Source organism: Oryza sativa, chromosome 11, assembly GCF_034140825.1.
Source record: "Oryza sativa Japonica Group chromosome 11, ASM3414082v1".
Taxonomy (NCBI): Eukaryota; Viridiplantae; Streptophyta; class Magnoliopsida; order Poales; family Poaceae; genus Oryza; species Oryza sativa.
The window spans coordinates 2,524,455-2,640,506 of record NC_089045.1 but is presented as its reverse complement, the minus strand read 5'-3'; the positions used below and the strand labels follow the sequence as shown (position 1 = coordinate 2,640,506).

General features: G+C 42.2%; 16 protein-coding genes, 1 non-coding gene and 1 pseudogene across 19 annotated transcripts; 5 read left to right on the top strand and 13 right to left on the bottom strand.

Moving 5' to 3' along the window:
* Positions 1-24,231: 24,231 nt before the first annotated feature.
* On the top strand, positions 24,232-25,602 carry LOC4349817 (probable F-box protein At2g36090). Its single transcript, XM_015762355.3, has one exon. The coding sequence runs from the start codon at positions 24,420-24,422 to the stop codon at positions 25,374-25,376; it is 957 nt and encodes a 318-aa protein (XP_015617841.1). The 5' UTR covers positions 24,232-24,419; the 3' UTR covers positions 25,377-25,602.
* Positions 25,603-26,087: 485 nt separating this feature from the next.
* On the bottom strand, positions 26,088-29,373 carry LOC4349816 (mRNA-decapping enzyme-like protein). The gene is made up of 8 exons (XM_015762354.3): positions 29,096-29,373; positions 28,946-28,986; positions 28,801-28,850; positions 28,397-28,541; positions 27,333-27,389; positions 27,126-27,249; positions 26,494-26,949; positions 26,088-26,411 (listed from the first exon to the last, which is right to left on the bottom strand). Exons 1-8 carry the CDS (start codon positions 29,309-29,311, stop codon positions 26,358-26,360), a joined length of 1,143 nt encoding a protein of 380 aa, XP_015617840.1. The 5' UTR covers positions 29,312-29,373; the 3' UTR covers positions 26,088-26,357.
* A 1,787-nt stretch (positions 29,374-31,160) lies between these two features.
* Positions 31,161-33,951, bottom strand: LOC4349815 (uncharacterized). 2 transcript variants are annotated; one of them, XM_015760299.3, is made up of 6 exons: positions 33,691-33,951; positions 33,408-33,620; positions 33,237-33,314; positions 33,062-33,127; positions 32,835-32,900; positions 31,161-32,199 (listed from the first exon to the last, which is right to left on the bottom strand). In XM_015760299.3, exons 1-6 carry the CDS (start codon positions 33,841-33,843, stop codon positions 31,591-31,593), a joined length of 1,185 nt encoding a protein of 394 aa, XP_015615785.1. In that variant the 5' UTR covers positions 33,844-33,951; the 3' UTR covers positions 31,161-31,590. The 2 variants fall into 2 exon arrangements, with proteins under 2 accessions (XP_015615785.1, XP_066161215.1); XM_066305118.1 differs by lacking the exon at positions 33,062-33,127.
* Positions 33,952-39,583: 5,632 nt separating this feature from the next.
* LOC107275652 (putative CBL-interacting protein kinase 27) lies at positions 39,584-40,992 on the top strand (annotated as a pseudogene).
* Positions 40,993-41,819: 827 nt separating this feature from the next.
* Positions 41,820-42,765, bottom strand: LOC107279287 (uncharacterized). The gene has a single exon (XM_015760376.3). It carries the CDS (start codon positions 42,763-42,765, stop codon positions 41,947-41,949), a length of 819 nt encoding a protein of 272 aa, XP_015615862.1. The 3' UTR covers positions 41,820-41,946.
* LOC4349814 (NAC domain-containing protein 90) lies at positions 41,820-44,125 on the bottom strand. The gene is made up of 2 exons (XM_015760375.3): positions 43,586-44,125; positions 41,820-43,501 (listed from the first exon to the last, which is right to left on the bottom strand). The coding sequence occupies exons 1-2, from the start codon at positions 44,090-44,092 to the stop codon at positions 43,124-43,126; spliced, it is 885 nt and encodes a 294-aa protein (XP_015615861.1). The 5' UTR covers positions 44,093-44,125; the 3' UTR covers positions 41,820-43,123.
* A 10,013-nt stretch (positions 44,126-54,138) lies between these two features.
* Positions 54,139-55,015, bottom strand: LOC4349813 (protein S40-7). Its single transcript, XM_015760538.3, has one exon. It carries the CDS (start codon positions 54,907-54,909, stop codon positions 54,394-54,396), a length of 516 nt encoding a protein of 171 aa, XP_015616024.1. The 5' UTR covers positions 54,910-55,015; the 3' UTR covers positions 54,139-54,393.
* A 1,386-nt stretch (positions 55,016-56,401) lies between these two features.
* LOC112936904 (uncharacterized) lies at positions 56,402-57,946 on the top strand. Its single transcript, XM_026021377.2, has one exon. It carries the CDS (start codon positions 56,514-56,516, stop codon positions 57,873-57,875), a length of 1,362 nt encoding a protein of 453 aa, XP_025877162.1. The 5' UTR covers positions 56,402-56,513; the 3' UTR covers positions 57,876-57,946.
* Positions 57,947-58,845: 899 nt separating this feature from the next.
* Positions 58,846-60,258, top strand: LOC112936903 (uncharacterized). Its single transcript, XM_066305744.1, has one exon. The coding sequence runs from the start codon at positions 58,882-58,884 to the stop codon at positions 60,256-60,258; it is 1,377 nt and encodes a 458-aa protein (XP_066161841.1). The 5' UTR covers positions 58,846-58,881.
* Positions 60,259-61,800: 1,542 nt separating this feature from the next.
* TRNAE-UUC (transfer RNA glutamic acid (anticodon UUC)) lies at positions 61,801-61,872 on the bottom strand. The gene has a single exon. It is a non-coding gene; the product is annotated as a tRNA-Glu (tRNA).
* Positions 61,873-62,097: 225 nt separating this feature from the next.
* Positions 62,098-65,079, bottom strand: LOC4349811 (ribonuclease H2 subunit A). The gene is made up of 8 exons (XM_015760195.3): positions 64,794-65,079; positions 64,385-64,456; positions 63,478-63,601; positions 63,323-63,410; positions 63,077-63,214; positions 62,842-62,929; positions 62,633-62,753; positions 62,098-62,527 (listed from the first exon to the last, which is right to left on the bottom strand). Exons 1-8 carry the CDS (start codon positions 64,876-64,878, stop codon positions 62,347-62,349), a joined length of 897 nt encoding a protein of 298 aa, XP_015615681.1. The 5' UTR covers positions 64,879-65,079; the 3' UTR covers positions 62,098-62,346.
* A 1,580-nt stretch (positions 65,080-66,659) lies between these two features.
* LOC4349810 (small ribosomal subunit protein eS25) lies at positions 66,660-72,606 on the bottom strand. The gene is made up of 4 exons (XM_015762044.3): positions 72,523-72,606; positions 72,353-72,427; positions 72,111-72,245; positions 66,660-66,995 (listed from the first exon to the last, which is right to left on the bottom strand). Exons 1-4 carry the CDS (start codon positions 72,523-72,525, stop codon positions 66,882-66,884), a joined length of 327 nt encoding a protein of 108 aa, XP_015617530.1. The 5' UTR covers positions 72,526-72,606; the 3' UTR covers positions 66,660-66,881.
* Positions 72,607-72,851: 245 nt separating this feature from the next.
* LOC4349809 (signal recognition particle subunit SRP54, chloroplastic) lies at positions 72,852-77,319 on the bottom strand. The gene is made up of 15 exons (XM_015762043.3): positions 77,125-77,319; positions 76,933-77,035; positions 76,764-76,831; positions 76,594-76,695; positions 76,240-76,392; positions 76,080-76,157; positions 75,759-75,884; positions 75,353-75,455; positions 75,038-75,138; positions 74,453-74,590; positions 74,216-74,359; positions 73,997-74,072; positions 73,639-73,724; positions 73,395-73,520; positions 72,852-73,254 (listed from the first exon to the last, which is right to left on the bottom strand). The coding sequence occupies exons 1-15, from the start codon at positions 77,302-77,304 to the stop codon at positions 73,165-73,167; spliced, it is 1,674 nt and encodes a 557-aa protein (XP_015617529.1). The 5' UTR covers positions 77,305-77,319; the 3' UTR covers positions 72,852-73,164.
* Positions 77,320-77,650: 331 nt separating this feature from the next.
* Positions 77,651-82,352, bottom strand: LOC9267495 (signal recognition particle subunit SRP54, chloroplastic). Its single transcript, XM_015760060.3, has 15 exons — positions 82,174-82,352; positions 81,946-82,054; positions 81,229-81,296; positions 81,030-81,131; positions 80,551-80,703; positions 80,385-80,462; positions 80,050-80,175; positions 79,744-79,846; positions 79,403-79,503; positions 78,930-79,067; positions 78,696-78,839; positions 78,504-78,579; positions 78,298-78,383; positions 78,047-78,175; positions 77,651-77,941 (listed from the first exon to the last, which is right to left on the bottom strand). Exons 1-15 carry the CDS (start codon positions 82,330-82,332, stop codon positions 77,861-77,863), a joined length of 1,653 nt encoding a protein of 550 aa, XP_015615546.1. The 5' UTR covers positions 82,333-82,352; the 3' UTR covers positions 77,651-77,860.
* A 4,064-nt stretch (positions 82,353-86,416) lies between these two features.
* On the bottom strand, positions 86,417-87,985 carry LOC4349807 (protein FAF-like, chloroplastic). 2 transcript variants are annotated; one of them, XM_015760530.3, is made up of 2 exons: positions 87,881-87,985; positions 86,417-87,630 (listed from the first exon to the last, which is right to left on the bottom strand). In XM_015760530.3, the coding sequence occupies exon 2, from the start codon at positions 87,564-87,566 to the stop codon at positions 86,691-86,693; it is 876 nt and encodes a 291-aa protein (XP_015616016.1). In that variant the 5' UTR covers positions 87,567-87,630; positions 87,881-87,985; the 3' UTR covers positions 86,417-86,690. The 2 variants fall into 2 exon arrangements, with proteins under 2 accessions (XP_015616016.1, XP_015616017.1); XM_015760531.3 differs by having other exon boundaries at positions 86,417-87,638; positions 87,881-87,969.
* A 1,717-nt stretch (positions 87,986-89,702) lies between these two features.
* On the bottom strand, positions 89,703-94,453 carry LOC4349806 (rho GTPase-activating protein 5). The gene is made up of 5 exons (XM_015759736.3): positions 93,567-94,453; positions 91,516-91,636; positions 91,272-91,391; positions 90,571-90,801; positions 89,703-90,493 (listed from the first exon to the last, which is right to left on the bottom strand). Exons 1-5 carry the CDS (start codon positions 93,953-93,955, stop codon positions 89,915-89,917), a joined length of 1,440 nt encoding a protein of 479 aa, XP_015615222.1. The 5' UTR covers positions 93,956-94,453; the 3' UTR covers positions 89,703-89,914.
* An 8,741-nt stretch (positions 94,454-103,194) lies between these two features.
* On the top strand, positions 103,195-104,228 carry LOC4349805 (uncharacterized protein At1g76070). Its single transcript, XM_015760167.3, has one exon. The coding sequence runs from the start codon at positions 103,249-103,251 to the stop codon at positions 103,972-103,974; it is 726 nt and encodes a 241-aa protein (XP_015615653.1). The 5' UTR covers positions 103,195-103,248; the 3' UTR covers positions 103,975-104,228.
* A 479-nt stretch (positions 104,229-104,707) lies between these two features.
* On the bottom strand, positions 104,708-106,837 carry LOC4349804 (alpha carbonic anhydrase 7). Its single transcript, XM_015761203.3, has 3 exons — positions 106,623-106,837; positions 106,284-106,546; positions 104,708-105,494 (listed from the first exon to the last, which is right to left on the bottom strand). The coding sequence occupies exons 1-3, from the start codon at positions 106,681-106,683 to the stop codon at positions 104,955-104,957; spliced, it is 864 nt and encodes a 287-aa protein (XP_015616689.1). The 5' UTR covers positions 106,684-106,837; the 3' UTR covers positions 104,708-104,954.
* Between the last annotated feature and the right edge of the window lie 9,215 nt (positions 106,838-116,052).

The window sequence follows — 116,052 nt, the reverse complement described above, 5'->3', positions numbered from 1 at the left end:
TAAACTTTAGGTGTATAAACTTTAGATTTATAGAAATACTATATATAAAAAATATTTGAATTCAAATTCAAATTTGAATCGGATATATAAACTTTTGACTTATAAACTTTGTGTCTCTAAACTTTAGATGTGTAAACTTGAGGTGTACAAACTTTATGTGCATAAATTTACTAAAATAGAGAAGTAATGCGGTGCTAAAAAAGGAAACCACGTGAAGGAGGGGTGGCGATCGCCCGTTAGCCTTGTCAAAGTAGCATCTTGAAGACTGTGTTAAATTTCAAAAATGCTTATATTTTGGGACGAAAAGAGTAATTATGAAAACAATTAAAACAAAAACAACAAAAATTCTAGGAGGAAGCAACATTTGTGAAGTCGTGGGTGCATAACTTCATCTACCATGATTCAAATCCTGATGCCACAAATATTATACACTCGCAAGTAGGCTTCAAGAGAAATTCAGTGAGATTAGTGATGTGTGTTGATGGTTTCCATTTCTTTAGATGTGTATTAGAGTGCGTATTCGTGGGTGTGTAAGTGTGATGTTGTGTGTGCAGTGGCGTCTGCGTGTAATGGGAAAAAAAAGAATGCTTTGCTATGATTAACTTCAGGGTCTTCGATCTATCTTTTCTTTACAGGATCAATCATTGCTTGATTTTCGTCAGGTGTCTTTTGTTCTTCCATGAGCCATCAGATCCAAATTAATCAAAAAAACTCATCATCTCTCTCAAGACATTTTCTTAAGCAACGAGGCTTCTCTCTTCAAATTTCAATTTCTTTCCCCCCGAACGCTCTGCCACCACCATCTCTAGCGGCTTACCCTGTTGATCAAAGTCTCCTTTTGTTGCCCGGGTGAATAGCTAATTCAGTCCCTCAAATTTAACCGAAGGCTCAATTTAGTTCTTCATGTTTCATTTTGTCCATATAGGTCCTCTAAATATTTGTTTTGGCTTAAAATTATCCTTGAGCTCACTTAATATGCTATATGGCTATTTCTAGTCAACAATTTTGTTAGAAAATGTCTCTTTTGTTCTTAATTTGTATGCAACTATACACTAGAAAAGAAAAACCAAGATGAATAAACAATATTTTTACTTCCCATTATTTCAACATGTACACATGAAACTTGAGCCTAATAGCTATCGTATACACTTGCAAGTACATAATTTATTTTCGTTTTACATAAATTGCTATCCATTATCTATAAAAAAAATTCATTGCACGCAACTTTTTCTCTTATATACGTGAATGAGGGGGGGTATAATTGTCATTTATCTAGAGAGTTATCGGTTATGTGAGTTTAAGGATAAGTTGAAATTAAAATAAAAACTTGAAGGATTAACATGGACAGATTGAAACATCAAGAACTAAACTGAGTCTCATATAAAACTTGGAGGACCACTTTAGCTATTCACCCTTTGTTGCCTCCAAACTCCATCCATTGTTTGTGTATCTCATATATATGTTGTTATAGTGACACTGCATCTACCTCTTGCAGTGCCGCTCTACATCTCACCACCATTTTTCTCCTTTCCCGTTGTTACCATCCTAGAGGTTTTATGCAAGAGAGAAGCGAAATTGAGAAAATATCAGTTAACTGATGGTGTATGGCTAAACTTTAGATCTACGCCTCATCCAATTATCGGTGGTGGAGCCAGCAGAAACACGGTTGAATTTAGGTGGTGAAGATTATTTCTCGATTGAATTTAGGTGGCGAAGATTATCTCTATGATCGATAGTATTTTTCGAGTATTTTCACTAATCGATAGTGGAGATGGGTCTGCCATTGCCAATTGTCACAGTGACATCCAATTTCTCGCGTGCGTTTAGGCTCTTGCAGCAGGGTCATGCCCATGTCGACCCGGCGGCGGCCGGCCGGCCGGCGATGTGTCACGTCGACCTCGATCGATCGATCGAATTGAAGCTTGCTGCTGACTGATCCGTCTCGAGCGGTGTGCCGTACGTGGCCACCAAATTGACCCATATCCATCACAACCTGATCTGACACGATGCATGTACTCAGGCTACAGTAGGATCTCAGGCTTCTCGAGGCCAGTCAGGCAGGCTGTTGCATCTTCCCTTCCCATTTCATCGCAATGCACTCCCTGTTCCACTCCACTGTTGACTACTGCTACTCTCCCTCCTTTCTATAAAAAAACAAATTACTCCCTCCGTCCCATAATATAAGGGATTTTAGTTAGATATAACAAATTCTAGTGCAATGAATCTGGGCAGACCGTCTATCCAAATTCATTGTATTAGGATTGATCAAATCCATCCAAAATCCCTTATATTATGGGACGAATGGAGTAGTATTGGATTATCGGAGTATGATACACCTGAGTACTTTGAATCTGGACATACATCTGTCCAGATTGATTGTCCTAGAATATATCATATATAGTCATATATCATATATAGTCATAGATTTTCTTTTTTTAGTCGGAGGGAGTAAGTAAACTTCTCCATGTTTTAAAATATAAGCACTTTTAAAATTATGTGTGAAGATTAGAAAAAAAATAGTTGAACTAGTTATATAGAATTGATCGAGATAAGAAAGTATTCTCTTCGCTCTACATTGATCATCGTATAACTAAAAATCAGAAATTCTAAATTAATCATCCTATAACCATAGCTCCTTCATTTGACGTGCAATATTATTGCATCAATGCATTGCCATTAAGTCTACATGCATGTACATACACATTTATGCATGCGGGAGATAAAGTTTGTTTTTTTATTCTTTCCTATCACATACTCGCATTAAACAAAAGTGTTGCTTGATCATGGTGAGAAAATTTATATGATGATCAATATAGAATGGGAGTAGTAGAGAAATTAAATAAATGATGATTGTGATTGACAGAAAGGAAAGTGTACCGGTGAAAAATTGTTATATTTTAAAGTAAATTTTGAATGCTGTAAAATGAAAGGAGAGTATAAGTAGTACTACAATTCTACTTCACAATTTGTATTTTGTTTTTGACAGGAGAGTTTTATTATTATTTTTGACAATGCGGCCCATATGATGATCGATTTATATATGAGGGCAGCTGTCAACGTGTGTGTTCCAGGGATGGAACCACCATTATCCACGGTCGGACGTACGTACGCTCCATCACGTTGCTAGCTGTCTGGGCTCCACGATCGATGCCCCTGACGCGATTATATATATATATATATATATATATATATATATATATATATATATATATATATATATATATATATATATATATATATATATATATATATATATATATATATATATATATATATATATATATATATATATGTGTGTGTGTGTGTGTGTGTGTGTGTGTGTGTGTCTGCTACTACTTCCTCCGTTTCACAATATAAGTTATTTTAGCATTTTCCGTATTCATATTGATGCTAATAAATCTAAATAGATATATATGTCTAGATTCATTAGCATCCATATGAATATGGGTAATGTTAGAATGACTTACACTGTGAAACGGAGGGAGTACCTTTTTAAAGACAAGTGTTTTGTCAGGGCTTCAGCTTCAGATATTTATCAACTAAAACTAAAGCTAAACCAAACAATAATAAATTCTCAGTGTTTGTATAAGAATGAAGTGCGTGGATCTATTATGCAAAATAGAGTAATCCACAATTCTTAACTCCATATCATAGAGCTAGATTTTTCTTAACTCCACGATTCTAACTCCATATCAAATTTGGGGAAATGTTTGGAAAGCTTATGGAGACTACAACTTCTCGTAAAATTGGAAACTCATCCAAACATCCATATCTCGAGAAGTTATAGTTGTTCAGAAAATGAACTAGGGCTGGCTGTGTTTAGTTCATACTAAATTGAAACGATGTGATGGAAAAGTTGGAAGTTTATGTGTAGAAAAGTTTCGATGTCATGGAAGTTTTGATGTGATGGAAAAGTTGGAAGTTTGAAGAATTATTTTGAAACTAAACACGGCGTAGCTAGAAATTAAAAGGTGAAAAATTCAACTTCACTATATTTTTAAAAGTTTGCTGTCAACCAGGGCCGAGTTTAGTTCCAAACTTTTTCTTTAAACTTCCAACTTTTCCATCACATAAAAATTATTCTACACACAAACTTTCAATATTTTCGTGACATTGCTTTAATTTCAACTAAACTTTTAATTTTAGTATGAATCTTGTAGAATCTTGTACGTGTCGAGTACGACGGCACCAATAGCAGAGATCTCGGACGTGTGCAGTCTGCTCCAGTACTGCCCAACACTGTTAGACAGTTGATTCAACAACACTGTTTTGACCTTGTACTGTTCTGATCAGATGACTCGTGATGCGTTACTGTACCAAGTACTGTACTCCATCCGTACACAACTACTGTGTGTAAGTGACGGTAGTAAAAAAAGCAGTAGTACTAGCAAAAAGAAAACATAGTACAACTCAGATGATGTTTGTTGTACCAATACTAGTAGGAGTACTTTTTTTTTCATATTTATTAACATAAATAAAAAAAATTGACTGGTTTCTCTTTACAATGATGTTTGCTGTACTTTTCCTTGTTGGGATATTAGGGCACGTCACATCAAATATACAGACATATATTTGAAGTATTAAATGTAGACTAATAACAAAACAAATTATAGATTCCGCCTATAAACTGTTAAACGAATTTATTAAGCCTAATTAATCCGTCATTAGCAAATGATTACTGTAGCACCACATTGTCAAATCATGTAATAACAAATTAGGCTTAAAAGATTTGTCTCGCAATTTACTTTTTTTTTCTATATTTAACATACCATGTATGTGTCCAAACATTCGATGTAATTGGGTGAAAAGTTTTTGCATGAGAACTAAACATGGCCTCATTTCTAGTGTCTGCTCCATTTGTCCAAGATAAGCCAATTACTCACATCCCAAGAGAGTTTCAGTAATGAAATAGAAAGACTAAAGTACCCTTCACTAATGGTAGATAATGGTATTAAAGGTTTAAAACTCCTTGATTTACGAACCAAGGTTAGTTTAGAAGATAAGAATTGATTTATTTTGGAACAATATTCATGTACTCTCAGTTCTCAAATCAAGGTGTATCCTTTTTACTCCTTGAATATCTCTTCCCTACCTACATACAATTACTACATTCTTATTAATAAATGGTATTTTGATTTTGTTTTTCTCTATGCTAATTTGGGACATATATAGATAGTACAGGAGTGGTATATTAAAATGTTTTTGAGTTTATTTCAAGTCAAATCTCTTTAATTTTCGTTTAACTTTATAGAAAAATTTAGCAACATATACAACATCATTGGTCCCATCAAATCCAACATTTTCATTATTTTCTTTAAAAAAACATTGCTATATTTATTCTTTTATAAACTCAATTAAATTTAGAAAGTATATTTAGAATAAACTGAAAACGTTTTTTTAACGAATCGGCAAACTGCCAATTTCATTGAATAGAGAAGGAGTAAACTTTAGAAATATGTGAGGGAAACAAGGCTGAGGACCTTCTGTCCACACGAGCTAAAAGTTTAAAAAGCGAGCCAGCTACTAAGGTACCACACACTGGCCAACGACCACATTTTAGTCTCCTCTTTAATTTTAGTCAAGAGACTTCCCGATGATAACTTCTTATGTTGAAAAATTCTACGATTTCTTTCGTTTTAGATTTTCTTGGGAGACCAGGAGTGTTAGCGTACGTTGAAGCTAGCACTCAAAACGTTTTTTAAAATATAGAATAGGTGGAGTAGTAGTGTAGTACTCCTATACTTCAGTGTTTAATGAAAGTCAGTATACCTACCGCAAAGAATCTGTGTAGGACAGGAGTAAAATATGGTGCTACGGAGTACATATGAATTGTTTGACCTAGCTATTTATACTACTAGTTTGTTGCATCCACATGTTTAATTAAGATAGTCCTGTTGATGCCTGCTCTACAATACGGAGTACCTGACAATATAGGAAAGCGTATCATGCATCTTAATACTATATCTTAATTATGTACTGCCAAATTTCTCGTGATGAAATATATATATTGGTGGTGCTATATAAGTTAGCTAGCTATGTTGAGTTATTTATCTGGCATGTGTATTATGGCATGTACAAAGGTAGACTATATTTATACAAGAGAAAATCCATGAAATGCCATTGACAAGCACACTAATCCAAGAAATGCCATCGACGAACGCAACTTCCAGGAAATGCCATCGTACGAGCCATTTTGTCCCAGAAATGCCATCACCGTCACTTTTACTCTGTTAGATACCGTTAATTTTGTCAAAATGACCAGATTGCCCTTCTCAACCTAGGACAAATCCCCTTCACCGCCGGCCACTCCTCTTCCTCCCCTCCACTTCAACCACTCCTCTTCCACCTCTTCTCCCATCGTCGGCGGCTATCAGGAGGATCGACACCGTTGCCGCACCCCCGCGCACGTCCTCACTCGGAGCACCCCGGTCGTCCTCGCCCTCGAGCTTCCGCCGCCGCCACCGCTGCCGTCCCCGAGCTCCCGCCCCCGGCGACTTCTCCCCTTCCACCACCGTGAGGGGGCCCTCTCTCCTCTCTCTCTCTCCCCGACGACGACCTTGAATGACGAAGTGAGACTGTGGAAGTTGAGGCGGACTCGGTGGCTGTGCGCAAGTGGATCTGGACGTCGTTGAGGATCGACGCCGGTGACGTGCGCAAGTGGATCTGGGCGTCACGGCCACCGGCGGGAGGTCGCCAGAGCTCCTCCGCACCTCCCCTGGCCGCCGCCGAGCCGTCCTCGCCCTACCCTGGCCGCGCCGCACGTCGCCACTCACGCTGTTGCAGCCGGCTAGAGGAAGAAGACGATGGGGAAAGGAGAGCAAGCAGCCGGGCCCACCTGTCATTAGCCTATCAAAATTTTTCCATAGAAAAATAAATCAGCAGAAATGTAAATCAAAGCCTTGGCCCACTTGTCAGCCACTGTAGACTGAGGATATGTGTCGGATTAAAAAAATACATTATGAACAGTGCTGTTTCATTTGGTGAATTTTTGAGATTTTTCTCATGTATAGTTTTTCCTATGAAAATTCCAAAATCTTAATTTGCATATACATTATACATCAAGGGCAAAATAGTCTTTACACATCATCTAACGGAGTACAAATGACAGAGTAGTGACGGCGATGGCATTTCTGGGACAAAATGACTCGTACAATGACATTTCCTGGAAGTTGCATTCGTCGATGGCATTTCTTGGATTAGGATGCTTGTCAATGGCATTTCATGGATTTTCTCTTTATACAATAGTTGAGGAAAAAAAACTCTTACTCTCCCTTCGTCCCAAGATATAACAACTTTTAGCTATCAGAATTTATCTCAAAATATAATAACTCTCCACCAACATTCTCTTCCTGACCAATCACAACCCTCCACCATTCACTTTTTCTACCTACCTCCACTAATCATCCAATCACAATCCTCCACCACTCATTTCTACCTAATTTCTTATAACCATGTCCAACTCTAAAATTTCTTATATTCTGGAACGGATGGAGTAACAATTAATGCACCAAAATAATTTTTTTTACAACCCATCTTTCCTTTTGTCCAATCCATGCAACAAAATTTTCATCAACAAAATTGATGACGTGGAAGAGAGAGAGGGGAAGAAATGGAAATATAGTTGTTACGCATAATGATAACAAAGAGTGACCATTCTTACACACTGTTGTACATGTCTTTTTAAACTTTAGGGGTATGGATGCCATACCCCTTATTTTGCGCTCAAGATGCATGCATGCATTGATCTCTGTATGCTGGATTTTTCTCTTATTGTGGTCCATTAATTATTGCATGATCTCTGTAGCTTTGTTTAATCTAACTGCAAAGCCTAAAAAAAATGTATGCTAGTTATTCGCATCGAATGATATCTTCAAAAGCTCCCATGCATGTATAATTTCAACAGTGATATCTCTACAGTAGTACTATATATCATAGACCTACGTGTTAAAACCGTTCTTAGGCTGAATTCGGGAGGTGAAGCTAGAAATTCCACCTTCCCGCACGAAAACAGTGTTACCCATTAATACGTGATTAGTTAAGTATTAACTAAAAAACTTAAAAAATATATCAAAATAATTTTATAAAGCGACTTTCATATACAAAACTTTTGCAAAAACACACCGTAGCAGTTTGAAAAACGTACGCACGGAAAAAAAAGAGGTGAGTTGAGAAAGAAGGGGGAAGACATAGCCTTATTTAGTTAGTCTTCTTAATCTTTTATGCAACAATAATCTTCGATGAATCTTGACTATATATCATAACAATGACATATAAAAAGGTTAAAAATATAAAATATGCACTATAATATATTAATAAGGGATTTTTTTTAAAAAAAAGATATTTTTCATATATGTATATATGCATTGGGTTAGAACTTTTTTCCCGGACCGCTCCTAGATCCGCCTATGCATCATAGACACACAGAGCAAGACAGCTGTCTGACAACCTCATTTTTTTTCCTTATGGTTATGCTTATCAGGCAAAATTAGAATTTTTAATTTTAAATTTGGAGTTGATTTTATGGTTTTTTCATCGAAATTTATTTTCCAGACTTTGATTTTAGCTCATTAAGAATATGTATATAAAAGTTTTATTCACATTATTTTTTTTTACAAATATGTCATTTGGTTTATTCTCCGAATAAGCCAATTGATGGGACCGTGATAACCGTCTCTAATATAGCACTAGCACAAAGCCACACTCTTTCCAAAGTGAAAACGGCATACACGAGCACACAGCTTTGCTGCTCAGTATAACAATAATTAAAGTTACTACTGGCGAAGTTATAACGTATATAGTATATCCACAAATTAAAGGCCTCTTTTAGAAGCTGACGATATGATCACTTTGAATAGATGAATGACAAAGATTGGCTCAATAATATGCATGCATGCCATTATCCTTTTTTGATTCTCCAAACGTGTGTGATTTGCATTGATCACATCACTATGTAGATATAGAGTTAATATAGTACCTACGTACTCATATGAACTTGCAGCATGGGGAAAGCTTCTATCAATTGGAGGCATATATTAATGTTCACAAGGACATCGGTATATATTCGTCGTTGTTGCTACATCACATATAGGATATCGACAAATTATATATTCAGGAACATATATTCTTCAATGCATGCATGCTACCTGTTTGAATAATTTGCAGCATATAGTAGTGTTCGATTTAATTAATTATACATCCATGCATGGCAATTAAGTGATGCAGTGTATAGTTCCAACCTCTGCCTTAATCAAGGGCACATGAACGAACCTCGGTCTTGATTCTAGTATTAATTAAACTGAAGATCATGACAAACACACTTTACTAGCTATCCTTTTTTTGCAAATCACAATCGTTTGATGCTACAATTTTTAAGTACCAACATTAATTAATTAGTAAGAATTGATTAAAGTCTTTTCACAACAAAACTTTGATGCTGATCATGCATCTACCTAGCTAGCAAAAAGCATTGGCTAGCAGCTGGGAACCTCAGAAAGCTATGGTAGCTTGAGGTATCCTGCAGCCATGCACGCCAACAGTAGAGATCATCTTTAATTTGCTTTAAGGCGTCTTCGTCGTCTCTTATAACCTGAAAGAAACTGAAGGAGATCAGCATATCTATCATGCAGCAGCAGGCACCAACTTTGTTAATTGTTGCTATCTGCTAATACTGCTACTACCACCAATCAGTAATAGTAGTGGTAGCTGCCTCTTCCCAAATGATTATGCCCCAAAAAAGCTGGCTCGAATTGAGTCGATCAATCAGTACCAATCTGGAACAACAAAATCTTACTACTCGGGTTCTTGCATGCCTCTGATCTGATCCTTAGCTAGGCTTCATGCACATGCATATATATGAATTCAGACATGCAGTCAACATTAATATTGCTGGACTCAACTCAAATCTAGCTCCAATTAAAGGGATATAGTTCATTAATAACATCATTATGTCCAAGCTATCTCCAGCAGCTTTATTTCCAGTCTAATCCACACACATCACTTTCAGTTTCAGGACGATCGAAAAACAGCTAAATTGAATCCACAGATTAAATTTCAGATCAGAGCACATTCACTACTCTCCTGGCGATTGGTGACAGGGCAATCACTTCGATAATGATGTGCGCACTGGACGCTAATTATAATCTTAGAATTAATTCTAGATACGGATCCAAGATATAGACTACACGAGCAAAACTGACGATCACTCGTACGTTCTAGCTATCCATTAATTGGCACTAAAGAAACAGTGGGCGGATCACCACAGAATTGCATGCATGATCATATCATATCGCTAGCTGATCGATTTGGTTAACCGAAATGACGACCATATATACAAGTATATATAAAAGACAGCGTGTTGTCAAGTCGTTAATCTCATCGCCTGTAGCTAGCTAAGCTACAGTTGCAATGGCAACATGCATAACTCGATCGATAATGGACGCCAGAGAGAAGGAAAGGCTAGCTAGCAGTTCTGAGCTGCAAATTAAGCCTAGCTAGCTACTATACGAAGGGAGAAGTGACGGCGCCTGATGTAGAGCATGAAAGTAATTGAAGTACAAGGCGATCGAGCAAAAGAGGTGGCCCAAAAGAGTTAGGTTTCTGTAGAGGCATATATGTTCAGCTAGCCAGCAGCTGATGCTGATTCATATATGATGCAGTACTACTCTACTTGAGCAGATCGATGGTGGTTCAATATTGGTGCATGGGAGTCTAGGTGTGTGCAGCTTGTGATAGCTTAATTAGCTATAGATGACTCATCCATTATCTAGAAAAAAAGCTATAGATGACTCATAGGCTTGGGCGCCAGTGGTGGAGCAGGGGCATCATCCAGCCAAGATGACTAATAGTGTTTTTTCGGTATCAAAATTTTTATAGACGTCGGTTGTTAGTAATAGAGGCGGCAGCAGTGTAGCCTGTATGTAGCTGCCTGATCTGCCCGGGAGCTGGCTCCACCGCTGGGCCTGGTGAAAAAAAATGATCCATAGTAATATAAGAAGAAATTGAGCCTGATCGACAGTATTGGCTGCCATAGTACAGCTTAGTCAGCCAGCCTTGATCTACACTAAACAACTGATTTAATACAACTGCAACAAGACCGTGCAGTTTGTTGGCTGTTGTAGCCAGCACAAAGGATCAAGGTCATTACATGCATCTCCTTTCCACTACACATAAATCTTGGTTCTAATGCATATTTTGTTTCTCAATACCTTCTCTCTTTTTTTATTTTTAGTTGCGCTTGTTAGTGTAGTGGTAGAGGTGTATCGTTTCAACCTTGTGTCCCATGTTGAACTAACTGCATATTCACACTATCTTCTTAAAATTATTCGACACAAAGTTTACTTTGGTTATCTTTAAGATTTTTTTCAATACTACATTTTTTTCATCTTATGTAATAACCAGTTTCAAATATTAAAAATAGGGGCAATTGCAAATTTACCACTATTTTGAATCGTTATAGCAAGACTGCCACTAGAAAAATACAAAAATGCCACTAGAACTATCATTCAAGTGGCATCCTTGCAAAATTGAAAAAAAAGGTGGCAAACTTACAAATGCCCCTAAAAAAAGGACTACAGTACATGTTCATGATAACTTATGAAAATCGTAAAATAATTAAGTGTCAGATACATATAACCGACTGAATTAAGACAGATATAGGGTTACCACAAATGCTATATGGTTGCTCGGTTCTCGGTTTGGGCACGGGTGCTCCGCTACGACGTGATCTCCACAACCTCACCACGAGACGGTCCCCATAAAAAATTCCTTGTCAGTCATAGCAAGGAGCTCCAAGGGTACCCCCCACACAGTGGAAATGTGACTTATTAGTGATTTATCCTACGTGGAGTTTTTTTTAAGAAGGAAACTCAGTTGGTGTAGCTTGTACTACTACTGCCCTTATAGCCTCCTAGGGCTATGATCTTGTACTTTTTTTTTTCTGTTATATCAACATAAAATTAAAACCCTGCATTGTCTCGTGCGGTTGGTTAAAAAAAAAGTTTAACACAAATGTGATACTCCCTCCGTTTCAAAATGTTTGACACCGTTGACTTTTTAGCACATGTTTAACCGTTTGTCTTATTCAAAAACTTTTGTGAAATATGTAAAATTATGTGCCTACATAAAAATATATTTAACAATGAATCAAATGATAGAAAAAGAATTAATAACTACTTAAATTTTTTTAATAAGACGAACGGTTAAACATGTGCTAAAAAGTTAACGACGTCGAACATTTCGAAACGGAGGTAGTATATAGGGCGGCCGGCAGGGATGGGCCGGGCGCCGTGACTTGCGCGCCGATGTCCGGTACCTACCGGTCGCCGGCCTGTACTCTAACAGCAAAAGCCCCTAGCTATAGCTACTTCCATGAGTACTGTAGCAGTGTAGTGCAACAAAGGAAGCAATCAATCGTAATCGTACGTTAGTACATCGAGATGCACACAACGACAATATCCATGATCGATCGGTTGTTGGAACTAAAGAGTAGTACAAAATCCTCCTTCAAAAAGGACGACGGCTACTACTAACGTGTAGTACTACATTACAATCCAATATATGCTGAATCGATGCAAGATGTCGGCTGGCTAGCTTAAGATTGGTTGTTTCAGCAATTTGTTGGCCCTGAAAGGAAGCTTGTCCCAGGCTCCATGGACACACACTGCAAACAGACGACAGCAGGAAGCTAAGCTAGTACCCCAAGAGATTCCATTGGCCACCATTACCATCCAACGAGCAAGGAGCTTGTCAAGGAGGACGACATGTACATTGCTAGCCATGCACCCATATCTATCTCTCATCCAGTTGCCTCAACTTGACACAAACAGCACAAAGTGAGCTAGCTAAGCTACCTCCTACAGTTCTTTGCTACTCCAGTTAATTAGCTAGCTGGCCAGCTCGATCGATCTCTGCTTTTGCTTGCGACAGTGGCAACTGGCAAGATTATTAGCATGTACTCGTAGGTAATAGTCAATTTGGCAGAGTGTGTGAGTACTCCCCCCGTTCCAAAATAAATACAGTTTTACACTATTTATGTCTTACGTTTGACCGTTCGTCTTATTTGTAATTTTTTTACGATTAATATTTTTATTTTTATTAGATGATAAAATATGAATAGCACTTCATGTGTGACTAATTTATTTTAATTTTCTCATAAATTTTTCAAATAAGACGGACGGTCAAACGTCAGACACGGATTCTCATAGCTACACTTGTTTTAGAGCAGGTACAATAGCATGCTATAAGCCGGCTATAACCATATATCGAGAAGAAAAGAGAAGAGAGAGAAGAAAGCGGGCTATAGATTTGTAGCCGGCTGCAACACGGACTTCAAGATGTTATGTGTGTATGAGAAGTGGGACTGGGTATTAATAGTGTAGTATATTTTTATAGTTAACTATTGTATAAATTAGCTATTAGATTGGCTATAAATGTTTTGGAGCCAGTAGTTGGCTATACTATTGACCTTGCTCTTAGGAGGGAGGTGGAGTAGTATCAAACAGCAAACTTTTTTTTCATTATGGTGTAGTGATATCTGCATTATTAATTCAGTGGCTGGAACAGTCAGCCGACAAACTATGATCAGAGTCACTGAGGCTAGCACCTACTGTAGCTAGCTGCATCCATGCGATATGATCAAGGCAGGCAGGTCCAATCAGGAATCATATTGGTGAGCAGATCGATCAGCACTACGTACTAGTAGTAGCTAGCTAGTCCCTTTGTTTCACAAATATAATGGATTTTGAACTTCTTTATTTGTTCATCAATATAAAAAAACTTTAGGTACTACTACTATTTTCTCAATCCATTTAATAACCAATATATTTGGCTCTTACTGATAACTGTACCATTAGAGTAAGTACAATAGCAGGCTACAAGCCAGCTATAAACACATGTGGAAGAGATAAGAAAGAAGAGAGAAAGAAAGTAGGCTATATATTTGTAGCCGGCTACAGCATGTACGGATTCCAATACGTTATATGTGTATGAGAGGTGGGACCATATACTGATGGTGTAATATATGTTTATGAGTAACTGTTGTATAAATGAGCTATTAGATTGGCCATATATAATTTGGAACCAGTAGTTGGCTATACTAGACGTCATCCATTTTCAGTTAAGCAAAATTTAATTAGGAGTTGTCAAAGTAATTCCACCTTAACTTTAAACACGGAAGAAATATTACTTCCATCTTAAAAATATAGTAACATGGTACAAGATGAACACATAATACTATCACGAAATTAAATGTTTAATTTGATGCTAATAATAAAATTACATGTGTATAATTTTATAGAACTAAATTATGATATTTTGGGACAGAGGGATCCAGGTAGGTATAGGCCGACCGTGCACGCGCGCCCATTGGAGCATGCAGAGCTCTTTCAGAATGGTATCTGGTCCATTGGGCCGGCCAGAGTCTCGGCCAATGGATCACTTGCTATCGTAGCTGTAACTGTAAGCTTTGCTTGATGCTATACACAAGCAACTTGTGCATTGCTACGACATCAATCAATCGACCTATGTGTCGACGAGCTAGCTAGCGGCAGAGAGAATAATATTTTGCATGGCCAAAGTGATTAACCGATCGCTTCGAAAAAAAACAAAAAGGAAAAAAAAAGAGTGATTATGATTAGTGGCACGTGTGACGTGATGTGATCATTGACGAGACAGAGTGCATACAGCTTGTTATAATAAACTGTAAAGCTTTATATTAGCGGATCACTGTATTATAAACCAACGCGTTTATTAACGAATCCCCGAATCTATTCCATATCCTTCTCATAGCAGTAAAGATATGAGTAGATACAAAACACTCACGTTCTTCTCCTTTATAGTAAAGTAGACAATTGACGCAAACGATATAGGGTGAAAGCTCTCTCTTTATCTATATATCCTACAGTTGTGACCATTAACATGTATTGAGTCACATTATTTAGAAAGAAGAGTCATTGGATCATTCTCAAGCTTAATCACAACCATTTATTTGGTACTTCTTCCGTTTCATAATGTAAGACTTTATAGCATTGCCCACATTCATATAAATGTTAATGAATCTAAGCATACATATGTGTCTAGATTTATTAACTTCTAAATGAATATGAGCAATGCTAGAACGTCTTACAGTCTGAAACGGAGGGAGTAGCTATATTTCTCATTAATTGGTACATAAGTCGCCATTTAGTGATTTAGTTAGTGCATAATGTTATTGCCATAAGGAAGTTGCATATCACCTATTTTTGACACCACTGAATAAAACTTTTATAGTCGATATCATCTTATATATAACCTTTCTTATATCTATATGTATTGAAATTTTGCAATTGTATTGTACACACCAATATCCCACTACACCACGTGGAGTGTCATCATCTAGTTAGATATACTAGAAAAAATGCTCGTGTGTTGCAACGGGTGAAGACTATTTTAATCTTATTATTGTTGTATGGTTTAGTTAGGGTAAAATTTACTCTGAAAATTCGATTGAATTTTTTTTAGAAAATCATGAGCTGTAATTAGAAGTTCGACTTTCGTCTTAAGTTAGCATACGAGTTTTTTAAAAGATATTTGTTATGTGACTCATTTTGTATTTTAAAAAACGAACAAACATAAAATTGGACTCAAACACGAATATATTTTTCCAAAAGCCAACGAAATTAAAACCTGACTCAAACAGAAATGACGTACCAAAGTACTATGAAAATATTTTCAATTTTTATAATAGTAGAGATAGATTCTTACCCTGCTTCTGTAATGCTGTATATATATGTCTTTGATGAAGATAAACCTTCTCTCTACTCTACTCTGATTCGATCCACGAGAAACCTATCTTCAGATTTGTTACACAACACCGCTAATACATAATTATTCAATGGCCATTATTAGCTATGAGGTTTAGATGGCCCAAGATGTGCCTGATCAATGATACCCAACACTTGTGGGCCTCACGTGCGCCATATTTCTCGTCCCGGCCCAACAAAAGCGGGGCCTCAAGAAGGAATAAGTTCACTTTTGGTCTCTCTATTTGTCGCCCAGTCTGGTTTTCATCCCTAAACCACAAAACCGGGTACGACCCGTCCCCCAACTTACGAAAACCGGGCAAAGAAGGTCCCTCAGCGGTTTTAATAGTGGTTTTGGCTGACGTGGCGCCTATGTGGCTAATTTGACTAGGTCTTCATCTGACGTGGCATTGACGTCACACTTACATGGCAATTCGAACCAGAAAAATAATAAAAAATGATAGGACCCACGTGAGCCCCACATGCCATCTTCACACCTCCCTTCTTTCCTCTTCCCTCTCCCCTCTCATCTTCTTCTTCCCTCTCCCTCTCTTCATCTCCTCTTCCGCAAGCGAGTGAAGCGAAGGAGCGACGACGCCGTGTGCCGCGACTGGCGCTGCTTGGCCACCTCCCTCGACTTCCTCCTCACCCACCACCGCCACCAGCTGTCGCACCCGCTCGTCTTCGGTTGCACAAGGTGGAGGAGCAACGCCGCCGATGCCACCGTGGATTCCGTCGACCTCGGCCACCACCTTGATGAGCTAGTGCGTGACGGGGATCTCGCCGACGGGGGATGGACCACCGGAGGAGCGGTACCGCGGGCGGTCATCGTCGCCGGAGTTGGCGCGGTAGAGCTTCTTGACGAGCTCTTCTTCTTCTTCCTCTCCTTCTCGCCGGAGCTGGAGACAACGGCATACCTCTCCATCTTGCACGCGAATAGCCCCATGAAGGCGTGCTCCACCAGCCTGTCCCAGTACTCCGTCTTCTCCCCCATCGGCGTCGGCGACGTCGCCGCGCACCGAAAGCCGCCGGACGCGAGCACAGCGCCACCACTAGTGCCAACAGCAATGCCGCCGCCATCGTCGTCCTAGCACATCTCAGCCTCATGCCCTCAGCTACGACGACGCACGTCCAAATGCGGCGCCTCCTTCTCCCCCAACTCGCCACCGCCGCCGCCTTGATCTGGTGTTCCTACTCCACTAATTCCTTTACCATCACAAACAACCGAATGAAGTCAATTGAACGAAGAGAAAAGCCGGTCATAGTACTAATCAATCCCTCAAAACAAGCGATTTAGAGTGGAACTACGAACTAAAACAAAGCATGAGCGATCAGAAGCTGCTCCGCATCCTACAAGCTAATACAACCATTCATCAATCACCCAGACCGAAATCAGAGAAAGGGGAAGAGGTGGGACCTGGACGGGGAGGGCGTCCATGTCAGCGCGGAGCGCGACGACGGGGGGAAGGCCGGAGCCGATGTCGGCGACGACGCCGGTGCTGGTGACCGCGCGGGCGGTGAGGCCGAGCCGCTCCAGCTCGTGGCGGACAAGGGCGCTGGTGCAGTGCCTCCGGAGGTGGAGCGTCTTTCCCTCCCACCCGCCGCTCCTCTCCCTCCCACCCGCCGGCCGGGCGTGCGCCGCCGCTCCTCTCTCGTTGGCCGGCCCGACAAGCTTGCGTCGGTCGCCCTCTCCACCGGCGCGGCGCCGCCGGCCACAGGATGCCTTCTATATAAGCAAAACAAGAAAAAGAATGAAAAAGAAAAGAAAACGATAGATAGAGAGAAGAGAGTAGGGAGGATGACATGTGGGGCCACATGGGTCCCACTTTTTTTAACTGGCATGGGTCCCACGGATTTTATTATTATTTTATTGAATTGCCATGTAAGCGCCACGTCAGTGCCACGTGGGACGAAGACCTAGCCAATGGAGTGCCACGTAGGCGCCACGTCAGCCAAAACCGGGGACAATACTACCGAGAGACTTTGTTTGCACGGTTTTGTAAGTTGGGGGACGGGCTGTACCCGGTTTTGCGGTTCAGGGACGAAAATTAGACTGGGCGACAAATAGAGGGACCAAAAGTGAACTTATGCCATGATCCCTTTCCGGACCAGTTACGGGCCTCACTTTTATCCCCATTCGGCCCATATTAATTATGGTTCACGTTCGATGCATGGGCCGCACGCTAGTCTTAAGTTGGGCCGTTCCGGCCCAACCTAAAAGAGCCACAGCCCTCCGCACGTTGCGGGCCGCATGCTCGCCGTAATCTCCTTGCGCCCTACATGACCATTCCGGCCCATCATATATGGGCCGCACTTTAGGTTAGACCCCCGTGAGGCCGTGACGGCCCACACGCTTGTCGCAAAAAAAAAAAAAAAACACGAGCGGCGGTGGCCGCCGGCGGCGGATCGCGCTTGTCCGGCGAGCGGCGGCTAGCATTGACTGCACCCAGCATTCAGTGGCCATGCCTGCCATTACCAACGACGACAAGCAAGCAGATTGACCTGACATCTCATCCTCCTTTTCCATTTTCATAATCAATTATATGCATCCAAGATTGATTGATTATTCATCACTGCAGATGCAATGATCTGTCTGCCTGGATCCTAAACAATTGGTACGTACCTAGTTCGAGGTATCCGTCCATGGTATCCAGCAGATTATGCATTGATGAACATCTGGTTGTTAAATTCTCTCGCTGCATATTGCCATGGATGCATATGATTATTAGTATCTAAATCACAAGTGGAGTTGGTGACATTGGACATTGGGAGTTGGTTGAATGAACGGTTTTGTTTTTGGACTTTCAGGATTGCCGGTTGTTCATTGACCATAACCTGACAACTCAGATGAGATGATAGATTGCATATGGCATGAAATCCAACAGCCTAGCTAAGCTGCAGGTGAGCAGGTCATAGTTTCAACTCCTTAATTTTCATGTGTTTGTTTCTGTCTGTTGATTACTTGTGTGAGCTTGCTACTGAACTAATACATCTTGTGATTTGTTGAAAAGCATAATCAGTGTTTATGTACTACTACTGCATGTTACCGCTGCAAAAACAACAACAAAGTATATAATTAAATTTGTCTAGCACTGGTTGTTACAAGTCAAAGAGTTGTCAAGTCGAAACGAATCATGCCACTTTTCAATTGATTATATGTGGATGCCATCATGCTCATGCACAAGAGGAACTGCTAACCTGAACAACCAACCGCTTTGTAGAATAATATAATAATATTGCTGTTAGTTACAAAGGCTACTGAGAAGCTGAGTCATCTGAAAGCAGTGGAATCCCTTTGTTAATGACAGTATGATGCTCAGTCACTCTGCTAGCTTCTCTCAATTCAAGCATAAACAAGTGTATGTCATAAACTCACTGTCACAGTGAAAAAGGTTGTGACATGAAGGATATGGCAACTACTAACAAATAGGAGTACTGTACATATGACCACAGCCTCTTTCGTATACAGTCAAAATTTAATTTTTTTTGTTTAGTTTCAAAAAAAAATAATTTTTTCTTACAACTTAATTTTAGATTTGACTAGAAAATTAGCGCGCTATGTAACATGTGTAAATTTTCCAGAGTGTGTTTAGAATATGAAAAATTTACAGGATTTTTTATGAGTTATCTCGATTTTCATCAAATATTCTATTTTGCATATCATCCTATTAGCCTAATCTCCTGCAGTATTTAAGTTTCGATTAACGATGCTCATGCTGCGTTTAAGTTTCGATTGATGATGGACTATAGATGAAACTGGTGTATAACAATTATTTCAGAGCTTAAATAAATGGATTAAATATTATAAAGTTGATGTATTGATTTAAAACAAATCAAATAATAAACCATAAGCTTGTGAAGCATGCCCTTGATAATCCATAATAGTAAGAGGAAAAAGAACACACCTAAGTCTTTTGCTTCATAATTATCTTGTCGATAAAAATCTATTCTCATACAGATTTTAAAAGAAGAAATTATAGTACAAAAATCCGAAGAGGACTAAATCCGTATATACTCCCTCTGTTTTTAATAGATGGTGTCACTGACTTTTGAACATATGTTTGATCATTTGTTTATTCAAAAAATTCATGTAAATGTATAAGATATAAATCTTGCTTAAAATACTTTGAGTGATAAAACAACTTAAAAAATAAATTATAATTACATAAATTTTTTAATAAGACAAATAGTTAAACGTTTGATAAAAAATCAACGGCATTATCTATTAAAAGCCGAAGGTAGTATGTTTCATTGGAAGTTACCAGGATATATCTGTTCTGACTCATAGTAAAAATATTTCAGTCACTACCGTATATTTATGTTGTCTTCCTCGATGCCGCTTTTCTCTTCGTCGCGTCACTTGTATTTGTAAGAGCCGGCCCTCTGCACCTTTTTTTTACTGGATTTATATTTTTTTCCCAAAACAATTATGATTTATCTTCAATGAAACAGTTTAATGCCTCTTGGAGCCTAGATGTTGCAAACAGCTAGATAGTTGGAAGCATCTAGAATCTGTAATTTTTCTACTGGACACTTTTTCCCTCTAAGATTTATCTTAAAGTTCAAGTGGCACATGTGTACCAATAAGCTGGAGAAAGGTAGAACTATACAGATGGACACGTGGAAGGATTTCTAAGGTGTCTAGCTAAATTTTGAGGCTGCCACGTGGCCCAATGGTAAGCTAGAATCTTGGCCTTGAAATCGGTATTAAAGATTTGGGGTATTTTCATTGCGGCCTATTTTATGACATTGGCTTTTAAACCCTAATAACACAAATATAATATTTTTCATGTAAATTATTTTTACGAGCTTTATTCATTTTTTTCACTACTTATCAGGTATCTCAAACCATCAAAGTATATCAAGCAAAAAACAAACTCTGTCCTAATCTTATAATCACAGTGAAAGGGTTGTGTGACATGGAGAAGGATGTGGCAACAACTACTAACAAATTATGAAAGCTCAGAGTCACTTCAGAATTAAGTGTGGTATACATTTCGCACTGTTGGATTAATTTGAGATCTGACCAAGTGACCACACTTAATTCTGAAGCTAATCATGCTTTTCAGATGGTTCGCATGCAAAGAGTGGAGTGGAAAAAAAGGGAAAAATGTATAGCGACATACAGTGATACAGGTCTCTACCGTCTTAATTAAACCTCGAAAAAAAGGACCATCAAGATTAGGAGAGCCACACAAAAAGCACAGATGAAAACGAAATTAACCAACCAATCGGATTAATTGCTCCTGCGCTGCGTGTACATGCATTGCACCACATCCAAGAAAGTTGGACGGAATACTGTATTTACAACAGGGTTTACAAAACCGACGCGAAACCAGACTTCCTGCGTGACGCACGAGAACATAAATCGCTCAATTTTCTCCACAAATTCAAAAAAATAAATTTCAAAACTGAATTTCAAATTCTGACAAATTTTGACCGGACTTTGGCTGTATTCTTCCCCCATTTTCCCAGCCCATCTCTCTCGTTTTCTACGCGCACGCTTTTCAAACTGCTAAACGGTGTGATTTATGCAAAAACTTTATATATAAAAGTTGTTTTAAAAAATCATATTAATCCATTTTTCAAAAAAAAGTTAATACTTAATTAATCACGCAATAATACGAGTTTCGTTTTGCGTGTCGAGACCCGAACACAGCCTTTGTCGTGAGATAGCGGTCTTCACGAAAACCGAGAAAAATATTAACCCCGGTTTTTGGCTTAGAAACGGATTGATATTTTACATAGCGGACAGAGAGTCCCATAAAAAGCTTGATTTAAAACTGTCGCAAGTTTTTTTTTTATAAAACTTTCAAATGCAACTATAGTTTAACTAGAGTGTAAGTATATTGTAACTCATATGTTACTGGAATAAAACTATCGCAAAAATTGTATGGCGCGGTGGTACTGGTAGCATAGATCCTCAATGAACTCAAGGGCGTGAGGTTAAATCTTAACAACTGCACTTGCCAATTTATTTTTTCTCATACTTGCTAGCACGAATCTTAGAGCAAATCTAATAGTCTAAAAATCGAAAGTTTTTCCTTAAAAAACTGTCGACAGTAATCTAGCAATTTCGTTCTAGTGATCAATATGACAATACCAGTGATCTGAATTCCGGAGTTTCATGCCGAATTGGTCTGAATTCTGAAACATGCACGCATGAATGCTCACTGAATAGTGAAATCTGAATGCAAGAGATTTCCTGGAGATGGATAGATGAGCGAGAGAAAGAGGACGAGATGAGAGAATGACTCGCCAACGTCCTTGGTATTATGGTACTACAAGTAGACGTCCGGGTAGGAGGAGCAAATCATCTTCGATCGTGTGCAGAATTCAGAAAAAGGAAAATATGGAGGTAGGTTCATGGCACGATCGTGTGGTTCGACGTCGTCATGAAACTCAATTGCGATTGCATGTGCAGACAAGGGAAAAAAAAGGTTTGGTTTTTTTATGCAGAAAAAGAGAGGAATCGCGACGGCTTAACCTACAAGTTGGTGGCCAATGGATTGCAGGGTTTGGTTGACTTGACTGTTTCTCACACCCGTGCAAGAGCTGCTGAATTTTGGACGAGATTTCGCAGATCAAATTTGACCTTGTCGAAAACGAAGAAAAGATGATGCTAGTACTGCACGTACCGTGTGTACTTTAGCCCTATTGCAGTGAGTTGAGCGTTGATTCTTCATATAAGATTTTAATTTGGCCGTGCTGCGTAAAATTTAATTGTGAGATTTGTATATTTCCAAGCTAGAAATGAACCATGAAGGCAACCCCATATTGTACAGTTTCTTGCTCAATTTTACAAGAAGAAAATAATGCAGCTTTGTATCTGAACTCAATTTTGCGAGAAGAGAACTGTAGCTAGTAATTAGGGTAGCAAATTGACTGTTATGTCACTTAATCACAGCGACCTCTTTCAAAAAAAAACTTAATCACAGCGATAATCCGTCAAACGTCATGTATTAATGACTGGAAAGGAGTGTACCAGAAACTATATGCAATCTGAAACCATAAGAAGTAGCAGTACTAGCACTAGTTAATTAGAAGACTAAACTACAGCAAAACAGATGATCTACTAGAGGAACGGATCAGATGATGATATATACATTCGGTACATGAATGCATTCACTTCTTCTTCCGATGCATGCACTTCTTTCTTACTTTGAAACTTAAACACATGTACTCAATTATTAGCAGAGATTATCAGCTACTAACACTGTGCCATTTTACTTTTGAGATTTGAGATGACATCCAGATTTAACATTACAACTCCATACACCGTACGAGCCCAGAAAATGTCGGAATTCAGATGCACGCAACCATTCAGCCGTGTGACTGTTGCTGTTCTTGTGATCGACATGTTTAACAACATCCAAAATCCGTTGGTTTTGAGAACCAATTATTCATAAGCGACATGCTGTAATTGTCCATCCGACGTCGTAATAACGTCTGTGGATACTCCGGCTAGCTTCACAAGATGTTGAACTAGATGATCTGAGTTAAAAGTCTCGTCCCTTATAATAAATTAGTATTAAGTTCTTCTTTAGTATTCGCGTCGTTTTTCATCCGATGCCTAGCTATCACATGCACTGTAGAAAACGCGATTAGGACGCTCTCCTCCTGTGATTTTGTTTCTACTGTCTGTGCCATTAATACGGTCTCAACCAAAGGCAAAGAGATGGCAACCTCTGTTCCTGTGTATAACAAGCCGCCATCTCTATAGTATTCAAACCTTTTTGTTTCTTTCCTTTCTAGAAGATTTCTAAAGGAAAAACATTCTTTCAGACTTACTATATTATCGTCGCGAACTATTTACTCTAGGATTGAAAAATACAATTTCCCAAAATGTTTTCTCCTACTACATTACATATATTCTAAGCTATTTTTTAGGTAGTTTTGATGCTGGCTCGGTTCATATTGTAAGTCATTTCATATTTATCCTATATAAAAAAAGTTCTTAAAATTTGATCAGTAGCATTTCTAACCCAAAATAGATACACTAAAAATAATAAATGGTGGAACTAATCTGATATAAGTAGATGGCATGTTTTTTAAGAAAAACTTAATTAAATCTTAAGAGGTTTGATTTAAGACAATAATCATATGGAACGAAGAGAGTACATAATAGTATTTGATTTGTCGTTGCAATTAAGTTCGCTACAATAATTTAATAAAAAAATCTGTTTTGAACTGGATTACCTAACAGAGGAGATGCATAATGCATTTGCCCTGCTCTATCCATATACTATCAGCTAAAGCACAAGGACACCCCTTTGTTGACACGTCGGTCAAAGCAGCTAGTTAAGCCCAACACGCCACAGCCCACCTGTCAGTGACTTGGATACGCTATCATCTCATCTAGTATTAATTTTCATCTATTTAATTTTGTGCACAACTTTGCTTTTCAGCAACGCAAGCTATAGTTTCAAAAGCGCATTGCATATGCTCCCAAATTGAGCTGCAGCAGGAGGAAAAGCCTCTCGCTTTCAGACCGTGATCACTTACCATCCTCACAAATATATATACAAACCAAACTAAAGCTTCAAATCCACACCAAACACAAACACAAAACCTCACAAATTTCGCCAAGTCGCGGCACACGTCACGGACACGTACACAGAAGGAAAGAAAAGGGTTGCAGCGATGGATGAGCTCCGTGCTCCGGCGTGCGGCGGCGGCGTCGGGACGGTGATCGAGGACCTTCCGACGGACGTCCTCGCGCTCGTGCTCCGGCGGCTCGACGGCGCGTCGCTGGCGGCGGTGGGGTGCGCGTGCTCCAGCTTCCGCGAGCTCGCCGTCGACCAGGAGACGTGGCGCGGCCTCTGCCTCGCCCTGTGGCCGTCGGTTCGCGACGTGCTCGGCTGCGGCGGCGGCGGCGGCGGAGACGGGTACCGTGCGTTCTTCGCCGACGCGTTCCCGTTCCCGGAGGCAGCGGCGGCGGTGGCGTCGGCGGCGCCGGCGCCGGTGCCCGGGTCCCTCCCATCACGCCTCGTCTCCGCCGTTGACCTGCACCACGGCGGCGTCTGCATCATGTCGCGCGTCGTGGAGACGGACACCTCGTCGGCGTGGTTCCTGGGCTCGCCGTTCCGCGTCGACGCGCTCGTCCAGGAGGGCTTCTCGGCGCCGTCGCCGATCACGCCGAGCTCGCTGACGCTGAGCTGGATACTCATCGACCCCGCGTCCGGCCGCGCCATGAACGCCTCGAGCCGACGCCCGGTGGCCGTCGACCGGAAGTGGCTCACCGGGGAGACGGTGGCGCGGTTCACCGTGATGCTCGGCGGCGGCGTCGCCCTCGACGCGGCCGTCACCTGCGACGACAGGTACGGGCACGTCAGGGAGGTGAGCCTGTGCGTCGAGGACGGCGAGGGCGGCGGCGTGAGCGGCCAGGACGGGCTGGGCGCGGTGGCCGCGGCCATGGCGGGCGCGCGGCGGGGCAAGGGCGCGGAGGCGGCGGCGAGGCAGCGGTACGAGGAGTTCGTGAAGGGGAAGAGGGCGAGGAAGGAGTGGAAGGCGAGGCGTGAGGGCATCGTCGACCTCTGCTGCTCCGGCGTCGGCGCGGCGGCGTTCGTCGGCTTCCTCGTCATGCTCACCTTCCGGTGATCATGCGGCGGCGTCCGGCGAGCGGCGGGGCAGGCATAACGGCATAAGCAGCGTACGTAGCTGGGTACCGTACAATTTCGTTGAGAATGGCAAGAAATGTAAATATGATAAAAGTGGTACTAGTGTCGTAGGAACTGTTATCACAAAATTGGCTAAATTGATAGTAACAAATTTTTCCTGTTTGCTATTAATGCCTGGAGAGATATTTGAGACATCTGGAATGCTACTTACGTGGGCAATCTCTTTACTCATATTTAGCTCTTCCTATTTTCTACACTTCATACAGTAATCCTCCTGAATAACATAAATGCAGCAAAGTTCATGTTTTCATTACATAAAGGAATACTCCCACTATTTTTCTTGTTTGACGCTTCAGAACCCAGATTCAAATATTTTAAACTTCAACTAAATCATGTTTAAAAATCATCCTTGTTGGACATATCAAAACAACCCCTCTTTAAGTATCCATCTTCGTATTTAAGAATGAACAACGAAATAATGACTGAAATGGGTAATTCGCTGCAAGCTTTGCATTTGCATAGCATTGGTTTGGAATCGTTCATATTGCACCATTGGTGGAAATTAGGTGGGGCTGAATCCCGCTGCTCTAAATCCAAAAAGACAATCACTAATGTGTGCTGGCATGAAGAACATATGATGATCAATAGCAGAGCAAACACCTCTATGAAAACCCCGACACCGCGGTGGTCATTGCTCAGTAAATCACACGAAAAATTATGATATTTAACACCCTTACACAAGTCCTGTTTTACTTCCGTTTTTTGTTACATAAATATACTATGACATTGACAGTACGTGAAATAAGGAATATTATAAATACTGCCAACCACTGCTATAAGGACTCTACATCACCACAATGAAGACAGCTATACAGAAGTCCAAGCACTAAAGCATACAAAACTCACAAAGAACACAAGCACTCTTGTGGCGGCCACAACTCCATACAGCTTAATAATTAGTCTACATATGTGCATTCTGCAACTCCCGATAGACTAAATCGATGAACTGGTCATTCTGTTAGGCATATGGCAATAGTTAGAACCATATATAACGAATAAATATCATACCTTGTACATCAGTTCAATGTGAACCATACCTGAACAAGTCTCAGGAGGGCTTCCTTAACTTTATCCCGTGAAATAATAGGCCCCTCATTGTATGAAGGGGTAAGAGATGGAGGTGGAGTTGGCGGTGGAAAAGGTTGGAGTAGGGGGGTTCCATATGTTGCTCGTTGAGCAGATGCAGAAGTTGGGTGAAGAGGTGGTGCTGTTGGCATCATGGATGAAGCTGGAGGCACCATTGATGTAGAAGAGGATGACGGAGGCGTAAAAAATGCTGGTGTTACAAGATTTGCTGAACGGGCAGTGTGGACATTAGTATCATGGAGGGGCAGTGGCGGAGCTGATGAGCCGACTAAAGGAGGGGGTATTTGATGTGTCGGAGTAGCAGATGGAATGATCAAGGGCACATGGGGAGTTGCAACACTCTCAGAGGATGGATGCGCCCTTCCAGCCATTGGAGCATTTGAGACACTGCCAATGCTAGCAGCACTCTGTACATTGTTTAGAAGGACATTTCATTAGCATTTGGCACTAAAAATTGATTCAGAATCCCAGTAAACAAGTTTAAGAATCTATCTACATCGAATATACGATTGACGAAACAATGTGAACATTAGGGAAAAAAATATTTTTAGGAAGAAGCAAGAGAAGTTTGAAGAGAACGTACACTGAAGTAATTAACCAGGGATTCATCAGGAGCATCAGAAACTATAGTGGTGGTCGCTGGCGAAGGTTCAAGGGGACCATCTATGGCTGCAGATGTAGGCACAGCCTCCAATTCCTCGAACTCACTGTTGCCAACTAGACGAACTTAGCTTAAGCAAATCTTTGTACATATTTTACTAGTTTCCATTCAGAAGTGCAGATGAAAAACCTTTTCGTGGAAGGCACTTTTGGTTTTGGAGGCACTTTGGCATATGCGTTCAGTATTCTGCCGAGGAAAGGGAGTGGAACACGACTTGAGAAGTGATTTTCATAAAATTTTCACAAATAATTGAACCAGGACATTCCAACATGTAATAGTGAAAAGAACAAAAGAAGACACAGAAATACCTGGACCTTCACACAACAAAGATCATATTACAGCAATCTAAGGCACTACATACTAGTGCTTGCAAACACAATTTGTAGGACATGATATATTGTAAAAAAATAATAATAAGAGTATCAATTCATTCTGTAAAATACAGAATACTGTTCCTTTCTAGATACAGAATACATAATTCCCTACAGCATGAAATTTCAGAGCATGGTGGTCCTACTGTTCGAATAGGTGAGAAGAAATCATCGGACCATTACTTCTGAGTATCAAACGACCATGAGCATGTTCTAGCTTCTATGTGATGGAGGATCTCACTTGTAGACTGCAAGCTGCAACTCTAAGGGAGATTTTTTTTTTTTACTTTTTACAGCGCATAAGTTTGTGTTGAGTTGCTTCATATTGCCAGCCAAAAAGGAGGAAAAAAATGGCTGTCTGAATATCATGCAGCAGTGTCTCCCAAAATGTCGGATCAGACCCCACTATTGCAACTGGTACTCTAATTTATAATTTGGTGAATGTATACAGCAACAGAATGGAACCCAATAGCCTTCACACTTTTAATCGCAGGAAAATTAGTAGATTGCCTTGAAGAGAACATCGAGTGTGTTCATCATAATTCAGTTAGAAAGTAATAAAAGATATCCATCACATAAGTATTGTTCCTTCTACCAAGTCGACAGAATGTGATCCAGCCTGCTATCAATCTCGTTTGTTGACGTTATCCACTCCTACATGTTTATAATCTACACACTAACTACTTAACTAGATTTTTCTTTTTTGCGGGCATACACACCAAGTAGATTAACAATCTCACTACCTTGTACTATGTGATTCCAGTATACATCATAGCCACAACAGAATATGCCATGAGAACAGGACCATGGGGAGAGCATTACCTTCCAAAAAGACTTGCAACAGCTTCGCAGTCATGTTGATTGTAGAACCAGATACCATTTACTTCTTGGGCAGCATTGCGGTACAACAAATACGGAGGTTGAAGTTCATATTCAAAATCACTCAATAGATCCTCCACCAGATTATCTTGCAAGTAAAACAAGAAGGTAACATCGATCATTTCAGGAGAAACCCAGCAAATGAATCGAGTAACTCCATACGCAGAGCTAAAGTACAACTTCAGATTCAGAAGAGCATTTGTTAATCATAGGATCTAGTGACAAACTTGGGAGTTTTTCAGCTAGACTGAAAGCACGCGATCGACCCTACATATCAATCGGTTCAATGCCTAAACATATCCATTCGATGATGAATTAGTTGAGGGTTAGATCACAGATTCACATACCCGTGTTACGCCTGTTCATAACGATGAACTGGAACCTCGGCTGAGTATTCCTACAACGAGACAAAACCACCCCCGAAACAATCAGATCCCTAAATCGCAGGCTCAGACGGTATCAAAACCCCAACCAAAACCCTAAAACACTCACCTCTTCACAACGAACAGCGACCCCTCCACATCTTTCCGACTCTGAAACAAAAAAGGAAAAAAAACACAGCGCATGAGTGAGCTCACAGGATCACCAAGCAAGCAACCAACCGGATCGGATCCGCGAGGAGTGGAGGGGGGGATCGCTCACCCACTGGTTGAGGTCGATGTTGAAGTCGTAGAGGGTGACGTGGGCGGCGGTGATGAGGATGTCCTCGACGGCGGGGTCGAGGCGCTGCAGCACGGTGAGGTTGAGCAGCCGCGTGCCCTCGGCGTCCATCGTCAGGTTCGGGGTCACCTTCCCCCCGTTCGCCGACGTCGTCGCTGTCGTCGTCGGCTGCGGCTGCGGCGGCGGCGGCGGTGGCATCCCGCGTAGGCTTGGGCAGGCGCTGGATCTGAGGGAAGCGCAGCAATCGAGTTGGGAATGGCGAAGAGGAGGATGTTTCTGGAACTATCACACCAACAGGAAGGACACTGTGCACCTCGGAGTTGGAGACGGCTACAGTGATGGAGGCCCATTAGAAGTTGGGCCTTGATGTCCAACGGATGGGCTGATATACACGGGGGTTTAGGCCCAAGAATTGGGCTGTACTGATGATGGGCTTGGCATAATTTTTCGGGAATTGGTACGGTCTCCGAACCCCTGCGACTGGATTTTTCTTTTCTTTTTGGTTTTGTTTTCACTTACGACATATTTTTTGGCTTCTGTCTTTCACTTTTTCGCCCGTAAGATCTTGCATCAAAATTTATTTTTTTTATTAAATTTGTAGTTACACTTAGTTACGGTGCAGTTACACTTAATTACATAGCACATAAATTCAGTTACAATGGACCAAAATTAAATTGAACAGTTTTTTCCTAGATTTACAATTTGTTTACATGCTTTATTTTTTTTAGTTATCTCATTTAAAAAGGGCAAATTATGCAAGATTGGAAGTCTATCGCAAGATCACTAGGTAATCCTTTTTTTTTCTTTCAAACATGGTGCTGAAATTTCTTTTTTTTTGTCAAACTACGTCGATTTATAGATCGATAGCATCATTTTGGTACCCGTTTTTTTCCCTCCCAATAGGCGAAAATGGTGAACACCAAACTGAAAATGATACAAGAAACTGTTTTATTCGTACTGAGCCATACAGTGATATGGATCGAAATACGATAATTCATATCGAAAAGATCAAGCGTATATATGTAACTGCACTCGCCTGAGTGTATTCAGTCTTTCATATATTTTTTATCTTTTTTTTTTGGCATTCAGTCTTTTGTTCCATTCTGTCCAAGATGTGCGCAGGATACATTTGAAGTCCATTGCAATGGTTCATCCCTAAATATCTGTTCCTTACAAAGCTGATACTATAGGTGATAACCGGCCGATGCCACCGACATTTGCATCTCAGGAGGAAATAGAACTATAATTACACCATACAAGAGCGAGGTGTCGTGGAAAATATATAGAGCATATACTCATTCTATTTCAATATGGCGCCGTTATATGAAGTTGATTTCATATAACGTTTTATCTCTTGTTAAAATATATATATATATATATATATATATATATATATATATATATATATATATATATATATATATATATATATATATATATATATATATATATATATATATATATATATATATATATATATATATATATATATATATATATATATATATATATATATATATATATATATATATATATATATATATATATATATATATATATATATATATATATATATATATATATATATATATATATATATATATATATATATATATATATATATATATATATTGTTTATTTTATTCTATTCTATTATTAAATAAATATATAAACTTAACTTGTACTTTTACATATTTAAATAAATATTTTGAAAAATCAAAGGTATTATACAGCTACATGTAGATGCATGGACACATCAATCTTAGTAAATTTAGTAAGAAAAGGTTAGTACATATAGTCTTTTCCCATTTTAAAATACATAAAAAGGATTATTAATTATATGTACACTGTTCCACGTCCACAGAAGAAGTGCTCTAAAAGAGAACAAAATTCATGCATCTGCACCTCTTCATAGGCAATTAGGCGTCGGTTGATCATAGTTTGATGGTGCATTCATGATCATAATAATAACATAGTACATTTTTACTGGATCAGTAGCTAAAGGGTGCAAAAGAAATTCGATCTACTGCTGCTGGCTACGTACATATAATAAAGAATCGTTTCATTTCACACGATCGACTCCGGTGCAATGCTTGCTACTACATGATCATCGAACCAACCAGTACTGCCTGCTGCTACTAATTCTCTCAGTTACAGATTGTGATTGTTGCACCAAAGAATCAAGAAAAACAGAAAGAAAATTAAAAGAAGGATGATTTGCTCCTGTGCCTGATTAAGGACTTTTGACCAGAATGCAAAACCTAAGCTATCTCTAATTAAAAGGATCGATACTCGAGTAAGCTTAGCTAGTAGCAACGTGATCGAACAAATGCAAGGAAACTATATATCAGTTTTTTGTTTCTGTTGTTTGCCTCCAAGAAACCAATCGAAAGTCATCATCTTCTTCCTCACCGTTGTCACCAATGCTGTCTGTCTGTCTGTTTGTTCCGTTGTTGTGGTTATGAGATGTTCAGGGTTCACCAGTGCTCGCCTCCGCCGCCGGGACGGGAGCCGCCGCCGCCGCCGTGCATCTGCTTCAGCTTGGTCAGCTCCTTCCTCCGCTTCCTCGCCTCCGCCGCCGCCGTCGCCTTCTCCCTGTCGCTTATGGAGGCGTGCTGTCCAGCTCCGGCCGCGCTGCCGCCGGCGCCAGGCGCGCTCCTCTTGTCGACGTCGATGGCGAGTGTCAGCGAGCACGGGTCGTCGTCGGTGTCCTCCTCGGCCGTCCCGCCGCCAGGGCTGCTCGTCGGCTGTTCTTGGTACGACTGCGGGTACGTCGACGTCGGCGGCGAGGACACGCGCGGATCGGCGACGACGGGGTAGTACCACGCGCAGGGCGGGAGGCAGAGCGGCGGCGGCGGCTCGTACCCCGTCGGCCCGCACGGCGGCCACGAGCCCCACACGTACGGCACCGGCGCCACGCCCGCCGGCGCCGCGGTGTACAGGAAGCTCGGCTGCGGCGCCGTCGACGGCGGGGTGGCCGTCGTCGGCGGCGCCACGGCCGCCGCCGTCTCCGCTTGCTGCTGCGCCGGCGGCGCCGTGTCCATCGGCTCCGCCACGGCCGCCTTCTTGATCGTCCTGATCGCCACCTGCACATCACAAACCCCATCAAATTCCAAACTCCATCACGTTAATTAACCACAAATAACACTGTGCCAATCCATTTCGTGTGGAGAAAAATGTTACAAATCCATAATTAAATCATCCAAAATTCTAGACTCGGACACGAGTCTTCAGGTGTCAGCAGCTCGCTCTGCTTCGTTGCAAGAGCTGAACTGAACCGTACAGAAATTCTCCATCCCCTGACGCGACGAACTGCCTAGATGACCCAACTACGCGGATGAATCCCATGCAACCAGCAAACATCTTTTTTTTTGTGTTGCACCAAGAAAAGCTAATGCAACGACAAAAAGGGCAAAATTAGGCAGAGATAATTATAAAACCTGGGCAGATTATTATTAATATCCAAACACATCGCTGTCAAGGAATAATATACAGAAGAGGAGGCCATAATTAGTAACGTAGGTGTACGGCAGCGATTACTAAAGGGCGCAGTCATGTGGCCTGCTTCGAGGGGGCCCAACTGGAGAAGCTTTGGAACATCTACTAGGTTCTGCTTCGACTTTTGCCTAACACAGTAGCATCTAGTACTAATATACTCTAATACTAATCGAAAAGGAGGAAGAATTATTCAGATTAGCGAAAGCGAGAGGTGCAACTGTGCCTGTTCTTTCAGCTGCTTGTTTGTCTCCTTCAGTGAGAGATACTCCTGCATCACCACGTCCTTCTCCTGCGCACAAGCAACGCATAATTGAGCAGTGTCAGTTAAGATAAGACGTAATTAACCTTGCTAGCTGTAACTAGTAACTGATCGCTAATTCAGGGGGGGCTATGGCTATTGACTATTGAGGATCAGATCATATCACGGCTTCTCTGCATCAGTCTAGTTACCTTTTTCATGGTCTCGTTCTGCGACGACAAATCTGCAACTTTTCTTGCCAATTCATCTCGGATCGCCTAAGCACATCCCCAGATTAAGTATGTATATTGAAAGGTCATGATAAATAATACTAACGATTTAATTTCTCCGGCTAAAAGATGATGAACAGGTGAGGGATTTGTTCACCTGGCGGCGGAGGATGGTTTGCCGGGCGGATTCCCGGTTGGCGAGCACTCGCCGGAGACGCTTCGCCTCCTTCTCGGCCTAGTAGTAATTAGCAGAAATGTAATTAATTAAGGTAGGCAAAGGTTGGGGAGGAGAAAGAGAGCACGGAATTTTAATGGCGGTCGGTTTCACCTCGGTGAGCATGTGGCGTGGCCTGGGGCCGTAGCCCGGCGCCGCCGTGGCCGCGGCGGCGGGCTGCATCGCGGGGTGGCCGGCGCTTGAGCTGCTGGAGCATGGCGGCGACGACTGGATTCCGACCTTCCCCAGCTCGAGGCTCAGCCTCGTGCTCGCCATCTCCGCCTCGTCCTCCTGCTCGCCCTTCGCCACCGCCGCCGCCGCCGCCTCCTGCCGACATAACACAAACCAAAATCAAGCCCAAGGCGTTCGATTAGCCAAGGTCGTCGCGCGGATTTACCTGAGTGGCGTGCGGCGGCGGCGACGCCTCGGGTTGTCCGGGCGCGGCGCCGGCCATGTCCGCGAGCGCCATGGCGGCGTCGAGCTCGACGTCGACGCCGACGCCACGGCGGCGGCATTGCCTCTGCCCGTCGCTGCTGCTGTGATCAGACATGGCATAGACGGATGGAAATCTCCGATTCGAATCCTCACATTTGCCGCCCGCGGCGAGGCATGCAGAGGGAAGCTTAGCTTGGCTTCGCTTCCGCTTCCGGTCGGCGACGGTGGCGGTGGGGGGTGGGGGGGGGGTGCCAAGCGAGTACGGCGGGGCCCCGCGCAATTAAATATCTCACCACTAGAGGCGGCGCGGGGAGGGAGGGGCCAGGTGGTACTGTAGGCCGGAGTCCGGATCGTCGGATCGAGCCCCATCGGACCCGTCTCCGCGCGCCACGTCGCGGGCGGGGAGGAGCTCGCCGGTGGTGATGGCTAAGCTCACCACGCAGCAGCCGCGGGCTGGACACGTGGAGACGCCGCGTGCCGTGCCCAGCATGCAGCGTGCGGGGCTCGTGAACCGAGGTGGGGGGCTTGGGCCCTCCGTGTCAGAGGGAGATAGCGGTGGGGGAGAGGGTGACGTGGCCTTTGCGGCTGGTACACGTGGACCAGGAGAGGCCGTGGGAGCCCACAAGTCAGCAGCAGCGGGAGGAGGGTGCCGCGTGTGAACCGGACAGGGGAAAGCCGGAGGGGGAGGAAGCGCCTGGAAGACCACGCATTCGCAAACCAACCAATTCCGTTACACCACAATCAATTTCTCCTCTCTCTTGGGGCCGTTTGTTTTCTTAGTTTAGCATGATTGATTTTTTTCTAAAAAAAATTAGCGGTCGTTTGATAAAAAAAAAGTAGCCCACGTAAATGCGTGGGCGTGTGTGCTGTGTCTGTATGTGTGTTTGAGAATGAACGAAATATTAGTAGGATATCCCGGCCAAGGAAACGAAATGCGTGTTAGGCAGGAGGGGAACGTTTCTGTCAAAACTAGAATTCGGCAACACGTAAAAGGGTTTATGCAAAGTATCTAAAATGAATGGGTGATGAGGTAAGATTTTATACATGTTCAAGCCTTTTTGATGAAAAATAATAATGTACTCATGTTTAGAGATTATATTCGTTGGTTGTTGTATTTATCTGATGATCTAAATTGTGGTTATGACCTTAAGGGATGGGACGCTCTATTCCCCTTATATAGACAGAGGAGACATATGTTTACAAGATAGAGATTTAACCTAATACGGTTTAAATCTCCTATAACTACTTTATAATCTTACCGAAGTAGGGCTACAGGCCATTTCCTTGATATACAAGTAAACGTAATATCTGAATCCTAATCCCTTACATATCTTATATATAATATTTCCCCGACAACCAGTCGGTTAGTCTAGTCGTGAGCGTATATGGTACCTATAATATCCACAATTTCCTTATGGAAGACAGTGGAGCGGATTGGCAACCTTAGGCTCTGTTCTATTCTTCAACTAACTTGTTTTCCATTCGCACGCTTTTCAAACCACCAAATAGTGTGTGTTTTTTAAAAGTTTTTATATAGAAGTTGTTTTTAAAAAAGCAAATAAATCCATTTTTCGATTTTATAATAGTTATAATACTTAATAAAGTGCTAATGAGATTTCTCGTTTTGCGTGCAACAATAATTTCTCTCCAAATCTAGAGATCGAACGGTCCTTAGGCTTTGTTTAGTTCCCAATTTTTTTTTCCAAAAAGGTCAAATCAAATCTTTGAACATATGCATGAAGCAGTAAATATATATAAAGTAAAAGAAATAATTGTACAGTTTGCATGGAAATCGTGAGACGAATCTTTTGAACCTAATTAGTCCATGATTAGCCATAAAGTGCTACAGTAACCCATATATGCTAATGATGGATTAATTAGGCTTAATAAATTCGTCTCGCGGTTTCCAGGCGAGTTATGAAATTAGTTTTTTCATTCGTGTCCGAAAATCCCTTCCGATATCCGGTCAAACGTATGATGTGACACCCAAAAATTTTCTTTTCGCGAACTAAAAAAGACATTAGTTCTACACAATAGATCTCATGGATCTAAATAGTGGGTCCACAAGTTTGAATGAAAATGAAAGGTTTAGATGTTTTCATTTTTCTCTGAAAGTTTTTTATTTACGAGAATCTCACGTGATATTTTAAAAGCGTTTGTAGGAGTTCTGATAACGTTTTTAGAAAATTTAATTTATTTTTATTATATAATAGATAGATATCCTTATCGAGAGAACATACAATATATTATATTTTTGGTTCAAATTGATGAGCTGCAGATCGATACGCACGTACTGTGTGCAGCTACCACTCCCAAACAATTTTGAGTATATTTGTCCATGTCGCATATATAATAATTTACAGGTGCAGTGTATGTGAGGAGGGCGACAAGTTTTTAGTTTTTAGGCCATGGAGACGCCGCAGATTCCTGAAACGAATCAGGAAGAAGCGTGCGTTGACGGCTGATTAACACCTTTGTTCTCCTGCTAGGTTTCTTGGGGCTCAAAATGCTGCTTGCTTATAGAGTATTGGAGTACTAACTATTTTTTAACCATTTTTCGTTGATGGCGGAACGAGCTGTAGTTAGGCCCTGTTTCTTCGAGGGTCTTTAAAAAAAAGTCCCTCCACTTTTAAGTACTTCTAAATCAGTAGAGTCTCAAACAGAAGGGACTAAAAAGGAACTAAAGTGCTTTAGCCCATAAGTCCCTAAGGGAGGAGCTTATTGGTACTAAAGTAGCTTTTTTCCACTTGCTGCCCTCATGCATGGACATGGTGTATTTCTCTTTGCATGGTTTTAGAGACAACATGGTTATTGTGCAGCGCATTTAATGAACTTTAGTCCCTATAACAAAACAACCATGGACTAAAGTGATTAGTCTTAGGACTGAAATAAGTCCCTAGGACTTATGGATCCAAACACCACCTTAGTTACTCCCTCTGTTTCGAAATGTTTGACACCGTTAACTTTTTAGTACATGTTTGACCGTTCGTCTTATTCAAAAACTTTTGTGAAATATGTAAAATTATATGTCTACATAAAGATATATTTAACAATGAATCAAATAATACGAAAAGATGTAATAATTATTTAAATTTTTTAAATAAGACGAACGGTCAAACATATTTAAAAAAGTCAACGGCGTCAAACATTTCGAAACGGATGGAGAACTAGTTATGATATGTGACCGGCCGTACAGTGGGGGGAGAGATGGGGCGTCCGGTTGACTGCGTTGACCGTGGCATCGAGAGGGCGCCACGTGGCGCGACACCGGAGGAGGGTGTTGGTCGGTGGGCGGGCGCATGCATGGTGGCCACGAATAATTGACGTCAGTAGTGACAGCACACGCATGCACTTTAGTTTGCTGGGGTCGGGCTAAATTAAAACTGGTCGATCGATCCAGCTTATATAATTGCGTTGGAGTATATATACTGATTGCCTTAATTTGTACTCCCTCCGTTCCAAAATGTTTGATACTGTTAACTTTTTAAATACATATTTGACTATTCGTCTTATTTAAAAAATTTAACTAATTATTTATTCTTTTCATATCATTTGTATTATTGTTAAATATACTTTCATGTACACATATAGTTTTACATATTTCACAAATTCTTTTTAATAAGACGAGCGATTAAACATGTGCTAAAAAGTCAACGGAGAGAGTACAAAATACTCGTAGAGACGTCGTAGCACTAGTAGTATAATCGCTGCTCCATTCTAACTCTGCAATAAGCTCTAATCCAGCAAGTGATCGACCACTGGGTAGCTAGCTAGAGCCTAGAAGACCCATGCACGGACTGACGGACGCACGCACGCAGGTTGGGACCTCCTGTTGTTGTTGGCGAGCGAGTGAAGTGAAGAAAGAGAGGGGCAAGAGTGTGAAGTTGTGGGCAGGTAGGCAGGCAAGCAGGCAGAAACGGACTAAAAACCAAAAAACCGGAGAGGTGTGCGGCACGGCAGCGCGCGCAAGCGCAAGTAGGCGGATGAGACAGCGCCCACATGGTGGACGTAGCATGTCGCGTCACCCCCGCCCCCGCTGCATTCCGACCATGCATGCGTACATCCATCGTCGTCGGACGGGAGTACACATGTACTACACCACCCGGCCTTTACCTCACTATTCACTGGTGTACTGTACTCCTACTAGTGTATGTTGGGGGTTGGGCTTTTCGGGAGCCGTGCACGGCAAACAGGGTGGTGCGGTGCGCGAGGCGCCCACGTCGACCGTTTTTCCCCTGCAGACGGCGGCATGCGGCACGGCGGTGCAGGTGCATGCACACCGGGACTAGACGTGTACTACATACGTGCTCGCGCGCGGAGCCTCTCATCACGCGCGCCCACCACCGCTCATCACCGCGCGCGCTCGAGATGCAGATCGATGCAGCAGCTTAGCTAGCGTGCGTCGGAGTACGTAGTGACTCGTGCGTGATGACACGCGCGTGGCCGGTGTCGCTCCATCCCATTGCTCCTCGACGTCGCCGCGCTTTGCTAGCTTGGCGGTCGTCGATCACGTACCGAGGTGTGTTTACAACAACGGCGCGGATCGGATGACGATGACGCTGACTGACCCATGCAGTCCGGCCACAGCCGGTCTAGTTTTTTTTGGCGTCGTTCGCGCGCGGCGCCGGATGCACGGAGACGCGGGCCCATCTCGACCACAAATAGTCTTACATTACTGATTTATTTAGAGGGAGTTGAACTAACTTAAGAACGAGTACAATAGAAGGTTACAAGTGAGCTGTAAGCACATGTGAAGGAGAGAAGAGAAGAGAGAGAAGAAAAACGGGCTACAGATTTGTAGCCAGTTATAGCACGAACTTTAATACGTTGTGTGTGTATGAAAGGTGAGACCATACATTAATGGTATAGAGATAACTATTGTATAAATAAGCTATTAGATTAGCTATAAATGATTTGAAGCCAGTAGTTACCTATACTATTAAACTTGCTCTAAAAGTGAAGAGAGTCTCATGCCTCTTGAGATAGGTTTTGAGGTGTAGCAAAGTTTTCTTCCGGTTGAAATAACGTCTCCCGTTTTAGGCCAGCACGGACGGCGGCGAGGGAGAGAGATCCTATCGATCCGACCGTTGGTTGCAGTCGTTCGATCCGTCGATCTGTGGGTGTGCACGTACGCCATCCATGCATGCACGCGCGTTCAATTCCACTGGCGGCCGCTTAGCTAGCTGCTGGCTTGGCAGCTAGCAGATCAGTGCGTTGCTACTGGACGCTACGTGGAGTATATGCCGCTGGCAAAGTTTCAAGGAGCTAGCTGTCGCGTTGCCACTGTTTTCTGTGTCTCTCGCTCGCTGCCACACCGTACGTGCTTATCTACTGCCACCGTGGGTTATCCTGCCCCTGCCACAAGATCAACTTGCATTGCCCACGAATATTCAATTTGGTAACTTTATCATATCCCCGAATTGTTAGATCAACGAGGGCATTATAGGAAAGTGTACTATATATAGATGTATTTTAAAATGGATTTATTCCCATAGTAATTGTGGACGTCCATTTGACTTATCTAGCTAGATAAACTCTGCTCGGATTTGTCTCCGTAGGTTTTGTTTTTTTTTTCCCCTGGACAGATGGTGTACTTTACAATCTGTATGCCAGGCCAAATTAAAGCAACTCAGAGATCTAACTAAAGCTGGGAAATCTGCATTCTATTTCATCATACAAAACAGAGGCTTTCCACAATACAGCCCATCGATGCAGTTGAGTAAACCAGGCCATTTCTCTTGGGCCGCACTGATGACCATCCCAGTACAGGCCCGTTTTTATAAGGAATAAGTTCAGTTTAGGTCCCTTTGTTTGTCGCCCAGTCCGATTTTCATCCCTTAACCGTAAAACCGGGTATGACCCGTCCTCCAACTTACGAAAACCGGGTAAACGTGGTCTCTCGGCGGTTCCAAAGGCGGTTTTGGCTGACGTGGTGCCTACGTAGCTTGTTTGACTAGGTTTTCGTCCCACGTGGCATTGGCGTGGTGCTTACGTGGCAATTATATCTTGGAAAAATAATAAAAAGCGTGGCCCCACATGGCAGCTGCACACAAAAAAAAATTTAAATAGTGGGGCCCACATGGCCCCTATGTCAGCCTCACTCATCTCTTCTTCCCTTTCCCCTCTCTCTCTCCTTCCCAGGCAGACGGCGCGGGTGGGCGGTGGAGTAGGCGAGCTCCAGCGGCGGCGACGGGCGTGGTCGGCGCCGCCCCCCGACCGGAGTGCTGCCGGTCCGCGTGAAGGCAGGTCTGGGGAGGTCCGGTAGCCGGCTCTACGGCGGAAGCTCATCAAGATGCTGCTCGATCCCAACCCGGGCACCCGCATCATCGTCCCCGGCCTCCTCGAGAGAGTGTGGTTCCGGAAGACGGCGCCCGTCCCGCGCCCCATCATCGCCGACCCTGCGCCGGCGCCGGTGCACACGCGTGACAATGCCGGCGATGACAAGGACGAACCGCCCGAGGTGCTGAACGCCTTCCACCTGATCTCCCTGTCCGAGGGCTTCGACCTGTCGTCGCTGTTCGAGCATGACCCCGCCGCGTCGCCGGGACGGGCCACGGCGCGCGGGCGGCACGCGGTTCACGACGCGGGAGGCGGCAAGCGGCTTGGTCGCGCGGCTGGAGGCGTTCGCGACGGGCGGCGCCACGCCACGTGTGTGACGAGGAGCGGCGCGCGCGGAGTGCGGCTCGCCGTGGCGGCCGATGTCTTTAGCGTGGTGCCGTCATTGCTCGTGGTGGACGTCAAGAAGGATGGCGGCGATGCCATGGAGTACTGGTCGTTCTGCAGCGAGGAACTCCAGCCGGCGCTCAAGGACATCGTCTGGTCGCCGGCAGTGACCTGACGACACGGCGTGCGGGACGTCGATGCCGCCATTATTGCGCGTCATCGAATCATATCCGTTGCTATCCATCGGGGTGCATTATTGTTTGGTGCCGAGGTGATGTCTGGCTCGTTCGTTTGTCCATAGCAACTCAAAGTCGATGGCTGCTGCAGCCTGCTAGTGTTGCTGGCTGGAGTAGCTTGCTGCCGCGGGTGTAGTCGATGGCTGCTGACCTGCTGTAGCTTGCTGCCTCCTCTCGCGCGCTGTCGCCCGCCGCTAGCCATGCGATGTTCGTCGCCGTGCCGCGCTGTCCGCCGCTGCCCGCCTTGCTGGATGCCGGCCGGCGAGAGGAGGGAGCAGAGAGATGGGGAGAGCCGGAGATAGGGGAAGAAGAGGATTGGATTTGGTCATTTGAGAATGACATGTGGGGCCCACGTGGGTCCCACCATATTTATTTTTTTAGCTGACATGTGGGACCCACCATTTTTATATTATGTTTTCTATGGCTGACATGTGGACCCACGATTTTATTATTTTTCCAAGATATAATTGCCACGTCAGCGCCAAATCAATGCCCCGTAAGACAGAGAACTAGTCAAACAATCCACGTAGGCGCCACGTCAGCCAAAACCACCTTCAAAACCGCCGAGGGACCTCGTTTGCCCGGTTTTCGGAAGTTGGGGGACGGGTCATACCCGGTTTTGCGGTTAAGGGACGAAAATCGGACTGGGCGACAAATAGAGGGACCCAAAGTGAACTTATTCCTTTTTATAAGCCTACGTATTTGGTGGCCCATCATCGGAGTTCCTCTTTTTCCTATGAAAAATCGGTTTTGTTAAATCTTTGTCGACAATTTTCTTTTGTGGGAGATCACTTGTTTTTTCCACCCTCTAATTTGTGCCGATATTCGTGCTAACAACACTCAAAAATCTATTTTAATTTGAACCTGGACGTTGCTTAGCGGCAAGTGGTTTGTAAATATGTAATTTTATCTATTTTAATCTGAACACATTACGTTGCTTATTGCATGTTTGGCGGTTAGAAAAATCTGAGTGATTAATATGTCAACTGCTATATAGCCCATGAAAAACTGAAAACATCATACTAAAAGTTAAAGTTTGCCTCCGTGAAGATCATCATTGTTTCAATAAGAACATGACAACTCAGATATCCCAATATACAAACTCTTTAGTTACAGTTTAGGACAGCTAGCCGAATAGATTATCGATCATTCATGTGCGTTCTAGCTGACATTACGAGTTTACGACTATAAATTAAACATAATCCAAGTTCAATTCAATTCAATTGATCACAAACAGACCCACAAAGAATAACATGCTTCATCAAATCCCATCCTAACTACAGTCCGATTCATCTGAAGTTGAAATGCACAAGCAGAAGCTATCGGGCCATCAAGAAGGTGGGCATGGGAAGCATGCTTGGCTCCGGCGAGGTCAGGAACGCCGGCCCAGAGAACAGCGGCTGCTGCGGCTTTGCCACCGTCGTCAACTTCCGATCACTCGCCGAGCCGAGAGCGGCGGCGGCGGCGTCCTGCGAGCGATGCTTCTTGCTGATGTCCCAGCGCTCGGCCGAGGCGGACCCGCGGCTCACCGGCCGCTTGTTGCTGTTCGACGGCGGCGCCGTGTTCTTGACCTTGTTCATGTCCCAGCGCGCGTTCGTCGACGACGACGACGCCGGCGTGAGGCGGCCGCTGCTGATGATCTGGTTCTTGGCCTTGTTCGTGTCCCAGCGCTCGCAGGAGTCGGCTCGGCCGGGCTTCCCGCCGCTGCTTGACGACGACGACGCTGGGCTGCCGGGTTCTTTGCGCTCGCAGGCGGCGGCGCGGCTGGCGCTCCCGGTGCTGGAGCTTGACGACGACGACGAGCTGGTGGGTTTCTTGTGCGTGTCCCACCTGTCGGCGGCGTCGGCGCGGCCGGGCTTGGGCGCGTTGGAGGCCACCGACGTGGCGAAGTTGGCGGGGAGGATGACGAGGCACGGCGTCGGGAGCAGCGGCAGCATCTTGCTCCTCGGCGGGGTCGGGAGCAGCACAGGGAGAGCCGCCATGGCCGACATCGACTTGAAGTGAAGTGATCGATCAACCGGAGATGACGACGACGACGACGAGAGCGCGAGGAGGATCGAACCGCGGGGAATGAGATGATGATGATGATGATGATGAGCTGGTGCGGCCTCTCGACTCCTGCTTATGTAGCCGCCCATGAATCCGATCCCATTTCACCTCTCCATTGATTTCCAAGCAAAATCGGCTCCATCTCCGAATCGGTCTCGATCGATCTTCCGTCTGGGATTAATTCGGAGTCGGACTAAGAACGGATTTGTGGTAGTATATACTTTCTGCTACAACTTCTCATTTTGATTTTCTACTTACTATTACTACAGATGTTAATTACTCTAATTAATTCACCTGATTTGCAAACTAATCGATTCATCTTCTAATCCTCCCATCTTTGCTACTCAGTGCAAAACACACAGCAATAATTTTTGAACTTCTTGCAAAAAAACAAAAAACTAACTGATCACTAAACTCGATTAATTTTATATTACGCGTAATCAAGCACTAGACTTGTGGCCATGATCCGACGATGCTAGGATCAAAACCAACGACGGTGTTGAAGCCGAGATCATCAGCAGTGGCGCTACTGATGAGCGAGTTCCAGTCGATGGCGTCGTCTTCAGACCCATCGGCGCCGCCGGCGAGTTCTCGCGACCCCGACGACGAGCTGCAGTCGCGGGAGCTGTCTCCTTGTGCACCGGCGAACACGACGCCGCCGCCGCCGCCGCAGAGGTTCGTGTTCACCGCCGCCGCCGCCGTCAAAGATGGCATCACCTGTTGCTGGGTGGGCGCCGCCGCTTGATTATCGAGCGGCCGGCGGTCGAACGATCTCAGCGTGCCCGTGCTGATGTACACCCGGCACACTCCCAGCTCGTTCCTCAGCTGCTCGAACAAACATCAAACACTTCACGCACATAATTAACTAACTAATTAACACATCATACATTAATCAGTTCATGTGTGTACCCTGGGAGGCGCCATTGGGTGGAGCATGGCGGCGGCGGCGGCGTCGGCGTCGTCGGCGACGGCCTTGTACTCGTTCATCTTCCAGCGGGTCTTGGTGCCGGTGGGGGCGCGGCCCTGGTAGAACACCATGGTGCGCTTGACGCCGATGACCCTGTTTGTGGCGGAGGAGATGACGCAGGACGGGGATCCCGTGGCCTTCCAGTACCCCGACGGCGTGGTGCGCGCCGGCCGGCCGCCGTGGAGCTCCCGCTCGGCGCGCGGGCAGAAGAAGAACCACTGCTCCGTGTCGCGCGCGCTCGCCTCCCCGGCCAGGGCGGCGAGCTGGGACGGGTGGTAGCCGTAGACGTCGACGACGGGGATGACGCGCTCGACGTCGGGCCTCGTGCCGGCGAGGCGGTGGCGGAGGTAGAAGCCGAGAAGCTCCTCCTCCGTCGGGTAGAAGCGGAACCCCGGCGTCGCAAATGGGTCGCTGATGGCGCCGCCGACGCCGCTCCTCGTGGTGGCCATCGTGGTCGGCGATTGTTGGAGTGAGGTAGCTATAGCTGGTTGATCATGGAGGGAGATATATATAGAAGATTGAAGGCTTGAAGAAAGAAAACTTTGAATGATTTGGTACAAGAAGACGAAGAAGAAGAAGCAAAGCTAGCTTGTATCCATGGTTGACGAGGACCAGAGAATGAGAGGACGACGAGAGTGAGATGCTGCATTTATTACGGAGCGATATGTGGCCTAGCTAGCTAGTAATCATTCCGTTTTACTTCATTGTAGTTCTTTTGATTTTTTAGTTAAAATTATTTCGGTTTGATTAAGTTTGTATAAAAAATTAGCAACGTCTACTATACGAAATTAGTTTCCTTAAATTTAGCATTGAATGTATTTTAATACAATATTTGTTTTGTATTAATAATGTTATTATATTTTCCTACAAAATTCATAAAATTAAAAAAGTTTAAGTGAGAAAAACAAACGAGTTATAATAATATTGAACAAAAGGAGTATGTGCTAGGCTATGATAATTTGTGCTATCACTGACGATAAGCCATAGAGGAATAAACTTTAGAATTTTAAGTTATGGTAATAGATAAATAAATTTGAAATTTAAATTAAAATGAAGCTGATGATTGTGGCGAGCAAGGAATTAAAGAGAGTCATTAATTAATGTGACATTGTCGTAAGTATGCATGTCCAGAACTTGAGAAATGCTTAGGGGTCTTTCGACTAGTTCCACAAGATGATGGGCTAGCCGGTCTAGGTTTGAAATCTCACTCGATTTTTTTTTAGAACTTTTTCTAGCGGTGTGTATCGCAAACAAATTTTACTAGCGTATACTTGTGCTATCTTACGTTCGTACGGTAATGATTAAGAAAATACTCTTAAATAATGTACACTCAACGTAGGTCACGTGATTAATTATATGTGTTGGAAGATCATCATCGCTTAAGTGTATGTTACTTAGTTATTTTGGTATAGCTTCTTAATTTGTGGTTCCTCCAAGCTTGCATCATATCGTCCCATAATTTGGCTTGGATAGCGTATAAGATGAGCTGATCCAGGTACTGAGTTACGTATAAGTACCATTTCTCGTTTACAACTCATAAAAGTACTATGTAAAATTATAAGACAGCTTATTTATCGGATATTACTATAGATTATTTATTCTACGTTTTCAGAAATATGTTTTCTTACTAATCTTTCTTCTTTTGCTGCATTGCTCAAATCATTTAATTAAACTATTTATAACTTACTACCTCCGTTTTAGGTTATAAAACGTTTTGAATTTAAGTCAAAGTTAAACTACTTTAGGTTTGACCAAGTTTGTAAAAAAAAAGTAGTAACATTTTAAACCCAAGGAAAAATTATTATAAAAATATATTCAATTATTGATTTGATAAAACTAATTTAGTATTATAAATATTACTATATTTATCTCTATAAACTTAGTCAAATTTGAAACAGTTTAATTTTAAACAAAGTCAAAACATCTTATAACCTAAAACGGAGGGGTATTCTTTTTGAAATATTTAATTTATCGTAAAATTAGCCAGATAATTTGTTTTACACGCTCCAGAGAAACGAACCCAACTATATATGTTCTGATTGGCCTAGCTCATATCCTTTATATTTTACACCATCCATAAACAACTCAACTTAGAAAGGAGATCCTAGCACAATGAATCTGGACAACCCTACTTACTAAAAGAGATCACATCCTTGTTTACGCTAAGAGTGTGTTTAGTTCTAAAGTTTTTTTTCCAAACTTCCAACTTTCCATCACATTAAACCTTTCATACACACAACTTTTCAGTCACATCGTCTCCAATTTCAACCAAATTCTAAACTTTGGGCTAATCTAAACACAGCCTAAGTTTTCTTGGACAGAGCGAGTACTCGACACAGGTCCCGTTGGATTTTCTTACAAGGATGAAGATAAAAGGCGGTCACGTAAAACTAGAAAATCATTAATGCGTTATTAATTAAGTTTTAATTATTACAAACTTGAAAAATAGATCTATCTAATGTTTTAAAGCAACTTCTATATAGAAAGTTTTCGTATAAAAATACAAAGTTTAGTAGTTTGAAAAACGTGCTAACGGAAAACAAAGAAAAATATGTCTCATGAACATGCCCGTCGTTTGGCTTACTCGAGGACGACATATTTGCAAACGAAAAATAATTTGTGAATAAAACTTTTATATATATGTTTTTAACGATCGAAAACCTTAAAATCAACTCTAAATATAAGATTAAAAATTTAATTTTTGATGGATGAGTATAAGCATAAGTGAAATGATAAATGATGATGTTAAATTAGAACAGGGCTTGAGCAGCGTACTTGACGAGAAGAGATGAAAATGAAGAGACGGAGGGCGTTGACTGGTCGGCCGAGTTAGTCAAGATGAGGTCAAGGAAGTCCAGGTCGGTCCATGGCAAACGCGGATGAAACAAGTCTTCTGAACTGATAAAAGCTAAGCAACGCATTATTATAAGTACATTATTAAACGCGCTAGACGGAGTATTAAAGTTGTTTTTTTATTCGCTAGAGGGAGTACGTACTCGGGTTAATTAATTATTTAATCAATTCGCCAGTTGCAGCGTGTAAAAGTGACACATCTCCCCCTGTACATGAAAGGAGCAGTGAACGGTGCCGAAAGAACAAGCACAGTGAACTTCTTTCGCTTGAGAAAAAGGTAAAATGAAATGATAGGTTGTACGCGTGTGACATTAATTAATTAACAGTTTTTTTTTTGCTATTTATCAATTGCCTCATTTTTTTTTCTTACCTAACAAGCGACAACTCTAATAATAATTTAGTGTAAAATTTAGTTTTGTTTATTTTTCATTAACTAGATTTATCTACATTCATGTTTATGCTTATCTAGTTTATAGTTTGTTGGTTCATATTAAACAAAATCTACAGTTAAAAGCACAATTTTCTAAAAGAGAACAGATTATAATATTGTCAAATGCTGATTTTTTTTGCGGGAAAAGAGAATTTCATAATCAAACTAAAATAGGAAGGAGTACATTTGTCATGAATTAGCTGTGAGGCACTAATTATGATATTTCGATCAAAATAGTCTCCTTAGGTTGGCTAACTCATAGCTGATCATATTTTCATCACGCTGTATATTTACGAATTTGATATTTGCTCTGGCCCAACAAAAAGTATCTCGAGGTACTGGTACCTCACGATACTAAATCGTTTCCGATCGTTGGATCTAGCTGGGCATGATAGATATTATTAAATCCAACGATCGGAAACAACTTGATACCGTGAGGTACCGGTACATCGAGATAATTTTTGTTGGACCGGAGCAAATCTCTACGAATTTTATGTTTCTCTCTCCAGTAACAAGATGCTGCATATATGCGTCTCCCGTATCAAGAATGCCAATCTAGAGCAATCGACAGCGCTTGACGTAATAGTTCTCATCTCCACCACTACTAGTAGTAGAATCCAATAACGCAGAGCCATAACTAGGTTGTCTTGACCAGGGTTTACAAAACCACGCGGTTATCGTGGTTGTCACGTACTGTAACCTTCTCAGTTTCTAAAAGCCCTTGTAACTCATAAAAGTAGGAGATGGATTTTCATTGCTAGAGGAAACATCGATCTTATTGTTTTTTACATGTCATTTAAATATTTATTTTTTTTAAAAAAAACTTGATAAGATAGATTGATATGAATCACTCTACAAATATGTTAAAATTCAATTCTCTAAACTATAAAAAACTATTTTTTTTAAATAAATATTTAGGTGAGATGCAAGAAACAATGAGAGAACCCTAATAAATTAACACACTTTCCCACTACATGTAGCGTACTATGGTCCTGGGACCTGTGCTCCCGGCAAGGCAAAGGCATTTGTATGGAAATTCCGTAGCAACTGAATCGGATCCCCCTACTCAGAGACAATCAGACAAAGCCAGCAGCTAGGCAGATTGGATGTGTCGATCGGTTGACAGATTCCTGAACAATTTGTTAGAGATATGAACAAATTCGCCAGGAACGATCGATTCAGAGTAGAATTACTAGGCAGTTCCGGTGCATGGCCATAGCTAGAGAGAAAAGGAGATGAAATTTTCACACTGATTCAGACTTCACATCGATCCGTGCACACACGCACCCATGCAGAGCCAAAGCCAATATAAACTCTTCACGACAAAATTATAATGGTCATCAGGATATCATCGAATTGAAGAAACAATATTCAAACGCATCCAAATGTAAGCTAGGGGGATCAAGATGACGACGACTGCAAGCATGAGCATGACCAGGTCAAGTAGCTAGTGCTCCTAGCCAGCTAATCCAGTACGGTTCTAACTTTCAGGAATTATATACTAATTAATTGACACTCTCAACTCTGAACTAAATTGACACTATTCTGATGAGTCGTCACTCAGTCCAAATCAAGACCTGTCCTTTCTTCTCTAAATTGGTCTCTGAAGAAACGCGTCTCTATATGTTCTTATGTTCAGTATTACTGCTAGCTTGCATGCATGCATGGTTGGTTGCGACGAAGACGACACAGCGACGAGTCCTCAATCTTCTTGGATCTGAACGCGTTATTCGAGCAGAAAGTAGACAGACAGGTAGAACACGTCTGACACCGAGCATGCATGGAGCCATGGAGATTATTGGCAGATTGCGATTCAATTGAGCTTTCAAGATGTCACAAATATTCAGTTCTTGAGTTCAGTTATTAGTCAGCTACTTTACTCAAGTGGTGTTTGGATCAGGGACTTAACTTTAGTATCTTTATTTAGATACTAATTTAGAGTATTAAATATAGACTACTTACAAAACTGATTACATAAATGAAAGCTAATTCGCGAGACAAAATTTTTAAGCCTAATAATTCATAATTAGAGAATGTTTACTGTAGCATCACATAGGCTAATCATGGATTAATTAGGCTTAATAGATTCGTCTCGCGAATTAGTCTAAAATTATAGATGTGTTTTATTAATAGTCTACGTTTAATATTTATAATTAATGTCCAAACATCTCATGTGATAGGGACTTAAAAGTTTTAGTCCCATCTAAACACTTTTAATAGTCCCATCTAAGCAGGGTCTCAGCTTCTTCCTCGTCCTGTAACTGTCCATTGCTTGGAAGTCCGTCTGTTGGTGGTAGACCGATTCAGAAACCTGCAAAGACATCGCTGTATATCTAGGCTGTATTCAGAAATTCTGCTTCTTGTTTCTTTCATACTCTGTTTCCTGCAAAGTATTCCTTTTTCCTTTGATTGTCTGAGAGTTTGGCAGTCAAAACATCCACACGTATGCATGCGCAAGCTGTTCTAGTAATACTGGTAATTAGAGAGATGTGCAGGACTAGAATAGATAGACTAGCTTTCGCCATTTCTCGCTTTCGAGTTCAGATATGCAAGTTCAAAGTACAGTTCACCGAGTAAGGCTGTGTTTAGTTCAGCGCGAAGTTTGGATTTTGGTTGAAATTGGAGATGATGTCACTGAAAAGTTGTGTGTGTATGACAGGTTGATGTGATGGAAAAGGACTGAAGTTTAGATCCAAACTTTGGCTGTGTTTAGTTCACGCCGAAATTTGAAGTTTGGTTAAAAATTGGAACGATGTGATTTAAAGTTTGTGTGTGCACGACAGGTTGATGTGATGGGAAAAGTTGAAAGTTTGAAAAAAAACTTTGGAACTAAACACACCCTTTGAATCTAAACACAGGATAAGTAAGATAGACTAGCTTCCGCCATTTCTCGCTTTCGAGTTCAGATATGCAAGTTCAAAGTACAGTTCACCGAGTAAGTAATTTGACCATGAGTTAAAGAGAGAGAGAGAGAGAGAGAGAGAGAGAGAGAGTAATTTGACCATGATTTTCCTTTGTTGAATGAATATAAGCACCATCAATTGTTATTGAGCTTATCAATTGCAACCAAAATTTAAAATTTTAAAACTTGATTTTAGAGTTTATTTTAATATTTTTTATTGTAGTTTATTTTTTACCATTGGTTTTTAAGTCGCTCTGAACACATATAAATATTTTATCATAAACTATTTTTTTGATCGCTGACAAGCATTATGAGTTATAAGTAGCTGGAGGTGAAACTATCGCCCTAGCAATCTGCGTTGTGAATTCACTAGAATCTATTGGAGATCTCAGCCAAAATAATTCACTTGGGATCACATTTTATTACCAATGTTCAACTAGACCACTCTTTAACCAATATTTTCACTTTAGATTTGGTAATCGAACATTTGTTTCACTTTGGACCACCCGACTCTTCTCAAGCATATGTTCGACTTCTACTCGTCAATGAACTCTCACATCTACATATAAGACCACGTCTTTAGCATATGATAAAACTACAAATATACTGATGATGCATCAAAAACTACATATTTAAGGTGAAGTACCGTAAACATACAAATTTAGTAACATTCTTATTACAGAACTACAAGTTTATTATCAATTTAATCATAAAACTTGTATGTTTATAACTCAAACATAAAATTAGTGCTAAGAATTTAAACCCTAAAATATATAATTTTGTGATAATTTTATTATTGAATTTGTAGTTTTGCAATTAGCCTTAAATTTTTAGTTTTGTGATAAATTTACTATGTAGTTTAGTGATACACCACCTTATATATGTAGTTTTACGATAATTTAGTTAAAGTATCTATAATTGAGGGTGGTCCAAAATATTATAAAGGTAAAAATACATGGTTTAAAGTGAAAATATTAGTTAAATGGTGGTTCAAAGTGAAATATCAGTAAAAAGTGGTTTAAAGTGAAAAAAAATAAATTTAAAAGGAACTCCTGGAAATTAATTATGCGTTCCATCTCTTAATCTATGAAGCAATCACTAGTGGTACAGCTGTTCCTCTGTGGCAACACTCGCATTTTTCAAACCACAATGGAAGAAAGGGCAACACAACAGCGTAGCTCCACTACCAACAAAATCCAACTGTACACTGAGATTAGCTAGACCACCAGCTATCAAAGTGACTGATCTTGTTTCTGGTCTAACACGTACGTGGCTACGTGTACTATTATTTACCCAGCCAACCACAGAGAGTACATGGTCTTGTGTTCATACCAACATCAGTACTAGAACACTAGAACAAGTCAGGCTTGATACTGATACAAGTTTACCATGCATCCATGACTGAATTCTCCAAATGCTGACATGCATGTGTATCTCTTCTTGCTCAACCTCAATGGCTGACTTCAAAGTTCAACAGTCCACAAAACGATCTCCAGACGTTCAGAAGGCATATATAAACAGTGGGAATAACTGGGAACATATAAGCATCTGCCTTCTGTCCCAATTACACAGGTAGGTACTACTAGGTAGGATCTTGCTTAATTATTCTTTAAAAACTTTCCTGTAACAATGGAGTTTGATGAATCAGAATCCAGAATTATGCTACTAGAAGGCCTGGTAACTGTCAAGAATCCTGTAACAAATGGGCTCAGTTCCAATCAAATGGGCTGTCTCTGGTTTGTCCTGCAGCCAAATTCATCGACAGGCAGACACGACACAAAAACCTCTTGTGAACCATCTTTACAGTTACAGCCTTAAAATCCCTTAAAAGCAATACCACCATATAAGCTGGGATCTTTCTAGCATAGATCATCAAGCTACCATAGCAATGGACCATAACAAAACCCTTGCAACTAGAAGTTCCCCAAAGAAAAGAGTCCTTTCCCACATAGACCACATGGCCACACAAAGTAGATCTGCATGTTTACTCAGATAGTCTGAATAAAACCTTGGTAAGAGAGGATTGATAAAACAATAAATCAAAGCCAGGAAAACACACAAAAATGTGTACATAACTCCTTTACCATAACCACAAACACCCAAGTTTTGGTTACGAAGCAACATAACTACTCCCTCTATTACGTAAAAAACCAACTTCTAGGTTTAAATCTGGATATACCCAGAAGTTGGTTTTTTATGGGACGGAGAGTGTATATGCTTAGTTATTACAGATAGCCCAACATGACAACCAAGGGATAGCAAGAAGTTCTAGACCTATGAGGTGAACTGAGCAGTGAGCATACCATATGTTTCCTTATAGGAATTGTGTTGCTGAGGGGCAATGGTCCCCCCAAGAGTGCTGTCACAACTATTTAGCGCCGAAGGTAAGCATCATAAGCCGTTTATTCTGTATCAAAATATGGTTCAGCTAATTTAAAGAAAGATAGTATGAGCTGGACATCACATGTGCCCATTAAATAATTTGTGGTCATCATCAGTAGTACGTACTACATGATGGAAGATACCTTGCATATTCAGATTCCAACAGGGGAAAAAATCGACAAAACGAATTTATGATGGAATCAAATAAAGGGAGATTGTTCCGCTAAAAGAATGCTATTGTTGGATGCAGACAATGAGAGCGAAAAGTAATAGGTCATCGTCGATTCTATAAGCAACCAGAGCAGATAACCTAATCTTGGAGTCAAATAATGCACCTAAATAGTGAGAGGCCTTCTGAAAAACTCCCTGAGTTTTTGATATGTCAGAAGTGACATGCGATTGAGTATAACTGAACAAAGAACAGTAATGCATAGTCAATTTCGAAGAAATTTGCAGCTTTATGGACATTTGCGAATATAGGAATATATAATACCCTAATCTTTAGAACAACAGAGCATTATTGATTTTAGTGGCTGATGAGTACATAAAATGGGGAACTTCATAAAAGATGGCAATGGTATTGTAACTTATCTCAATAGAAATGGCTAGTCAGAAGTGAACATTCAATTAGCTGTTGATGCTACTTCTTCTTTGCCACCAGTGATAAATTCTTAACCCACTTTTTTTTTATTAAAAAATGTTCATCATTTAATGGCATCAGATGTTTGAAGTGACAAAATAAAACAACTTTATTCCCAGGAACATGAGAGCAACTATATATTACTAGCTGTATCTTGATGGAGATAATCCAAGGACCTTGTGCACTGGAGCTATTCATTACTACTAGTAATACTTTGGTAGCGTTGTGGCGGTCCTTGTGCCTAGACAAGTGTGTAAAGGCAATGGGATTCTTGTAAATAATCAAGGATGGGTGCATCTTGGGGGTGGGGGAATATCTCTTTTATATCTGATCCTGGAGAAGCCACAAGAGCAGATGATTCCACATTTCCACAATAGTACTAGGATGCAATGTAGTGGTTCAAGATTTAAGTATTCTTGGTGAAGGACCACCAAAATACTGGTGCAAAGGAGTTCCAGGGAATCTGAAACTATGAGTTTAAGATTGAATGTGTTCTTCTCGAGATGAACTTTGGACATAAACAATACTCCACTTCCTATATTAATTGCACCCAATTGATTTGATCTACATGCTACTTGCCCCCAAAATCCACATGAACATAACCATTGCACAAATAGAACATTGATGATCAACCTCAATTATTAGGTTTCCATGTGACCTTGTTCCAAATGGATTTACATTGATCCCCTCCTAAAACTAGAATCCGAGACAAAATTTGATACTAACATCTCTCCTTATAGTTGGCATTTTTACCACCTTTGATAAGCACCTAATAAAAATGAAACAAAATCGCACAGACTGGGTTGCACTACTGAGCTGAGATTTCCACCCCATTAGCTAGAAATGAATATATACTACGGCAACTTTGATCTAAATTTTACAAATACGTAGTATGTGATTTAACAGCCAAAGACTATACACAAGTAACAAGCCTATGGTATCAACTAAACCACAACAACCCAAATTCATCAATTCCTAATCAGTCACAAACTCACAATCTCCGTGCCAGAACACCACCAACAAAGAACCTAATAATTTCAGATTTTTTGTCCCCCACCATCTTGTGGATCAATCACTACGACAAGCTTGCACCTTCGTGGTGATTACTAATTAGTGATTAGACCGAAGTTGCACATAAGCACTAAAGAGAACATGGTCCACAAGAAGCAACATTTTGTATACCGCCGCAACCACTAATGCTTTGCTTCTATGCCGAAATTTAATGGTTCGCAATTTCTTTCGACAAAAAATATTCACTTTTCCCCAAGATTGGCAGCATACATACAGATTGAACAGATGTAAGGACCAAAATTTTCATATAAGATTGTGATGGAATGAATGTCATATGAAGTATAATATGCCTCGCTCACTCATCTCACCTCACCTCATCTCGTTCAAATCCCTTGTTCATCAAGAGAAGAAATCAAAATAGCCGGAAACATAAAAAGGCGACTCGAAGGGAATGGAAAATTGAACACGAAAAGAAAAAAAGAGTCTTCAAAATTTCATCGCGAAGAGCAGACTGAGACGACTCGCCTTCGCCTCAGTCGAGGAAGCCGGTGCGGCGGAGGACGGCGTTGCGGACGCGGTGGAGGTCGCGCCCCTTGAGCGTCCTCCCGGAGCCCTCCAGCACCGAGCTGTGCGCCGCGGCGCGCCGCGCCACGATCTCGTGGGGCGGGACCATGGCCGCCTCCCCGTCCTCGCCGCCCGCCTGCGCCGCCCACATCACCCCCCTACGCGCCGCCGCCGCCTCCGACGGTATCCTCACCGGCGCCGACTTCGCCATCGCCGCCGCGGACGACGACGGGACCAGGGTCAACGCGGCGGTCTCCGGGATAGGCCGCGCCGCGGATCGGACGGCCACGCTCCCGCTCCCGCTCCCGCCGCGCTTCCTCCTCCGCTTCCCGTCCTCCTCAGGGAGCGCCGCGAGGAGGCCCGGGGCGCGGGATGCAGGCCAGAGCACGTCGAGCTCGAGGAGGTCGCCGTCGGCGGTAGCCGCCGCTGCAACGGCATTGGCAGAGGTCGGTTTCGGGGGCCGGAAGTGCAGGAGGCGCTCCATGGTGGGTTGTCCGGAGGATGATCACCAGCACGGTGAGTCTCCGGCGAGGTGGCGGCGCTCCGGCATCGGCGGAAGGGGAGGTTGGGGTGGACGTGGCCGCGATGCCGGCGAGCGGAGGCCGCCGCGGTAGAGCGGTTATAGGAAGAGGATGTTTGCCTCTTTTGTGGTTAAGCCCTTACAGTTTTACATATTTGCAAAAAACTATGGATCCCAATCGAATTTGATATACACATGTTGATAAATTATTAGAATTATTAAATGTAAATATAATTGCATCAAAACTATTAGTATGTAACTTGTATATAGATTTTTGAATAGCTAGATTTGCTTCAAGATTTATGCAAACGGGAAAGGAGAAAATCATATTGTGCGTACGGATCAGGGTATTTCGTCCCGAGACATACACTTTATAAAAATAGTGTGTTACCATGGGATTGTTGAAAGTAGCTACATACAAATTATATTCCCTCTGTTTTGTATTATAAGACGTTTGACTTTTTTCTAAATCAAAGTTCTTTAACACTGACCAAGTTTATAGAAAAAATAGCAATATTCATAATACTAAATTAGTTTTATAACATTAAATATATTTTGATAATATGTTTGTTTTGTATTGAAATTGTTAGTATATTTTTCTTTCTATAAACTTAGTCATTCTTAGAGAAGTTTTAGAAAACCAAACGGTTTATAATATAAAATATAGGGAGTAATTAATTGCTTACTATACCATAATACTATATTCCCGTCAAATTTTCATCGAATTTTGGCCCGAGGCTTCTTTTTGGCCCATCAGAATTTTGGTACTCAACCAATGCTGGCGGTCCTGCTAAGCCCATTGAAACTAGATCACTGACAGCCTATGTTGGCCCATCAGAATTTGTGGCCCATACTAATCCGTCCATTGGTGGCGATGAAATTTGGACTTGAATCAGAATGACTACAGGCCATTAGTGCCATTTTTAATCATACCATTATTTTCATAAAATTCCATACCATTATCTCTATTATTATAAAAATTAAATATGTTTTTATTGGTATTTTGGTATGTCATCCGTGTATGAGTCGGTTTTTAAATTCGTTTGCTTTTGGAAATACATATCCGTATTTGAGTCGGTTTTTAAAATTGTTCACTTTTGGTAATATAGAAGGAATCATATAAGAAATCTGTTTAAAAAAACTCACATTCTAATTTGAGATGATCGAACTTCTAACTGCCGCTCATAATTTTCTAAAAATATATATATCCAAGCGAACTCCCACAGTGAATTTCATCTTATCTAAACTATATAACAATAATAAGATTAAAATAGATTTCACCCGTTGCAACGCACGGGCATTTTTTCTAGTTTTAATAAAATTGACAAAGATATGATTGTATTTAGTTTGTTACCAAATTTTGGTAACACATGTAAAATTTTTGCACAACATATTTGTTTCATCCTATCAAAATTTGGCAATTTTGTTAACTTGCTAAAAATTTAACATTGTCAAATTTTGGTAAGGTTGATTTTGGCAATAATCAGAACAGACGCTACAACTCCGTGAGGCACGCCTTCGTTTTAGCCTCCCGAATCGAAAGCTTTCGCGATCAATCTCACATCGCCATGGGCGTCGCTGCAAGCAACTGCGGCTTGCAGCGCCGCCGCCGCCGCTGCCCCTCGTCGGACGACCGTCTCGAAGGCGAGCTCGGGCGCAACCTTGTCGGAGAAGTTGTTGCGGTGCCTCCCGCCGGCGCCGGCGACGACGACGACGGACGGGGATCGCCATGGTCGGACCTGCCGCCGGAGCTCGCCGGGTTGGTGTTCTGCCGGCTGCTGTCCCACGGCGACCGCCGCCGCTTCCGGGCCGTCTGCAGCGACTGGCGCCTCGCCGCGCGGGAGCAGGTAGCGGTAACGACGGGCCCGAGCTCGTCGTCGCTGCAGCTGCCGCCGTCTCTGCCGTGGCTCGCCCTCGACCGCCGCACCTACCAGAGCCTCCCCGACGGCGAGGTGCACCGGTTCGCCGACGGGCCCGGGATCATGGTGTGCCGCGGCTCGTTCGACGGCTGGCTCCTCTACCACCGGAACGGCTACCGCGACATCAGGAGCAGCTTCCTCTGGAACCCCTTCTCCGGCGCCGTGCTAGACCTGCCGTCTCGCTGCGACGACGCCGCCGGCGGCGAGCCCATGTGCTTCGTCAACGCCATCAAGCGCAAGATCGTCGTCTGCTCGCCGGACCTCGTCGCCGCCGCCGTCGAGTACACCTCGCTGATCTTTCACCTGCCGAACAAGCACTCGTCGTGGGCGAGGACCAACCCGAATATTTGCTGCCATGACATCGCCTTCCACCACGGGAAGCTCTACTCCATCAACAACAACGACGCGCTCTTTGTCCATGAATTCTTCACCACCACCGCCGCCGATCGCGGCGGCGGTTCGGCGAGGGTCACGGCATCATCGGATTGGGCGGCAGTGACCGACGCGCGGCCTCCGAGGGAGCACCTCGGCAACCACGGGTACCACCTGAGGTTCACCTCCTACCTCGTCGCGTCGCTCGCCGGCAAGCTGCTGCTGGTCCGGTGGAGCCTCCCCGACGAGCTGTTCTCCGGCGAGGGGGGGCGCCTCGCCTTCTCCCTGCTGAGCAACCTTATCACGGTCAGGGTGTTCGAGGCGGACATGGAGGCGCGGCGGTGGACGGAGGTGACGGACATAGGCGACGACCAGGCTCTCTTCGTCAGCGCGACCTGCTCCAGGGCACTCCGATTGCCGGACAACAATGGCGGCGGCCGCCATGGATTTCTCCGAGGCAACCGCGTGTTCATCGTGGGATCCGATTTGGGCCGACGCTGCGGCGGCGGCGGCGGTGGCATTGGCTGCTGCTGCTGCTCATGCGGTGTGTATGACATGAGCAATGGCAGGTTCAGCACGGTGTCACTGAAGAGATGGCGAGCTGGACATGAGCAGAGGTCGAGGGACACGAGTGAATGAAACGATGAGATCTGAGTGGTTCTTCCCATCTGAGTTATGATGAGGCTGCAATGGCTGTAGTGCGATCGTTAGGTTTTTTTTTTTTTATAATGGAAGAGCAAAATTAAGGAGACATTTTCGGTGTCACATCCTAAAAATTTAAGGTTTAACATGTTATCTAAGGTTATCAATAGTGAAAATATGAAATTATGCATCTCTATTATAATATATATAATTGGAGCACGGGTTCCTCCAGCGAGGAAGAGTAGCACCCCCTTTGGAGATTCGGTCAAGGAACGGGCACGTGGAAACAGGGTAAAGATCACGAGATTAACTAGTATTCCCTCCATTTCATATTATAAGCCGTTTCACTTTTTTCTAAGAAGTTCAATCAAATTTATAGAAAAATATAGTAGTATTTTTAACTTAAAAATAAATATATTATCAAAATATATTTAATGTTAGATTTAATGAAACTAATTTAATATTTTTAGATGTTGCTAATATAAATTATTTTATAAACTTAGTTAAAGAAAATCAAACTGACTTATAATATGGAAGGGAGACTGAAACTAAAACTGATTAAGTTAAAACGAAAGCACAAGAACGGGAGGAAGGAAACCCTACTCCCAACAGAACCCCTAGCCGCGGGCCGGGGAATTCGACCTCTATTGTGGAACCTGACCCCATATATCTCAGGCATGGTTAGTTCCTAATTTTTTTCTTTAAATTTTTAACTTTTTTTACACACATAAACTTCCAACTTTTCCGTCGCACTGTTGCAATTTCAATCAAACTTCGAACTAAACACATCAGTTCCAATCTCCAACTCCAACCGATTACAGATGGAATCAATTCCAATCTCCAAATACGATTCGATCAAGCAGTCGCACACCGCGCCTCTCTGCATACGTACGTGTATGTCTCGAGACGATCGAGCTAATTAAAATCCGATACACGGACGGACAAAAGAGAAGAATCCATCGTCGTCCGCACGTCCGGCCGTACGTCGACGACGCAGAGCGCCATGGACGACGCGAAACTCGACCAGGAAGTCGTTGTGCTTGTACCTCCAGCCAGCGGCGTGGACGAACGCGCCTCGTCGCCATGGCCGGACCTCCTACCGGAGCTGGCGGGCATGGTCTTCTGCCGTCTCCTGTCCTACAGAGACCGCCTCCGCTTCCAAGCCGTGTGCCGTTCGTGGCGCCTCGCCGCGCCGCGGCAGCACCCGCTGCCGCCGCCGCTGCCCTGGCTCAGCTTGGACCGCGCCACCTACCAGAGCCTCCCCGACGGCGAGGTGCACCGCCTCGTCCCCGACCCCGACGACGACGAACTTCCCGGCACCGTCTGCCGCGGCTCCTTCGATGGCTGGCTCCTCTACCACCGGCCGCCGGAGCAGCCGCCGCCGCAGCCGCAGCGCCAACCCGAGTGCTTTCTGAGGAACCCTCTCTCCATGGCCAAGATTGCTCTGCCCAACCACGCTCCCGTCGGGCTCTGCCCCGGCGGCTGCTACGACGCCATGTGCTTCCCCAAGCCCGAGGAATTCATGCGCAAGATCATCGTGCGCTCGCCGGACCACGTCGCCGCCATGACTGACTATTTCATCCTCCTCCACCTTCCGCCCAAGCCGCCGCAGTTGCCGTACTGGTCATTCACGGCCGCCACCATCTCCATCGACGACGGCGGCCTCTTTACCTCGCACCACTGCTGGCGCGACATGGCCTTGTACCACGGCAAGCTCTACTCCATCAGCACCGGCGAGGAGCTCTTCGTCCACGAGTTCAGCAGCAGCGAGGCCGTCTCGTCGCCGTCATCGTCGACGACGACGGCAACGCAGCATAGACCTCGCTACTGCCGCGGCGAGGTCGTGATCGACACAGCTCCTCCTCTCGACGACGAAGAACACGGTTACTATTGGGTGCGCAACCTCCACCTCGTCGAGTCGTGCACCGGCGACAAGCCGCTGCTGATGGTCCGGTGGCGGTGGCGCCTCCCCGCCGTCTACGATTACCGCCATTGGTGCGCCGACGAGCTGAGCAAGGAGATCAAGCTGGACGTGTTCGAGGCGGACATGGAGAATCGCCGGTGGTCGGAGGTGGAGGAGATAGGTGACCAGGCAATCTTCCTCGGCAACACCAACTCCAAGGCAGTCCCGACATTGCCGGATCATGGGAGCTCCATATTCTTCTTGGGATCCATTGTTACTGACTACTGCTTGGATGGGATCATCGATGGCATCGGCGACTGCGCCTACGGTGTGTATAACATGAAGAACGGCACTTTCAGGTTCGATAATCCGGTGTCCATAAAGAGGGATAGGGTGCCTTTAGGGTTAGATGATGATGGATACCCACCTAAACGATGGAGACCTCGATGGATAGCTGATTGGTTCTTCCCGTCTTAAGGACTAAAATGAGAAGCATCGTGCGGCACCGCCATAGAAATAATGGCTATCGTATTTGCAAGTGTATGCGATAGCCATTACACTCAAGTTTTTTGTGCATATATTAAAATAATGGGAAGTACATCTGCAATGTTGTTTATTTATCTTGGTTTTCTCTTTTTCTAGTATATGGTTGCATACAAATTAATGGAAAAAAGACATTTTCTAACATAAATGTTGACTAGAAATAGCCATATGGCATATTAAGTAGGCCTAAGAATGATTTTAAGCCAAAACAAATACTTAAAGAACTTGTATGAACAAAATGAAACTTGAAGGATCAAATTGAGCCTTCGGTGAAATTTGAGAGACTAAATTAGCTATTTACCCATGTAATTTCATTAAAAGAGATGATGAATATGGAAAGTGTTTTCATTTCTCATGACGATTTGTTGCATGTCATATAAATAGTTGTTAGATTTTTTTTTAAAAAATAATAAAATAAGTTAATATGAAATATATCACTTCAAAAACATACAAATTTAATGAGTAAATTATATCAGCAGTACACGAACTTGTCAGGTAGGTGCAATCTAGTACATGAACTTGTAAAACGTTTGTTTTAGTGCACGAACTTGTTTGGTGCGTGCGAATAAGGTCAAAATCGTACGGCAAGGTTAATCTTGTTGATTTTGATTCTATGTAAACACGTGTCTAAGAAGGATAAGCCTATAATAAGACATAATGATTGCATAAAAAATATAAAACTGAGCAATGATGTAAGGGATAGAAACAAAGAAAGATAAAGTGGAAACTAAGTTTACAAATATAACATTTCTACTATGTGCACGCACGTCATCTACTAGTTTATAATTTATAATGTCCAACATAGAAAAACTAGTCTTGTCGTGCCATTTTAGCCTTACTTTGCATTTATTAAACAAGTGCATGCACCAAAACGAGCATTTTACATGTTCATATACTAAATTGCACCCACTTGACATGATCCTGTACCGCTATTACAATTTACTCAAATTTAAATTTAACTTTTACAAGTTGTAACAATAATTAATAAAAATTTAAAATATAACCACGAATGTACATTAACTAAGTTTAATTTATTCCTTTTTGTTATAAATTATAAAAGTCGAATTTGACCTTACATATTTTTTGGATGATATATCTCATATTGATTTATCTTGTCTTTTTTTTTATTTTTTTATAACTACTCAGATAAATATACACGAAACGAGAGGGATATCTACTCAAGAGATAAAAATCTATATCCCGATGAATATGTGTGCTTGGGAAAGTCTTTGTCTCTATAAAAGACATTCTCTCCTTTTTTTTTTCCATGTCGTACAAAAAGTAGTGTGAATAATGTGCACTATTTGCATGTCCTATATCACAAAAGAAAAGGTATTGTTATTTCATAATTCGATTCTTACGTCAAATCATAAGTGCTTTATAATTCGCAATTTAGTTCTTGTTTCAAAATCGCAAGAGATTTGCAACTCCATGCGTATACAACGTCTGCAACATGCAAAAGGAGAAAACAAAAATTTCCGTTGCCGGGAATCGAACCCGGGTCTCCTGGGTGAAAGCCAGATATCCTAACCGCTGGACGACAACGGATGTGTTGATGTATGTTATCCAATTATTTATTAGTATATTTATCTAGGCCTTTGTGTGTTTTCTTTTTCCTCTATAATTTCATGGAGTATTCTGGCAATACAATCCAATACAAATATATTTATGTACATCTCCTGAATGAGAACTACGCCGAACTAAAAACGAAGAGGGTTTTCATTAGTGTCAGGTTTGCTTTGGCAACTTTCCATTGCTAAGAAATACATCAAGTGCATAGAATCAATCTAACATAATTCTATTAACTTTGGAGCAGTTCAAATAAATGTCTGAAAAACACTTCAAATGCTCGATTCAGAATTTTACTGAACCCACAAGTTCATAGCTGAAATACAATATCACCATAAGAGCCTTCATTATACTGAACTCACAAGTGTCACAGCTGAAATACAAGCCATAACCCCATAAGAGCCTTCTACTCTGACTTAAAGTTAGTAGTACAGACAACGAAGCTGATACGCATCACTGAAACTTCCTGACAAGTTCAAGTTTGCGAGCCTGGAAGAACTTGCAACGGCCTTTCCCACTTGAGTCGATCTCCTCAGACTTCCTTTTGAATCCAGTAAAGCCTAAGCTTGATAGCTTGACCTGTCTCTTAACACTACCGTTGCTACCTGCATCTTCTTCAAGTTCATTGGACTCCCTACATATGATTGCATATGGCACAAATTTTAATTGTCGCGAGAATCACAGTTTGCGGCGTCTTATGAAACGCACAGTACCATAAGGCTTCAAAATTAAAACTCACCAGGTAACTTCAATTGCGTCATTGAAGAAGGGCGTGCAAGTTCCCCAGCTAAAACGAACCAAAGACGGGAATCCAAATATCGGATGTTTGTGATCTTCTAACCATTGTTTAGTGGAAGGATCTGCACCATTAATTGAAGGTCTTTAACAAAACAGTCTTTATGACTATATACATTGATAATAGATCACTTACAATGATGAATACATTACCTCCTGGATAACCAGACCCAGTGTTCATGTGCATATTCTGAGCCGTTTCATCAAATACCCAGTTTCTCAAGGCTCTGTCTCTGGTAACCTGCACTAACATATCAAGAGGTCACAACTTTATAATTGGTTTACACTCAGACAAGTTAATGTTTGCTGCATAAATTGTCTACATACATGCATGTCTAGTTTACACATTAAAGTATAATTGGTGGAAAAAAATCATATATGGAATTACCTTCGAAACTATACTTGCTCCACTAACAACTGGGAAAAGGCTATCAGCCTTCTTGGCAACCACAAATTTGATGCCTGGGAACTTTTCAGTCAATTTGATCCTGTACTTCTCCGCATCTCCAACCGTATCAATGTAGACCTTTGCAAGGAGGTAGACAATTGTTGAAACAATTTGTGAGTATTTTTTGGGTTTACAAAGGTTAACTGCATACAAGATAAACTTTTATCCAATAATATAAGCTCATACCTCTGCTAGTAGAACTCCCATGTCAAGAGCTCTTTTGACCAGACCCATTGCAGAGTTATGAGATATTTCATTCAGGTTAACTTTCGATCTGAAAACAAAGAAACTATTAGTCACAGAACAAAGATTTGCAGTTTAGGTACAAAAGTCAGATACACCTTTTTAACATTTTAGCAGATAGCTCCTTTGGGCATATGACATCCACTTCCCACCCAATTGAACTATTGTCTTTTAGACTTTCAAACAGCTCCTCCCTTTGTTCTTCCTTCAAGGTCTTCGAATCTGCCCAGGAGAAGAACAACAAACTAAGTAAGTTCACTGGTGGTAAAATTCTCTACGTGGTATGGCTGACTGCCAACTTATGAGTTACTATTCATGTTTTACTCTTCATATTATCCAGTACTCAAGGGAAGTCACATTTTTTTTACCAACTATAGGATTTGAATATTAAATGCAAACATGATGGAATTACCAAAACATGTTCGAGATTTGACTGACTATTGTTTAGCATTCATGCATTATGACAAAATAAAAACGAGATTGTACCACATATAAGCGACGCTTGTAGTGTTTTGAATTAATAGGGTGGAAGTATGTGGAAATGAAAGCAGTTAAATCTTACAAGAATGAGATGAAGGGGAAGGAGAAAATTTTATGAGATAGAGAACCAAGAAGAACATAACAACTATTATCAGCAGAAAAGGTGAGATGTTTGTATCCTATAGTAGTATATTCAAAAGTCCAGTTCTGCACAGACTTTGTAAGAATTAGTATCAGGCTCTTAAAAGAAAAGATTATTTCCTTCCTTCTGGCCAAGTCAACCAAAGTTCTTATTCCATAAGTAGGTCATAACACATGATGAGGCACAATGCTGGTTAGCCTTGTATAGTTGTATGTGTTCCAACTTCCAAATCACCACTTTGTATGTTGATGAAACTAAAATTATGTATCTCGGAATCTTATCCTACTTCATGAGTTAATAGTAATGTGCAGCGCCACCAGCAACAAGGCGAAGTGAAGTACTACTAAATATATACTAAGAGACAGGAAAACCGACATGAATACCTGCAAATTTAAGGGTTGCAAGAGTGTCTTGGTAGGAACGAGCGCAGTACATGCAGCCATACACCATTGGACCTGAGGCAGCAACATCACGGAGAGGTCACGATTTCAGTCAAATTGCAACATTTCTGCTCCAGACGAGCAGATCCGAGTTCAGTTCAACACAAGTTGGGGGAAATGTCAGAAACGGAACGTGCCGACACGAGCTAAGATTTCAAGAAAGATTCAGTATTTGCTTGAAACTCTACTTACTGCAGATTTGCGTAACAATAGCTTTAAGAAACAATACAAAGCGGAGCAACACATCAACAAGGAAAATAGGGTAAAATTTCATCGAGAGATACAGTACAAGAACCTATGCCCAACCGAAAGCTAAAATTAACAGAAAAATCTTAGGAGAAAGGGTGGTCACCGAGAACGGGGCCGCGCCCAGCCTCGTCGATTCCCATGAGGCAGGGCTCCTTGGTGGCCCACTCCGGCGCCACCGCTGCCACCATCTCGGCCGTCTGCGCGGGCGAGCGAGGGGCCGGCAGCTTGGCTTCGCGGGCTATCTAGGGGCCGGAAGCTTGTGGCGCCGGGGAAAGGATGGAACACGGCGGCCGGCGGCGCGGGAGAGGAGTAGACGGCGGCGGGCGGCGGCGCGGAGGAGAGCGGCGGGCGGGGCGGGGCGAGAGAGAACGGAAGCTCATTTCGGCCTCTATTTGTATGGGCCTTGTCTTGCCCAATTATGTACTGTATGGGCTAAATTTCAGCCCATTTGAGATTTTATAGTGTGTTTGTTTAGGGCCTGATACACATTGATGGGATGGAATTTCATAGCGGTTGATCACCTGTAGTTGAAGAGGGAAGAGTGATCTTGCGGCAGGCCTAATCATGTGTATGGATGCAAATCACTATGAGTTCATAACTTTATACTACTTCCTCAATTTCACATTATATGTATTGAGTTTATAACTTTATACTACTTCATCTATTTCACATTATATGTATGTGCTTCATATGTGTCTAAATTTGTATGAATGTTAGTGAATTTAAATCTTATAATGTAGAAGGGGGGGGGGAGTACATCCTAAGAACAAACAATTAATTTCTCTGTAAAAAGACAAACAATTGATAGCAAAACTGCATTCCCACATTAATAGCAATACTAGGGCTGGGCAAAAAGCTTGAAGCTCGTGGCTCGGATCGGCTTGTTGCAGGCTCGGCTCGGATCGACTCGAGCTCGGAGTCTTAACGAGCCGAGCCAAGCTAGCTGTTTTGCTCGTTAAGCAAACGAGCCGAGCCCGAGCCAGCTCGCGAGTTACTCAATAGGCTCCTTAAACTCGCATAGCTCAAAAATCAGACAGGTAGCCCAACCCAATAAGGAAGCCCAACTGCCCAGCCCAACAACTCAAGTGCCCAGTAAAAACCATAGCTTTGACCGTCGTCAGTTAGCCGAGGCGCCTCTCTTGTGCATGCACCGTCGCAGCCTCGCAGGCTCCCGCCGTCGCCTTCTCTTGCACCGCCGCAGCGCTGCCTCGCCCTTCTCCTTGCGCCGCCAGCCCACCATAGGCCGCAACACTGCCCTGCCCACCGGCCCCTCCTCCCGCAGGCTGCAGCCGCAAGGGCCGCAAGGCCACGCCGACGAGGCGACGACTCCGGTCGCTCCTCCCGCAGCTGTAGCGCCACGCCGACGATGCCAACCACACCACTCCTCCCGCCGCAGCCACCGAGCCACGCCGCTCCTCCCACTGCAGCCGCCGGGCCACGCCGCTTCTCCCGCAGCCACCGCAGGGCCTTCATGGATAGGGAGCACCGGTTGGTAAGCATTAAGTTAATGAGCTAAACAAGCTCAACGAGCCAGCTCGCCGAGTCGAGCCGAGTCAGCGTTCGAGCTCGTTAGTCTTAACGATCCGAGCCGAGCTGGCTCGTTAAGGTAATGAGCCAAACCGAGCCGAGCCGATATCCTCCCCTAAGCAATACCAATGAAGCATACAATACACATACCATCATACACTTATATGGGCTGTTTGCATTGAGGAATGAGATGGCCAATTGACTCACTTGATCCTAGTTTGTTCGGTTGGAGGGATGGGATGTGGTTAGTCCATCTCCTCATATTCCCCACAAAAGTACAAACCACTGAAGAGATGGTGAATGGAGTCATTCCACCAAATCCACCCTAGATGGGTTTATTCCTCGAACCAAACAGGCCATGGGTTAATCACATATCAGGCATAGCAATCAGAGCCACAAGATAACGATCATGTGCATTCCATTCAATAGAAGAGCCACAAGATAAAACAATCACTGCATTCCATTTAATAAAATAGCCAGCTTGTTGAACATTGAATTTCAGTGAAGATAAGCAATTTCATGTTGCAATTGTCATGGGAATCAGAACTCCCAATTTTTTTTCTTCAGGATCTCAAGATCAACAAAGATCGTACAATACGATTTTTTTGGTTGCGAGTCTAGACTGATTATGTCCCAAGCTTTTTTTTTAGTGAAAGCTTATGCCTCAAGCGTTGGTGGCTCTGGTGTAGATTAGCTGGCTCGAATGTACAGACACCACCCTGATGGCGCCTCTTGACTCAAGATCCTTGATGGCCTGTCGAGCGAGCGACCCATTGATCTGGCAAAACATTCAATTTCAATTAATACTGTCAATGACACATCTGAATAGCAGTTTATTCTACTGATAAACAAACTACGTCAAATTGAAGAAGTAGCATGACAACTTTTAAACTTAATTGTCTAATCAAACAATTTTAACAACAGCTTTATTCTCATTTTGCAGTCATGAAAGAGCAAAAAGATGATCCGAGGAAGAAAGCCGTGGAACGTAAAGTACAGAGCAGTGTACATCAATTTCAGGTAGAAGTAATCCACAAGAAAAGAAAGATGCAACAGGTGTAAAAGATTGCTGTGAAGTAAATAAAAAATAATGTAAGAATGTAGATCACATAAAAAAAACAATATGCCACTTTCGCTTCAAACAACACGCTATATGCGCTGGCATCCTATTATATTACGAAATTTAAGAGTGAAAAAGAATCAAATGTCCTATACTATCTTGTAGTTTCTAATACAAAGAAGAGGGTTTAAGTGTTTTTCCTGCTATCTGATTAGACATTTTTATCACTTAGATCAGTTCCACTGTCAAATTTACAAAAAAAATACCAATTGATTCTGCAAATAAACTCACTTACCTATGATCATGTGAATTCTGATATAGCACAGGTCATGATATCTTGCAGGACAAATATGCCAACCTCTAAACAATATAGTGTTGGTATACTAGTTGCCAGTTGTACTACAATAATACTATTAACCTACACATCTGAACAACGAAACTGCCAAGATCCACCATACATTCCTAACAAAGTCTACCACTGAGCTCCTAAAATGGATAATTGGATCCATGCCATCATAAATTTGCCCATTTCAAAAAATGCTATTACAATGTCTAATTGGAATGATGCCATTATAATTCTGTTGAAATCGGAGATATGCCACTACATACCCCTTGGATGCACTGAGATTTTATTTTGGACTAAATTGCCCCTTATCTTCTACCTCTATCCTCTCCACTCTTCCTCCCATCCCTCTCGATCCCCAAGCGTCGTTCCCAAGCCCCGCTACCGCCTGTCGTCGGATCCAAACTCAACACCTTGCATCCATCCCAACAAAACCAAAACCCAAAGCGATAGACTTCATCAATTGATGATAAACCCAACAAAATATTATTTGTCTCAAGAAATTTCTGTCCTCTTTAAAAAAGAATCAACTTTTGAGGGATGAATATAGACAAATATTTGTCCACATTCATCCCCAAAGTTGTTTGTTTGGATAGTGTATTACCTAGATGATATATGAATGTCACATTAAGTTATAGTCAATACTAAAATATATACACCATGTTAGGGTCTTAATGACGATAATCTGGTATGCATAAGCATCAAACCTAATATACAGGTATCAAGTCTGGCACGTACCAACTCTGATTCCTGTAGGTACCGAGATGTCATTGTCAAAAGTGGGTTACACTGGAATGCCATCCCGCAAATGGGTTTCGATAAAATACCACTCTCAAATATAGGCAACACGCTAGAATGTTTTTTCTTCCCTTTTGGTCAGTTTTTGCATTTTTTTTACATAGCAAATGGACATAAATGCCCTTGGGCTCTCCTATTGAGGAACAGAAGAGACGAGAAGGGGATAGATCCACCTTGGGTCAGCTCACCACCTGCACATCTGCCGCGTTAGCACCACAGCACACCGCTACCGCTGCTAGCCTGACGAGGAAAGCGGTGCATGAGCTCATGGTGGCCTTTGCTGTGTGGACCTCGATGGGATCGGCGATGAGCGAGATGAAGACGAAGTGACTAGGGTGCATCCACCTCAAATCTCGTCATTATCTTCGTCTTGGTGAGGACATCATTGGCTCGGATATAGCTATGCTTATGTTACACATCAAGCTAAAGGTGCATATGTTCTGTATTAGATTTACACATTATATGTTTGAACAAACGTTACTGCACCATGCGTTTTGTATATTCTCATTTCCAAAAAATTACCTGTGTGGGTGAAGTAAAGAAGAGCGGGCTCACGAAGTACTTGATGATCAAAGAAGTTGATTGAAGACCAAACCGAGATCTTCCCCCAAGTCTACCTCTACATCACCACGTCACTTCTGATCCTTAGAAGGCAAGAGATAAAGTTCTGCACGTTTTGGATTTAGATTCGGGACATATGACATCAACTTCAAACGAACCTAGCCACTGATCTAGAAGGAATCTTGGGGCTCGAGTACTTATTGGAAAGCTTATAGAGCCTACTTTTAGATGGTTTTTGGTCCCACGTCAAAATTCCTACTAAGCTATCGGGAATCTGCAAAACAAGCCACGTGCCTCATCCAGCCCGAGTTTGATTTGGGCCTTGAAACTTGTAATTGTGTCGTGGGCTAAACCCAAGGAGGTGGCGCCCTAGGGCTAATCTTAGGACGTCCTTAATCATATTTGTTGAGTAGTCGCCATAGTTTAGAGTCAAGTTTCGGTTAGATTATTTCTACCATTGCAATTTCACCACTAGTTCGGTTTGTAGAACCCCAACTTCGAGTGCTAAATCATTCATCTGCAATTGAGCTACAATCTACCTTTTTCTTGCTTGTATTCTTCGATTCGCATGCAAGGATTAGCCTTCTCAGTGAAGGCCAATCAGATTTCGGCACGGTTGGTAACTAGAAAAGACATGGTGCTGAAATTGCAAGTTTAGATCGTGTTGATCGAAAGTCAAATCATGTGTGACAAGTTTTCGCCAAATCAAGAGTTATCTTTACCTGATGGAAGATCGAGCATCCTGTTGCCATCAATTGCAGATGAGTGATTAATCAAGAACTCGAAGATGGTATTCTACAAACCGAACTATGAAATAATCTAAGCAAAACCTGCACCACCCCCTTGGGCTTAGCCCACGACACAATTACAAGGTCCAAGACCCAAATCAGACTTGGACTGGATAAGGTATGTGGTTTGTTTTACAGATTCCCGACAGTTCGGAAGGAATTTCGACATGGGACCAGAACCATATCAAAGTAAACTCCATAAGCTTTCCAACAAGTACTCATGGGCCTCAGGAATCTTTTTGGATAAACGACTAGGTTTATTTGAAGTTGATACTGACAGGAAGCCCAAATCCAAATCCAAAACATGCAGAACTTCATCTCTTGCTTTCTATGGACCAAAAGTGATGTTGTGATGTAGTAGTAGACTTGGGTAAGATCTTAGTTTGGTCCCCAATCAACTTCGATTATCCAAGCACTTAGTGAGCCCACTCTCCTTTACCTACGCAAATATTTTTACAAACGGGAAGACACAAAACTCATGGTGCAATAATGTTTGTTCAAATATAAACTCCCTCCATCCCTAAATATAAGGGATTTTGGTGGGATATGACACATACAACAAATCTGGACATAAGCCTGTCCAGATTCGTTGTAACACGTAAATCTTACATAGAAAACATAGAAAACATGCACCTTTGGTTGATGAATAAATAATGTAGCCATGATCATATCCAAGTTAGTGATGTCCTCATTACGTCTCCTCCCTCACGTACCAAATATTGGATTCCTCCTTAGACGGCACAATGAGTGGTTGTGGAAGGATTAGACACCGATGGTCGTGAGCGGCGCTGAGAGAACCGATGGTGGCCAAGCGGATTGGCTAGGGATGAGGCTTCATGACCAAGACATGGCTTGCGATGGAGATGGAGAGGGAGGCCGGAGAGTTGTGGGAGTGAGCGACACGAGCAAAGAGGAGCCTATAGCAGTCGCCATTGGCGAAGCCATAGCAAGTGAGCAACGTCACGAGGACAATTCTAGGCTTCATGGCGGCGGGGCCATCATAGAAGCCACACCCACATTGATGAGACACGATGCTCACAGTCATCGTCGTCATTGTGTTCTTTCTCCTCGTCACCTCTAGCATCAAACTCCTTCTCATGTGGCCTCCTAGTCACCTCCAACCTCAAGCAAATCCTTTGCACGGCTTGGATTTGCACACTGTTTCGTCAATCGTTAGCCATGTGTTGGGATGGAAGCACGGAGAGGAACAACAAGGAAGAAGGGTGCCGGCGGTTCGTTGATGATGGCTAAAAAGTGAACAAGTCAGAGAGAGAGAGAGAGAGAGAGAGAGAGAGAGGAGATAGGAAAAGAATCCAGAGGGGTATTTGGGTCAGGTCGTCAAGAAAAACAAGGCACACCTCATTCAATTAAGAAGAAATAGCATTCTAGTGTATTGCCCCCGTTTGATAGTGGTATTTTAGCGAAACCAATTTGTGGAATGAAATTCCAACGATACCCACTTTTGACAATCACAAAATGCCAATTTTCTCGTAGGTACCAAACTTTATAGTTGAGTACCGGAACTGATACCTACAAGTATATGAATATCATATAGTAGTTGCTATACCTGTGATTGTTGGAACTCTAATGTAATAGAAAACTAATCGAAACAAAGATAGCAATTATTTTTTACTATCTTATCCTTTATGTCATGACATTAATTTCACTTTTTTCATGATTCAAACAGTTGCTGCTACTACTACTGGATACTCCCTCCGTCCCAAAATAAACAAATCTAGTACAGGATATGTCAAACACATAATGTACTAGATTTTTTCATTTTGGGATGAAGGAAATACACACTAGTAGTCCTCGTGTAGGGTGAGTGAGAGTGACTTAGTAGTAGTACTACTGCATGGGACTAGTACTATTAGTCATACTACTGCATGCCATGCTGTTCTGGCACAAGATGGGGCATGTGACTCCACCGCATGCGATAAAGGTGCACGATGTGACATTGGGGCTCATGTAGACGACAGGGCTATGAGGAAAGGGTGTGTGAAAAGGTGATATATGAGAGACAGAGATTGTCTCATTACACTATCCCATTCTAAGGGTGAAGGATGAGATATTGTCCTAATTGTATTTCTGATTTTAATGGCATCGTTCCAACTAGACGAATTGTAATGACATTTTTTTTTTCAAAACAGGCAAATTCTTAATAGCATAAATCCAATTAACCCCTTCTAAAAGGAAAAAAAAGAAGGAATATAATCATCGCATTGTGAGCCTGTGAAGCAATTCAGAGACAACATGGTTTACGAACTTCCAATGACTCGATTCCAAATTGTTACAGATACTGCTACAGAATCATGGAGAGGAAGACAAAGGGGGGATACATACCCTGAGCCTCTCGGAGAGGACGGAGGGGGTGATCTGCTTGTACTTGGGCACCTCGGAGAGAAGCTTGTCGTAGGTGGCCTTGTCGAACAGCACCGAGTTGTTCACCTTCTCCTTCTGCTTCCCCTTGCTCCACTTCTGCAATTACGCACCACATCCCCAACACACAGATCCAAAAAGGACAAAACAAGTGAGCGTTTGAGACGAATCGAAACAAGCAGTAATTCACAGGGGATCTGGATGACCTTCTTCTTCTGCTTGCCTCCGCCGGACTTGGCCGGCTTCGAGGACGGCGGCGGGGCCTTGTCCTTCTTCGGCGCCTGCACATCACATCACAGAGAAAAAAACAAGCACCCATTACTAACCAATATGGCGAAATCTTCATAGGTGAGGTGGAGGAAATGTTGATTCTCACCATGGGAGGAGGCCGGGCTGGTTTAGGGTTCCGGCGAAGTGGCGGTGGCGGCGGCGGCAAACAGGTGGTGAGGCGTTTGGGTCTGGAACCCTGGATGGAACGAGGCTTTATATAGGAAGGGGAGAGTCATTTGCAGCCGTCGGATCGTGAGATCTCGCGGCTCGCGTTGCATGTAGATGGCCACTAAAGGCGGAAATCTTGAGGGCGTATCAGTTCATTGAAGGCGCTCTTTGACGACAAAGCCATGTATTTTCTGAAGGGAAACAAAGCCTGTATTTTCTGAAAGGAAAATAGAAAAAAAACACTGAATTGCTCCCATCTCGCTGGTATTTATATAGAAAAATTATTATTATAAATTGAAATGGAGAGCAGTTTGTATGTTCCACTTTGCCACCATTTGCGAGTTTCAGCTAGAGATCACAAAAAATGGGCAAGGAACACAACTTATGAGCTAAATTGATGGCCAAAAATACAACATATACCGATATACTAGTACGTCTTTTCAAAAAAAGAAAAAAATTACAACAGAAACTACATGGTGATCACAGCAAACCAGTAGCTCCCCAAAAGCATCCAAATTCTCGCTTCCTATACATGTAACTGGCATCAAAACACTTTGGTTCAGAAAGAGCCAATGAACATTCATCGTCGACGGAAACCGCGCATTGCATCCAGGTCTCGCCGCCTCAGATTGCCATACTTTCTCCTTCGCTTTCCAGTACCAGCGGCAGCCTGAGTAAAATACAGTATCGCAAACACATATTTCATCAACAGAAGAACAAATGAACATGCCCCAAGGCCCAAGTAATTGTTCTGAGAAAAAAAAAAGCAGCAGAACTTGTTGGAATCTGTGATAGAGGAGGTGCCTTTACCTGCTCTTCTGCCTTGATGGAATCCATGAGGCCTTCCATATCAGGGGTGTCTTGCCCTTGCATAGCACCCATCATTTTCTGCATTTGAGCACGCATTCGGAAGAGCTGCGCAACCAATTGGCTCACCTAGTAGTGCAGGGGGCAGTCAATTGACGTCCATGGGGTTCAGTTTGGTTTGTAGTAGCGCAGACAGATATGGAAATGCTGATGAGATTAAAAAAAGAGAAAAGGTTAAGAATTGAACCTGTCGTTCGTTTTTTCCGGATTCCTTGGCCACTCTTATCCTCCTCTCGCGTGATTCAGCAAGTAGCTCTGGTCTTTCCCTTTCCTCTGCACAAAGGCACGATTAACATTATCAAGACAATATTCATGTAACAAAGATCCATCACTATTATGTTCTACGCCATTAGCATCAAGGTGTTATTTCAGTGGCAGGCCTGGATCGCTTGATACAGTCCAAGCTGAAACACTAATTAGATGATGGATTCAGATTTTCAAAAATATCAGTTACATTTGGAACACTACACTAATATTGCAAGAGAATGGGAGGAACAAGCAACAGGATATCTTCAAGATGCCTGTCATTGGTAGACTATACATACCAGGGGTCATTACGTTGATCATGGACTCCATAAATTTAAGGTTTTTCTCCGCTTCACGAATTTGAGCAGGGGTAACCTATTCAAAACACGGAAAAGCTATGGTCTTAATAACATCAAGTATGAAGCTGAAACATAAGCGCCAGTGTACCATAGTGTGAAGATTAGTTCCAAAGTAAAGTGATAAAGGAGCCAATGAGTTCAACAAGTTCATGTTTGCACCTTGTTCATGCCTGGAATCATGCCAATTATACGACTAAATGAACCCATTTGTGCGATAGCTTGTGTTTGCTTCAAGAAGTCATTGAAGTTAAATTTTGCACTCAGGATCTTCTTCTGTAATTCCTCAGCATCTTCTTGACGCATCTACTTGTACCAGTAGATTACACACTATGAGTATCAAATTGTTCTTTAATTAAAGTAAAAAAAGAAAGGAATATTTCACAGAAGCCTGCCTACCACTTCCTGTGCCTTTTCAACAAATGAAAGTACATCTCCCATTCCCAAGATTCGTTGTGCCATACGATCAGGATAGAAAGGCTCAAGATCTTCCATGCGTTCTCCTCGCCCTACAAACTTGATGGGCTTTCCAGATACCTACAGATTCATCATTTCTTCATATTTATTATATGCTACCAGCCAAGGGAACACAAAGTAAAATTGCTGAGAAATGTAGGTGTGACAAAAGTACCAGAATAACATGTAAAGATACAATTGGAAGAGTCACAGATACAAAGTCAAATAACATATAACCCTATTATGGACATTTTTTATTAGACAACAAATTTGTCAGGACCAGTTGAACTCACACAACCAAACTTTTTTTTCAGTAAGCGAGGAATCTAGGAAGTGGAATCCAACAAAATGAACCGGAAACAGTAATTGTTGCGCCTTCTTAGCAGAATTAATACATTGTTCAGGACAGAATTGGTTTTTATTATTTCACAAAGAACTCTGAACTTGTTCGAGAAAATAAAGAACTCTGAACTAATAATTAGATGGAAAAACAAAATGATGGACATTTGTTTTTCACATTCAACAGACCTCTTTGATACTTAGTGCTGCTCCACCTCTGGAATCACCATCCAGTTTTGTCAGTATAGCACCAGTAATACCAATCTCAACATTGAAGGTGCTAACCAATGCTGGCCATATCAGAAAAGAAATGCGGGTAAGTCGTAGGGCAACTATAGCAGATGATAACGAGTTCAATATTTGATTATCATGAGGAGCAAGCAATAAAATGAACATGATATTGATACTTGGAACAAAAACTTGTACGTGAGGCAAAAATAATATGGGAACAGTATTTACTAGATCCCTATACCCCTGGAAGAACAATGAGTGGTAGCTACGTACATGCAGCTTCTTGTCCAGTCATGGCATCCACCACAAGTAGAACTTCTGTAGGATTTACTGCCCTTTTTACCTCTTTCAACTCACTCATCATGGCTTTATCTACCTAACCATAGAAGGACTAATCAGATGATCTTTTACAAGTGGAAGTACTATGTTAAGTTTGAAACAAAGATAAAACAAAAATTTGCAACTACATAGAAGTGTAAAGTGTAAACTATTGCAATTTAATCACATACATGAACATAAGGCATAACTAATATTTTAAAGTTCAAGATGATCAAGATCTGACATTATAGATATTTTTATGTGAGATGTCAACTGGTAAAAACTAGCAAAAACAGATCCATGTTCTTTTAGAATCATAGCTGAAACAAGAGGAAAAAATTAAAGAAAAAATAAGAATGACCTGCAGCCTTCCAGCAGTATCCACTATGATTACGTCAGTTTTCTTGCTTTTTGCCTCCTTTATGCCATTCTTGGCAATTTGTGAAGGTTTAGCTTCAGTTCCTTCAGAGTAAACTGGAACCCCAACCTATGAAAGTTGAAATGTATTTCATTAAAAAGCGCATCACAGCAATACACTTAAAAGAAGCTGTCATTTTAACTTCAAACAGGTAAAATATGCAGAGTGCGGCAAATTTGAATTTTTGTGTTTGAGTTAAAATTAGTAGCTAGAAAAGGTTTCCAAGACAATACTACCCTGGAAAGAGTGTTGTCTTCAGAATACCTGTTTCCCCAGAATAGTGAGTTGATCAATGGCAGCAGGCCTGTAGACATCCGCAGCAATCAGCATGCAACTCTTCCCCTGTAACCTGAGACTGGTCTATAAGCATTCAATAGTCTAGGAATCTTAGAGTATGCTTAAAGTAGAGGACTAAGGAAGGCACCATTTTCTTTAGATAATAGGCAAGCTTTGCACAAACAGTAGTTTTCCCAACACCTTGTAGACCCGCCAATAGGATAACTGTTGGGGCAGTTTTTGCAAACACCAAATCTGATACCTCCCCACCCATCAACTGTACAAGTTCATCATTCACAACCTGCATCGTTTTTTTTACGTTAGTCCAACCGGTGCTAGAATTACACAGTAATATATCTGACTCTTGTTTCTCTGAAGTGAAAACAATGCATGCTGAACTTATACCACAACATGCACTAATATCTAGTAGATTAACACAGACTTAAATGAAGAAAATTAAGCCTAAAACTATCCAGAGCCATAATGTCATTGTTTAGTATACCTTCACCAGCTGTTGCTCAGGCTTGACACCTCGAATCACATCAGTGCCTACAGCTTTTTCAGTAACGGACTCAATAAAACTTCTCACTACCGGCAAACTCACCTGCAAAGTAGGTAGTGAATTAGATCGAGAAAATGTAACAAAACCATGTAAAGAATGACACCACATACATCTGCCTCCAAAAGTGCTCTTCTGATATCCCGCATTGGTTCAGCGATGTTGTCCTTCGTCAGTTGATCTTGAACCAATAAAGACATCTCCTTGATTCATTCATCTCATTGACAACAAATTTACAACTTACATGAAGAAAAATTGCGTCAAAAACAAAAAGAAACTCACCTGTTCCCCGCAGCTTGTTCCACGCGGACTCCAGCCCGGTCGTGAGCTGCCCAAACATCTCTGCCCGCACAACCAGCCCGCTTCCCCTCTTCCTCCTCCATCCCTGAACGCATCCAAGACAAATCAGCAAAAGCGAAATTTCTCCGGGGCGGAAGAATTGAAGAAACCAAGAAACTAGCAGTTGGGAGGGACCGGGAAGCCGGGTGAGGGGAGGGCGCGGAAGGAGGGGCCGGGGACCGCGCGGAGGTGAAGGGCGGGGACGGAGGAGTGGCGCAGGTGGTGGGAGGCGACGATCGCCTTCGCCGGCGAGCGGCGGGCGGCGGCGGTGGGCGGCGAGGAGAGCGCTAGTGTAGTACTACTGGTGGCCTCCATTTTTGGTGGCGTTCTGCGGAGGGGAGGGAACCAACGGGGAGGATAAGAGAGAGAGGCGATTGTTGAATATGGGCCCTATTGGGCTTTCGGGCTTGCCGATGTTGGGCCCACATATGGGCCTATTTACACTTCAATGTTTTCCCCTTCAACTTTTTTTTTTAATTTAGGACTTTGCTTTTGTTTTTCTGGGTATGGTAATCCCAACACAGTCAGTACATTTTCGATTTTCCGCATGAATCAGAAAATTCTTGAGTTCGAATGGGCATGGATGGTGAAGTTTTGAAATGAACCTGATCCTTCTACAACATATACATTCATGATTAATGTAATGTAAAAAGTCCGAGCATTCGAGTGAACCGATTGCATTGCTGAGTAGGACTGGCTAAGTAACATTACAATTTGGTAGGAAATTACTGTTTCCTATGAACTTCCTGCAGATCTCCTACGTACAAACTAAAAAAGGTAGCAAGACAACATTTTTTTTTCATCTCTTTTTTCTCAGATCCGGGTCTCTGAAGCAAAAGAGCAGTAACTCTGAACTACAACGCTCACCAGCTCAAGAACTAGGGACTGCATCCAGCTCCCTCTGCCTCGTCTTGCTGTGCCTCCTCTTCCGCCGTGCAGTGCCAGGAGGTGCCTGAATGATCATGATGCACAACAAATACAGGCAACCGTAAGTAACCGAGCCAAACTGTAGTGAACCAAATCACCCACACCACCCGAAGCATTGTTAGATTATCACCTTCTCATCGGCGTTAAGAGATTCCATGAGATTCCCCATGCCTGGAAGTGCTTCTTGTCCGGTCATCACACCCATCAGCTTCTGCATCTGAGCACGCATTTGGAAAAGCTGGGCAACCAACTGGCTCACCTGATAGTGAAAAACGGCAATGTGTGTGTGCGTGTGCACGCGTCAGCTCCATGGTAACTGGAATGAGCAAAAAATATTGTGATTGTTTTTTAACAAAGAGAAGACAGAAATTACAACTGAACCTCTTGTTCACTCTTTCCGGACTCTTCAGCCACTCTTATCCTCCTGTCACGTGATTCAGCCAGTAATTCTGGCTTTTCCCTTTCCTCTGCTCATGCCAGAATACATGCAATTAGGTGTCTAGGTCTATTACCCATGGAAACAACGTAGTAAGCTTCATTTGGTTGTATAGCAATTAGCAACAGTCCTAGAATCACGAGTAACATACCGGCAGTCATTGCATTGATCATAGACTCCACAAATGCAAGTCTTTTCTCGGCTTCTCGAATTTGTGCAGGAGTAACCTATTTAGAATCAGAACTGATATCAAGTTCTGCCATTTTTCATTTGAAATGTAAACATAATGAAGTGGGATATTGTCAGACTTGAAAGAATAAATGAATTCCTCAGATTCATGTACCTTGTTCATGCCTGGAATCATTCCAACTACACGGCTCATGGAACCCATTTTTGCAACATTCTGTGATTGCTTTAGGAAGTCATTGAAGTCGAATTTTGCACTCATGATCTTCTTCTGTAATTCTACAGCATCTTCTTGACGCATCTATGTGCAACATCATATAAACACCATAGCATCATCACCTTACTGATTAGGACAAGAAATTGAGGGGGGATTTTACAGGAAGCTACTTACGACTTCTTGTGCTTTTTCAACAAATGAAAGTACATCGCCCATTCCCAAAACACGTTGTGCCATACGGTCAGGATAAAAAAGCTCAAGGTCCTCCATTCGTTCTCCACGCCCTACAAACTTGATGGGCTTTCCAGACACCTGCATGGTCCGTTAAGCATTAATATTCGTTGAAGGGCAAAGCAGCAAGCATGCAAACACAGCTTACTACGAACGATTTAATGTTGACCGTATATACATTCAAGTAGGTAGCCAGATGATAAACACTAGATTTTTTTTATATAAATACAGCATAAAAGTGAGAAGACTAGTGCGGAGATTTGCAGTAAATTGTCAATTGATGAAAGAAGCATGTGGACAATAGGAATTTGCAGTTTTGACCAACATAGATGCAGAGTAACTTCAAAGCAAAAATATAAAAGTGGCAGAAGCATTTGTAGATATGATGGTAGGAAAGTTTTCTGGCAAATAAGGACCTCTTTAACACTTAGTGCTGCTCCACCCCTCGAATCACCATCCAGTTTAGTCAATATAGCACCAGTGATACCAATCTCAATATTGAAGGTGGTGACCAATGCTGCATCTCAGAGAAGTATTGTAAGTGGCTGTTGCAACTCTATCAAACAATAATACTTCTTAAGCTCGTATAAATATAGCAGATAGAACATGTCGCGCTGTAAGAATTTGTCATATAGTAGAATTTGAGAACCGTTGAAAAAATTCTGGTTGTTCGTTGCATTTCTGCTATACGAACAAATAGTGTTGGCCTTTAGTAGCAAAAAGAGGGACTTAAATAGCAAGTGGAACAGTTGCATACCTGCAGCTTCCTGTCCAGTCATAGCATCAACAACAAGCAGAACTTCCGTAGGATTAACTGCCTTCTTCACTTCTTTCAATTCAACCATCATTGATTTGTCAATCTGAATGGCATAGCAATGAGATAAAGATGCTAGTTAAATCATAGGAAGTTCTGTTAATGTGAACTGAAACAATTGTATTGCTATTTTGTGTAAATATATAGTAGCTTAGAACTAGGTAGATCAAAATTCTGTACAAGGTAGTGACATGTCAAGCTATCAACTGAAAAACGAGCAGGCAATGCACAGAACTACAGAAGACTGACCTGCAGTCTTCCAGCAGTATCCATTACAATGGCATCAATATTCTTTCTTTTGGCCTCTTCCACGGCATTCTTGGTTATTTGTGCAGGTTTGGCTTCTGTTCCTTCTGAGTAAACTGGTACACCGACCTGATAAAGCCCAAAACGTTCCCACCTCAGGAGTCAGGACAAACTATAGTAGTGCCCATTCAAAAGAAAATTGTGGCATGATGGGTTTGACTCTTCTTTAAGTATCAGAACGATCTGGGGGACTGTGGTACATGTTATACAGCTGCTATGCACAATTCTTATATGTCAAACAGGCAGCTCATTGTAGTAGTTAAGGGTTCATCAAGTACCTGTTCACCAAGTATAGTGAGTTGATCAATGGCTGCAGGCCTGTAAACATCTGCAGCGACCAGCATACAACTCTTTCCCTGTCACCTAACTCTGGCATAAGTATCTATAGGTTGTTCAGAATATATATCCTACTAGATGCTTGAACTAGAAAGCTGAGGAATGTACCAATTTCTTCAGGTAAAATGCAAGCTTTGCGCAAACAGTAGTCTTCCCAACACCTTGCAGGCCTGCCAGTAAGATTACTGTGGGGCCACTTTTTGCAAATACCAGATCTGATACTTCTCCACCCATCAGTTTTACAAGTTCATCATGCACAATCTGCACCACCGAGTAGGTTATTTGTCCTGTGCTAAAAGCACATAAATTAGTCTAAGAAGATAGTCACCATGTTCATCTAGCACAAACTACAATTAATAACTGAACATTCTAGGGAGAAATTTGTACGCATGTTATGGTTTTGCTTGTGCCAATGCTTTTCATTATTCTTCCTGAGATAAAACGATCTTGAATACGAATACTTTGTTTTAGATAACATCAAGATCAAATATTGATAAAACCTTCATTTTTTATAAAAGTTTCACCCCAAACAAAAACGGTCTGTTAGAATCCACCCCCTCTGTCAGATTCTGAACAGCATGACATACCTTCACCAATTGCTGTTCCGGTCGGACTCCTCTTATAAGATCAGAACCCAGAGCCTTTTCACTTATAGACGAAACAAATCTTCTCACTACAGGCAAACTAACCTGCAGAAAGCAGGAGCTGCATTAGGACTATTAATTCAGGTGCAAAATGAAACCATACTGAAAATGCAAACCTGTAGTTAACACATTGCACACTTACATCAGCTTCCAGAAGTGCTCTTCTTATATCCCGCATTGGCTCAACGATATTCTCCTTTGTTAGTACATCTAAAGTAAGAAGAGATCGCATTAATTCTTGTGAGTGAGTACTGAATAATACTAGTGTGCATATGAACAATTAAGTACTGAATAATTAAGTACTCCATCCGTTTCACAATGCAAGACTTGTCTATATTCATTAGCATCTATATGAACGTGGACAATGCTAGAAAGTCTTACATTGTGAAATGGAGAAAGTAATAAATGTATGAGTTAATTGCACTTTGGTCCACCTTTTGTTACCAAAGTTTCACTTTGGACTATCCTCTAACCTATATTTTCACTTTGGATTAGGTAAGATTACCTTTGGTGCACTTTGGACCACCCCAAGTCATTTTCTGTAGCTGCATCTACTCTATAATGTTGTAAAGAATTGTCCGTGTAAGTTGGAAAAGATTACCGGTTTACGGGTTGCTGATGTGTTTAAAGTTGGAAATGTTATTTATATATTCCTAAAAAGTTTATGGAGTGGTCCAAAGTGAAAGAAAGGTAAAGTAACCTAGCCCAAAGTGAAAAAATGTGTTAAAGGTTAGTCCAAAATGAATCTTTGGTAACAAAATGTGGCCCTAAACGCAATTTACTCTAAATGTATTAACACGAAATTTTCTTGAAGAGAGCATCATCATACGAGAGAATCAAAAGGAGCAGGGTCACTCACCGACGCCACGCAGCTTGTTCCAGGCGGACTCCAGGCCGGTGGTGAGCTGCCCGAACATCTCCGCCCGCACCACCAGCCCGCTCCCCCTCCTCCGTCTCCTCCTCGCCCCCTGCAAAACCCCCCATGATAAATAATCACACAACATGGTATTAGGGAAACAATGCGACCTTCCTCGGAAGACGAGGCGCGCGACACGAGCTCTCCCCCAAAGGAAATGGAGCAACGCACCGGGGAGGGGGCGCGCAGGGAGGCGCTCTGGGCCGCGCGGAGGTGGACAGCGTGCGCGGAGAAGCGGCGGCGGGGGTGGAGGGAGGCGAAGGTTCCCTTCGCCGGCGAGCGGCTGGCGGCGGCGGGGCGGGAGGAGAGCGTGAGCGCCGTGGCCTCCATTGCCGATGAGCGAGCGGAGCGAAGAGAAGAGAAGACGCGAACGCGAGGAGGAAGATAAGAGAATCAACTGTAGGTGGGCCCACCCGGAAAAGAGGAGAACTAAGCTTTTGGGCTTACTGGGGCTGTGTGCTTTCCTGAGAAAAGAAAGGCTTTTCAGGCCCAAAACTATCTGGGCTTGTTTAGGCATATTTATCAGACAGAATTTGTAATTTCTAATCTTAAATTTGAAGTTGATTTTGAGGTTTTTCAGCAAAGTTTATATTTCATTATTTTCTTTTATATCGTTAAGAACACGTATATAAAAGTTTTATTCACATTTTTTTTAAATATGTCGTTTCGCTTATTCCCCGAATAATGCGAAACGATGAGGCCGTTCTATTCCTTCACTTTTAGGTCATGTTCAGTTAATATTTAAGAGGTTGGGATTGTCACACATACTGTGGTATGAAATTATTTCCCTTCCATTCCCTCCAAACATAACAAGGCCTTTAGGGGGGAAACATAACACATGGAAAAAATCCACCCCACCTAATGTTTTCACTTTTCAATCCTTTCAGTAGCTTGCTGAACAACCATGGAAAGTTTCATGTGTTTTTCTTAATTCTTAAGTTTGCACATATATTTCCATAATATTCCTAAGGTTTTTTTTATTTCTATATTAATTTTGAAAACCCTACAAACCGAACGAGCCCTACTTTAAGTTTTTTTCCCTATTGTTTTCTGGTTTTCTTTCCATGCCTTCTCGCTAATAAGACAATTAAAAGGTACACTTAAATTGTTCTTAAAAGTCAAACTTTAAATTTAAGATTGTTTTGGTTATAATCCAAAGAAGGGAATAATTTCATCACCCTCTTTTCAAACGAACAATCTCATCTCTTTCTTTAGATACAGCCATGGCTACAATTAAAATATATTAGGAAACAATCGGCAAATAAACGATAAAAACGATAGATCAATCATAGAAGACACGAGATTTAACGTGGAAAACCCTCCTAAAGCAGGAGAGAAAAAACCACGAGCATTAGCTAGCACTGGTGGAGAAACCATCTTTGGTCGGTCGGCCAAAATACACAATAGTCCCGGTTGCAATAAAAACCGGGACTAAAGATATCTTTAGTCCCGGTTCAAAAGGATAGAGTTTTTTTTTATCTTTAGTCCCGGTTGGTGTTACCAACCGGGACTAAAGATAACACTAACCGGGACTAAAGATCTCTATTATCTTTACCAACCGGGACTAAAGATCTATCTTTAGTCCCGGTTGGTAACACTAACCGGGACTAAAGATCTCTATTATCTTTAGTCCCGATTGGTGTTACCAACCGGGACTAAAGATAGATCTTTAGTCCCGGTTGGTAACACCAACCGGAATAAAAGATCGGCATGCGCAACATGGGTGGCGAAGAGTACGAGACCAGATCGAGGAGGAGGAGGAGCAGTTAATATATTCTATCTCCTCCCTGGCCTTATCTCTTCCTCCTCCATATCTCTTCCTCTTCTTCCTCCTCTCCTTTTAACTTCTCTCCTCCTTTTCCTCTTTCTCCTCTACCAGCGCCGGCGGGCGGAGGGCCTGGCGGCCAGCGGGCGGAGGGCCTGGCGGCCGGCGGCGCGGAGGCCCGGGCGGCCTCGCGGGCGGGAAGGGGGGGTGGCCCGGGCGGCCTCGCGGGCAGCGCGGTGGCCGGGCGGCGCAGCGGCCCAGGCGGCCTCGCGGGCAGCGCGGTGGCCGAGCGGTGCTGCGGCCCGGGTGGCGCGGTGGTTGGGGGCGGCGCGGCGTTGGGCGGTGCGGTGGCGGGCGGTGCGGCGAAGGGCCAGGCGGCCTCGCGGCGGGCGGCGCTCCGGCGGCCGGCGGCTGGCGGCCGGCGCGGCAGTGGCAACGGGCTTTTTTTTTCTTCTTCTTTTTAGAATTTGTGATTCGGATCTGTGTATTTGATTTGTGTGTGATGTGAATGTGATGTATCTATGATGAATTTTGTAAAATTTGTGATGTATCTGTGATGTATCGATTTGGGGAGTTGAGGATTTGGGGATAATTTATTTGGGATTTTGGGAAGGGGATGGGGTGAAATCAATATAATGAAGAAAAGAAAATAATAATGGAGCAACCGGATCTAGCTAGTCTAGCTCTATCTTTAGTCCCGGTTGGTGTTACCAACCGGGACTAAAAAGGCTCTATCTTTAGTCCCGGTTGGTAACACCAACGGGACTAAAAATGGATTTTTACTCCCGGTTTTTTCACCCGGGACTAAAGATAGTGATCTTTAGTCCTGGATTGGTAGTCCCGGTTTGAAAACCGGGACTATAGGGGGTTACGAACCGGGAGTAAAGCCCCTTTCTCCACCAGTGTAGCAAAATTTCTTTATTATATCGGGTGAGGTTACAACGCCGAACGGTAGCTTACAAGAAGTATATATAAAAGTGAAACCCTAAAAGGATAACGATCCAAGCCTCCGCTTCACTCCGTCCGAAGTTGGCCTTTATACGTGTGTAAATGAATTTGGATCACAACTCAATAAAATAGACTAGGTTGGCATTTGAAAACTTGTAAATAATCTGACTTTCATGTAGCATTGATCATTGCTTTAATCCATTTGAAGATCACACCAGTAGGGTGTCTTTTTTATGATATATTCTTGCCCCTCGATTTCTTTTAGCCTTTGTCTTTTTGAAGAAAGAAACTTGACCAATGACCATCGACTCAAAAGTCTTGGAATCTAATCCTACATTGGTGTGAGTAGAGTGGACCACAAATAGGAATAAGTTAAAAGAGCCAATCAATGAGCATGTATAAGAGAGATCATGTGAGACCATGCATGAGTTTGTATTGTTTATTTAGGAGTAGCCGCAAAATCTATAAATGATAGAAAAAATAAACAATATGTGCGTCATATTGTTTATTCATAATGTTCATAAGTAACTGTAAAATCATTGATTCGTTAATAAATGAAAATAATATTTGTGAGTTTATGTTATTTATTTAGGAGTAGCCGTAAATTAAAATCATTCATTCATCAGAAATGAAAGAAACAATTCCAACATGGATAATGTTTATATGCTCTTGTGAGATGTATTGTACGACAATTTTAATTTTCTACCGTGTTTCGAAATCTTGGGATTTTTTTCTGAAAAACGTAGAACATTCACCCATATAGATATTTCGACATGCAAGTATTCCACCGACAAGTGGACATGCCTCTTTTCGGAGGAATGGCAACAGCCCACCAACGTACCAAGATTCGGAATTCTTGGATGTTGGCATTATACTCACTTTGATACCCCCCTCTAATTAAAAACGATACATATTCTTTCTTACTTTTTCAAATAGAAATGGACGCACTTTTGGACCAGTAAATTACTTTTTATTATTCCAGTGTGCTGCAATTGATTTATAAAACAATATACAAAAAATAATGATTTTTCTATACAGCCGACAATAGTTTAGAAGGAAATATGTCGATATTTTTTACTATTGGATGTGTATTGAGATTCGTGCATATGGGAAATGGGCTAACAATTCAAAGCACCATCGGGATGGTGCAATGTGGAGGCTGCTTTCACACATATCTCCCCCAGCCCGCTAAGCTATAACACTCTTATATGACTTATATTGATTATACTACAATTATATTTGATGTTTTCTGGAAAAATTTCTTCATAGATGTATAAGATAGTCCAAAAATAATTATTAAAAAAGGGTAATATCTATACTATCTTGAAAAAATGCTAGTGGTAATGGTTATGCCACCCCGATCTATTTGACAAGTGGGAGCCACCATCTATCTTGGGACTTGTGTACTCATCATTGTTAATCAACAAAGTACTAGAGTAAGGAGCTCTATTTGCTTCATGCTTACAACACAATCATACCATCGTTAATCAGAGATTGAGTGTAATGATTTAGTTTTAATCAGCTCATCTAATATAATTAGAGCTCGCTGCAACGCACCAGTATTTTACTAGTGATATAAAAAAACACATTTCCACAACAATAGTCGCACCATTTTTTACATAGAAGACTCTACTTTTTTTTTAGACACAATACACATCATACGGATCCACCACCCAGCAACCATGGACAGACGCACAATCGAATTGAAATGTTCCTTATGAATTGGAAAGAAAATTTCATAGCAAACACTTGATAAAACAAAATTTATCTAGCCTCTTAAACTTTTTCTAGATCTTTCACTGCTTTGATATTCAGGTCAGATCGTACATTCTTATTGTACAGAGCGACATGTTCCTATGACCTGACAAAGTATTGTATGTATATGAAATCATATATATGCATCACAAGTATGTTTAATTAGTGCTTCTTGACCAAATTAGTTAGCACAAGAATAATAGATTATAATAGGAGTTAATTAAGCGAACGTGTCGCCGCCTACGCATGCTGCTGCTTCTTGTCCATGCATCTCCTCGTCGTCGATGACGCCGACGGCGGCGGCGGCGGCGGCGGCGGCGTTGGAGAACTGCAGCCTGAGGCGGCCGCCCTCGCGAGTCGCCCGCAGGAGATCCTTCCCGGGGATGACCACCTCCATCAGCACGAACCTCCCCTCCGCGCGCACCGACCGGAAGCACACACTCGGCTTCCCGCCGCGCCCGATCGACCGTATCGGCGGCGGGAACGACGGCGGCGGCGGCGGCGGCCGATTCTCCTTCCCTCCGGCGCCGAAGGCGTCGTCGCCCGCCACGGCGGCGGCGACGTCGCTGGCGTCGTCGTCCACGTCCATCCCGCTGTCGACGACGGCGCCGCTGCCGTCGCCGTCCTTGACCATGTCGTCGGCGTCCACGGTGCTCTCCGACCCGAGCCCCTCGGTGCAGAGCAGCAGCGACGTCGAGCTCTTGAGGCAGAAGCTCGCGCTCCGCTTCACGGTGGCGCCGCCGCTCGCCGGCCTGGGCGGCTTGAGGAGGGCGTCGAGCGAGGAGTCATCCTTGCTCTTGTCGTTGTCGTTGTCGGCGGTGGCGGCGTCGGTGATGTCGAGCCATGACACCGTGCGGCGTGGCGGGGGCGGAGGCGGCGGCGACGGCGAGGGGCGGGCGGCGGCGCGAGCGAGGGAGTCGACGACGGGCGGCTTCTCCTGGAAGTGGAGCTCGCCGAAGATCTCGGTGAAGGACGCCGGGTCGACGAGCTTCTTGCGGTGGGTGTGGTTCCACGCCGACAGCGCCTCCAGCAGCGTCGGGTTCTCCGGCAACGGCTTCTCGAACAGCCGCTTCAGCGCGCCGCCGTCCGCCGCCATGCGTAGTCGCCGCCGGCCAACAAGGTGTTCTTGAGGAGTACGCGTACTAGTAGTAAACTTTACACTGCAAAACTAAGCAAGAAAAGTGAGCATTTGTGTTATATTTATACTACCAGCAGAGACCACCGTAAAAATTATCACCAAAAAAATCATGTCACTTAATTAGGCCATGTTTGAACTTTGAAGTAGGAAATTTCACACGAAATAGTTTAACTTTAGTATAAATTTTAAGAAATTTCCCCGTGTTTGTATTATCGAGGAAAAAAAACAAAGAGAATTGAAGTGATTGAAAAATGAGTGTGTGATGTACTTACCTCCAAATTACTGCGTCACTCAGGGTGAAAGGATGTGCAAGACAGTTTAGCTCTGGTAATTTTCTGTGCTATCCTTCAGAGTGAACAAGTTTGTGTATATATAGTGAGAGAAATCATCGAAAAGAATAAATGTATAGTGATAGAAAAGGAGGGAGGCCAACCCAGAAAAGATGCAGCGGTTTCTGTGGTTGTGGGATGGAATATTTCTTTCTCCCAAGTGGAGTTGATACTGTATGCAATTTGAGTTCCTACCTTCAAGTTCCCCCTAGGTATAAGCTGGCTGATTGCTTTGTGTAACAAAAACTCTTTTCCTGTTAATATATTGACGTGCAATTCTTTTGCGCGTTCGAAAAAAAAAATGTATGCAATTTGATGAGGCCTGTAATTTTGCATTATCAGTTCTGCATTCCTTTCAACACTGCTCTGTCAGTGTCGCATGAATACCGAGTGTTCAGAAACTACCAATATGGATTCGAGTCTCTAACTAATATTCTTTTAACTGTAGATGATGCACTCGCCGATAATGAGATGTTATGTGGTAATTTCATCAATCTTAACGTATGTTGGTCTGGTTTATTGGAGGTGCTCATAAAAATAAGGTTATGTGTGTTCATATGGTACGTGCGCTTATGTATTTGAAGATTACGTTTGTTTTGTGTTTAGAATAAAAAACTCTTAGTACTGTCATACATGACATGCTCACATTTTAGGACTGGGAATTTTTCAGGTACCTGAGATAGTAGCCTTGATTTGTGCCTGAAATATTTCGTCAGTGTTTTGGTGATTTTTGATGTGTCTTTTGGTGTAGCCTGGACAGGCTACAGGTTAGGATAGAAATACAGATAAGATTTGGTCAGTGTTCCATTCTGTCCGCCCGAACAAATTCCGATTTCACCTGTTGCAAGAACTGGTCGGCAGGATGGTTTTCGTTCTCTGATCATCTGTGTACTTGTCAACGAGAACTAAGAAGTACAGTATTTACCGACAGGGAATAAAGATGTGAGTGTCACAACACCAAAGGGAGATTTCTACCATTTATAGCTGAGCAATCAGAGAAAGCAAGGTGAAAAAAATCTGTATTTCCTGACTACACCTAATTGTCTGAATTTTGTTTCTGAAACACACCTAGCTGCCTGGATGAAATGACAACTTGTTCTTCGCCACTTTTGTGGAAACCGAAAAATCTTGCAAAGGATTCAGGAAACGAAAAGGAATGAAGGAGAGGAGGTAGAATTCTTTCGTATCGATTGATTGGCAAAGCTCTTGCACTTTACTCTGTTTTATACAAAAAGGAATAAAATCTTTTTTGTGCAAAACTGAAAAAAAAATCTTGGAACAGATTCAGCAAATGAAAAAGAATGAAGGGGAGAAGATAGAATAAAGCTTTCTGATGCAATGAAAGGACATGCATACGATGTATGAGAGCTCAGTTCAGACACTTCAGTGTTGGAAAACTGTATTTTACCCTTAAACTTGTTCACTTTTTTCTTCCTTTGCAAAATATATACTCATGGGATGGATTGAACAAATGGAAAGGAGAAATAAAGTGCAAGAACAAGCGGTTTTCAATGAATAAAAGTATAGACAATTAATCCGAAAGTTCTTTTCACTTCAAAAGGAACAGGAGCAGCTCTGAAAGTAACACATGATGTGAATTCAGCGGAGCTGATACATTTCATCAGAATAATTTGACCCGTAGTAATATAGGACAGGATTGGCCAATCCGAAACAATTCATTGCAAGAGCAATGCGAATAAGCACAGCATATAACATTCCTGAACTTCCATACACCTGGCAATAAAGAAATGTACTATGTACGAAGGAATCAAAATTTCTTTGTTGCATTCACAGACAACCTCATGTACTCACAGACAAGACAAAATAAGTTAGCCGTATCAAAATAACATGATCATGATCCAACAAGAAACAATAAGCATAACAAAATTGAAAAATGTGCAAGAACACCGAACTCGGTCTTAAGGAAACATTGGGTAATCGATTACATGACAATAAGGGGGGCAATAACAATTGATTTCACCTCCATGCTTCAATTCGTTCAATCTTGGAGTTTATCCGGCTTACAATGCTCGTGCCTTTTGATTTCTCAGCTGAGGAAGTGGCACTCGTTCCAGACTGCCCTTTGCCCTTTCTTGTCCTCCTACTATTCAGGCTTCGGCTTCCCTTTCGTTGAAGCGAGTTCGCAGCTTCAGCACAGACAGGATCAGCAGTAGCAGGCGGATCAGTCAGAGAAGGTCGGGAGCAACTACTGGAGCCCTCTATGATCGTCTGAACTTCACTTGTCTGTGCAATGGAAGCAGCAGTTTTTCCTTGGACAGGATTAACCTCAATAGGATTGTAGCCGGTGCCATGTGCGGGACTGTTCAGAATGGGCTCCTCTTCGACGAAAGAGGGACGCCTGGATTCTTCCTCGAGGAGAGACTCAAGTGTGAGACAGGGTTTATGGTGTCCACTTTCATCAGATGGGTCCTTATGGGGCAGAGATGTGTCCTCCAGATTGGACTCTTGTCTACCCTTGAGGGTCTTCTGTATTAGCATCTTGAGAAAATTCATCACTTGCACCGCATACATCAGTGCGGTCAATGGATCTGACATCTGCATTACATATGTGCATGACAGTAAGCATCGACCACACTTAAAATCATAAGTTTATTATTAGGACAGTGCATTACCTGAGTCATATTTGGTGCAAAAACCATAGCAATGTTACGAGCATTCATCTTGTTTATCTGTTCTTCTTGGACAACATCAGCCATTAAATTAACTGCCCACTCAAGTAAAGCTGCTTCAGCTGGTGGAAGGCATTTGGCGACTCGAGCACAATCCTCTTCAGATTGGCATTGCATCACCTGTTCAGGTGGGATAGAATCCAGCACCCCACTCGGCAGTTCCCTAAACCAGGCCTGGCAGAAAAGGACAAATAGATGGAATGAGATCCCTATAGATTTTTTATTTTGTGTTATAAAATTATTTCGCTCTATAGAATATGTGTGTTTCCTAGTTGACAATTCTCAGGGACACAAAACTAGTAACTTCCAATAAGTTGACTGCACCCCTTAACTGCTTCTATAAGCAAATCAAATTCACAACAGAAACTTACTACATAGCACCCAAAAAAAAAAAACTTGTGGAAATATATCTGGTGTGAAAAAAGAGAGGGAGGGAGAAGATTGAGTTCCCTTCAAAAGCAAAAGTGTGGGTTCTCTGGTAGGTGGTAGCTGTTAATATGAAACTCTATAACTGAAGATGAACACATCTGCTAATTAATAAGTTCCCAAGTGAAGAACATGCAATGCCCTAACACAATATATGCGACAATGAAGATAATGCAGTCAACAGATTCACGTAAGATACATGACAGAAAGAGGCTTACTTTGATTAGACCTGACAAACAGTGAATATCAATGCCATCCGGCACAATTCCACTATTTAACTGATCTCTCACAAACTCCTCCTGGCTATTCTCTGCATTTATACGAAAAATACCTTCTGCCTGCAAATTACAAACAAGATAAGATTTCCGTCAAAAATACAAACAAGATAAGAATTATTTGGTCAGAACAAAGCTACAAGCCAGTGATTAAAAAGATGTAACTATAAATGCTTAAAAATCACACCCGAAGACCGCCTTGTTCATAAAGACGTCTTTGCATCATCAAGAGAATCGTTGGTACACTGTTTCCTCTGGAATCGTAGGAACATTGCATTGATTCTGTTGAAACGCCAAAGACACTTGCACTGCATTTTAAGTTTTGATCAGCTGACAAATACCAACAGCTGGTGTAAACATGAACAAGAACTAAATTCTAGAGTATATTTATCAAAAGTACAGTGTCATTGCCAAACACATGCATCTTGCAAAAGTAGGATAATATGATACCACCATATGAAAAGGAAAGCACATTGCCATCAGCATCAAAGATTTTTTTCCTTTCTTTTTTTTTTTTTGAATCAATTCAAGCATATTGTAAATTGTAATGAACCGTCTTTTAACTGTTCGGGTGGTGCAAAGGAACACTTTGAATTCTTACAAAAGTTATACCAGGATTCCTGCAAATCTTTGCATGGTTAAAAGCATGGCATCGGTATAAATATGTGAACAAAATTCACATTATTATTTTGGTTCTGAAATAAATATACTAGTTTGCTAAATGCTAACTCAGATGCTCAATTGTCCTGGGAAATTATGTTTTCTTGTTATTTCAGAAACTTTACTCATTGCAGAAGTTATCCAACCGTTAACTGACCACAACTCATATGCTGCAGTTTCATTTATCATATAGCAGCAAACATTCAGTTTGAAGATGCATTATAGGTGTATGTGCCACTTTATCTTCTTTTGGAGGCACCGTGCTCCCAGAGTCCCATCCTTCTATAAAGTAGAAACTGATAACCGTTTTTATCTATTCTTTATAGATAACCTAAAACTAATTGCTCACGTCCTGCAATTCCCGATATAAAATAATATACAATATGCGTATGCACTTTACTTAAGCCAGAAAGGAGCGCAACCCAGAAAACTTTTATTTTCAAGCTCCTAAAGTGTGATCCAAAATGAGTTTGACAATGACAAACAGTCCTGAACAATAAAGGCATCATCCAAAGCACTAGATGCAATGCTGTGATATAAGGTAGTAATAGTTGATAAATAGTATTTTTGCATAGCAGGCATAAGCATTTGCATGAAAAAAAAGCCAATAGGTGATATAGCTGAGATAAATATAAATACCACAATAACTTCACAAAAGGCATGCTTTTTTAAAAAAAATTCTGAGAACCCATATATTTTAACACATGATATTGAAGATTCTTTTGGTTTCTTACAAATAAAAACAGGATTGGCATTTAGAGGACCATGAATGAAATACTTTTACCAGAATTAAGCAAGTGAACAAAATAGCTACTGTTACCCAAATGCAGAATATCAAAATAATTCAAATGTATGACTGTCTTGTTTCTGTATCAAATATTCAAATTTATAGGCAATTATGATTTCCGTAAATGTACGCTTCAAATTATAGCTAGTCCTCATTATACAGACCTCATCAGGCTCATATGGAAGCGAAATCCATTTTCCGAATCATAAAAAGGTGACCGGCATAATTATATGACGTAAGACACTACAGCAAAATTATGCGGCCATATCAAATACCAGACCATAGAGAAACATGATTGACTAATTATTAATCAATGAAACATGAAGAAAATGCAATGCCACCAATTTCTGCAGACTGGTGGTGCGAAAACCTACTCATCATGAGAATATACAGTTCAAATTCAGGTGAGGTTACAAAGTTTAAAACACAACAGAACTGAAATTCACATTATTCAAGAGGAATCTAATACCACCTAGTAGAAAACAACGGGAAAAAAACTGCTTTTATATGAAATTTCAAACCAACCCATCCTTGAGGTTGCAATGCGAATAGATGTGCCATACCAAAACACTGAACTTCAACAACCAACAGTTCTATTTTCTTATAACTGAGCAAAACACAAATTTTCCTATAGCACTTCATATCAAAACACCTCCAAAATGCAATCGGGAGTGAAAAGGGATTCACATTTCCACAAAAATAGACTTCCAACTGAAAGTCTGAAACTGAATGTTCAGAAACCATTGGATTCAGAACAACAACCACATTGTTCAGAGCTTCGAGCCGAATACCTCGCACTGGGAGCCCGGCGGGGAACCTCGGGCTCGAGCTCCACGGGGAGGCCGAGGAATCCATGGAACCTGTCGAAGGTGACGTGTGCCACGTGCTGCACATCCGTCGGCCACCCAATCTCCATCCCGCACTCGCCGCCGCCCTCCTGCACCGTACTGCACCGGAGCAGCGACTTCCGCAGCAGCTCAAGCAGCAGCGCCAAGAACGACCACCTCTCCTCCTCCTCCTCCTCCTCCTCCTCTTGGAGTCCTGCAGGGCTCTCCTCCTCGCGGCTGCTTCTCCTTGGGAGCGAGACATCGCTGTCGCCATTGGCTAAATAGCGCAGGGTGGAGCTTGTGGGGGAAGCGAGGTTGGTCGGGCCACGGAGGAGCGCCACCTCCGTCGTCATTGCTTCCTCTTTATCTCTCTCTCCCGATGATTATTGCTACGAGCTCCGATCTGGCGCGGGTAGGGACGAATTCAGGAGGCGTTTCTTGGGTCGTCGTGGTGGGGAACTGGGGATGCAGCGAGCGAGGGAGTTATGATTGGGGGGAAGCTCTCGTAGTGGAGTTCTTGGGTGGATTGCAAATTTAGAATCTTCCCATCGGAGATTGGGATCGTTCTGGATGGGGATTGGTTGCAGCGTGGTCCAAATCCGCGACGAAATGGAAGCAAACAAGGATAGGGGATTTTTGATTTTTAACTGGAAAAGATGGAAATTTTCGAGTGTTTGGTGGATAATGGATAGGATTTTTGTGGAGGTGAAGTTGGATTGAAGGGAGGGTTGGGTGATGAAACCATCATCATCATCATTGTCATCTCATTTCTTCTTCCTCCCCTTTTTGGCCATGCAGATGCAGACATGGTGGATGGCCATGCTTCTCTCTCGCTTCCCGTTCACGCGTGCGCTGCTCTCCCTCCATGTCTCTCTATATTTAAGCGTGCCATCAGAAAAAAGAAAAGAAAAAAGTCTACGCATTTCTAAATAAATGTTTTTGGGTTTTGGATTGGATTCGTTGCTTGCTCCAAGTAGTACGGATTTTACTGTGAGAAAAATGAATTGTTGTCGAGTTCTTGTGAGCTGTTTCTTAAATGGATGACGTGATGTGCAGTACGGTTACAGGGATCGAAGCCAAAAAAAAACAAGAGGACGAGGAGTGAACAGTGGAGTAGTTGCCTTCAAAATGTAATTGTGTTTGAAAGGGAGGATTAGCTCAAGTGGAGTAATTGCATCCCATGAAAAAGAACTCCTTTTTTTGTTTCAGATGGATTTGGATCCCACTATTTTACTTGTTCTTTATCTAGGCTAAGATGATGCAAGGTTTAACAGTGATATGTTTGCACCAGACTTGATTTGATGGTGTAAGGTTTAATATTTGATATAGGCCGAGTTTAGTTTCAATTTTTTTCTTCGAACTTCCAACTTTTCCATCATATCAAAACTTTCCTACACATACAAACTTTTAATTTTTCTGTCACATCGTTTCAATTTCAACCAAACTTTCAATTTTGGCATAAACTAAACACACTCACAGCAGAAAAAAATTATAAGATTATAGCTAGAGTATGACTTTGAAAACAAGAAACCACCATTTACACTAGAGTGAAGTAATATTCAGTTCCATTGTTTACTCTTTAATATTCATAGTCATATTCAAAATTTAAATACTACAACTTAATTATAGAGTTGTCTTTTATTTTTTTTATTATAGTTTATTTATCATCATTGATTTTTTAAGTCCCTAAAACACACACACATACATACATATATATATATATATATACATATATATACATATACATATACATATATATATATACATATAATGTTACAGCTTTTAATCATATGTATGGCTAGAGTCAATATACTGGTTTTCATACCGTCACCCCTAAAATCTGACCGAACTGCCATATATACTCCCTCTATCTAAAAAAAATCAAACCCTGGGTTTACGTGTCCAACTTTCCCTCTGTCTAAAAAAAATCAAACCCTGGGTTTACGTGTCCAACTTTGACTATCCGTCTTATATGAAATTTTTTTATAATTCGTATTTTTATTATTGTTAGATGATAAAACATGATTAATATTTTATGCGTGACTTGTCTTTTTAATTTTTTTTATAATTTTTTTAAATAAGACGGACGGTCAAACGTTGGACATGGAAACCAGGGTTTGTCTTTTTTTTTTTACGGAGAGAGTATGTTCGATGCAAACATTTTCTTGCCCAGTGTTCAGTTGGTACGCCATCAGTACCCTTTTGGAGCCTACCAAACAGTGACATTGCATTCCAGCCGGCAGCACATGCTCTGCTGTGTTCCTAGTACGGAGTACTTTTCATGGAAACCTTGTGAATTGTGAACATCAATTCACAGTTCTATCCAAAACATCTGTGCTCTTGAATCTTGATAGTTACCTGACAGATTGTCAAGTTAATTTTCTATAGGAGTACTATTTTAAATGGTTCTACTCCTATTGAATAGCGATGATGTTCGAGACTGATTTCAATGCCACAAGTTGACATGTAGGCCATAATATCTCCACAAGTGAATGCTTTTGCTTTGGATATGACATTATCTAATTAACTATGCTATATAGACTTATAATTTTTTGCTTTTTATCTCTTATACTAAGTAATATTTTAGCTAGTCTAGAAAACATGTGCAAGTATGGAGTTTGAAATCACAAAATAAAACAAGTTACCTAGGAGGAAGCAGGTGAGACTTAAGGAAAACACCAAATTTGATTCCAAACTGATCCATCAACAAGAATAAAAGCTACTGCCTGCAGTTTTGTCCTTCTGATTTGCGTGGCATGGCCATGGTCAAATTTTGCAGGTGGGACTCAAGGATAAAGGCATAATGCAGTAAAAAGGTTCTTAGAACAAGTAATCAAGCACCTGCTCCATCATGATTAGTTTCGTGCCTCGATTAGCCATTGACGAGATGAAGTGATACATACTCAAAGCAGTCCATCCAGCATAATTAAGAAAACGCATAATCCAAGTTGAGAGAGAACCCTTTTCTTGATAAATTCCACTCTGAACATCAACTGGTTAAGCTAAACAAGGGCCTACCCGCCATGGCGTATTATTAGCACAACTTTTCTGATGTAACAACTAGAAGGTCAAATTGCAAGCGCATTTCTTCAGTTTTCATCTTGCCATTCGTTTTCTTTTGAATGATTTCATCCAAGCATTCACAATTTCAGTTCAGATCCATTCCATGCCATTCATCATCTGACAAAATGAGCATCTTCAGGCCAGAGACAAATTAAAGATAATACACAATGTATGCATAGGACTGCAGTGAAACTGTGAAAGGCTATCCCATTATGCTGCAAAACTTGCAAATTAAGAGGGTGTTTGGGAATAGGGACTAAACTTTAGTCCCTCTTATAAAAGTATAAGTCTCTCCCCTAGGGACTTATGGTTCTGAGAGAGGGGCTAAAACACCCCCTTAATTTGCAAGCTAATCAACAAGAGAAATGAAGAAAAACATAGGGTTCGTCTTCTGCACATCACGTGGTATGTTGCTTATCTGAAATTGGCAGCGGCTTGAACCCACAGCAAAAATGAGTTCTTGATTGTATTCAACACAGTCGACGAAGCAACCAGCAAGAGGTGATGGAGTAGTAGTATGCTAGCTTGTCCAATTATTTGGCTAATTAAGATGCCAGCAAATTGTAGCTCATGCATTTAACCCTTGCCAAAGAAGCATCTACGAGTGACAATTAAGCTGAAAGAACATTCCTGCTGGTAGCCTGCAGGAAGGTTGGCTAGCTAAAAAGTTAATCAAAAAGTTTGTGGCCGCGCGCGAGTATTCTGTTTGGCAGTTAAAGCTGCACGATAAAATGACCAACTGTTCAATGTTGGCCGTGTTTAGTTTCCTCGTATTTCCAACTTTACATCACATCATATCATATCAAAAACTTTTCTACACATATAAACTTTCAACTTTTTTTTCAAACTCCCAACTTTCTCTGAACTTCTAGCTTTTTTCAGGAACTAAACACACCCGTTGTTAAGCTTATTCAATTGAAATACTAGTACTCGACAGCACGACAGCAGCATAATTCTCAATTCTTTTTTTTGGAATACGCAAAAGGATTGTGTACATTTATATTAAGAGAAATAAAATTTACACAAATAACAAAACAAAGAAATGAAGGGGGATTTGGGAAGAAAATGAGAAAACAGAGGAAAACGAAGACTTAAGCCTACTCTCGTGATTACAATGGAACGACCAGACAACGTATCACACTAAGAAGGCAGCATTGTCGACAGGAGATGGGCAAGATGCCAAAGGGCGGCCTTTTGTGCCATGCTTGCGACCACCTTGGATCAGGGCCAAGAACAGTTGTTCAACACGCAGTTGTTCCGTTCCTTTCAAATAGACCACGCGCCAAGAGTCACAACCATGTCGAATCCACGGCAATGCTCTCTCGGAACTTTGAGTCGGCAGGAGCAGTGTCACTCGTGGAAGAAAACAGGGAAAGCAATATGGGAAGCCAAGGCTCGAGAAGACGGTCCACCATAATTGGAGGTACTTGGGGCACCTAATTCTCAATTCTCATATTTGCCTTTACAGATATGATGTTTATCTTATTATTGCTTACAAGTAATTACTGTAAGTTGTCTTGAAGTAGACGGGACACGTTTCTGAAGGGCATTCAGGCCATTACAATGATGCGATCTAGACCACGAAAATATCGGCTTAGCTGTTCCAAGTAACTCGAGTTCCTTCTGCAAGCGTGATTTTCAACTCGATTCTTACAGAATTGAAGGTACAATATGTCAATATTGATGTGAGATTCAGTTGCTCAGATTTTTACTAGACGGTTTGTGTTCTGTCTGTATCCGTGCACACACATGATCGATGTCAATCTGAACCCAAAAGGAATGTTCTAAAAAAAACAAAGGGAAACGTTTTCAACATTACCATCTGACGCTGTGGTTTCTGAGACCAATTGGAAGGCATGCACAAGAGAAATACACACTTCCTAATCTTCTAGACGGTACCTATTTTTATAAAAAAAAATAATTCTTCCCTAATTTCTTACCTTTTCCAAATCAACTTTTCAACCATATATAGCATTATTAGTTAATTTCATTGGTTAGTGTAACTCAGTAAAGTTGAAAACCTGCAGGTCTGCATCTAGCTGGAATAAATATCCCGGCCCACAGTTTCATAGGCCACGGGCCCACGGCCCCATGATAAGGATGCAAACGGGCCAGTAGCCCAGGACCCACCGATGGAGGCCCATGCTGCGGCCCAGCACACCGTGTCCGAGGCAGCCAGTGACCTGTAATTCCTCCATCTACTAGAAGCTGTCATGCGTTTGGCGTGTAGCTTAAGCCAAAGGGCGCGATTGCGTCAGCGCAAACCTTCGCAGCCTTGTCTTTTTCCCGCACTGTATTGGCCGGTCCGAGTGGCTTCTAGAAGCTTCTGGACCAAATGAAGGTCTTCTCTACTCCTAGGTATTGTAACACCTCACGATTGGTGCAAGTAAGAGCAAGACGATTTGACATCTACTCCAGTATATCCATAGTTGAAAATCGTCATCAGGGAAGTAGCCAGCCATGTGGGTCCATATAAACCTGATCCGGCAACCTATATGCCTGTTGAAGGTGATAAAAGATGAAGATTAAATATGAGTATATAAAACGAGAAAATCATTAGTGCGTGATTAGCTAGTTGAGTTTTATTTTCTTCATTCTAAAATATTATTATCTACTACTTCAGTCTCAAAATATAAGTATTTTTTCTATGAATTTGGACATACAGTTGTCCAGATTCATAGCTAAAAATGCTTATATTTTGGGACGGATGGAGTAGAATGAGATCTGATTCATCGTAAGACCATGAATCTGTACAAAATGACATATTCGCTCATCCTAGGTAGCTGAGACGGATGCAATAATTATTTTAAACTTCAAAATGAATTTATATAATAATTTAAAACAAATTACATATAAAAAGTTTTCGTACGAAATGCACCGTTTATAGTTTGAAAAACGTGTTAACGAAAATCAGGCTAGTTGTATAGTATTAATCCTTTCATCCAATGTATATCTTTTGTCACCAAAAAAAATCATCATGCATTTAATAAAGATTAAAAACTATATACATGCATATAACCAATAAGTATTAAAATGGTTACTTAGGCTACAGTTAACATTTTAATCTAATATTGTAAAATAAAAAGATAACCTCTTCGTTTAAGTCTTAGATGCATGAAGACTACAAATATACAAATATGCTATCTTATTTAAAAAAGAGAGAAAATGAATTATGCTTAAGAATTTTGGACACAGAGAGTATAGCACAAGAAATAGATAATAAAATAATATATATAGTTTGTTCTATAAGTTGGCTTATGGTTAACGCAATATCCTCAGTTGTCATAAACATTTGATATTTCGGATAAGATTCGATTAAACTACCAAAACTTTATCTTTCAAGGTTATATTGTACTCCCTCCGGGTTGATAATACTTGTCGTTTTGGATAAGGGCACGGTCTCCAAAAAAAACTTTAACCATTATTTTCTATTATAATATGTATAAAAGTGTGAAAAAATATATGATTTTATTAAAGTACTTTTAAGACTAATCTATACATGTAGTCACCATATTTGATTGACAAATATTTTAAAAATGATTCATAATCAAATATTCTAAAGTTTGACCTCACCCTTATCTAAAATGACAAGTATTATCAGTCCGGAGGGAGTAGTAGTAGAACGAGTCTTTCTGTATACCCAAAATCTTAAAAAAAATCTAGAAGTAATAAGTTGTGAAAATATTACTGTTGAGAGATGGAGTCGTGAGTATGTAATTTCACCTATCAGGTTCAAATTCTCGTATCGACGAGTATGGTTGTGCGTAAGCCAATTTTTATTATATTATCTAAAAATAATCTATTATATTTACGATGTTATGGTGATAGTTTTTTACGAGATTACGATATTAATTACCGATAAGTTTACTTTTTAAAATATTTTTTTTCTAAAATAAATAGATGATTCATGATAGTAATTCACCCAATTATTTAAATAAAAGTAGTTGAGCTTTTTGGAACAGGACAGAGAAATGCTCTGAAGCTGTACTAGCATGACGCAACAGATGAACCAACAACAGGCTTCTAAAACGGTGCTCCAACCTCTGGTCTCTTTAAAAGCAGGGCGGATGATTAAATTGATTAAACACCTACACGCAGTTTCATCAGCCAACAAAGTTTCTTATAATTCGGCAGCTAACAAGACGTGGGTACAACTTTCTGCAGACAAATCGATCGATAAAAGAGAGAGCATAGCACTACTCATGCTTTCAAACCCTGTATCTGCTGGTCAAGCAAAGCAAGCGTTTGCTTTTGCCGTAAAATTGCTTTTTTGCAGTGTGAACTCTTGCTCTCTGAATCTTCCACTCTGCTTTGTTCTTGCGGTCAATGCAGTGTTACCTTTGCAAATTCTTTCGGCGTCATCCCGATGTTGACATCAAGGTCAGGCTCAGGCGTTTTGGCTGCTATGCAAGTCTATCGCCTGCGTTGATTGGTAGAAATTGTAGTAGTAGTAGAAGCATGTGTGCCCTGGTCAAAAGATGGATGCTTAGGATGAATTTTCCGCATTCATTTTTCCAAATGGAACCCTGAAGATGACAAAGGTATGATGATGAAACGGCCTTTTGCGATGAAATGTGATTGATTAATCAGAGCAAGAAAAACAACATCACTATAGGTGATGCAGCTAAGAATTTTAGGAGTAGGCTGGTCACCAGCTTCGTTGGAACATTCTGCGATCTTCAGTAACCTGTTGCCAGTTAAGCTAAAGCCAGTAGTGATGTCGTCAGAGGCAGTGATCCTGCTTGATACCAGCTGGATTGCCTGGATTACTAGTAGCAGTCATATGTGCATGGAAGTCAGAGTGTAGTATCAGCAGACGTGATGGGCAATCAACTGCACACAGCGAACGATCGCGATCAGAACAGTAAGCTAAAACTCTCTACAGAGCTTTTGCTTGCCTGTAAGATCAAGAAAGATATGGCGCTGACAGTGACAGTAATACAAACTACTACTGCTCATACTGCAATTGTTTGACCACCTGAAATTAAACCTGACGAGAACTTGCTCTGATCATAGCAAAGCAAGATTGTGATGATCAGCTTCATCAGCAGTAGAAGAGAGACAGTTTCTGAAAAGAGGAAGACGATGGCAGAGAAGGTTCGGTTTGAGGAGAGCAAAGAAAGAGGTTGAGTTGCGGGGAAGCGGGAGCAGCACTGTAAAACGGAGCAAAGTGCAGAGTCCAAGGGTCAAAAAAGTCCGAAACCGCGGGATTTCGGGGTGGCTGGTCGGCTGCTGCATGCCTGCATCCCTGCACGACTGCACTAGTATTAGCTTGGAAAACTGGGCAACAGCAGCTAGAAACGTCTCCCAAAACCTGTCGTTAGTCTCAAGGTAAACCAAATACCCGTATTATACTTGATGCTGTCTCCCTCCCTACCTCTTCACCTGAGCATGGTTCAATAGACCAGCTGCAAGTAGTAGTAGTACATATTTAGAAAAACACTGTTCATGGGTGGCTTGGCAGAGCGAGGGTCTATTTGGTAGAGATTTAACTCCTAAATTTAGATTCAAGAGTTGGATCTGGAGTGAGTTGTGGAGCAGACTAAACCTAGCTCTACTTCTCTGGTTTATTTTGTGAAAGAGCTCCACTCCTATTTTAGGTGGAGTTGAAATTGTTTAGCTGAGCTCTAGATTCATAACAGGTGGAGCTGGAGTTGGAGCTATGCCAAACAAGCTCTGAGTGTGATATGTCAAGTACTATTACTAATTTATCATGCTAAAGGCCCTTTTGATTCCGAGAAAAACATAGAAATTTTAGAGATTTTAATCCTATAGGAAAAACTCCTATGAATGGCTATGAATCAAAATGATTGAATCCTATAAAATCTTGTGAAATTCCTGTGAAATGGAAAATCCTATAGATACCTTGGATGAAACTTAGCAAGAGCTCAAGGCTCTTGGAAAATTTCTAATTTCTAACGAGTTTATCTCTCTCATCCAATTCCTGTGTTTTTCCTACGGTCCAATTAAATGGTCATTCCTGTGTTTTACAATCATATATCTTACACTTCTATTCCTTTTAGCATTATGTGCTCTTTCTATTCTTTCATTTTTTATTTCATTATTGCGATTCAAAGGAGCCCAAAAGAGTTAAAAGGAGTGTCAGTTAATGCGAACATTTGTTTGGTAAGAAGAAATCAAGGTAAAATATTAAATAATCTAACTTGATTTGTTGTAATATCTTATAAACACATGGTTTTACAGGAATCAGTTTAAACCCTACAAAAATCACTCTTGGCCTCCGTTGCAAGGGATTTTCTTTATGAATTGTGTGGGAATTAAATTAAACCTATATAAAAGAATTCATGCGTTTCTTTATAGGAGCCATGTAAACCAGGTTCACCTAAATCCCACCTTCCTTGTTTCAACTCTAAATCGTTTACTAAACCAAGAAATTACAAAAAAACATACTCCTAGAAAATGACAAGTCAGCCTCTTGCAATCACACAACACATAGCCATCCATCCATCCAAAACCATACCAAACTTGCACAAACTCCTTTAAAACCACGCCACCCGCCGCCGACGACGAGACCCTTTCCCTCCGTTTCCACACACCTCTCTCTCTCTCTTCTTCTTCTCCGATGGCCTCCTCCGCGCGCGACCTCTCCGGCGACCCACCGGAGTCCACCCGGCTGCGGATCGGCGACGACATCGCCTGGTCGGACGTGGGCGGCGTCTACGACCGCGACGACTCGCTCAAGGAGAACACCAACCCCAAGTGCATCCTCAAGAACCACCTCCCCGGCGCCCACAACGGCGGGTCGCAGAGGTTCTCCGGCAACCTCAAGCCCACGGCGGCGCCCATCATCGGGATATCGGGGAAGCTCGGGCAGGGCGGCAAGAACCGCCACCACCCGCCGGCGATGTTCCCCAAGAAGGTGGCCGTCACGGGAGGCGGCGGCCGCAACCCCAAGGCGGCCGTCCCCGAGCACGAGCCGACGTCGCCCAAGGTCTCCTGCATCGGCAAGGTCCTCTCCGACCGTGAGCGCGCGCGCCGGGGTCGCCGGCCGGCGGGGCGGATGGTCCCCGCCGGTGGCTGCTGCCCCGGGCTCGGCGGTCTGTTCCGCCGGAGTCACTCGCGGAAGAAGAACGCCGTGGAGTGCGTCGACCAGTCCCCGCCTCCGCTGCCTCCATGGGCGTCGAGGCGGGGAGAGCCGAAGGAGGTCAAGGAGGCGACGCCGGCGGCGGCGGCGGCGATGGCGCCGGGGTTGGGAGGGATGATGCGGTTCGCGTCGGGGAGGCGGGCGGCGGATTGGGCGACCGAGATGGAGCCGGATGGACGCGTGGCGAGATCTGGGCCGTTGTAGTAGAGGACTATTTGGGTTTGGTACGAGTCTCTGTTGCTGTTAGTTGGTGCCAGTGCTTTCGGTGTAGTTGAGATGTGTACATACTGCAGTTAGGACACATTTTTTTGGGCTCCTTCTCCATTTAATTTTTGTTTAATTTTTTTGGCTTGTTTTTGTCTGTTGAGATTTGAATAGTTTGTTGGGTTGGAGTGTTGTATGAAAACTATCAGAAGATTTCGTATTTGGATTGATTATACTAATTAGTTTCCATGGTCTTCGATGTTGGTCCTGCTTGGCATAACTTTTTTTTTTCTAAAAAGACAAAGTTTTGAAATGTGATTTTCAAAATAATCCTATGTAGATTTTTTGATGGTCTCCTTAGCAATCGTGGAAAGAGGGTTGAGGAATGGAAGCATGGAATAGAAAAACGTAAAATTTATTTTAGGGCTTGTCCACTTTATTTTTTTTTAAAAAAATTGGTAAGGTAAGATTGTGTCATGTTTAGTTTGATAACTTACCAAATTTTAGTAAAAATTGTGATAGTAGAAAGTTCTGGAATTATATATCAAAAATTAGTAGGATTGTGTTGGTAATGTTATGTCTAGTTTGAAAAGGTTGAAAATGCTAAAAAAAAACTAACAGCATGCTCTTAAAACCGAATTCTAAAATTCAAATCAGCTCTAATTATTAAGAAAAAGACTATCTATGCGACAGGCTAATGTTTGAATGAAAAACAAGTGCACATGTGCTCGACTTTTAAAAGCCTAATTCCAAGTGAGGATAAGCAACCATGTTTCCAAATCCTAAAATTAAATTCATATACATATGTTACTATACTATAGATAAGGGCCTATCTAAGCAACAGTACATGAATTTTTTTTCTCCAGAAACAAGAAAAATCTCAAAAATTGAGATCCTTCAATCAATTTCAGGGCCTGTGCAGCCCAATGCAACCCATATAGTATATATAAATGGGCCAAAGCCCATTGGGCCTGGGGCTACTAGACCTTGAAGGAGATGGTGCTGTTGGGCGGGTTGTAGAACTGCACGGTGCGGCCGTTGAGCGGCTGCGTCGGCCTCGCGCCGCCGGCGGGGAGCAGCGCGGTGATGAGGGCGACCTGCTCCTGGCTGATCTGCCTGATCTTGCCGAGCACGCTCCAGAAGACGTCCTCGGTGCACGGCGGCGCCGTCAGCGAGCCGGCGTAGCGGAAGTAGCTCCCCGTCCGCTTCTGCAGCGAGCGGAGGTGGACGAGGCCGAGGGCGACCTGGGCGTTCTCCTCGCCGAAGCTGCAGCCGTCGGCGGCGAGCTCGGCGAGCTTCCTCTTGAGCTGGAAGTAGAAGGAGTCCGGGGCGCCGTACTTGTAGAGGATGGCGATGACGGCGAGGCTGCCGTCGGCGGCAGCGTGCACCATCTGGAGCTCCAGCGGGTGCTTCTCCCCGTTGATGGTGTGCTCCGACGGCGCGTGCCAGTGCACCCGCCTGAAGCTGTACACCTTGCCGTTCACCGTCACCGTCCCCACCTTGTCTGGCTCGAACTCCATCTGCGCCATGGTTCGATATGCCAATCAATCAAATCTCTGCTAGCTAGCTCCATTGGATAATGCAACAATGCAGGGGAAGTGGATTTTTGTCCCTCGGGGGACATCCTCTCGTTTTGTGCATGACGTTCAAAACGTTATCGAAAAATTAAAAAAAAAATCATCAAGATAGATCAATATATGATATATCTTTTCACAGACACGCAAGTTAAAATTCTTATACAATTCGAAACAAAAATAATAAATTTAACCGTGAATTATGCGTTCTATTCATAGTCAAATTTGTTATTTTTGTTTCTATATGTACAAGTTGAATTTGAATATGTATTGTGAAGTGACATATTACATATGCTACTAAATTTTTTCAAAATTTTTAATGACTTTTTAAGTGACATGCAAAAATAAGGGGATATCTCTTGAAGGGATGAATAGAGTTTTCCCAATGGAGAATTTTTTTTTATTTTTTTCTTGAACTTTTCTAAATTTTTTTATTTCAAAAACAAACCTTTCTTAAATTTATTTCCAAAATCTGAATCTTTTGGCCACGCCAACCTGCCTACCATGGTAAAATAACATATCACGTCACCTAAAACCAGCATGAAAATTTATTTCTACCACACCGTGTATTCAGACTGACATGGCAGTATTATTTTGCCACGCCAACCCGTGGTCAAAAGGTTCAGATATTGAAAATATGAATGAGAAATGTTTGTTTTTAGAATTAAAAATAAAAACAAATTCAAAAAAAATCCCAATGTAGGTAGGTCTAGCTAGTTAGGTTAGATGGCTTGCCAAGATGTCCTTGCCGTTGTTGACGAGGGTGCCGTCGGAGGCGGTGTAGGTGCGGTTGAGTGAGTCGAGGTTGGGGTTGGAGATGGCCTGCTTGGTGACGATGTCGATGGGCGACTGCTTCTTGCCGTCGCCGCACAGCTTGTACGCCGGGCTCAGCTTCCCCCAGTTCTCCGGCCCCAGCTTGCTCCCCGCCGCGTACCCGTAGTCCGCCGGGTACCCGTAGTCCGCCGCCACCGCCGTCATCTTCGGCGCCGCCTCACCGTCTGCACCGCCACATTCTCGCAGAGATATATCAAACTGATCGACCGGAAGATACTATACAGACATGCATGCACGTACATGAGAGGAGCGACGACGCGGCGACGAGGAAGAAGACGATGGCTGCATGGGAGGACACCATTGCTGCTAATTAATCTGAAGCTCTTTTCCGGACATGTATGTAATCCCAATCTCCTCCAATCTCGCGGTGAACGTAAGCTGATATATGGCCATGGATGAGTGGACAGGAGAAGCTGGGGTTGGAGGACGGCAAGCCTGCGGGCGGAGATTGGGGGTGAATAATTTAGCCATGCCAAGAATAGTTCTAGCGATCTGTGATCATGTGGGAAGGCTAAACCAGATAGGAGTAGGAGCCACCAAAAAATTAAAACTGTCTCTAAACACAGGCAATTACCAACCAACACATGCAATTATCAAATCAAACCAACAAAATACGAGGAATGGCAGATCCGGATCGTCTGACTTACTGAAGTACGTAACTTCCGAGAATTCTAATTCGCGCCCACGCTGGCAGCGCCCACTCCCGACCCATACGGCCCACACGGCGCGCGCGAAATCTAACCACCGCTGTTTTCTTTTTTTTTTTCCGCTTTTTTTTCTTCTGTGATTTTTCTTTGGCTTTCCTTTTTTTTACTTTTTTCCTGATTACTTTTTAATCTTCCAGCAGCAAATGTTTTCATTTTTTTTGAAAGTTTTTAAATCTTGACTTGAAAATTTTTAAATCTTAATTTAAAAAATTTCAAATCTCAAGTTGAAAGTTTTCAAATCCGAGTTGAAAGTTTTCAAATCTCGAGCTGAAAGTTTTCAAATCTCGAGCTGAAAGTTTTCAAATCTCAAGTTGAAAGTTTTCAAATTTGAGTTGAAAGTTTTTAAAATTTGAGTTCAAAGTAATCTTAAGTCAAAAGTTTTCAAATGTAACTTAAAATTTTTTAATCTATTTGGAAAAAAAATCTCCTAATAAAATAAAAAAATCTATTGTTAATTACTATCATTATCTTTAACTAGTTAGGCTACCACGTCCTTCTAAAAACGTGCGCCGTGTGCGTGCTAGTTATGCTCGCGACGCGTACGCGCCTACTGGGAACTCCCCGTAACTTCACGCCTTCACGGGCGTGCAGTTCTACCATACCCAAGGTCCATTCCCATCCTACAGCTCCTGCTTGCTCTCTCCTTGCACAGGCCCATTGGGCCTCCGCCGATCAGCGATTTATTTTTGTGGTGTCTACCTACCGCTCAAGAAGTGAAGATGAAAGGCTCCTAGTTCCTACTTCCTAGTTCTGAATTGAGAGGATATACCTTTCCCTTTGATTCACATCAACTTCTGATTAAATTTGCAAATATAACATTAAATTTGATTTAGCATCGTTTACCGTCAATAGAATTGCATCATAATATATTGTCCCCCAAAAGAAAAGGTAGTGTTTTGGTTCATATTTATTAATAAAACCCCTAAATCGTCTTATTATGGAGTATGGGTGTTAATAGCTAGAGTCCCATATAGACTATAAATGATAATAAGTTATAGTCGAATAAGCTATAGTATTACACATAGTATCTCACTTGTTTTGTGGTATAATTATAGACCAAAAGAGCCAATAAAAAACATAAAGATGGAGTAACATGTTTAGGGTTGGGCAACTGTTTACTATTAAAAACTCTCTTCATCCTGATTTGATCATCATATTTACAAATGGCACTAAGACCAAGGTAATAAAATATCATTCATTCTAAAGTTAAACCTCATTGATCAAGGTGTTGTTTTAGGCATGCTTGTGGGCATGCAACGATGTTATTTACTCCTGTATGCACAGATAAACAAACAGACATGTTATGATAGTTTTTTCTTCTGCTCATATAAACGAACAGATATGCAACGATGCCATTAATTTACTTATGTGTGAATAAACGCACAGACACCTGTTAGAAGATAATCAATTTGCAAAAATCTCAAAAATCTTAGGGCCGGCTGGCCGGGATGATCAAATTGGAATGGACGGAGTATTACACCATACTTGTCATGATAATGACCCCTCCTCCCTAATTAGTGTCATCTTCTAGATATGACCAGTTTTGGTTTTATGTACAGAGATCTGATTGAAGATCTTCGGAATCAGAAACACTGTAGATCCGCCCTTGTACCTCACACAAGTCTTTTCCATACGCCTTACGGCTTACCAACTCGAAGAGATCTTTCTGCTGATAACAGAGTGACAGACACGGCCGGGGAGGCGCAGCTTGCTTAGGTGGTGTTTGGATCAGGACTTAACTGTAGTCCCTGTGTTTAGACACTAATTTAGAGTATTAAATATAGACTACTTATAAAACTAATTATATAAATGAAAGCTAATTCGCGAGACAAACTTTTTAAGCCTAACTAATCTATAATTAGAGAATATTTACTATAGCATCACATAGGCTAATCATGGATTAATTAGGCTCAATAGATTCGTCTCGCGAATTAGTCCAAGATTATGAATGAGTTTTATTAATAATCTACGTTTAACATTTATTATTAGTGTCCAAACATCCGATATGATAGGGACTTAAAAGTTTTCAATCCCATCTAAACACGGCCTTATCTTGCTTGTCTATCAGTAATCGGATATATGTGGGACCTAGCTAGCTAGCTTAGCTTTTTTTTAAACGCCCACGTACGCACGCGCGAATTAACGCGCTGCATGCAGCTGCTAGCTGGGCCCGAGAGCGAGCGAGCGCGTACTACGACGACGACGATCGACAACGACAAGCATCCATCCATCCATCGATCCATCGTCGTCAGCCGCATCTATGTCGGTCTCTAGATCGACAGCGACGCACCCGCACGCGCATGTCGTCGTCGTCGTCGACTTCGCATGCGCGCGCGGCATTGCGGCGGCGCCGCCCCACTAGCTACCTAGCAGCTACATCATCGATCGGCAGCCGCGGCCGGCCGTATCCCTCACGCTCGGCTCGGCTCGATCGGCCGCGCGAGCGATATGGAGATCGTCGTTGTAAATGCACCTGGCCTACAACATCTCAATGTACTCTCCCTCCGTTTCTAAGTACTTGGTCGTCTTATTTAATTTTTTTTAAATATGTAAAAGTATATGTATACATATAAGTATATTTAACAATGAATCAAATAATAGAAAAATAATTAATAATTACTTATAAATAAGATGAACGGTCAAACATATTTAAAAAAATTAATAGCGTCAAATATTTAGAAACGGGAGAGTACGGTTTTCCCACGAAAGGAATAATATAATTGGAAATGTTCAGATCAGAACCAGACAAGCTACTCCCTCCGTCTAAAAAAAGACAAACCCTGAATTTCCGTGTTTAACGTTTGACTGTCTGTCTTATATAATTTTTTTTATAATTAATACGTATTTTCATTGTTGTCAGATAATAAAATATAATTAATACTTTATGCGTGACTTGTATTTTTAATTTTTTTATAATTTTTTAAATAAGATGGACGGTTAAACGTTGGATACGAAAATTCAGAGTTTGTCTTTTTTTTTTTTTTTTTTTGACGGAGGGAGTAGGTCGGTTCAGTTGGTCAATCTCCAGTACTGTCAAAAAGAGACGTACGGCGACAAGTTCAACGCGTCACTATAGCTAGCCCAGTAGCCATATCTACCCAAAACAGAGGGGGTTCTGGTAATTGCGTTGCACTTGCACCAGCCACCGGCTAGCTACTAGTACTAACTTACCACTCTGCTAGGCTAGGGCCAATTTGTGGTTGTTAGCTTGTGATTGTTTTTGAAGTTGTTGTGGAAACTAAAACCTACTCTTAATACTAGTACTTTGTTTTATTGATTGAATTATGACGATGTAAAATTGTTCTCCAACTTTTATATATAGTTCCCCCGATTGTTATCTCTAGGTTGCCATGTCACTAGTTCATTTTCTGGATTAATTCCGCATCTACCCAATCTTAAATAATGCATGAGAATCTTAATTGTTCAGAGCATCTTCAACAGCATCTTCAAATCTTACTCTCCAAATATGCATTTAGTCAGCTTGCCGAAAATTCGGACAATCAAATTTGCCTTTCACTCCAACAGCTTCTCTATTACAGTTCTCCACTATACTAGTGAGTCCCACGTGTCAACCTCCCTAGTTATTTTTCACCCCTTCTCAACCCCTCCTCTCTCTCTGTCCTCTTCTTCTTCTTCTTCTTCTTCTTCTTCTTCTTCTTCTTCTTCTTCTTCTCTCCTCTCATCTCCGCCAGCTGAACCTGTGCGGCGGAGGGCGTATTGACGTCGGCAACAACGGCGAGGAGGATACGATGAGGTTCCGCCACCGCTAGAGATGTGGGAGAGAGAAGGGGAGACGGGAGCACGAAGACAAGGGAGGGCATTGGTCGAGACGCTGACGGAGGTGGCAACCGGAGCTCCAGACGGCGGATCCGGCGGCTGCACTCCTCCCTCGGCGGATGGCAGCCGCAGCGGGGGACGGCAGAACCGGGGTGAGGCGAGGTGGAGCAGCAGTTTGGAGGGCCGCTGCACGTCCAACGTTGGAGAAGGGAAGGCGACAGCGAGGGAGACGGTCGGCCGGCAGGAGCGGCGCAACGACGCGGGCGGTGCAGGTCGATGGCAACGACAGCGCGATGGAAGGATGGTGCCGGTGGCGCGCTCGATCGAGGAGATGGCGGATGGAGAGAGAGGGCAGCGCGCTCGTTTCTCCCAGAAACGGAGAAAGGGGAAAATGGATAGGCCCTGTATGGGGCCCACGATTGGCAAGGCAATTTTGGCTGGCCAACTTTGGCCAGCGAGGGGAGGAGCTTGGCCATCCGGTTAGCAAGTATCTTGGAGTGTGTTTTTCATCCAAAATTATCAAATTTTAACTTGGGGAGTGAGATAGCTATTCCGTCGGAGATGTTTTTAGGGATCTACAGATTTTCTAAATAGTTGCGATTACCAGAAGATTTACGAAATGGAATATAAAGGAAAATCAATTTGCCAATGAAACTTATAAAAAAGCAGCTGAACCAAACGAGACTATCAGAGTCAGTGCCAGATAAAGGCTAGAGTATCCGCTAGAAGCTATTACCTCCATCTTAAAATATAATAACTTATAACTCCATCTTAAAATATAATAACTTATAATTATATAAAGTTGCTATATTTTAGAATGGAAATATAAAATATTTAATCCGTTTCATCTTTTAGGAAGTTAAAAATTATATTCGTGTTTAGCATAAGAAGACATAAAGATATAGGCATCCCAATTAACATGAGGGCAACAATGTAATTAATAATTGTTGATCAGTCTTTGAATAGCTCCAATTTTGACTGTGGCCAAGTTAGTGTCGTAATGCGTACGTCCCTTTTGTCTGTGATGATAATAGACCTCTTCCAATGTTGCTGAAAAAAAAAAGGGGTCCATAGTGCGCACTACGATCGAGCGTATAGCATGTATATCTATAATTAATATAAATATTTGGATTTTTCCGATCGTCACAACAGTGACTGCGTATAATTTTCGTCCGCCATGGCGCTATTTTTTTTTTCACAGCATCCGATTTCTCAATCCAAATCGAAATCGGAATCATCCCACAAAATAGCTGAAACTTGAATTCCCTCAAAATAACCCAATCTTGTAAGCATCTGCCCCCAAAGCCCCATCCACGATTACAAATTATGAACAAGAATTGCACATGCACAGGTGCCCAAATCCCCATCCACATTCATAGACAAGAAACCTAATTCCCATACCCATGTACTCCCTCCGTTTTAAAATATTTAACGCCGTTGACTTTTTAGTACATGTTTGACCATTCGTCTTATTAAAAAAATTTAACTAATTATTTATTCTTTTTATATCATTTGATTTATTATTAAATATACTTTCATTTACACATATAGTTTTACATATTTCACAAATTTTTTTAATAAGACGAATTGTCAAACATGTGCTAAAAGGTTAACGGTGTCAAACATTTTAAAACGGAGGAAGTATTTCCTCCCTCCCAATCCGATCCGGCGATACAGAAAGTCAAACAAAGACATCCCAAAATATTTAACGCCGTTGACTTTTTTAAAAATATTTGACCGTTTGTCTTATTCAAAAAATTTAAAAATTTAAGTAATTATTAATTCTTTTCGTATTATTTGATTTATTGTTAAATATACTTTCATGTATACATGTAAGTTTACACATTTCATAAAAATTTTTAAATAAAACGAACGGTAAAACATATTTAAAAAAGTTAACAGTGTCAAACATTTTATAGAAGGAGGGAGTATGAATTTGCTGGCAAACAAAAGGTAGTAGGAGGCACGTCGGGTTGCAGGCAACGTGCGGCGGCGGAAGTGCTTGGCGCGGTCGTCGGGCTTGTGGACGAGCTCGACGCGGGGCGGCGGCAGGGACAGCACCAAGGCGACCGGCGCATTTGGTGGTGGCGCGGCTCCGGAGCCCTTCTTCCCGCTGGATCTGGCGGAGGGACGGCACCTCCGGGCGGCCGCCGCACGCTGCAGAAGCCGCCGCACGACGCTGCCATGGAGGGGAGAGCGCGGCCATCGCCGTCGATGCCGCCTCCCACCGCTGCCACCGCTGGACTGCACCGTCTCCACCCGCCGCCGCCACCTGTCGCCAGCCACCTCCCCTCTTGCGCCGTTGCCTGCCGCCTTAGCTCCGCCGCTCCGAGGGAGAGGAGAGCGAGCGAAACAGAAGAGCAAAACGAGAGAGAGGACCGAGAGAGGAGAGGAAAACGAGAGAGAGAGAGAGAAAAATTCAGGGAGCTCTCGTCCTTATCACCTCGGTGGGCCCCGCCGGCTTGGTTCCTTTCAATTGCTCGCCAGCTAGCCTGCTTGGTCTTACTATCTCCGTTGTGGATGGATGGATAAGGCAATGTTTAGACCTCAAAACAAAAAATTTCACGACGTCCCATCCAATATTTGACACATAAATGTAGTATAAAAAACAATTACATAGATTACGTAAATTGCGAGACAAATCTTTTGAGCCTAATTGTGCCATGATTTGATAATATGGTGTTACAGCAAATATTTGCTAATGATGGATTAATTAGGTTTAATAAATTCATCTCGCAGTTTCCTAGCGGAATCTGTAATTTATTTTGTTATTGGACTACGTTCAGTATTTTAAATGTGTGTCTGTATATCCGATGTGACAATCAAGCCAAAAACTTTCCCCAACTAAACATGGCCTAAGACACTGTTCGGTTTTTTAGGTGCCGGTAATATAATATATTATAGTTGTCGATTTTAAATTAGCTGGCACCTATAATATTTTATAAGTGTTGGTTTTTTAAAACAATGGCACTGTACCTCTTATCTTATCATAATTTTAATTAAAAGATTCGTTATTTTCCTTTCGTCACCACGTCCGTAAACGCGTTAATTTTTTGTCAGTGTCCTTAAAAAAAATCCCTAGTCCACAACATCCGAGATGAGAGTACGAGATAAAAAAAATCATCCAGAGTCCACAGCAACAACCAAATGCATAAGCGATTCAGCGAAAATTCATTGCAAACATAGATACAAAATCCAATAGGACAATCAAGCGAAAGAGGAAAAAAAACATCACCGAAAGCCGCCGCCACCTTCGTAGCCGTCGGATCCGATGCGGGAAGCAGCTGCCGCCACCACCACGCACGTAGCCGTCGTCACCGTCGGATCCACCGCGGGAAGCCGCCGGTGGATCGGGCCGCGGGAAAGACCGGCGCCGTTGATGCCGCCGGATCTACTAACAGGAAGCCGCCACACTAAGAGGCGCCGCCAAGAGGAGAGGAGAGGGGGAGAGGGAGTAGCGGAGAGGGTGCGACAGAGGAGGAGCGGCGCCACTGGTCGGGAGAGGGGAAGGGAGGGGGAGAGGCGCCGCTAGGAGGGGAGGGGAGGAGAGTGGCGGAGAGGGGGCGGCGGAGGAGGAGTGGCGCCGCCGGTCGAGAGAGGGGAGGGGAGGGGGAGAGGCGCCACCGGTCGGGGAGGGGCCGAGCGGAAGGTAGAGCTCGCGGTCGGGTCAAGGTGTGATTAGGGTTAGGGTGTTGATGGATTTAGAATCAATCTGAGCCGTCCATCAAAACGAATAGTTCATATCGATCCCGCGTTGGGCCGGCCTCCGTATCAGGCCACCGCACCACGCGCGATTCTTGTGCTAGACGCGTAATAGCAGGGCCAATAGGGTCTAATGGGCCTTTTTTTACAACTTTTTTTATTTTTATAAGGATTTTTTTTGAACGGCTCATATCATAAAAACTAAATTCTAATCATCTAATATTTTTTATATTTGTTATAATTTTAGTTTACACATTGCAACGTACGGGTATTTACTTATTAAAATTGTTTAAATAATAAAAAAATCTTGATCTGTCCTCTCTGCTCTTTTTTTCTATGTCCTTGTCCGCTCTTTTTTTAATTATTTTTCCCTCATTTTCTAATCTTCTTAATTACAATTTCTTCTCCTTAATTACTCGGGATGGCGACATTGCAAGAGATTAGCTAATGCTATACTCAGCTAGCTGTTAATGTAATTGATTAGCTCTTTATAATCAGTACTGCACACTTGCATATGCATGCTGCTGTTGGATTTATGTGTGGTTTCTTATGGTGGATTTATGTGTGGTTTCTTATGGTGGAACTAGTCAACCTGGATTCAAATATTTAATTTGACATGGGTGCTCGAGACATTCGTGATAACATCGTCAATCTCAATGCTCACGTTGTGAGCGCGTTTATACTATGTGTTTCCAAAAAAAATATATTCTCGCAATTCAAAAAATATTGAGTACAAAAATTCCACTTATATATTATTACACTTGCCTACATAAAGAATAAATATTTCCGTTCATGATACAAATTTCCATTCGTCGCCTTTTGAGCAATGACAATCGCATTATTCGTCCATCCATTTTCTCTCATGCTACAAATCATCCAAATTAAACATCATATATATTCCGCAAATATATAGCAGATTATTTATCCAAAAGCAAATAATTTTTTTAGCAGATTAGTTGTCTAAACTAAACAACAATTTTTGTCACTGTACACACTCCGTAATCACCCGATGCAACATACGGGCACTTTTGCTAGTATAAACAAAAAGAGCTAAAGGTGAAGAAAAATTACATGACAAAAAAGGGGAGAGGATCTAGTGGGGCTTAGAATGTGTGAAAAGGCGTTTGATCGACAATGACACGCTTTTGTTCCACTTCACTTTGACCATCGTAGTTTGCTTACGTCACGCTAACGAGAAAAAACGTTGCAAAAAATGTTTGTATATATGCGTCTTCATGTAAAGAAAATAAGTTAATCTAAGTCCTTTGCAGCTTGGATGTTTTTTATTTTAGATATTTCGGTCTTTTGTTGTTTATTCGCATTTCATTGTCAGTTTTCTTCTGACGGATCATTGTGCTCAAATTAGAGGGAGAGAAATAGGATAGTTGAGAAAGAACTATAATATGTGGAGTTATATATCGTTGCATAACATTACGTACTAAGATTTGAATTATGCCAACAAATATTCGCACACGTGGGTGTAT

Excerpts from the sequence above, each read along its gene's own strand:
- LOC4349813 (XM_015760538.3), bottom strand. The coding sequence starts at position 54,909 with ATGGAGCGCCTCCTGCACTTCCGGCCCCCGAAACCGACCTCTGCCAAT.
- LOC4349805 (XM_015760167.3), top strand. The coding sequence starts at position 103,249 with ATGGCCTCCTCCGCGCGCGACCTCTCCGGCGACCCACCGGAGTCCACC.
- LOC4349804 (XM_015761203.3), bottom strand. The coding sequence starts at position 106,683 with ATGGTGTCCTCCCATGCAGCCATCGTCTTCTTCCTCGTCGCCGCGTCG. Across the intron at positions 106,547-106,622 it reads CGCGTCGTCGCTCCTCTCAT|ACGGTGAGGCGGCGCCGAAG; the intron begins GTACGTGCATGC and ends GTGGCGGTGCAG. Across the intron at positions 105,495-106,283 it reads ACAACGGCAAGGACATCTTG|ATGGAGTTCGAGCCAGACAA; the intron begins GCAAGCCATCTA and ends ACCATGGCGCAG.
- LOC4349814 (XM_015760375.3), bottom strand. The coding sequence starts at position 44,092 with ATGGCCACCACGAGGAGCGGCGTCGGCGGCGCCATCAGCGACCCATTT. Across the intron at positions 43,502-43,585 it reads ACCCAATGGCGCCTCCCAGG|CTGAGGAACGAGCTGGGAGT; the intron begins GTACACACATGA and ends TTGTTCGAGCAG.
- LOC107279287 (XM_015760376.3), bottom strand. The coding sequence starts at position 42,765 with ATGGGCGGCTACATAAGCAGGAGTCGAGAGGCCGCACCAGCTCATCAT.
- LOC4349807 (XM_015760530.3), bottom strand. The coding sequence starts at position 87,566 with ATGGCGGCGGACGGCGGCGCGCTGAAGCGGCTGTTCGAGAAGCCGTTG.
- LOC4349815 (XM_015760299.3), bottom strand. The coding sequence starts at position 33,843 with ATGTCTGATCACAGCAGCAGCGACGGGCAGAGGCAATGCCGCCGCCGT. Across the intron at positions 33,315-33,407 it reads CACGCCACATGCTCACCGAG|GCCGAGAAGGAGGCGAAGCG; the intron begins GTGAAACCGACC and ends AATTACTACTAG. Across the intron at positions 32,200-32,834 it reads ACAAGCAGCTGAAAGAACAG|GTGGCGATCAGGACGATCAA; the intron begins GCACAGTTGCAC and ends TGTGATGTGCAG.
- LOC4349806 (XM_015759736.3), bottom strand. The coding sequence starts at position 93,955 with ATGACGACGGAGGTGGCGCTCCTCCGTGGCCCGACCAACCTCGCTTCC. Across the intron at positions 91,637-93,566 it reads CGCCGGGCTCCCAGTGCGAG|TGCAAGTGTCTTTGGCGTTT; the intron begins GTATTCGGCTCG and ends CTTAAAATGCAG. Across the intron at positions 90,494-90,570 it reads TTGCACCAAATATGACTCAG|ATGTCAGATCCATTGACCGC; the intron begins GTAATGCACTGT and ends TATGTAATGCAG.
- LOC112936904 (XM_026021377.2), top strand. The coding sequence starts at position 56,514 with ATGGGCGTCGCTGCAAGCAACTGCGGCTTGCAGCGCCGCCGCCGCCGC.
- LOC4349816 (XM_015762354.3), bottom strand. The coding sequence starts at position 29,311 with ATGCCACCGCCGCCGCCGCCGCAGCCGCAGCCGACGACGACAGCGACG. Across the intron at positions 27,250-27,332 it reads AAAGTGCCTTCCACGAAAAG|TGAGTTCGAGGAATTGGAGG; the intron begins GTTTTTCATCTG and ends AGTTGGCAACAG. Across the intron at positions 26,412-26,493 it reads CCCTCCTGAGACTTGTTCAG|AATGACCAGTTCATCGATTT; the intron begins GTATGGTTCACA and ends TATGCCTAACAG.
- LOC9267495 (XM_015760060.3), bottom strand. The coding sequence starts at position 82,332 with ATGGAGGCCACGGCGCTCACGCTCTCCTCCCGCCCCGCCGCCGCCAGC. Across the intron at positions 80,704-81,029 it reads CGGAACAGCAATTGGTGAAG|ATTGTGCATGATGAACTTGT; the intron begins GTATGTCATGCT and ends TCGGTGGTGCAG. Across the intron at positions 79,504-79,743 it reads GACTGGACAGGAAGCTGCAG|CATTGGTCACCACCTTCAAT; the intron begins GTATGCAACTGT and ends TCTGAGATGCAG.
- LOC112936903 (XM_066305744.1), top strand. The coding sequence starts at position 58,882 with ATGGACGACGCGAAACTCGACCAGGAAGTCGTTGTGCTTGTACCTCCA.
- LOC4349809 (XM_015762043.3), bottom strand. The coding sequence starts at position 77,304 with ATGGAGGCCACCAGTAGTACTACACTAGCGCTCTCCTCGCCGCCCACC. Across the intron at positions 76,393-76,593 it reads CTGAGCAACAGCTGGTGAAG|GTTGTGAATGATGAACTTGT; the intron begins GTATACTAAACA and ends AAAACGATGCAG. Across the intron at positions 75,885-76,079 it reads TCACTATTCTGGGGAAACAG|GTTGGGGTTCCAGTTTACTC; the intron begins GTATTCTGAAGA and ends CAACTTTCATAG.
- LOC4349811 (XM_015760195.3), bottom strand. The coding sequence starts at position 64,878 with ATGGTGGCAGCGGTGGCGCCGGAGTGGGCCACCAAGGAGCCCTGCCTC. Across the intron at positions 63,411-63,477 it reads TCTGCTAAAATGTTAAAAAG|ATCGAAAGTTAACCTGAATG; the intron begins GTGTATCTGACT and ends CTTTGTTTTCAG. Across the intron at positions 62,930-63,076 it reads GAGCAAGTATAGTTTCGAAG|GTTACCAGAGACAGAGCCTT; the intron begins GTAATTCCATAT and ends ATGTTAGTGCAG.
- LOC4349810 (XM_015762044.3), bottom strand. Across the intron at positions 72,246-72,352 it reads GAGGCAAGCAGAAGAAGAAG|AAGTGGAGCAAGGGGAAGCA; the intron begins GTCATCCAGATC and ends GCGTAATTGCAG. Across the intron at positions 66,996-72,110 it reads TCCTCTCCGAGAGGCTCAGG|ATCAATGGGTCGCTCGCTCG; the intron begins GTATGTATCCCC and ends ATGTTTTGCCAG.
- LOC4349817 (XM_015762355.3), top strand. The coding sequence starts at position 24,420 with ATGGATGAGCTCCGTGCTCCGGCGTGCGGCGGCGGCGTCGGGACGGTG.